At 45.3% G+C, this 144,179-nt stretch overlaps 2 protein-coding genes and 1 long non-coding RNA gene across 6 annotated transcripts; 2 read left to right on the top strand and 1 right to left on the bottom strand.

The window, feature by feature from the left end:
• Positions 1-1,054: 1,054 nt before the first annotated feature.
• LOC143930896 (uncharacterized) lies at positions 1,055-4,152 on the bottom strand. Its single transcript, XR_013262844.1, has 2 exons — positions 3,967-4,152; positions 1,055-1,400 (listed from the first exon to the last, which is right to left on the bottom strand). It is a non-coding gene; the product is annotated as an uncharacterized LOC143930896 (long non-coding RNA).
• A 44,515-nt stretch (positions 4,153-48,667) lies between these two features.
• On the top strand, positions 48,668-90,766 carry LHPP (phospholysine phosphohistidine inorganic pyrophosphate phosphatase). The gene is made up of 7 exons (XM_077455570.1): positions 48,668-48,844; positions 75,900-76,087; positions 78,364-78,517; positions 80,552-80,615; positions 80,689-80,781; positions 87,796-87,887; positions 89,642-90,766. Exons 1-7 carry the CDS (start codon positions 48,726-48,728, stop codon positions 89,742-89,744), a joined length of 813 nt encoding a protein of 270 aa, XP_077311696.1. The 5' UTR covers positions 48,668-48,725; the 3' UTR covers positions 89,745-90,766.
• Positions 90,767-96,932: 6,166 nt separating this feature from the next.
• EEF1AKMT2 (EEF1A lysine methyltransferase 2) lies at positions 96,933-129,489 on the top strand. Of its 4 annotated transcripts, none has more exons than XM_077455567.1 (6): positions 96,933-97,240; positions 109,595-109,700; positions 111,265-111,379; positions 114,811-114,921; positions 126,071-126,287; positions 129,212-129,489. In XM_077455567.1, exons 3-6 carry the CDS (start codon positions 111,281-111,283, stop codon positions 129,310-129,312), a joined length of 528 nt encoding a protein of 175 aa, XP_077311693.1. In that variant the 5' UTR covers positions 96,933-97,240; positions 109,595-109,700; positions 111,265-111,280; the 3' UTR covers positions 129,313-129,489. The 4 variants fall into 4 exon arrangements, with proteins under 4 accessions (XP_077311693.1, XP_077311692.1, XP_077311691.1 ...); XM_077455566.1 differs by having other exon boundaries at positions 96,935-97,240; positions 109,595-109,660; XM_077455565.1 differs by lacking the exon at positions 96,933-97,240 and adding an exon at positions 107,499-107,662 and having other exon boundaries at positions 109,595-109,660.
• The last annotated feature ends 14,690 nt before the right edge of the window (positions 129,490-144,179 follow it).

The following is a 144,179-nucleotide window of genomic DNA, read 5'->3' as shown; positions in this document are numbered from 1 at the left end:
AAACCCTTACAAACCACTTTGACCTACAGGTAAGCCTAGATTAAGGCTTACCTGTAGGTCCAAGAAATATCTCCTAAACCTATACGGTTTAGGAGATATTTGCCTGAAGACAGGCGCAGGCGCACTGAGCGCGGCATTTCCAACAATGGATCTGCCGCGCGTGTCGGCTCCCGTGCGCATGCGCGGGAGTGACGTCATCGTGGCTCCGCCGAATGACAGCGGCGGAGCTGCGAGACGCCACCAGGAAGATGGATGCGGCGGACTACAGGGGACAGCGGCGACTTCGCTGGCTCCTGTGTCAGGTAAGTGTCACATAATGGGCTACTATGCGATGCATAGTAGTCCATTATGCTTTGCCTTTGCAGGGAATGAGGAGGAAGTAATCTCATCAGGTTTTACTTCCTCTTTAAAGAAGGAGAATTGGGGCTGCATTTCTAGATTTCATAATTTGCCACGTTATGAATGTTAACAGACATTTGTCCGCGGAGAATCCGGCAACAATTGTCCGATGGAGAATACTAAACGGTCAGATTTACCGACAACAGCCTGTCATTACATTTCCCGGAAAATCGAGCGCGCATACGTGGCTTAAGACATAATTCACATTTCCGTGTAGAGCGGCTCACAGCAAGGGTCCGATGTGTCCCTGTTGCCCGTTTCAGGTCCGAAACTGACCAAAAGATGTACAGGACTCTTGTGCAATTCGCTCCGCAGCCGTCCTGGAGATGGGTGAAGCGGCTCCAGAGAGAGCTGATCACCGTCTCCTGACAAGCGAACTGGATGAGGGGGGGAAATTCACATCCAAAATTCGGAATAGTGCGAGTCCAGCCTGAAACAAGTTTTCATGTCGGCATTCCACCCCAACCAGAATTTCATATTTAGGTGTCTTTAACACTGAGCAAGTTTGCACAAGGTTTCTGACCTAATTCTAATATATTATACAATAGATTTACAAAGGTTTGTGCATGATGCAATTAAGGCTTGAAAACAAAGAACAAAGAACAAAGAACAAAGAACAAAAAATAAATAAAAAATAAACCACACACACACCACAAAATGTTAAAATATTTATTATCACCTTCTCTCAATATATAAATGGAAGAACTTATACATATAAGACAATAATAAAGATGAGATTGTAAAAGTGCAAATTTCTATAATTCTCACATCATAAGAACAAATACTGAGAGGGGATTTACTGAAACCCTGACACACAGACCATGCAAATACTGTAATGGCGCAGTGTAATTCTTACAAAAAATAAAATCAGTGATCGATTCAATGGAACTATTCAGGCAGTAATCGCTGATATGCCTTTAAAATTGATAGTTCTTTGCCTGTCATGCTGATCCTCCATCTTCATTTATTTCTGATTAAGGCCAGGTTCCTAGACATGTGCACTGACAAAAAAAAAAATTTGTCAGTTTTCTTTTATTTTTTTTTTGCTTTTTTTGGAGATTTGAAAAAAAAATAAAAATAAAAATAAATAATAATTTAAAAATCGGTAAAATTGCAAATAACTATTAAGTTATAGGTATTGGAATTTCCTTTCAAATTTGGCCATTTGTGAACGTAACAAATACGATTTTATCTGAAGTTATAAATTATCCTAAATAACGAATGACACATCTAAACAAATGGAACAAATTAACAATATAATAAAGATGTTTTATTATTATTATTAGAGCGTTACATTCCGTTCGTTTAGATACGGCATTCGTTATTTCAGATAACTCGTAAACTTCGGATAAAATTTGTACTCGTTACATTCACCAATAGCCAAATTTGAAAGGCAATTCCAATACCTATAATTTAATTAGTCATTTCAGATTTTTGAATGTTCAGATTTTCAGCTTTCCAAATTTGTGAAATTTTCCAAAAATTTGAAAAAATAGATTAAAAAAAAAAAAAAAAAAAATCAGAAATTTGAAAATTCTGAATTTTCAAATTTCAGAAAAAGTTTGAAATGCGGAAATTAAAGAATTTGTCAAAATTTGTTAAAAAACTAATTCGGAACTAAACGAATTGCATATGTCTAGCGGTTCCCAGCATGGGGTCCAGTGCGTTCCTGTTCACCGGTTCAGGTCAGAATTTTTGCCTGAATTTGCCTGAACCAGACCCAAAGACGCACAGGACTCTCTTGAAATGCAGACCACGGCCGTCCCAGAACCTGTATGCTCCACTGCGAGCTGGGCACATTTGCATGTCATGCAAATTGGATGCAGGGAAACCCACATCCAATTCACATATGTGAACCCAGCTTGACTCAACCAGAACAAGTATGCAGATAAAAGATTCTGCTTTCGCTTGCTTACTTTTTTTTTTTCACTGCCGACTCAGAAAAAGTATGCAAGACAGAGGCAGACAAATCGCATTTGCAGGTCAGCAGTAGCAGTCCTCTTTACAGAACTCCAGATTTAGCCAAAAAGCTATATATTAATATATTTTTGCATAGCTGTCTTGTAAATTTACGTGCAAAAAAAAAAATGCACTCTGGGGTGGCAACACAAAACCGTACAAAGAATCTTCTCACACCTTCTATATGCACAAACAGTGGCAGTCCGTCCTTTAGGGGTGCCTGGGCGCCACCTACTAATTAATGCTCTGTGATCCAAGGCCGCTACCCCCTATTCTTGTGTCCGGCCCCTTTCAGGACACCTGGCACATGATTTACAGTGGTGGGGGTGTTTCTCTCCCTCTCTCTCTCTCCCCCCCCCCCCCCCCCCAGCACCAGATTAGAGCTATAGGCTTGTGGCACAGATCATTGCACCATGAGCCCACCCAGGTGTTAAGACAAATGAATATTCGCTGTTGCAACAATGATCCTCCTTCCAGGCCAAATCTGGAAGTGGGTCTGATACCTGTCACCCAATTGGCTGAAAGATCAGGCGATCCTATTGGATGCCTAAGAGGAGGGGAGGAGACGCAAGGCAGAAGTGAGGAGGAAAAGAAGCAGGGGCTGCAGCCGCTTGATATGGGAACTAGGGGGGGGGGGGGAGAGAGGAGATAGAGATATCTGCTACCATGACTGTCAGCTTCCTTGGTGGCCCATCAAGCAGGACGTATGCATGCTTACAATGGTCCAAGCTGAACCAATGCAAGTGTTGAATAAAGATCAAAAGATAATACCCTGGAGTTCAGTTTCCTCCCTCTAGTGGGCAAAAGTAAAGGCGCACCAGTTCTAAAATCCATAGCCGATTGGGAAAAAAATAAATAAATAAATAAAAAAGTCAACATAAAAACAGCTTTACAGCAGTATTAAAGCTGCAAAAGAAAAAAAAAAAAAAAAAGAAAAATATTGCAGATTAACAGTTCTTACATGCAATAGCTGCATTACTTTTCTTTTTATGCCTTCTCTCGCATTTTGATCTGGTGATCCAGCCAGTAAGTCAGTTTTTCAAAATAAAAAGTTGTCGTCATGCAGATGTACCAGTTTACAGGGAGGAAGCACACCATCTAACACAGATGGGGGTGCTTACAATGATTGTCTTATTTATTGATGTAAAAACTTTATCCCAGGAAAAAAAAAAACCCAACCTTGTTTTCTGTAACTGCTTTTAAAGTATTAGCTATAGTTTGGCTTCAATTAGTGTATTTAGATCTGCTAGTACAGCTAAAACTCCCCTTCCCTTCAGATTGTATGAAGGGGGGCACAGCAGCATTGTCAGAGTGGGGGTATTCTAGTACGAGGTGTGTTACTGGCCATATCACCAGGTGAAAACAGAGTGAGAAAAGCATAAAAAAATAAATAAAACAAGTGCAGCTAACACATCTAAAGAGATTGGTAAGCTGCAGTACAATACATTTTTGGGTTCAATACCGCTTGAAGGGACAAATGTTACAACCAGATGTTATATTTGCCCTATTTTTATGCAAGAATGTCACAGAAAATGTTCTGACCCGTATGGATCACATGATGGCGCATGGATTGCAGGCACACAGAAGATGCCGCTAATGGTGTTGTACCTAAAGCACACGGTTTTGTCTTGTCTGGTGTCCCTTTAAAACGGCTCAGTAAATTCCCTCCATAGAGTCCAGGCAGAGGACTAGAAGAGTTGGCTTTCTTGTCCATCTATCCACGTTTCCTCTGTCCATTTAGTTGTCCATGCGCCTGCTACAAGCAGCAAGCAAAACACTTTGAAGGCTGCAGGCTCTTAGGGGGTGGGGCTATAAAATGATGTCATACTGACTGGATTTATAAACTGAGGGAAAGCACAAGCTGGAGAAGGTGGGAAGGAGCTGGAAGGAGATAAGAAGAGTCTGGGAAATGGTGGCGCCTGGTGGTTTGTAGTTGGGTAGATGTGAGGGTGTTGTACAGAGCAAGGAAAGGATGGATAGGTTGGGATAAATTGTGGACTGGGACTCGGGGGACAACTGTGGGTATTACAGGCTCTGGCCTCTAAACTTCCTGTCGGCTGCTGCTTCTTCCACTTCGTTCTCCGGTTCTGAAACCAGATTTTGACTTGCGTCTCCGTTAGGTGCAGGGTCAGAGCCAAGCTGAGCCGGTCGCACACCGACAGATATCGGCTACTTTGAAAGCGACTTTCCAGGGCCACAATCTGTGCGTAGGAAAAGGCCGTGCGGGCCCGCCGGGGCTTAGAACTGGCCACAGGGACCTTTGTGCTGTGTTGATTCTCTGTCTTTAATGACCCATCTTCCCTAGATTTTGGGTCCAAAGAAGGTCCTGCTTCATCTTCTGGTCCAGACACAAAGTCGGTGCTCACATCTGTAAAGGTGCAAAAACGTAACAATTAGTAAGGATTTCAGTGAATGTTTCAGAAAAAAAAAATAAGAATATTGGGGCTTGATAGCGTAGACCTCTGGTGCTCAACCAAGGCCTGGGGGGGGCTACATGCAGCCTTTTTGCATACCTCCCAACTGTCCCCGATTTTGAGGGACTGTCCCTGATTTGGGAAAAAGTTCCTCTTTTCTCCCAAGTTGTCCCTCATTTTGGTCTGACCTAAGTATTTGATATATCGCATCAACTGTTGTCAAGCTGCTTGGTGATGGTCTTGTAGCCCATTCTTGGACAGCTTTTTGGTCTTGGCCATGGTGGACAGATTGGAATCGGATTGGTTGTTACCTGTATAAAAAAGACACCTGTCCACAGAAGCAATCTAAGATTAGGAGCACCCCCTTTAAAGCTGGATACACACTATACAATTTTCTGTAGATTTTTTTCCTTCAGATTTACCAAAACCATAAGATCAAACCTTAAGAGTTTAAATTTGTATGCAATCAGGCAGGCCCTTGCACTACATGGTTTTGGTAAATCTACAGGAAATCAGACAACAAAAGTTGTATTGCGTGCATGGGGTCTAAGACCCCTTTCACATGGGGGGGAGGAATATAATATATATATATATATATATATCAATTGATCCCTGCTGAAGATGACAGGTCCGTCTCTTCCCACTGTGCAGGGGTGGACCTGGCCGAGCCCCACTGAGCTCTATGGGAAGATCGGATGAAAAACTGACAGCCATTTTTTCAGCATGGTTGTTCTCCTTAAAGCAGGAGTTCCGCCGTTTTTTTTTTTTTTAAGTCAGCAGCTACAAATACTGCAGCTGCTGACTTTTAAAATAAGTACACTTACCCGCCCAGCGCACCCGCTATGTCGGCACCCGAAGCCGATCTCTCGATCGGCTCACGGGTGCTGCCGCCGCCATCTTGGGTATGGGAAACAGGAAGTGGAGCCTTGCGGCTTCACGTCCCGGTTGCCTACTGCGCAATAAGGATGGTCCCCGCTGTCTCTGGGATCCGTGCGTTTCCCGGCAGACAGCGGGGGACCCACAGGAAGTGGTGTAAATATCTATGCCGGAAGTGGGTGCAAATACCTGTACTATACAGGTATCTGCACCCCCCTCCCCCCTGAAAGGTGCCAATTGTGGCGCCGGAGGGGGGGGGGGGGGGTTCCAATGAGTGGAAGCTCCACTTTAGGGTGGAGCTTCACTTTAAAATCCATTACAGACTGAAGGGCCAGGTATGCTCTTGGAGAGGGAACCCGTGCCTTTTTTTTTTTTGGCGTGGAGTTCCTTCAAGATCATTAGATCTTCATTTGCATGCATGTCAGATCAGTTAAAGGGGATGCAAACACTTGTGTTGTCTCCCTGTAATGCATCCTATGCATTACGATGAAAAAACACCTTGCAGTCACCGGCCTTTAAAGACCGTGATCCGACTTTAGTGCTATGCAATGGGCTGAAGTAGGATCAAAGTTGAAACATAGTTCAGAGAGCATTTTCAAAGTCAGACCAATTTATGACGGACCAGTTAAGATGGCTCTCATTAGGAAAACATGGATTTTCACACATGCGATATCAGCTCCCAATGTCGCAGCGTTTATCGTACCAGTGTGAACCCGGCCTAAGAGGTCAGGTTCACACTGAGGACTGTTGTACAACTATCATCCTACATCTGTCCTATTTTCATATGACTTGAATGAACAAGATAGGATTTTGCTCCGACTTTGTGATAGTACGACTTGTCTTTTTAACCAATCAAAACAAACCGAGTGACAAATTATTTTCACCATCACCATGTCAGGTGGTTAGGACAAGGATCCGACTTCAATGATATTCAATGGGCGGAAGTAGGACCAAAAGTAGTGCAGGGAGTATTTTCCAAGTTGGACTGATTTGTGCCGGACCAGTTAAGATGGGATCCCATAAGAAACCATTGATTTATACACATCATGAGCTCCCAAAGTTGGAGCGCGTTTGTCGTACAAATGTGAACCCAGGCTAATCTCAGCTCCTAATCTACCATTAAAATTATAGACTGATCATTTCTTTGTCAGTGGGAAAATGTGCAAAAATCAGCAGAGATAGATAGAGCAGATGACATTTGCTATCAAATGTAACACGCAATGTAAATTTCATTTTGGCCTCAGGACAATAAGGTTCTGAGCGTTAATTGTGTAGGTAGGCCTTAACACTAGTCTGGCCAGGCTATGTTTGAAAGTTCTGCCTGGTCATGTGAACGGTGAGGTGCACATGACAGGCCAGAACCAAGTCTGGTTAGATGTTTGGGTATCGGCCCTCTCTGAGCCAATTAGCGGGAGTGCCGGGGCCCGCTGAGGAGTCTGGGAGGGGGTACTTGAGCAGGTGTGGGTCGCGTGCTCGGGGTTCCGGAGTTGTTTGAGAAACCCTTGTGGTCTGTTCAGGCTCCAGGACCGGGGTAGCCCTGGGAGGGGTCCCGGTCACGGGGTGTTCAACACGCTACAACATGTTCTTGTCAGTGGCCCCTGATAGACCTGCCTGGTCCGGGGTAGGGATCCGTCTGTTCCTGAATCTCGGAACCGGCAGGTCCGAGGGAGGATTCAAAGTGTCCGGGTGTGCTCACGGCTTGGAGGGACACCGTGACACGTGGAAGTGACCGGGGGAGGACTCATCGGAGGAGGGCCGGCAAGTGGCATTCTGGGAAGTGCCTGGTTACTGAGTTGGGAAGGACATTGATGAATTCACACTTTTCCAGTACCATTGAGGAAGCGGACAACATTCCAGGTACGGTGGAAAAAGGTTCCTGTTCACCCTCAGTTGATTGTTCAAGTTTTGAGTCAACGTGCTGACTGCCATGATCTCTGGCTAGAGATCTGTTCAGCCTTGAAGTACCCAGCTGTGAGTGGCTACTCTCTGGGTGGAAATAGAGACTTTGTTAAACCTGCAGTTCAAGGTACCAGAGTTCTTCACCCGTGCCCTCTGTTCCCTATGAGACTTTTTGAAAGTTCTACTGCAAAATAAACCTTTGAAAGGAATTCATCTGTGTCAGTGTACAAGTCGTTGGGTAGCAACCCTTCTTCACCTCGATTTGCATCTACGGGTTTCTCGAGGTAGCTGGCCCAAAGACTGTAGAGACTGACGACAGATCCACTTAAAGGGATTTTGATTTGTGAAAAGTAGCCAACAACACAGTCTCTCATAGGATCAGAGGGTTTAGGTGAAAAGTCCAGGTACTCTTAGTATCAAAGTCAGTATGAAAAGAACCCTCTCACTTTGAATAAATCCAGAGAATAGTCATTCACAACTGGATCTTCACCCTAATTGGACAGTCCTCACCAGGCCTAGCAGCCAACAGGGTGCTTGAGTCAGGAACAAGTCTGCCACAGACTTTCCTATATTACACGTGAAAGCTTGTAGGACACTCGTGTGGTACCAGTATCTTGCCCCAGTCTGGCGATACCACACGAGATTGGATTCACTTAGGTCCTTCAGCTTGTCCAGGCTCTTGTGAGAAACCAACCCTTGCATGGCCTTCTCCCGAAGAGTCCTCCCCTGGATATCTTCACAGTTTTTGGGCCTCGCCACTAACCGAGAAGGCACCGGACCACCTCCGATTCCCCCTTTCAGTTTCCTCGCCTCAGGCTAGCCATCCCCGAGACGTAGAGTCGGTTGGATCCATACCCCAGGCCATGGATGTCCTGGGGGCTAGTCAGGAGGACCAGGACTATGCAGTCAGAACATACTTCTGGACTGGAACCCCGAAGCATGTGACATCCGCACCTTAACCACTTTCAGACCGGACCATTTTGCTGGTAAATGACCAGAGGTCTTTTTACACTTTGGCACTGCGCTGCTTTAACTGGTAATTGCGCGGTCATGCAATGTTGTACCCAAACAAAATTTGCGTCCTTTTCTTCCCACAAATAGAGCTTTCTTTTGATGGTATTTGATGGCCTCTGCGATTTTTATTTTTTGCGATATAAACGTAAAAAGACCGCAAATTTTGAAAAAAAATGATATTTTCTACTTTTTGTTATTAGAAAAATCCAATAAACTCAATTTTAGTCATACATTTAGGCCAAAATGTATTCAGCCACATGTCTTTGGTAAAAAAAAAGTCAATAATTGTATATTTATTGGTTTGCGCAAAAGTTGTCACATCTACAAACTAAGGTACGTTTTCTGCAATTTACGCAGCTTTTAGTTTACGACTGCCTATCTCATTTCTTGAGGTGCTAAAATGGCAGGGCAGTACAAAACCCCCCCAAATGACCCCCATTTTGGAAAGTAGACCCCCTAAGGAAATTGATAAGAGGCATGTTGAGCCCATTGAATATTTTATTTTTTTGCCTCAAGCGATTGAATAATGACAAAAAAAAAATTTTTTTTTTTTTTTTACACAAAGTTGTCACTAAATGATATATTGCTCACACATGCTATGGGCGTATGTGAAATAACACCCCAAAATAAATTCTGCTGCTTCTCCTGAGTACGGGGATACCACATATGTGGGACTTTTTGGGAGCCTAGCCGCGTACGGGGCCCCGAAAACCAAGCACCGCCTTCAGGCTTTCTAAGGGCGTACATTTTTGAGTTCACTTCTCACTACCTATTACAGTTTTGAAGGCCATAAAATGCCAAGATGGCACAAAACCCCCACAAATGACCCCATTTTAGAAAGTAGACACCCCAAGCTATTTGCTGAGAGGCATGTTGAGTTCATGGAATATTTTATATTTTGCCACAAGTTGCGGGAAAATTACAAACTTTTTTTTTTTTTTTTTTTTTTTCACAAAGTTGTCACTAAATGATATATTGCTCACACATGCCATGGGCATATGTGAAATGACACCCCAAAATAAATTCTGCTGCTTCTCCTGAGTACGGGGATACCACATATGTGGGACTTTTTGGGAGCCTAGCCGCGTACGGGGCCCCGAAAACCAAGCACCGCCTTCAGGCTTTCTAAGGGCGTAAATTTTTGAGTTCACTTCTCACTACCTATTACAGTTTTGAAGGCCATAAAATGCCAAGATGGCACAAAACCCCCACAAATGACCCCATTTTAGAAAGTAGACACCCCAAGCTATTTGCTGAGAGGCATGTTGAGTCCATGGAATATTTTATATTTTGCCACAAGTTGCGGGAAAATTACAAACTTTTTTTTTTTTTTTTTTTTTTTCACAAAGTTGTCACTAAATGATATATTGCTCACGCATGCCATGGGCATATGTGAAATGACACCCCAAAATAAATTCTGCTGCTTCTCCTGAGTACGGGGATACCACATATGTGGGACTTTTTGGGAGCCTAGCCGCGTACGGGGCCCCGAAAACCAAGCACCGCCTTCAGGCTTTCTAAGGGCGTTACAGTTTTGAAGGCCATAAAATGCCAAGATGGCACAAACCCCCCCCAAATGACCCCATTTTGGAAAGTAGACACCCCTAAATTTAGGGGTACACTAGTGAGACTAGGTAATAAATGGCGGGTGCCCTGAAACTATAAAAAAATAACTAACCAACCAGCGTCACCTGTAACAGTTATATGGTGATCACTGGTGAAAGGGTTAACTAGGGGGCAATCAGGGGGCTTTATGCGGTAGTATATGGGGGTCCCTGGCGCTATAAAAAGCTGCGGCGAACCTAAATACCTACCTGCCTAACTAGCGTCACCTGTGACACTAATACAGCGATCAGAAAAACGATCGCTTATTAGGCTGGGTTCACACTGGAGCGATGCGGGAACGCCACGAATGCGCGGCGGGTTCCCGCATCGCATGCCTCCCGGCGGCAGTTCACACTGCCCTATGCGAACTGCTGGGAGTGTCAGTGAAATGTTACTGACACCCCCAGATCAGTTCGCATATCGCAGTGCGATCTGCAAACTCGGATCGCATGGTGTGAACACCCATGCGATCCGATTCTGCTGCGGGCCAAAAAAAGGGTCCCGTGCGAATTTGCGGCGGGTGCGGCGGGTGTGGCGGGTGCGGCGGGTGCGGCGAATGGCTGAACTCGAATCGCACAGAGATCGGATGTGATTTGCACTGCAGTGCGGTGCGAATCACATCCGTTCTCATAAACCGCTGCAATGTGAACCCAGCCTTAGTGACACTGGCGACGGGGGGTGATCACGGGGTTAAACCTTTATTGGGGGGGTTAGGGGGGTACCTTAGAACTAAAGGGGGCTAACCCTAACTGCCCTAACAGTTATTAGTCACAAATGACACCCGCCGGGTGATCAGGGGGTTAAACCTTTATTAGGTAATAAATGGCGGGTGCCCTGAAACTATAAAAAATAACTAACCAACCAGCGTCACCTGTAACAGTTATATGGTGATCACTGGTGAAAGGGTTAACTAGGGGGCAATCAGGGGGCTTTATGCGGTAGTATATGGGGGTCCCTGGCGCTATAAAAAGCTGCGGCGAACCTAAATACCTACCTGCCTAACTAGCGTCACCTGTGACACTAATACGGCGATCAGAAAAATGATCGCTTATTAGGCTGGGTTCACACTGGAGCGATGCGGAAACGCCGCAAATCCGCGGCGGGTTCCCGCATCGCATGCCTCCCGGCGGCAGTTCACACTGCCCTATGCGAACTGCTGGGAGTGTCAGTGAAATGTTACTGACACCCCCAGATCAGTTCGCATATCGCAGTGCGATCTGCAAACTCGGATCGCATGGTGTGAACACCCATGCGATCCGATTCTGCTGCGGGCCAAAAAAAGGGTCCCGTGCGAATTTGCGGTGGGTGCGGCGGGTGTGGCGGGTGCGGCGGGTGCGGCGAATGGCTGAACTCGAATCGCACAGAGATCGGATGTGATTTGCACTGCAGTGCGGTGCGAATCACATTCGTTCTCATAAACCGCTGCAATGTGAACCCAGCCTTAGTGACACTGGCGACGGGGGGTGATCACGGGGTTAAACCTTTATTGGGGGGGTTAGGGGGGTACATTAGAACTAAAGGGGGCTAACTCTAACTGCCCTAACAGTTATTACAGTCACAAATGACACCAATGCAAAAAAAAAAAAAATGACATTGGTGTCACTGTGACTGGGGGGCAGGGGTAATTGGGGGGGTGATCGGGGGGTAAAGGGGGGGTGTGAGTGTGCCTGGCATGTTCTACTGTGTGTGTAGAGTGTTGGTGCAACTCACCGATCCGCTCTCCTCCGTGTCGGAACGAAAAATACCGACACGGAGGAGAGAATACATCACTTCCTCTCCTGTGTTTACATTACAGGAGAGGAAGTGATGTCACGGGGGATTCCTATTCGTCGGGAGCGATCGCGAGGGGGTGGCCATGAACGAATGGCCGTCCCCTCGTCCGGGATCGCTCCCGCACGAATACCGACCGCCGCAGGCACCGGGCGGGGGCCCGATCGGGCCCCCGACCCGCGGGAGGCAAGGGACGTACATGTACGCCAATATGCCTGCCCGTGCCATGCTATCGACGTACATCGTCGTGCGGCGGTCGGCAACTGGTTAAGTACCCCCTCCCAGAAGGCACAGCAAGAGCGACACTCCCACTGGGCTGGTTCCAAGAGAGTAACCTTAATGCACCCAACTAGACTGTTTCAAAGTGACAGCACCCTCTGACCAGGCAGAACACCCTGCAGTCCAGTCAGACTGATGCTGAGGTCAAAAATTTAGAACAATTAGACCCAAACCAAAACTGCGGTTTTAAGGGTAACATTAAATTGCAAAAACATAGCGCATGCTCTTCAGGAGCCGGCGCTACAGATGTAACAGAACAAACCTAAAAACAATCCAATGTGCATCAAGTTAGGCATGCTCTTTCACTACATTGTTGATAATAGAGCTAAAAGGAGATTGTACAGTGTGTGGTCACCTTTAGGTTTTAGCGGTTCTGTAAGTAAAACACAAATCTCAGAAGGTCTTGTAGCATTTTGCCTGGGAGTTATAGCTCCTCAGTCATTGGAAAGGTCACAACAATATACAGACTATTCCTCCTATAACCGTCTTATATAATAAGACGACGCTGTCTGCCGTGGCCTGTGTCCCTGACAAATAGGTGACAGGGCAAGCACAGGCTAGGAGATTTATTAGTCGGGGTTATTAAGGAGAAATTGCTGGCTTTCTAGTCCTGATGAAGTGACCGTCCCGTGATGAGGATCGATAGCTGTCATCTCTGCCATACAGGGCCTTCTCATCAGGCAGGAAGCCTGTGCACAGAGATAGGCAGACACCAGTAATGGGATATTGATCACTGCCAGGGACAGCAGTCTTACAACTAAACCTACCTGCCCCAGCATCCCACAGGGGCCAGAGCAATTACAGGGGCCCTTCGCCTCCAAGTAATCAGCCAGATTTATCTCTGCTTCCATATCATGGAACATGGTTGTCATCTCGGAGGTCCCAAGTTTTGCAGATCTGTCCATGGAAATGTTTTTATCAACTTTAATCATTGTATTCCTTCTTTCCTGCACGGAAGGCTCACTGTATGTAAACTATCAATAAATGCCTCTTATTTTCTCCCTTTTGGTCTGGAAAGAGAAAGAAAAAGAGAAAAAAAGAGAGAGAGAGAGAGAAAAAAAAAAAGAGAGAGAGAGAAAAAAAAAAGAGAGAGAGAGAAAAAAAAAAGAGAGAGAGAGAAAAAAAAAAGAGAGAGAGAGAAAAAAAAAAGAGAGAGAGAGAAAAAAAAAAGAGAGAGAGAGAAAAAAAAAAGAGAGAGAGAGAAAAAAAAAAAAAGAGAGAGAGAGAAAGAGAGAAAGAGAGAAAGAGAATTGTAGATTGCACATAGAGCTAATAACTCCCTGTGCTCTGACACTGGACTGTTATCAGTTGGCATTGTTCCCTGCCATCTTTGTGGACTGCAAAACACTTCCCTCTGTTATGAAGAGGAGAGGTGTTATGTAGTCTTAACATAGTCCCTGTTTTAGGGTGACAACGGTGCTCAGTCTGTCATCCTATTTTTGCACAGGTGATTTGACCAGTTTCACTGCCTTAGCAATTACCACAGCCGTTTTATCTGAGGGAAATCCTGAAAACATGATCTTTTGGGGCGCCTTGAGGACTGGAGTTGAGAAAGACTGCTCTACCGAAAAATCTTGTTCTCTCCTTTACATGAAAGGCAATGGGGAAGATTTACTAAAACTGGAGCACTCAGAATCTGGTGCAGCTGGTAGCCAATCAGCTTCTAACCTCAGCTTGTTCAGTTAAGCTTCGGCAATTAAACCTGGAAGCCGATTGGTTTCTATGTGGAGTTGCATCAGATTTTGCACTCTCCAGTTTTAGTAAATCAACCCCAATATTTTAAAGTAGCAACACTTGCTTTTGTCAGAGGACGGTTGGATTTCTAAAAAGGTATTTGTTACCAACATCTACAAACCAGTAGGTTTGGCCGTTGCACAACCTGGATCGCACAGGAACGTGCTGGGCATTCCTGTGCGATTCACATGCAATCCAGGTGCAGTGCGATTTCAGCCCACCCATTTGAGTAGGCTGAAATCAAGCTGGACCACACCAAAAGTAGTGCATGCCCAATTTTATAAAACACACAGCAACCGGATCGCAGGATGCTACTGTGCAATGCAATCCAGTGCAGGCAAACATACTACATTTGAGGTGTCATCAAATTAACATTAACACATGCTGCAGATTGCAACTGCAGTGTATTTTGAATGGGGTGCAGGAAACACGCACAGAATGTTGGTTTCCCACACCATGTTCTAGTGTGAATTGGCCCTTATACCATGAGCCAGAGAAAGGCAACCTGTAACCCTCCACGTGTTGTAGAACGAAAAAGGTCAGAATGCCCTAAAACGATTAACCCTCCCAGTAATAGCAGGTTTCTTCATGTCCAAAGTAAAGATGCAAAAACACAAAATCATAAGATCACCTTGGGGTGTCTACTATTCAAATATATATATATATATATATATATATATATATATATATATATACATATATACACACACACACACACCATATGTGATGTGTTTGGTAGCAAAGTGTAAGTGACTTTTTTTTTTGCTTAAAAATAGAGATTATAATATAAATATATACATTTTGGTTTTCCATATAAAAGATATATAGTTCACATGCTTAACACATTCACCAGAGAATTAACCCCACAATGGGAAAAATATATATATATCCCATTGTGGGGTTAATTCTCTAGTGAATGTGTTAAGCATGTGAACTATATATCTTTTATATGGAAAACCAATATATATATATATATATATATATATATATATATATATATATATATATATATATATATATATATATATATATATATATATATATATATATATATATATATATTTTTTTTTTTTTTTTTTTTCTTAAGTATTAAATGCTACCCAACAAAAGCTAAAAAATGTATTTATAGAACTAATTTGGGTACAGCATTATGAGTAATTGTCAAACAAACCATTGCAACACTGAAAACTGTCTGGGTACTAAGGCTCCATTTCCACTAATGCGACTTATCATGCAACTTTGGACACAAAGTCGCATGAAAAGTCACAGCCTATTGCTTTCAATGGCACCTGTTCCCATTTATTTAACTTAAAGTTGCAGCGATTTTGAAAAGGTTCCTGCACTACTTTGATGCAACTTTTGGTGAAACTTTGATCCAGAGACTGTAAACTTGGATCAAAGCTGCACACAAAGTCATACTCTAAATTGCACAACTTTGGGGCAGCAAAAGTGGAAACATAACCTAAAGGGGTATTACAGGCATGGTTAAAGATAACAAGATAATGAAGTTCTATAAAAGTAGATGAACAACAAGTTACCTGCGACTGTCCTGCAAACAAAGTAAGTGTAGGGGTATGACAGATTGGCATTGGTCAGCCTCAAGCTAAAATGGAGATGAGCCGCCACCAACACAACACGCTCCTGTCCTCCTCCTGGGATTTATTGGGATTCAATTTTAAAATGAGCTATTTGAGTCTGGGATGGTAATACATCCCTTCTGTGTATGGTATAATGTAGAGACCTCGTCTTACCTATTCCTGAACATGCCCAATATAGGCTCATGATGTTGTTACTCTGGGGGTTGATTCATGAAAACTAGAGCATGCAGCTCTGCATCAAAGCCAATCAGCTTCCAGGTTTTATTGTCAAAGCCTAATTGAACAAGCTGAAGTTAGAAGCTGATTGGCTAACATGCACACCTGGACCAGATTTTGCAATCTACAATTTTAATATCTTACTCTCTATGTCTACTTCAAGACAAATAAAAATCATTTTTGGTTAGGATAAAAATTAATCCTAAATTCATATAGGATAAGCTTAAAATCACTCAGCCAATGCACCTTCTATATCATTTTCATTGGAGAAAAAGGTGGTCTATGAACACAAAGAATGCATTAAACCTGCTTAAAGACATGCAATATTTTTTCTAGGGGGACTTTATGCTGCCAGGCATTAATAAGCCATGTTTTCCATTTAAAAATATATATTTATCAATAAATTGGAATACATTTTCCTTGCACCTGATTGGGTATTTAAAGTAAAGTAAAAGTGCAAAACTTGCAAAGTGCACCGTCTATTACGTTTTTAAGGCCTGGTTCACACCTATGTAGTTTTAGTGCTTTTTGCATTTTGCAGATTCACACTACAGTCCATTTAACATTGTTTCCTATGGAACACGTTCTGTAGTGCAAATCTGCAAAAAGCATTAAAAAGCATAGGTGTGAATCCAGCCTTAGGCTGGATTCATACCTATGCGTTTTTAGTGCATTTTGCAGATTTGCACTACAGTCCATTTATCATGGTTTCCTATGGAACACGTTCTGTAGTGCAAATCTGCAAAATGCAAAAGGGACTCAAAATGCCATAGGTGTGAATCCAGCCTAAGAGCCCATACACACACTCTTTTTGATTTCCTTTAGAATTACCAAAACCACATAGTACAAGGGTCTGCCTGATTGCATACAACTTGAAAACTCTTAGCCCTTGTACACACGGTCGGAGATTCCGACGGAATGTGTCTTATCGGACCGTTTTGTCGGATGTTCCGACTGTGTGTGGTCTCCATCGGACTGTTTCAGTCGGAATATCCGACGGACCAACTTTTCGAATTTGCCAGTAAAATTTTCCGACAAAATGCTCCGATCAGACATACTCCGATCATGTGTAGCCTACTCCGACGGACAAAGTGCCACGCATGCTCAGATCAAATTCCTAGACCAAAGCTATTGGCTACTAGCCTGAACGTAGTCCCGTCGTAACGAAATAACGGCATCATGTTATGTACAATCGGATTTTCCGACAACTTTGTCCGACTGTGTGTAGGCAACAGTTTCGGACAAAATCCGTCGCACAAAATCCGTCGGACAAAATCCAATGGATTTGGTTGTCAGAATGTCCGACCGTGTGTACAAGGGCTTAAGGTTTGATCTCATATTAGTGTGTATCCAGCTTTAATTGCTTATAATTAAAGAGTTGAGTGCCCCGCCATCTCACCTATTTCCTTTTTGGACTCTCTAGAACCCTCACTTGTTGGTCTCTTGTCTCCAACTTGATTGAGAATGTCCACAATGGAGAAAGGAGTATGGAGATGTTTCCGATTACTGGTAACTTTTTCTTCAGAGCTATCACAGTTCAGCATGCCCATGGTGATGATCCAGCTGCAACTTGCCAAGCGCTGGTGTCCTGGAGTCGTACTTAGATATCCTGTTGAATCCGATGAAGAATATGGACTTGGGTAGATCCGAGTCAGGTCAGGGGCTCCGCTGATCCCTCCGGTGCCCTCAGTGTCTGACGGTCTCTGATGACAGGTGTCTATGTGCATCTCTGCTTTAATGGGCATCCCATAGAGGAGGAGACACAGCAAGCAGCCACGAGACAGAGGGGAGGAGATGACACTAAACTGGAAAGAGAAGAGGGACAAGACAGGAGGCGGAGGAGAGAAGTCTATTTATCTTGGGTACCCAGTCCATTTTATTTGTCCTTGGTGTCCTGCTATTGTACTCTTTCATTGCCACAATTACCGTGCATTGACACTACTCCATCCTGTAATGCAGCCCTTTCATCTCACATCTGCCCCCCCATCTCAATCATCCATTTAATTCCTCATCCATTTGGTCTTAATCTCTAAAATTAGTTTTGGTTGGTTAGCTATAATGTGAATTTCAAGGTTTGGATTAAACCAAAGACATCAACTCATCATTGTTCTCCAGTTTTAGATTATTGCGGGCTCTATGTGATTCACAATAAAAGCAGGCTGGGTTCGTTTTCAGAGAAGGGTGGGTGTGGAGGATCGATCCTGGAGGAGTTAAACAGATGCAGAAAATTTAATCAAGCGTTCTACAAATGACATACAAAAGTACGTTGTATGAAGATGACTATTCATTTTTTTTTTTTTTTTATAACAAGGTTTTTGTAAACAGTAGAACTGAATGAAGCACCTCGCATATCACAATCTTATCATTTTAAAGAGTTTGCAAAGGTGATTTTTTTTAAATGAACCCTTTAAAGACTAAGCCTATTTTTGGCATTTGGTGTGTACAAGTTAAAATCCATATTTTTTGCTAGAAAATTACTTGGAACCCCCAAACATTATATATATATATATATATATATATATATATATATATATATATATTACTCTAGAGAATAAAACGGTGATTGTTGCAATATTTTATGTCACGCGGTATTTGCGCAGCGGTGTTTTAAACGCAACTTTTTGGGAAAAAGGACACTTTCATGAATTAAAAAAAAACGAAACAGTAAAATTAGCCCAATTTTTTTGCATAATGTAAAAGATGATGTTACGCCGAGTAAATAGATATCAAACATGTCACACTTTATAATTGCACGCACTCGTGGAATGACGAAAAACTACGGTACCTAAAAATCTCAATAGGCGATGCTTTAAATTTTTTCTCCGGTTACCAGGTTAGAGTAAGGCCGTGTACACACGCGCGGACTGTTCGCCCAACCTTGTCCGCTGAACAGTGTTTGGGCGGACAGTCCGCTCGTGTGTGGGGCTTCAGCGGACAGTTTCAGCGGACAGTTGGACGAACAAGGTCTTACGGAAATTCCGAAAAACTGTCCGCTGAAACAAGGTTTCAGCGGACTGTTCGCTCGTGTGTAGGCTTGTTCGGCCAACTAAGTCTCGCACATGCTCAGAAAGGATTTTCACGCCGAAAGCTATAATGCAGTGTATAGGACGTCGTATTTTTCGTCCCGTCGTACGTGCCGTTCACGTCATCGCGCATGGTTTCAGCAAACTGTTCGTCCGTCGTGTGTGGCCATGTCCGTCCATGCTAAGTTTGAGCGGACTGTTTGCCGAAACTGTTGGACGGACAAAGTTGGGCGAACAGTCCGCGCGTGTGTACGCGGCCTTACAGAGGAGGTCTAGTGTTAGAATTTTTGCTCTCGCTCTGATGATCGCAACGATACCTCATATGTGTGATTTGAACAGCGTTTTTTTTGCGTCGCGAGCTCGCGGGGACGGCGGGCGCTTTAAAAAAATTTTTTTTAATTTATTTTAGAATTAACCGCTACAATACAGGGCACTTTCGCCCCCTTCCTTCCCAGCCCAATTTTCAGCTTTCATCGCTCTAGCGCTTTCAGTGACAATTGCGCGGTCATGCTACGCTGTACCCAAATGAACGTTTTATCATTTTGTTCGCACAAATAGAGCTTTATTTTGGTGTTATTTATTCACGACTCCGTTTTTTTTTTTTTTTTGCGATATAAGTGCAAAAAAAGCGGAAATTTGGAAAAAAAAATATTTTTTCTATTTTAAAAGAAATCCAATAAAATCAAATTTTGTCATACATTTAAGACAAAATGGATTCTGCTACATGTTTTTGGTAAAAAAAAATTCCGTTAAGTGTATAATAATTGGTTTGTGTGATCACGGACATATGTACGCAAATGAACATGTACATATGTGTGCAGGTGATCACGTACATATGTGTGCAGATAATCATTGGGACATGTGATTTTAGTGGGACATATGTGGGGGACATGTTTTTATTATTAGGGACATGTGTTTTTATTATTTGGGGACATGTATGTTTTGGGGACATGTGTGTTTTGGGGACATATGTGGGGACATTGTGTTTATACTGTGTGGTGTGTTGTGTGTTTACACTAGACTGGTGATCAGTGAGTAAAAAGCTGTAAAAACAGCTCATACTCACTGATCATCAGCCGGCTGCAGCGATCTGCTCTCCTCTCCTCAGCGATGACTTCTGTGTGAGGAGAGGAGGAGCCGATTGCCTAGCAACCGGCTGTTTGTTTACATCACATGACGGCCGTGATTGGACACGGCCGTCATGTGATCAGGAGGGCCAATCACAGAGCCCTCCTGCCGATCTGAGATGCGCCGTGTCCGGGTGACACGAGCACATCGGGATCGCGCCGCTGCGCGGGCACGCGCGCGCGATCTCGCTCCTTCTGAAGGACGTTCCTGAACGTCCTTTCAGAAGTAGACGGCTCCCACCCGGCCGTATATGTGCATTGGCCGGGTGGGAAGTGGTTAATAGTTTTTTTTTTTTTTTGATCACTTTTATTGCTGTCACAAGGAATGTAAACATCCCTTGTGACAGTAATAGGTGGTGACAGGTACTCTTACTTTACACTTCAAAGTATTCAGATGCCCGTTTTCAGCGATTCTGAATACTGTATATATTTTTAAATCCGGCACCATTGGCAGCCGAGTAGACCGGAAGTGACGTCATGATGTCTCTTCCGTGTCTACCATTAGGAGACTGGAATTAAGCCACTTACGGCTTCATTCCAGTCCCTCCCCAGCCACCAGAGGCATCAGATTCTGCATCGGTGCTCCCTATTGAACGGGAGCCCCGGTAAGAGCGGTGGGAGGGGGGGGGCGTCCCCTCCCACTCCTCCGGCATAACAGCCGAGCGGCTTTAAAAATCAGTACGGGGATGATGCCTGCAGGTGCAGGCATCATCCTGGTATAACCCCCGGAAGCCGAGTACGCACATCTGCGTACACTCGGCGGCAAGGGGTTAAAATAACAAGCATACTGGGCACTTAAACCCCCCCCCCCATGCACTTTGAATGACAATTGCGCGGTCATGCTACACTGTACTCATTAAATTTTTAGCATTTTTTTCCCCACAAATAGATCTTTCTTTTGGTGGTATTTTATCACCTTTGCGGTTTTTATTTTTTGTTAAAAAAAATGTAAAAAACTGAATTAAAAAAAAAAAAATATATATATATATATATATATATATATATATATATATATATATATATATATACAGTGGTGTGAAAAAGTGTTTGCCCCCTTCCTCATTTCCTGTTCCTTTGCATGTTTGTCACACTTAAGTGTTTCGGAACATCAAACCAATTTAACCACTTTCAGACCGGACCATTTTGCTGGTAAATGACCAGAGGTCTTTTTACACTTTGGCACTGCGCTGCTTTAACTGGTAATTGCGCGGTCATGCAATGTTGTACCCAAACAAAATTTGCGTCCTTTTCTTCCCACAAATAGAGCTTTCTTTTGATGGTATTTGATTGCCTCTGCGATTTTTATTTTTTGCGATATAAACGTAAAAAGACCGCAAATTTTGAAAAAAAATGATATTTTCTACTTTTTGTTATTAGAAAAATCCAATAAACTCAATTTTAGTCATACATTTAGGCCAAAATGTATTCAGCCACATGTCTTTGGTAAAAAAAAAGTCAATAATTGTATATTTATTGGTTTGCGCAAAAGTTGTCACATCTACAAACTAAGGTACGTTTTCTGGAATTTACGCAGCTTTTAGTTTACGACTGCCTATCTAATTTCTTGAGGTGCTAAAATGACAGGGCAGTACAAAACCCCCCCAAATGACCCCATTTTGGAAAGTAGACCCCCTAAGGAAATTGATAAGAGGCATGTTGAGCCCATTGAATATTTTATTTTTTTGCCTCAAGCGATTGAATAATGACAAAAAAAAAATTTTTTTTTTTTTTTTACACAAAGTTGTCACTAAATGATATATTGCTCACACATGCTATGGGCGTATGTGAAATGACACCCCAAAATAAATTCTGCTGCTTCTCCTGAGTACGGGGATACCACATATGTGGGACTTTTTGGGAGCCTAGCCGCGTACAGGGCCCCGAAAACCAAGCACCGCCTTCAGGCTTTCTAAGGGCGTAAATTTTTGATTTCACGCCTCACTACCTATTACAGTTTTGAAGGCCATAAAATGCCAAGATGGCACAAAACCCCCACAAATGACCCCATTTTAGAAAGTAGACACCCCAAGCTATTTGCTGAGAGGCATGTTGAGTCCATGGAATATTTTATATTTTGCCACAAGTTGCGGGAAAATTACAAACTTTTTTTTTTTTTTTTTTTTTTTCACAAAGTTGTCACTAAATGATATATTGCTCATGCATGCCATGGGCATATGTGAAATGACACCCCAAAATAAATTCTGCTGCTTCTCCTGAGTACGGGGATACCACATATGTGGGACTTTTTGGGAGCCTAGCCGCGTACGGGGCCCCGAAAACCAAGCACCGCCTTCAGGCTTTCTAAGGGCGTAATTTTTTGAGTTCACTTCTCACTACCTATTACAGTTTTGAAGGCCATAAAATGCCAAGATGGCACAAAACCCCCACAAATGACCCCATTTTAGAAAGTAGACACCCCAAGCTATTTGCTGAGAGGCATGTTGAGTCCATGGAATATTTTATATTTTGCCACAAGTTGCGGGAAAATTACAAACTTTTTTTTTTTTTCACAAAGTTGTCACTAAATGATATATTGCTCACGCATGCCATGGGCATATGTGAAATGACACCCCAAAATAAATTCTGCTGCTTCTCCTGAGTACGGGGATACCACATATGTGGGACTTTTTGGGAGCCTAGCCGCGTACGGGGCCCCAAAAACCAAGCACCGCCTTCAGGCTTTCTAAGGGCGTTACAGTTTTGAAGGCCATAAAATGCCAAGATGGCACAAACCCCCCCCCCCCAAATGACCCCATTTTAGAAAGTAGACACCCCTAAATTTAGGGGTACACTAGTGAGACTAGGTAATAAATGGCGGGTGCCCTGAAACTATAAAAAAATAACTAACCAACCAGCGTCACCTGTAACAGTTATATGGTGATCACTGGTGAAAGGGTTAACTAGGGGGCAATCAGGGGGCTTTATGCGGTAGTATATGGGGGTCCCTGGCGCTATAAAAAGCTGCGGCGAACCTAAATACCTACCTGCCTAACTAGCGTCACCTGTGACACTAATACAGCGATCAGAAAAACGATCGCTTATTAGGCTGGGTTCACACTGGAGCGATGCGGGAACGCCACGAATGCGCGGCGGGTTCCCGCATCGCATGCCTCCCGGCGGCAGTTCACACTGCCCTATGCGAACTGCTGGGAGTGTCAGTGAAATGTTAATGACACCCCCAGATCAGTTCGCATATCGCAGTGCGATCTGCAAACTTGGATCGCATGGTGTGAACACCCATGCGATCCGATTCTGCTGCGGACCAAAAAAAGGGTCCCGTGCGAGTTTGCGGCGGGTGCGGCGGGTGCGACACGAATTCAGCCATACTATCTGTATAGCTGAACTCGAATCGCACAGAGATCGGATGTGATTTGCACTGCAGTGCGGTGCGAATCACATCCGTTCTCATAAACCGCTGCAATGTGAACCCAGCCTTAGTGACACTGGCGACGGGGGGTGATCACGGGGTTAAACCTTTATTGGGGGGGTTAGGGGGGTACCTTAGAACTAAAGGGGGCTAACCCTAACTGCCCTAACAGTTATTAGTCACAAATGACACCTGCCGGGTGATCAGGGGGTTAAACCTTTATTAGGTAATAAATGGCGGGTGCCCTGAAACTATAAAAAAATAACTAACCAACCAGCGTCACCTGTAACAGTTATATGGTGATCACTGGTGAAAGGGTTAACTAGGGGGCAATCAGGGGGCTTTATGCGGTAGTATATGGGGGTCCCTAGCGCTATAAAAAGCTGCGGCGAACCTAAATACCTACCTGCCTAACTAGCGTCACCTGTGACACTAATACGGCGATCAGAAAAATGATCGCTTATTAGGCTGGGTTCACACTGGAGCGATGCGGAAACGCCGCGAATCCGCGGCGGGTTCCCGCATCGCATGCCTCCCGGCGGCAGTTCACACTGCCCTATGCGAACTGCTGGGAGTGTCAGTGAAATGTTAATGACACCCCCAGATCAGTTCGCATATCGCAGTGCGATCTGCAAACTCGGATCGCATGGTGTGAACACCCATGCGATCCGATTCTGCTGCGGGCCAAAAAAAGGGTCCCGTGCGAATTTGCGGCGGGTGCGGCGGGTGTGGCGGGTGCGGCGGGTGCGGCGAATGGCTGAACTCGAATCGCACAGAGATCGGATGTGATTTGCACTGCAGTGCGGTGCGAATCACATTCGTTCTCATAAACCGCTGCAATGTGAACCCAGCCTTAGTGACACTGGCGACGGGGGGTGATCACGGGGTTAAACCTTTATTGGGGGGGTTAGGGGGGTACATTAGAACTAAAGGGGGCTAACCCTAACTGCCCTAACAGTTATTACAGTCACAAATGACACCAATGCAAAAAAAAAAAAAAAAAAAAAAAAAAATGACATTGGTGTCACTGTGACTGGGGGGCAGGGGTAATTGGGGGGGTGATCGGGGGGTAAAGGGGGGGTGTGAGTGTGCCTGGCATGTTCTACTGTGTGTGGGATGTGTTGGTGCAACTCACTGATCCGCTCTCCTCCGTGTCGGAACGAAAAATACCGACACGGAGGAGAGAATACATCACTTCCTCTCCTGTGTTTACATTACAGGAGAGGAAGTGATGTCACCGGGGATTTCCATTCGTCGGGAGCGATCGCGAGGGGGTGGCCATGAATGAATGGCCGTCCCCTCGTCCGGGATCGCTCCCGAACGAAAACCGACCGCCGCAGGCACCGGGCGGGGGCCCGATCGGGCCCCCGACCCGCGGGAGGCAAAGGACGTACATGTATGTGCTTATGCCTGCCCGTGCCATTCTGCCGACGTACATCGGCGTGCGGCGGTCGGCAAGTGGTTAAACAATAGTCAAGGACAACACAAGTAAACACAAAATGCAATTTGTAAATGAAGGTGTTTATTATTAAAGGGGTGAAAAAAAATCCAAACCATCATGGCCCTGTATGAAAAAGTGATTGCCCCCTAAATCTAATAACTGGTTGGGCCACCCTTAGCAGCAACAACTGCAACCAAGCGTTTGCGATAACGTGCAATGAGGCTTTTACAGCGTCCTGGAGGAATTTTGGCCCACTCATCTTTGCAGAATTGTCCTAATTCAGTTACATTAGAGCTTTTTCGAGCATGAACGGCCTTTTTAAGGTCATACCACAACATCTCAATAGGATTCAGGTCAGGACTTTGGCTAGGCCACTCCAAAGTCTTCATTTTGTTTTTCTTCAGCCATTCGGTGGTGGACTTGCTGGTGTGTTTAGGATCATTGTCCTGCTGCAGAACCCAAGTTCGTTTCAGCTTGAGTACACGAACAGATGGTCGGACCTTCTCCTTCAGGATCTCTTGGTAGACAGCAGAATTCATAGTTCCTTTTATCACGGCAAGTCTTCCAGGTCCTGAAGCAGCAAAACAGCCCCAGACCATCACACTACCACCACCATATTTTACTGTTGGTATAATGTTCTTTTTATGAAATGCAGTGTTCCTTCTACGCCAGATATACTTGGACACACACCTTCCAAAGAGTTCCACTTTTGTCTCATCGGTCCACAGAATGTTGTCCCAAAAGTCTTGGGGATCATCAAGATGTGTTGTGGAGAAATTGAGACGAGCTTTGATGTTCTTTTTGCTCAGCAGTGGTTTTCTCCTTGGAACTCTGCCATGCAGGCCATTTTTGCCCAGTCTTTTCCTGATGGTGGAGGCATGAACGCTGACCTTAACTGAGGCAAGTGAGGCCTGCAGTTCCTTGGATGTTGTTGTGGGGTCTTTTGTGACCTCTTGGATGAGTCGTCGCTGCGCTCTTGGGGTAATTTTGGGCGGCCGGCCACTCCTGGGAAGGTTCACCACTGTTCCATGTCTTCGCCATTTGTGGATAATGGCTCTCACTGTGGTTCGCTGGATTCCCAAAGCTTTGGAAATGGCTTTATAACCCTTTCCAGACTGATAGATCTCAATTACTTTCTTTCTCAATTGTTCCTGAATTTCTTTGGGTATCGGCATGATATGTAGCTTTTAAGGATCTTCTGGTGGACCTTACTGTGTCAAGCAGCTCCTATTTAAGTGATGCCTTGATTGTGAACAGGTGTGGCAATAATCAGGCCTGGGTGTGGCTAGAGAAATTGAACTCAGGTGTGGACAACCACAGTTATAGTATGTTTTAACAAGGGGGGCAATCACTTTTTCACACAGGGCCATGATGGTTTGGATTTTTTTTCACCTTTAATAATAAACACCTTCATTTACAAATTGCATTTTGTGTTTACTTGTGTTGTCCTTGACTATTGTTTAAATTGGTTTGATGTTCCGAAACACTTAAGTGTGACAAACATGCAAAGGAACAGGAAATGAGGAAGGGGGCAAACACTTTTTCACACCACTGTATATATATTTATTTTTTTGCAAACTTCATTGTTTGCACTTTTTTTTTTGCAAACTTCATATTTTTCTTCTTCATTGATGTATGCTGATGAGGCTGCACTGATGGGCACCGATAGGTGGCAGTGATGGGCACCGATAGGTGGCAGTGATGGGCACTGATGGGTGGCAGTGATGGGCACTGATTGGTGGTAATAATGGGCACTGATGGGTGGCAATAATGGGCACTGATCAGTTACACTGATAGGCAGCACTGCTAGGTGGCACTGATTGGCACAACTGGTGGGCATTGATAGGTGGCACTCATGGGCATTGATAGGTGACACTGGTGGGAACTGGCAGGTAGCACTGGCAGGGGGTACTGGTGGGCACAGATGAGGCATAATTGCCTCTTCCTCTTCAGGACTGAAGTCCCTTGCAGATAAGCCAGTGACCGATTACCAAGCTTTTGTTACATCATGTGATCAGCTGTCATGGCTGACAGCTGATCACGTGGTAAGGGGCCGAGACCTGGCCCTTACTCGGATCTGTGATCCCCCAAGTCTCAGTGACTCAGTGATCACAGCGCGCTCCCTGCACATGTGCAAAGGGGAGGCTGTCATATGACAGCCTCCCAGAAATTCAGGTCTGCGCTGTGGCCGTCATTCGGCTATAGCGTGGACAGCAAGAGGTTAAACCCGAACACATATACCAGTGTTGCGGTGTGTCAGTCTGACAGAGACTCTTTACCTCTGACAGAGACTCTTTACCACGTGATCAGCCATGTACAATCACGGCTGATCGCGATGTAAACAGGAGGATCCGACAAACGCTGGTAGAGGAGAGACAATCGGCTGCTCCTGTGACGGGGGGGTCTGTGCTGATTGATTATCAGAGTAGTCACCCAAGTATGCCTGCACTGGACCACCAGGGACGCCACCAGGACCACCAGGGATGCCCACCACTAGTCACCACCAGGTATGCCACACATGGCCACCAAGGATGCCAATCAGTGCCCACAATGGGCATCACTGATTGGCAGGCATTATTGTTTGGCACTGAATGACATCCTTTGGTACCAAGCATTAAAGTAAATTAGTGCCACCTATCAGTGCCCATCCATGCCGCTTATCAGTGCCGCTTTTCAGTGCCCATCAGTGCCATCTATATGTACCCATCAGTGTACATCAGTGCCACCTCATTGGTGCCAATCAGTGCCGCCTTATCAGTGCAGCCCCATCAGTGAAAACGTACTTATTTACAAAGTTTTGTAACAGAAGCAAAAAAAGAACGTTTTTTTTTCTCAAAATTTTCGGTCTTTTATTATTTGTTTAGCAGAAAATAAAAATCCCAGAGGTGATCAAATATCACCAAAAGAAAGCTCTATTTGTGGGAACAAAATGATAAAAATGAAGTTTGGGTACAGTGTAGCATGACCGCGCAATTGTCATTCAAATTGCGACAGTGCTGAAAGCTGAAAATTGGTCTGGACAGGAAGGTGTATAAGTGCCCGGTATTGAAGTGGTGTATAAGTGCCCGGTATGAACCCGCACACATGTCTTTCAAGTCGCCCGCCAAAGTGGGACTGAAATGCGGCTTTGAAATTGTACGAGTCCAGATGAGTGTGAACAAAGACTTACGTTTGTACACATGTACCCCATAAGGTGGGGTGATGGGCACTCTGGTGTGCATGCTGTGGAAACTGGAGCTTCCTTGCACTGTCTGAAGATCGACTTAACCACTTCCGGACCGCCGCAAGCCGATATACGTCCTTACTTTGAAGAGGGATATCTTTGTAATGGCAGCAACTAGCTGCCATAACTCCGGTATCCTCTTCTACAGCAGGCGGTCCAGTTTCCAATAATAGTGGTCTCACCGCGGGATCACTTTTATTGGCGGCGGAAGAGGGCCCCCCCCACTCCCGCCACTCTCCAGTGCCCTCTGCCGCTTACCGGAGACATTGGATACTTGTCCTTGCTGGGTATGGAGATGAGTGAGGGGAAAATGGCACCCACTCGTCTTCATACCATTACAGGGGGGAAGCGACGTCAAAACCTCCACCCATAGCTCTTAAAGGGACATTCAATTACAATTTTTTTTACCCCAGATCTCATATTTAAGAGGTCCTGTCGTACTTTTTTCTATTACAAGGGATGTTTACATTCCTTGTAATAGGAATAAAAGTGGCACAATTAAAAATAAAAAAAAATAAAAAACTGTGTAAAAAAAAAAAAATAATAAAAAATAATAATAATAATAATAAAACATTTTTTAAACGCGCCCCATCCCACCAAGCTTGCGTGCAGAAGCGAACGCATAAGTAACTCCCGCATATGAAAACGGTGTTTAAACCACACATATGAGGTATCGCTGAAAACGGTAGAATGAGAGCAATAATTCTAGCCCTAGACCTCCCCTGTAACTCAAAACATGCAACCTGTAGAATTTAAATTTCTCATAGACTCGCTGATCACAGAACGTGCCACGTGCGCTCTACAGGGGGCGCGCAGGCCGCTCAAGCACGGGAGGATGTGTATTGATGGCCTCCTGGGCAAAGTAGGTCCGCGCTGTAGCCATCATTCGGCTATAGCACGGATGGGAAGAGGTTAATGCAGGGAATGCATTAAGGAAAAAAAAAATCCTAGGCTTTAGAACCACTTTAAAGTGGACCTGGGTATCCACGTATCTGTCTCTGTCTGATACACTTGAGAGCCTTTTTCCATGGATTTTTTTTCGAGGTAATTCATCAGGTCTCTCCTCAATTGCTCAGGATCGGAATGCCTGTGTGGAAGGCAACTGACATAAGCACAAGGAAAACATGTGTAGCACCCTGGTCCTAAACAGGGCTGCTCACAAATTTAGTCTGCTAAGTGGTAACTTGCCAAGCTAATTGTTTGGATGATCCACTAACTTTTGCCCTAAATCTGAATTTGGTACACCAGCATTGCCGCCTGTGGCATTAGAATGACAAGGGCATAGTGAATTCGGGTTTATTTGGGAGGAGTCAGGTGATCGGGGGTTCTGTGCCACCTGGATGGCTGTCTTGGTAGACCTGTGTTGTATTGTGCCTGGTTGCTAGGCCAGAAGCCTGAGGCCTATCCAGGAACACCTGGCTGCTAGGTTGTCTGAGGCCTATACAGGACTGGGGCTTCAGGTCGGGAGCATAACCAAGTTGCAGAGGTTCAGCCAGATGGGGAACAAGGCAAGGGAGGATCAAGGTCACAGGAAACAGTTGCCACCAAAGGACAACCACTCCTATTATCAGAGGCCAGTGCATGAAGTCTGAAGAAGTACCAGAGCCGGGGACGGTGAAGAAGTGGGAAAGCTGCAGCAGAGTCAAGTCAGGGACCCAGCCGGTAGAATGGTTGAAGCTTGAGGAGTATACAGCGGGTTAGCTGTGGAAAAGCTCAGGGATTCACGGGATTAGGACCCTTTCCCAATTTTAATAGTCTCCCAGGAAATGTCCCGGGAAATTTGGTTATTCGCGATTTTTGCCGCCGGCCGCTAGAGGTCCACGGCCGGCGGAGACAATGTCTTCGCCGGCCGCCATTTTCAAGAACACCAGAAGCAGGCTTGGCGGATGGCTACAATAGAGATGCTGCCGCCCCGCTGCCAGTCTCTGTGACCTGTAATGGAAAGGAGCGGGGGATGGGAAGCACCGCAGCTCAATCTCTATCCACGTGGCAACTTTGTCTGGAGGAGCCACAGGGGGAGGCAGTCTGGATGTGGGGGGGCAGTCTGGATGTCAGGGGGGCCAGTCTGGATGTCAGGGGGGCAGTCTGGATGTGGGGGGGCCAGTCTGGATGTCAGGGGGGCCAGTCTGGATGTCAGGGGGGGCAGTCTGGATGTCAGGGGAGGGGGCAGTCTGGATGTCGGGGGGGGCAGTCTGAATGTCGGGGGGCAGTCTGGATGTCAAGGAGGGGCAGTCTGGATGTCAGGGGGGCAGTCCGGATGTCAGGGGGGGCAGTCTGGATGTGGGGGGGGCAGTCTGGACTGATGGGGACACCAGGGGGGCAGTCTGATGGGGACACCAGATGTAAGGAGGACTGACAGGGACACCAGACGTTAGGAGGACTGATAGGGACACCAGATGTTCGGAGGACTGATGGGGACACCAGATGTTCGGAGGACTGATGGGGACACCAGATGTTAGGAGGACTGATGGGGACACCAGATGTTAGGAGGACTGATGGGGAAACCAGATGTTCGGAGGACTGACGGGGACACCAGATGTAAGGAGGACTGACGGGGACACCAGATGTAAGGAGGACTGAGGGGGACACCAGATGTTAGGAGGACTGACGGGGACACCAGATGTTCGGAGGACTGATGGGGACACCAGATGTTCAGAGGACTGATGGGGACACCAGATGTTAGGAGGACTGATGGGGACACCAGATGTTAGGAGGACTGATGGGGAAACCAGATGTTCGGAGGACTGATGGGGACACTAGATATTCGGAGGACTGATGGGGACACCAGATGTTAGAAGGACTGATGGGGGCACCAGGTGTAAGGAGAGAATCCGCTGATGGAGACACAGATGTAAGGAGGGGCTCCGCTGCTGGGGACACAGATGTGAGGAAGGCTCCACTGATGGGGCACCTGATGTAAGGAGGGACTCTGCTGGGGGCACCTGATGGCATCTGGTGACAGGCAACGTGGCTAGTGACACGCTCATGGCTCCCACTGATTCGGCATTATGGTGAGTTGAATGATTTAATTTTATATTACAATCTAATAATAGAAATAATACGCTTCAATCATCCTGACACCATAACAATCATGGCGCCGGGATTATTAAAGCGCTAACACCAGGTATTTGGAGTATCTTTATCTGCTGATTGTCAAACTCTGGAAAACACATATTTCTATTGTGGTGTAGGATCTGAAACTTTTTTTTAGCTTACCTGAAACCGTTGCTGCTAGGCAGTCTTCCTAATCTGCCTCTTCCTATTCCACGGTGCTTCGTCCTCTTCGGCGAGCGGCCCCGTTGCCTTCTGGGACATGTGTGTGTCCCATAAAACAACGGTGCCATTCACAAAGAGCCGTGCGACTCGCACATGCGCAGTAGGAGACAGGCAGTGAAGCCGCAAGGCTCCACTGCCTGTTCTCCTTCGTTAAGATGGAGGCGCCGGCAGCCGATCCGATGGACGGATCGGCCTCGGGCGACCGACATTGTGGGCTCGCTGGACAGGTAAGTGTCCTTATTAAAAGTCAGCAGCTACAGTGTTTGTAGCTGCTGACTTTAAAAAAAAAAAATTGCGGCCGGAACACCACTTTAACTTTCCCCAGTCTAATTCTGTCCTCTGTTAGCCATTAGGGTGCTTCCTGTGATGTGTCATGAGGATAAACACTGCAGTTTTGGTTACTGAAGCCCCCCCAATTCCCTCGGGAAGACTGAGAATAATAAATTAAATACCTTCGCCATCTACCCATCCTTTGTAACCAGATGTCTTCCCTCATTCTTTATGGGGCCAATATGGTCTGTCCTCCCTTTTTTACTGTTTACATACTAAAAAATTTCTTGTGATTAATTTTTTTTTGCTCTCCTCCGCTATGTGTCTTTCGTGTTCTATCTTAGTTGCCCTAATTGCACCCTTATGCCGCGTACACACGAGCAGACTGTATGGCCTACTTAGTCCGCCGAAACACATTTCAGCGGACAGTCCGCTCGTGTGTGGGCTTCAGCGTGCAGTCCGGCGTACTAAGAATTTCGTTTTTTTCGAAATTCTGTCCGTCGTACTCGCATTTCGGCGGACAATCCGGCTGTGTGTATGCCAGTCCGCCGTACTTTTGAAATGAGTGGACTTTTCCCGCCCGGAGAAAAGTCTGCTCATTTCGAGCGGGTATCCAGGTAGGCGGGGCCCGCGAAGGAGACGTCGCTGGCCCCGCCGCCTGGTATGGACTTAAAGGGGAACCCCAACGCCGAAAAAAATCGTCGTGGGGGTCCCCCCAAGTCCACAACAGACCCTTGTCCGAGCACGCTACCCGGCCGGCCAGGAAAGGGGGGCGAGCGAGCGCCCCCCCCCTCCTGAGCCGTACCAGGCCACGTGCCCTCAACATGGGGGGGTGCCTTGGGGAAGGGGGGGCCACGCGGCCCCCCCACCCCAAAGCACCTTGTCCCCATGTTGATGAGGACAAGGGCCTCTTCCCGGCAACCCTGGCCGTTGGTTGTCGGGGTCTGCGGGCGGGGGGCTTATCGGAATCCGGGAGCCCCCTTTAATAAGGGGGCCCCCGGATACCGGCCCCCCACCCTATGTGAATGAGTATGGGGTACAATGTACCCCTACCCATTCACCTGTAAAATAAAAGTACAAAAAAAAACACAACACACGAGATAAAATACTTTATTGCACAGCTCTGGGGGTCTTCCGTCTTCGGGGGTCTTCTCGCCGGACTCCTCCGCTATCTTCTTGTAGCTCTTTTGCTAGCGGAGGAGTCCGGCTTTCTTCCTCGCCGCCGGCCTCTTCTCCCGACTTCGGGGGTCTTGTCCCCCTCTTCGGTTCTTCTGCCGGGCCACCGCGCCTTCTTATAGCTCTTTTACAGGCGGTGGCCCGGTCTTCTGTCGCCGCCACCGCCGTCGCCTTCCGTTCTTCTTCTTCTTCTTCTTCTCCTTCTTCTCCAGGAGATGTTGACTCGACGCTCTCTCCGGCCACAATGCCAGGGCCACGCTGCGCGGCCACTTATATAGGGACAAGGGGCGGTGTCACAGGGCTTTATGTCACATGGGTTGGTCACATGGGTTGATGTCACATGGGGACTATGACATCGTAAGGGGGCGGGGTCACCATGTGACACCAACCCATGTGACATAAAGCCATGTGACACCGCCCCTTGTCCCTATATAAGTGGCCGCGCAGCGCGGCCCTGGCATTGTGGCCGGAGAGATTGTCGAGTCAACATCTCCTGGAGAAGAAGGAGAAGAAAAAGAAGAAAAACGGAAGGCGGCGGCGACAGAAGACCGGGCCACCGCCTGTAAAAGAGCTATAAGAAGGCGCGGTGGCCCGGCAGAAGAACCGAAAAGGGGGACAAGACCCCCGAAGTCAGGAGAAGAGGCCGGCGGCGAGGAAGAAAGCCGGACTCCTCCGCTAGCAAAAGAGCTACAAGAAGATAGCGGAGGAGTCCGGCGAGAAGACCCCCGAAGACGGAAGACCCCCGGAGCTGTACAATAAAGTATTTTATCTCGTGTGTTGTGTTTTTTTTTTGTACTTTTATTTTACAGGTGAATGGGTAGGGGTACATTGTACCCCATACTCATTCACATAGGGTGGGGGGCCGGTATCCGGGGGCCCCCTTATTAAAGGGGGCTCCCGGATTCCGATAAGCCCCCCGCCCGCAGACCCCGACAACCAACGGCCAGGGTTGTCGGGAAGAGGCCCTTGTCCTCATCAACATGGGGACAAGGTGCTTTGGGGTGGGGGGGCCGCGCGGCCCCCCCTTCCCCAAGGCACCCCCCCATGTTGAGGGCACGTGGCCTGGTACGGCTCAGGAGGGGGGCGCTCGCTCGCCCCCCTTTCCTGGCCGGCCGGGTAGCGTGCTCGGACAAGGGTCTGTTGTGGACTTGGGGGGGACCCCCACGCCGATTTTTTTCGGCGTTGGGGTTCCCCTTTAAGTCCATACCAGGCGGCGGAGCCAGCGACGTCTCCTTCGCGGGCACCGCCTACCTGGAGACACGCTCGAAATGAGCGGACTTTCCTCCGCGTGTGTGGGCGAGTCCGTTCATTTCAAAAGTAGGGGGGATAGTACGGCGGACTTAGTACGCCGTATTAGTCCGCTCAAAAAGTGCCGTGTGTGGGCAAGTAGCCCGTTCGGAAATTCCGACGGACAGTCTGGCGTACTTTTCCGCCAGACTAAGTATGTCATACAGTCCGCCCGTGTGTACGCGGCATTACATTTCTTGTTGCATTCTTTATAAAGTCTGAATGATGACGATGATCCCTCAACATTATATTTTTTGAAGGCCTTCTCTTTTGCTTTTATATGCATTTGTAAATTGGAGTTAAGCCATCCAGGACTTTTGTTCGCTCTTTTAAATTTATTACGCAATGGGATGCACTGGCTAATTCCCTTATTTAATATGCTCTTAAAACGAACCCATCTCTCCTCCAAGTTCTTTGTTCCTAAGATTTTATCCCAATTTATATCTTCTAGCAAGGTTTATAGTTTAGGGAAGTTGGCTCTTTTCAAATTCAGTGTCTTTGTATCTCCCTTTATGTTTCCTATTTGTGTGATTTATACTGAAGCCAAGTGATCGCTATTTCCTAAATTGCCCTGTACTTCCACATCTGTGACCAGGTCTGTATTGTTGGTAATCAGTAGATCTAGTAACACTTTATTTCTAGTTGGTGCGTCTACCATCTGACCAAAACTGGTATTGAAATTGGAGAGAGCTTGTATTAGAATTAGAGAGCTGGTATTGGAATTGGAGAGAGCTGGTATTGGAATTGGAGAGAGTGCATACTGGAATTGGAGAGAGCTTGAACTGGAATTGGAGAGCGCTCATACTGGAATTGGAGAGAGCTTATACTGGAATTGGAGAGAGCTTGTATTGGAATTGGAGAGAGCTCATACTGGAATTGGAGAGAGCTTGTATTGGAATTGGAGAGAGCTCATACTGGAATTGGAGAGAGCTCATACTGGAATTGGAGAGAGCTTGTATTGGAATTGGAGAGAGCTCATACTGGAATTGGAGAGAGCTGGTATTGGAATTGGAGAGAGTGCATACTGGAATTGGAGAGAGCTTGAACTGGAATTGGAGAGAGCTTATACTGGAATTGGAGAGAGCTTGTATCGGAATTGGAGAGAGCTCATACTGGAATTGGAGAGAGCTTGTATCGGAATTGGAGAGAGCTCATACTGGAATTGGAGAGAGCTCATACTGGAATTGGAGAGAGCTGGTATTGGAATTGGAGAGAGCTGGTATTGGAATTGGAGAGAGTGCATACTGGAATTGGAGAGAGCTTGAACTGGAATTGCAGAGAGCTCATGCTAGAATTGGAAAGAACTCATCCTGGAATTGGAGAGAGCTGGTATTGGAATTGGAGAGAGTGCATACTGGAATTGGAGAGAGCTCATACTGGAATTGGAGAGAGCTTGTATTGGAATTGGAGAGAGCTCATACTGGAATTGGAGAGAGCTTGTATTGGAATTGGAGAGAGCTTGTATTGGAATTGGAGAGAGCTCATACTGGAATTGGAGAGAGCTTGAACTGGAATTGGAGAGAGCACATACTGGAATTGGAGAGAGCTCATCCTGGAATTGGAGAGAGCTTGTATTGGAATAGGAGAGAGTGCATACTGGAATTGGAGAGAGCTGGAATTGGAATAGGAGAGAGCTGGAATTGGAATAGGAGAGAGCTCATACTGGAATTGGAGAGAGATCATACTGGAATTGGAGAGAGCTTGTATTGGAATAGGAGAGAGTGCATACTGGAATTGGAGAGAGCTGGAATTGGAATAGGAGAGAGCTGGAATTGGAATAGGAGAGAGCTCATACTGGAATTGGAGAGAGATCATACTGGAATTGGAGAGAGCTTGTATTGGAATTGGAGAGAGATCATACTGGAATTGGAGAGAGCTTGTATTGGAATTGGAGAGAGCTGGTAACAATCATTTTTCCAAAGCATGCCTGAAAATAAAAGAATCGGACTGGTGAGGTTAATATAGGTGAAAACCAAGCTCATCATAGCCCAGATCAGTCATATCCCTACCTTACCTATCCTGAGAACGGGGGTGGATCAAGTAATCATTCTTTAAAATCATCAATAAAATATCAAGCTGACTGTGAGGTGTACTAATCTCTCCATTATCATGGATCCATAATCACATTCTTATTCATTATCCAACAATATACAAAATTCTTCAAGGGCTTACAAATGCCTTCCTAAAGCACAATGATATTATTACTGCGTCATGAAACAGAACATTTCAGAATACGGTATGATTTGTATTTGTTCTATTATCATCATTTCTTCCTGAGTCGAACTGATTATTTGACCGTGTACCGTCATATATATTCCGTCCCCATGCCACCTTTTAAATTGCTTTGATCCTGGGTGTGTTTCACCCCCGACCTGTCCTGATGACTCCGGCAAGCTGAAATCGATATTCTCAGCGTGTGGCGAGCTCTGATAAGAGAGCACGGCGCGGCTTGGCCTTCAGAGAGGTGGTCGCCCTGGATTTCGTATTAGACATCATGTACATCAGCTGATACTGGAGCTCGTACCTACGTGAAGAACACATCAACACTTTTCAGAATGATGAACCCCCTGTCAGTCACATGTTTATTTAGGAACCTTTACTTTTCTGCTACGCTGAGGCTATTGTGACAAATTATAATCAACCACTTAACTGTATTCCATAACAGGAAAAATGCACATTTAGGCAGACACGGTTATACACTTTCCATGGCTGCACAGCTCCTTCTTACTTCCCCTTAACATGTACATCTTTTACAAACTTAGATATTACCTTGTAAAAGTAGCAGTGACATCATCATTGTGCTGTATATGGCCTTTTCAGAGAGCAGAGCTGTGGGAGGGAGCCATCCCCTCCCCCCTCCCCCCCCGAGCAGCAGTGACCATTCTTTATTACAGGAAGCTCCGCCTCCTGCACAGAGGTGAAGTATTAAACTGAATTAATGCACAATTTTGGAACAACTTCACAAAGTACTCCAAGATTCAAGCAAGTATTTTAACCAGGGGTCTCCAAACTTTTCAGTATGGGGGCTGCATTTTATATTTTACAGATAATCACGGGCTGAAAAAAATCCCCATCTAGGTCCTCCTTACATAGGTACATAGTTAGTCAGGTTGAAAAAAGACACAAGTCCATCCAGTTCAACCACAAAAAAAAAAAAATAATAATATCATACAATCCCATATACCCAATTCTATACCCACTGTTGATGCAGAGAAAGGCAAAAAAAACCAGCAGAGCATGATCCAATTTGCTGAAGCAGGGGAAAAAATTCCTTCCTGATCCCCCGAGAGGCAATAGGATTCTCCCTGGATCAACTTTACCTATAAATGTTAGTACCCAGTTATATTATGTACACTTAGGAAATAATCCAGGCCTTTCTTAAAGCAATCTACTGAGCTGGCCATAACCCCCTCTGCAGGGAGTCTATTCCACATTTTCACAGCTCTTACTGTGAAGAAACCTTTCCGTATTTGGAGATGAAATCTCTTTTCCTCTAGATGTAAAGAGTGCCTCCTTGTCCTCTTTGTTGACCGTAAAGTGAATAACTCAACACCAAGTTCACTATATGGACCCCTTATATATTTGTACATGTGGATCATATCCCCCCTTAATCTCCTCTTATCAAAAGAGAATAAATTCAGTTCCTCTAATCTTTCCTCATAGCTGAGTTCCTCCATGCCTCTTATCAGTTTGGTTGCCCTTCTCTGCCCTTTCTCCAGTTCCCCGATATCCTTTTTGAGAAAACTGAACTGCATATTCCAGATGAGGTCTTACTAATGATTTGAACAGGGGCAAAATGATATCTCTCTTAAAGTGGTTGTATAGTCATTTTTGGGACTTTTGCCTACAGGAAAGCGTATAATAAGGCTTACCTGTAGGTAAAAAAAAAATCTCCTAAACCTGTACGGTTTAGGAGATATTCCCCTCGCAATGTGGCACTGACTGCAGCGGCGCATGCGCACAGGGGATTCTCGGCTGCAAGTCCAGCGGACGCCGGACCCTGCCGGGAAGAAATCTACCGCGTGCATGTGCGGGAGTGATGATATCGCAGCTCCGGCCACTCACAGCGCCGGAGCCGCGATACCCAGAAGAAACGCAGAGGGAACATGTCAGCTCCCTCGGCGTGGATCGGGCCAGATGTCGGGGCCTCATTCTAAGGTAAGTATTTCATAATGAGCTAGTATGTGGTGGATACTAGCTAATTATGCCTTTTACTTTGCAGGTGAGTAAAAAAAACAACAACACATCAGCGGGTATACAACCGCTTTAATACAGGAAAGGACTTTGCTCGCTTTGGAAACCGCAGCTTGGCATTGCATTCTATTATTGAGCTTATGATCTACCAAAACCCCCAGATCCTGCTCCACTATGGATTCCCCCAGTTGTACTCCCCCTAGTATGTATGATGCATATTCTTAGCCCCCAAGTGCATAACTTTACATTTATCAACATTAAGCCTCATTTGTCACATAGTCACCCAATTAGACAGAGCATTGAGGTCAGCTTGTAAATTGGGGACATCCTGTAAGGAGGTTATTCCACTGCATAGCTTGGTGTCATCTGCAAAGACGGAAATGTTACTTTTGATCCCAGACCCTATATCATTTATAAAGGTATTAAAAAGTAAGGGTCCCAGCAGGGGCGTACCTAGAGCATTTGGCACCCGGGGCGGATCCTATATCTGGCACCCCCCCCCCACCATAAAATGTAAAAACACCCACTGTGTCCCCTGCATACCTCTGCATCCTTCAATATCTTTTTGTCACTACTGTGTACCCGCCCTCTCCACAACTGCACCTCTGGACCCCTTTAAATTACACAGCACCCTGCACCTCTGGACCCCTTTACATTACACAGCACCCTGCACCTCTGGACCCCTTTACATTACACAGGACCTTGCGCCTAAGGACCTCTTTACATTACACAGCACCCTGCACCTCTGGACCCCTTTACATTACACAGCACCCTGCACCTCTGGACCCCTTTACATTACACAGGACCTTGCACCTAAGGACCTCTTTACATTACACAGCAGCCTGCACCTCTGGACCCCTTTACATTACACAGCAGCTTGAACCTCTGGACCCCTTTACATTACACAGCTCTTGTACCTCTGGACCCCTTTACATAACACAGTACCCTGAACCTCCTGACCCCTTTACATTACACAGCCCTTGTACCTCTGGATCCCTTTACATTACACAGCACCCTGAACCTCTGGACCCCTTTACATTACACAGCCCTTGTACCTCTGGACCCCTTTACATTACACAGCACCATGCACCTCTGCACCCCTTTACATTACACAGCCCCTCACAGCTCTGGACCCCCTGCATGTTACACAGACCCCCTACAGTGCAGACCCCCCTCCCTACCATACAGACCCCCCTACAGTACAGAATCCTCCCCTACAGTGCAGACCCTCCTACAGTACAGACCCCTCCACCCTATAGCGCAGACCCCCCTACAGTACAGACTCCCCTACAGTACAGAATCCTCACCTACAGTACAGACCCCCCTACAGTGCCGAATCTTCCCCTACAGTACAGACCCCTCCCCCTACAGTGCAGGACCCCTCCTACACTGCAGACCCCCTACAGTGCAGGACCCCCCTACAGTGCAGACCCCCTACAGTGCAGGACCCCCCCTACAGTGTACAGACTCCCCACAGTAAAGAACCCCCCTACAGTGCACAGACTCCCCTAAGGACCCATAATGTACCTCGAGCCCAAGGCAGTGGCATTGCAGGGGGGAGGTGCGAGCAGCACCCGAGTGGAGTGACACCTGTCGGCTCAGTGATCCGGGACCCGGCGCAATAATCCCCTTCTCTCTGTGGTTGCGTGACTCATGTCGCGCCGTTCTGATCAGTCTCGGCAGCGGCTGTCACTCATAGCCGAGTGAAGCCGCCTCCCCCTCCTCCTTTATGTCTACACAGTGCTGTGCATGGAGGAGGGGGAGGCGGCTTCACTCTGCTTGGCTGTGAGTGACAGCCGCTGCCGAGACTGATCAGAACGGCCGCGCGACGCAACCACAGAGAGAAGGGGATTATTGCGCTGGGTCCCGGATCATTGAGCCGGCAGATGTCACTCCACTCAGGTGCTGCTCGCACCTCCCCCCTGCAATGCCGCCCACTGCCAGTGCCTCGGGCTCTCTCTGTGTGGGCTGCGAACCCGAGGCACGGCGCTGTCTCCTCTTCAGTTGCGGAGGGGGGGGGGGGCGCTGGCCTGACACCCCTCCCCAGTGTGTGGCACCTGGGGCGGCCCGCCCCCCCACTTAGTACGCCACTGGGTCCCAGCACTGAACCTTGGGGTACACCACTGATAACCTCAGACCATTCAGAGTAAGAATCATTAACCACGACTCTCTGAATTCTGTCTTTTAGCCAGTTTTCTATCCATTTACAAACTGATATTTCCAAACCTGTAGACTTTACCTTACACATGAGCCGGGTGTGCGGAACTGTATCGAACGCTTCTGCAAAATCCAAGTATACCACGTCCACCACCACCCCTCTGTCCAAGGTTTTACTTACAGGTTTGTCTGACAACTTCTGTCTTTCATGAATCCATGCTGTCTGTTGCTTAAAGCGGGATTCCACCCTAAAGTGGAACCTCCGCTGATCGGATCCCTCCCCCCCTCCGGTGTCACAATTGACACCTTTCAGGGGGGAGGGGGGTGGAGATACCTGTCAAAGACAGGTATTTTCACCCACTTCCGGGCATAGACTCCCGTGGGAGTCTACGCCATTTCCTGCCCTGCCGCGCTGTCTGCTGGGACACACACGGGTCCCAGTGACAGCGCGGAGATTTCCTATTGCGTGGTGCGGCTCGCGCATGCGCAGTAGGGAACCGGGAAGTGAAGCCGATTCGCTTCACTTCCTGATTCCCTCACCTAGAATGGTGGCGACAGCAGCCGAGAGCCGAGCGATCGATCGGCCTCGGCTGCCGGCATCGCTGGAACCCGGGACAGGCGAGTGTCCATTTATTAAAAGTCAGCAGCTGTAGTATTTATAGCTGCTGGCTTTTAATATTTTTTTTTTTTTGGTGGAATCCCTCTTTAAAATATTTTTTTCCTGCAAGAACTCGTCTATGTGGTCTTTTATTAATCCCTCCAGTATCTTCCCAGCTATAGAAGTAAAACTAACAGGTCTATAGTTACTTGGTAAATACTTTGTTCCCTTTTTAAATATAGGCACCACATTGGCCCTGTGCCAATCCAGTGGTACTATTCCTGGCATTAATGAGTCCCTAAAAATGAGATACAATGGCTTTGAAATTACAGAGCTCAATTCTTTTAGGATCCGTGGGTGGATGCCATCAGGTCCAGGTGCTTTATCCACCTTTATTCTGTCCAAATATTTCTGGACCATATCACTTTTGAGCCATTGTGGATTTGGGGCTGTGTCACTACCACCCCCATTATGGACATGAGCTCCCCCATGCTCCTTTGTATACACAGAGCTGAAGAAAGTATTTAATAAATTAGCCTTCTCTTTGTCCCCAGTCACCCTCTCTAGGTTATTTTGTAAAGGGCCTACATGCTCAGACTTGACCTTTTTACTATTAATATATTTGAAGAATTTTTGGGGGTTTGTCCTACTATCTTTTGCAATCTGTCTTTCGTTTTGAATTTTTGCATCCTTGATTTCCTTAATGTCCTTAATGGGTCATTAATGTATAGGTCGGCCCTCTGTTCATCTCTGAATACAGCCATGGCCTCTATTAACTATTTTCTTCAAGATCTCTGCTTTTATAGCCAATATAAGGTATGCCGGACATATTACATTGCAAATGAGAATAGATAGCACCATGAGCCATGCTAATCACTGAATGGTAACATCAAGGTGACTCATTAGTATCAGCAATAAAACAGCTTGAGCATATTACCTACTAACTAAATTATACAGAACATCTAAAATAAATCCTAATGAGGAAATACTCTGGAAAAACATATAAACAGACTATAAAAAAAAGAAATCGGCAAATAAATCAAAACGTCAGTACAATTTTATTAATGAGCAATACTAAAAATCATATAAGTCATAAAGGGCCCCTGCGCGACCCCCAAAACATTGGCTTTGCTTGAGCCACATGAGTAAAAACATTGTTGATTATTCATCTTGAATGCAGTGCTGGTGATTTTCTTCCTTGTACTCTGGGTTTGCACAGCGCCATCCACTGAGGTCACCACCAGCACTATGAATGGGCACAACCCTGTACAGAATGTAGCCCAGAACTACATTACAAACCATACAAGTACAGGAAAAAAAAAACCCAGATCATTTTAATTGTGGGTTAAAAAAAAAGTCATATACAGTATCTCACAAAAGTGAGTGCACCCCTCACATTTTTGTAAATATTTTATTATATCTTTTCATGTGACAACACAGAAGAAATGACACTTTGCTACAATGTAAAGTAGTGAGTGTACAGCTTGTATAACAGTGTAAATTTGCTGTCCCCTCAAAATAACTCAACACACAGCCATTAATGTCTAAACCTCTGGCAACAAAAGTGAGTATACCCCTAAGTGAAAATGTCCAAATTAGGCCCAAAGCGTCAATATTTTGTGCGGCCACCATTATTTTCCAGCACTGCCTTAACCCTCTTGGGCATGGAGTTCACCAGAGCTTCACAGGTTGCCACTGGAGTCCTCTTCTACTCCTCCATGATGACATCACGGAGCTGGTGGATGTTAGAGACCTTGTGCTCCTCCACCTTCCATTTAGGATGCCCCACAGATGCTCAATAGGGTTTAGGTCTGGAGATATGCTTGGCCAGTTCATCACTTTTACCCTCAGCTTCTTCGGCAAGGCAGTGGTCATCTTGGAGGTGTGTTTGGGGTCATTATCATATTGGAATACTGCTCTGCGGCTCAGTCTCTGAAGGGAGGGGATCATGCTCTGCTTCAGTATGTCAAAGTACATGTTGGCCTTCATGGTTTCCTCAAGGAATTGTAGCTCCTCAGTGTCGGAAGCACTCATGCAGCCCCAGACCATGACACTCCCACCACCATGCTTGACTGTAGGAGTCTTTGTACTCCTCACCTGGTTGCCACCACACACACTTGACACCATCTGAACCAAATAAGCTTATTTTGGTCTCATCAGACCACAGGACATGGTTCCAGTAATCCATGTCCTTAGTCTGCTTGTCTTCAGCAAACTGTTTGCGGGCTTTCTCGTGCATCATCTTTAGAAGAGGCTTCCTTCTGGGATGACAGCCATGCAGACCAATTTGATGCAGTGTGCAGCATATGGCCTGAGCACTGATAGGCTGACCCCCCCCCCCCCCCACCCCTTCAACAATGCTGGCAGCACTCATATGTCTATTTCCCAAAGACAACCTCTGGATATGACGCTGAGCACGTGCACTCAGCTTCTTTGGTCGACCATGGCGAGGCCTATTCTGAGTGGAACCTGTCCTGTTAAACCGCTGTATGGTCTTTGTCACCGTGCTGCAGCTCAGTTTCAGGGTCTTGGCAATCTTCTTATAGCCTAGGCCATCTATATGTAGAGCAACAATAATTTTTTTCAGATCCTCAGAGTTCTTTGCCATGAGGTGCTATGTTGAACTTCCAGTGACCAGTATGAAAGAGTGAGAGCAATAACACCAAATTGAACACACCTGCTCCCGATTCACACATGAGACCTTGTAACACTAATAAGTCACATGACACCGGGGAGGGAAAATGGCTAAATGGGCCCAATTTGGACATTTTCACTCAGGGGTGTACTCACTTTTGTTGCCAGAGGTTTAGACATTAATGGCTGTGATTTGAGTTATTTTGAGAGGACAGCAAATTTACACTGTTAGGGCCGGTTCACACAGCGGGCGATGCGAGGCGACACGACTCGCCTCGCTCCCGCAAGTCGCCCCCGTTCTGTACAATGGAACCGTTCTGAGAGGAGCGACTCGAGTCGCTCCGACTCAGAAAAAAGGTTCCTGTACTACTTTTGGGCGACCTCGGGGCGACTTGCATTGACTTCTATACAGAAGTCATCTGCAAGTCGCCTCTGAGGTCGCCGCAGGTCGCGGCGAGGCAAGTCGGAGACGCCTCGCCTCGCCTGCTGTGTGAACCGGCCCTTATACAAGCTGTACACTCATTACATTACATTGTAGCAAAATGTAATTTCTTCGGTGTTGTCACATGAAAAGCTAGAATAAAATATTTTAAAAAAAGTGAGGGGTGTACTCACTTTTGTGAGATACTGTAAAAACAGAATAAAACTTGAATGGCATCAGAGAAAACTGTCACTGCACAGATCTACATTAGAATCAGTATTGAGCTGTCCTTATGGAGGAACAACGTGACAGCAGGTGCTGAGCAGCAATGGAAGAAGACAACAGTCATCCAAGTTTTATCCTGTGTTGAGCCCTGATAAAGAAAGTCCTGATGGAAGAACTCCTTGAAGTGAGATCCAAAAAGCCTTAATTCAATTACTTCATAAAAAGCAGACAGCTGTACAAGCAGATTAAAGGGGAGTTAGCGCGTTTCACACGTGTTTAGGGAAAGCATGGTATATATATATATATATATATATATATATATATATATATATATATATATAAAACTACAGGTATTCACAAAGTGGGAACGGGCATCAGGCACATATGTGGGGTAAGACGGCGCTCAAAACCAACCCAGTGCTTCAGATGTGGATATGGCTGTGTATGGCCTCAGCCACGCCCCACTGACATGTTTTGCCAGGCCCCCCTGACATGTTTCAACCCGCCTGCCAGGGCTTGGTCAACCGTTCTGTGGGGCGAAACATGTCAGGAGGGCCTGACCAGAGCAGCGCTGGCTGAGGCCATACACAGCCATATCCACATCTGAAGCACTGGGTTGGTTTTGCGTGGCGTCTTACCCCACCTATGGCCGCTCTTGTTATAGGTGTAGGCCAGTCATGTACTGTTAGGTACCTGGGTGGTGAGCCTGACTTGGTGGAAGAGAACGACTCTGGTTCATGGCCCACTGGAGTGAAGACAGTGGTCCAGTGAGTGCAGCGGGGTAGGAGTGTCTGAGCTGGATGCAGCAGCTGATGCAGGCAGTGGAGATGGTCCTCCGGGGCCACTATCTCTTCCATTGCAGCAATGTTGAGCTCAGGGAAAGTGTGATGGTGGGGGGGGGGGGGGAGAGCGCATGTGAGGGGGTTTGAAATGGCTGGAAGTGTCTTAGCAACATCCTAGCAACGGGGCAGGACAAGATGATGGGGGAGTTTGTGGGAGTTTTTCTGCCAGGCTTCAGGAGGTACATGAATTGCTTCCACCTACAGCAAGGGCCTTATTCAACTTCGGTTAAAGCCGCATATTGTTTTTATCTACAGACGTTCCTTCCTTGCCAGCGTAGGCAGTTTTTGGTAAAGGTGAACTACCCCTTTAAAATACTCACACATCCACTGTTGTCTGGCTGCAATTCGCCACCACATCTCGGGTCCACTCTGCCATCTTCTTTACGTACATTGCCAGGGGGCCAGCCGTCTCTTCCGGGCTCTTGCAGCCAGCCCCGGATGGTAAGCATGGGCTTTAACCACTTCAATACCGGGCACTTTCACCCCCTTCCTGCCCAGTTAATTTATCAGCTTTCAGGGCGGTCACACTTTGAATGACAATTGCGCGGTCATGCTACACTGTACCCATATGACATTTTTAATTTTCTTCACACAAATAGAGCTTTATTTTGGTGGTTATTTAATCAGCACTGGTTTTTTTTATTTTATTTTTTACTTTTTTTTTTTTTAAGAAAAAAGGTGGAACATTTTGTAATATTTTTGAAAAAAAGTTTTTCTCAGTTTCTGTCAGTAAATTTGGTAAATAATTAATTTTTCTATTTCAGTGATGTGCACTGATTAGGTGGCAGTGATGGGCGGCACAGGATAGGCAGCACTGATGGGAGGCACTGATGGGCACTAAAAGGCTGCACTGACTGGCATCACTAATGGGCACTGATTGGTGGCATGGATTGGTGGCACTGATGGGCATTTAAAGAAGAACTGCAGTCTGCTCACATAATTTGTAATAAAAACATCTTTGCCACTCTGAAGCTTCCCTCCAACCACTTTGCATATTATTTTATATATACTGAGTCTGTGCTTGCCAAATATGCTGCAGAAATCTCCCTCCACTGAGTCTGGCTGCAGACATTTTACCTGTGGGCAGCTGAAGCTGATGCCTGTTCACTTCCTGGATTTACACAGAGGCACACCTCCAGCTCTGCAGCCCTCCTTGGCCCTCTTATGACTCACCCCCCTCCCTTCCAGAGAGAGAGAGGGCTGTGCATGATATCATAAGCCTAGGCTAATGACCAGACAAGAAACAGGAAGTGGGCTGTATAAGGTATTTACTGGCAGAAAAAATGTTTTACCATCCAAAGTTAAAACAACAACAAGGGCAGACTATTTAATAGATGGAAAGATGAAAAAATGACTGAAGGTCCGCTTTAATGGTGGCACTTGATAGGGCACTGATTACCTACCCTGGTCTCCCCTGTGAGGCGATACCGCTGATCGGCACTCTGTGTGAGGCAAGGAGTGCCAATTAGCGGCACTTCCGTATTTATGTGACTGGCTGTGATTGGACACAGTTGATCACATGGTTAACCACTTCCAGCCCAAGGCTGTCAAATGACGTCCTTGACTTTCAGTGGGAATATCTGAATGATGGCTGCAGCTACAGGCATCATTCAGATATCCTTGTATTCAGCCGGCGATTGTGCACCACAAGAACGATCATAGCAGCAGTTTCACCGCTTGATTGCTCTTACATCCCCCCCCCTCCCGCCACCATCCGGTGCTTCTCCGGGCTCTCCTGTGCCATCGAGGATCCGGAGAATGAATGGGCCGCCACCGGATGATGACAACAGAGATTTCCAGTGACCAGATGGTCACCAGTCATCTCTATGACTGTCGGAGGCCCGGGCACTGCGTTATGACGTGACGTCCGGGCGGCGGTTGTAAACAAAGCCACGATCGCGGCTGTCAGCATGAGATCATCGATTTTTTTTTTTTTTTTTTTTTCGATCTCATGCTTTCCAGCCTGGATGAGAGATGTGGAGGTCTTATTGATCCCGCATCTCTCCATAAAGAGGACCTGTCACAATAGATTCCAATTACAAGGGATGTTTACATTCCTTGTAATAGAAATAAAAGTGATCCAAAAAAAGAAATTTTTTTAAAAGAAAGTGTCAAAAAAAAAAGCAAAATAAATCAAATAAAAAAAGGTAAACTGCCCCTGTCCACGGTAGCTCGCGTTCAGAAGCGAACAAATCTGTAAGTCCCGCCCACATATGTAAACGCTGTTCAAACCACACATGTGAGATATCGCCCGCATGTGTTAGAGCGCGAGCAACAATTCTAGCACTGGACCTCCTCTGTAACTCTAAACTGGTAACCTGTAAAAAATGTTAAAGCGTCACCTATGGAGGTTTTTAAGTACCGAAGTTTAGCGCCATTCCACGACCTTGCGCAATTTTAAAGTGTGACATGTTAGGTATCTATTTACTTGGCGTAACATCATCTTACATATTATACAAAAAATAATAATAACTTTACTGTTTTATTCCCTAGTGTGTCTGCTAAAAAAAAAACGTATATCATTTTTGGGGGTTCCGAGTAATTTTCTAGCAAAAAAATAAGTAATGATTTTTACATGTAGGAGAGGAGTGCCAGAATAGGCCCGGTATGGAAGTGGTTAAAGAGCCCCGTCATCGGCTTTTTACAGAGATCGTGGTCACGCCATGTCCTAGCAACACAATGGTCCCCCCCCCCCGCGCGAGCGGCCGTTCTGGGGCGTCGTCATATGGAGTCCACCCAGAACAAGAGCTGCAGCGCTCCTCTGTCATTTGAAATGTAATTTGAAATGAGGGCCAGAGGCGAGCGGTTAGCCCCCATTCTCACCAAATCCGACTATGAAATCGTGCAACTTCAGAGCCGCATGTCAGTGCGACTTGGCCCGACATCGGTGCAACTTCATACACAGATGGAAAGTTGCACTTGAAATGCCCAAAAAACAGTGCAGGAACTTCTTTTTTTCAAATCAGTGTGGCACCGCAAAGTGGGCGTTGCACAGATTTTGAACAGTTTCATTGGTGGTGCGACTTGTGGTGCAATTTGGAGCTGTCAAGTCGCACTGGTGTAAACGGGGAGGGGGGGGGGCTTAGAGTAACCCGAGGCTTCCTGGAATATGTGAGATATACATCTTAGGGTTGCAGGACTGGCTCCGGATCACATGCCCATTGTGACGGCCAATCGCAGCGGTCATATGATCGGGCAGTCCTTCCAACCCCCTGCCCTGGGGCGTAAGGGCTTCGCTGACACTCTGGGGGGGGGGGGGGGAATGGCCTCCATTATGCCTGCGATTCTGGAAACTCAGGCGAAACGCAGGACGCATTTTACGATGCCATTGCGATTTTGAAGCGGTTGTCGTGTTTTGCAATCGTGGCACAAATTGCGGCGCGCGATGCTGCTTGCCCAAGAGACGTGAACAGGAAGTGAAGAAAAATCTCCCCGATGGGACACAGATGCCAAAACAAAGAGGACAACCCAACAAAATAGTGGGGGGGAAGTTTTTTAGCTGCTAGATCTACTTTGCAGGAAGTGTGCAATCAGCAGTTCTTGCCATGTACAGGACACACACTATTATTATCACACATCTGCCTCTCTCTCCTCCCCCCACAGAGTGGCGCTGCTGTAAGACTACATATCCCATCATGCACCAGCGTCACACGTCATCAGAGGCGGGGTCCGCTCCCAGTCCTTCGTAGAGCGGCTCGGTTATGGCGTCCTGGGCTGGAGGGGTCCGGGCGGTGCTGCTGGATGTGAGCGGTGTGCTCTATGACAGCGGGGGGCCGGAAGGGGGCGCCGCCATCCCCGGCTCTGTAGAGGCGGTCAACAGGTGAGGTGCACGAGACCAGAGAGGTGGAGGGGGGCGTGGTTGTGACTTTAATGGGCGGGGTTTGTATAGTTTGAAGGCGTGCTGTGAGGTGAGGGGGGATTGGCCAGCGCACGGTGGGGCGGGGCCAGACACGCGCTTAATGTAAAGAATGCTGTGTTGTTATTATAGATGGGGGTCACTGATTGGGTGAGAGAGAATGTGTAGAGGGCAGCAAATCTACTAACAACCAATCATCATTCATTCCTAGAGGTACTCCTCACAGCAGAGTGAGATCTGATTGGTTGTGGTGATGATGGGTTCCTGTATAATAATCTATGGTGTGCACACCTGTAGGAAGCACTGTATACCAGAACTTGTGTCACCGCCCCCTATTGAAAAGAACACACCCTACTGACAGCACTGCTTGTCCCTCGGGGGCGGTGCCAGGCTCCTGGGCGGAGCAGCATTGGGTACAACCACTGCTTCTCATCAGTGGCGGGCTGGCGGCCGGTGCTTTAAGCGGAGTTCCACCCAAAAATTTCCGCTTTAAGGGAAGGCGACCCCCTGAAAATCCCTGTTCTGTGAGGAGAGAGAGAGATCCTGAGTTCGTAGAAACCACAATCTCTCATCTCTTATAGTCAGTCCCATCCCCCCCCCCCCCCCACACACACACAGTTAGAACACCTCCCCAGGGAACACATTTAACCCCTTGATCTCCCTTTAGTGTTAACCCCTGCCAGTGACATTTACACAGTAATCTGTGCATTTTTATAGCATTAATTGCTGTATAATTGTCAATCGACCCAAAAATGTGTCAAAGGTGACCGCTATAATGTCACGGTCTCGAAAAAAATTCGCAGATCGCCGCCATTACTGTTAAAAAAAAAATAATAATAATAAAAATGCCATAAATCTTTCCCCTATTTTGTAGACGCTATAACTTTTGCACAAACCAATAAATATACGCTTTTTGCGTTTTTTTTTTTGTTTTTGTTTTTTTGTTTTTACCAAAAATATGTAGAAGAATACATATCGGCCTAAAATGAAGGAAAAAAAAAAATAAAATAAAAAAATCGGGGTTATTTATTACAGCAAAAGTACAAAATATTGTGTTTTTTTTTGTTTTGTTTTTTTCAAAATTTTCGCTCTTTCTTTGTTTATAGCGCAAATAATAAATGCCGCAGAGGTGATCAAATACCACCCAAAAAAAAAAGCTCTATTTGTGAAGGGGGGGGGGGAGGACGCCAGTTTTGTTTGGGTGCAGCATCGCACGACCCCGCAAATGTCAGTTAAAGCGACGCAGTGCCGTATCGCAAAACATGTTGAGCAGTCAAATCTTCCTGGGCTGAAGTGGTTAAAGGGTACGTTCACACGTTCAGCTGAACTCGCACGATTTCAAACCCGCATTTCAGTGCGAACTGAAAGCCATCTGCGGGGGGGGGGGGGGGGGTCATGCACAGATGTCTATTGAAATTATCGCGCCCACATCCCCCCCCCGAAGTCACCACAAAATCATTGTCGCACCGATTGGGACAGTGCCGTTTCCAGCAATAAGCTGCATTTTGGCATGCGATTTGAAAGATCAAATGGCGCCGATGTCTGGGGGCTAACCCAGGGCTCGAGAAATCCTTGGCGTCAGCTTGCCATGGTGACTAAAAATTGTGTCCCGGCACCTGGGCATTTGTCAACCCCAGTTCCTTCCCGGGTGTAGAATAAGATCCTTGGCGCTGTCCCGATTCCCCCGCATTGATCCTGTTCCCTGGTGACCGCGGCGCGCCCTGTCACCAGCAGGTTGCGCGCTGTCCGAGGACGGCTCCCGTGTGACAACCCACACACACACACGCTATTCAGGGCAGCAAGGAGCCCGGTCCTGAGGGCCAGGCAGATGTACTCTATGGCGCTTCCTGTGTTTGCGCCGTGAAATGCGGAGCGGGAACTCCTTTGAAAGTAGAGGAGTGGAGACGAGTCCTCCCGGCCAGGTCTGAGCTTTTCTGGCCTCCATGTGCGTTATGTCTGCTGGAACGCCAGACTTCCCGCTGGGAGCCGGTCCGGCCTACGAGGACACCCATAGAGAAGTTATTGTGGGGCAAGGCAGGAGGATATTGTTTTAGAAGAGCCCTTCTAAGGCCCAATGTACCATCAACAATTACCGCTCTTGATTTGCAGCTGGGCTCCAAGGTTTCATGGTGACCGGAAACCCACCAGAGGAATAGAGCGGAGTCATCATGGGGGACGTACACGTAGGTAGGAAGCGGTTGCAATGAGGCAGCAGAAGATCAGCAGCATTGGGTTACTTCATTCATCCTTTTTTTTGTATTTTATTTAAAGTGTCACTAAAGCCCCATACACACTATCAGATTTTCTGCTGATTTTTTTTTTCCTTCTGATTTACCAAAACCATATAATATGAGGTCAAACCTTAGGAGTGTCAATGTGTATGCCAGGGATGGTGAACCTCGGCACCCCAGATGTTTTGGAACTACATTTCCCATGATGCTCATGAACTCTGCAGTGTAGCTGAGCATCATGGGAAATGTAGTTACAAAACATCTGGGGTGCCGAGGTTCACCATCACTGGTGTATGCAATCAGGCAGGCCCTTGCACTACATGGTTTTGGTAAATCTAAAGACAAAAATCAGCTGAAAATCTGATAGTGTGTATGGGGCTTAAGGCTTAATTTAGATGCCCTGTTAAGGGGGGTAAAAACATTATAGTAGAGTCACATTTTTGCCTCCTACCAATGTCCACTTTTAGGGGGTTATAAAGTCTAAACGTTTTTTACCTGTAATGCATTCCTTTCATTAACCACTTCAGCCCCGGAAAGGATTTGCCCCTTCCTGACCAGGCCATTTTTTGCGACTCGGCACTGCGTCACTTTAACTGACTATTGCGCGGTCGTGCGACGTTGCACCCAAACAAAATTTACGTCCCTTTTTTTCTCTACAAATAGAGATTTGTTTTGGTGGTATTTGATCACCTCTGCAGGTTTTTATTTTTTGCGCTATAAACACACACAAAAAAAAAAAGTGACAATTTTGAAAAAAAAAATACAATATTTCTCTTACGTTGACCGACTGACACAGCTCCTTTCTTAGGCCATCTGATGGTCTAAGAAAGGAGCTGTGTCAGTCAGTGAACATAAGAGAAAAGGATTTTACGGTGAGTACAAAAAATCCTATTTTTGTACTTTTTTTCTATAATAAATATCCCAAATTAAAAAAAAACAAATTTCGTCATCAGTTTAGGCCGATATGTATTCTTCCACATATTTCTGGTAAAAAAAAATCACAATAAGCGTATATTGATTGGTTTGCGCAAAAGGTATAATGTCTACAAAATAGGTGATAGATTTAAGGCATTTTTATTTATTTATTTATTTATTTATTTTTACTAGTAATGGCGGTGATCAGCGATTTTTAGCAGGACTGCGACAGTGCGGCGGACGGATCGGACACTTTTGACACTTTTTTTTTTCTTTTTTGGGACTGGTGAGATTTATACAGCGATCAGAGCTAAAAAAAATAGCTACTGATTACTGTATACAGTGCCTTGCAAAAGCATTCACCCCCTTTGGCATTCTTTCGTGTTTTGTTGGCTCAGTGCCGGTTCACACTAGTGCGATGCAAGAACCCTGCGAATCAACTGCGGGTTCCCGCATCGCACTCGACACACACGGCAGTTCACACTGCCATATGCGAAACTGCTGGGGGGTGTCATTATATGTTAACGACACCCCCATTTCAGCTCACATATCGCACTGCGAACTGACAGTTCGGAAATTAATCGGATCGCATATGTGTGAACACGCATGCGATCCAATTCTGGTCCGAACAGAAAAAAGGGTCCTGTGCGTGTTTGGACCGAATGCAGTGCGATATCAGCCATACTATCTGTATGGCTGACATCGCACCCGCACAGACATCACATGTAATGTGAACAGCAGTGCGCTGCGAATTACTTGCGATGTCTGGCATCGCACTAGTGTGAACCGGCACTCACAACCTGGAATTAACATGGATTGTTTGAGGATTCGCATCATTTAATTTACAGAACATGCCCACAACTTAGATTTATTTATTTTTTTATATGCCGGCCTCCTGGCAAAGCGTGGCCGCTCTGTAGCAGTCATTCGGCTATAGTGTGAAAACAAAGGGATTAAATAGGATTTTTGGTTTTGATGCTCAGATACGGTGGAGTTCCGCTTCAGGCTGGGTTCACACTGCTGCGATGCGGGAACGCTGCGGGTTCCCGCATCGCATGCCTCCCGGCGGCAGTTCACACTGCCCTATGCGAACTGCTGGGAGTGTCAGTGAAACGTTAATGACACCCCCAGATCAGTTCGCATATCGCAGTGCGATCTGCAAACTCGGACAGGAATCGGATCGCATGGTGTGAACACCCATGCGATCCGATTCTGCTGCGGACCAAAAAAAGGGTCCTGTGCGAGTTTGGCCGGATGCGATTTCAGCCATACTATCTGTGCGTTGCACAGAGATCGGATGTGATTTGCACTGCAGTGCGGTGCGAATCACATCCGATCTCATCACCGCAGCAGTGTGAACCCAGCCTGAATGTCAACAAAATCGCTCCTCAAACGCAAGCAAGACAATTCTCTTTCACACTACCGTTCCGTTCAGGTCCGCCTGTCAGTTTTTCAGGCAGACCTGAACGGATGCTCCATAGAGGTCTATGGAGTGTCGGCTGTCAGCGGTGACATCCGACCCGCTCCGATCCAAAAAAGTGTGATGGAGGAAAAACCTACTTTTCCATCCGTCATCGGATCTGTGGTCCGTCGTCATCCGATCTCCCATAGGGGAGAGTGGCGCTCTGACAGGGCCGTCCCTGCACAGTGTGCAGAGACGGACCTGTCATCTTCCTGCTCAGCGAGGATCAATGGAGTGATCCCCCGCTGAGCAAGCGGATGCCCGCCGGGTGGATCATCACTGATCTGCCCCGTGTGAAAGAGCCCTTACAGTAATCACTCCAGTAGCCAAACCCTTTGTGTGCCCAGAAAACTGGAAATACTGTAACTGGGCTGCGATGGCTCTGTGTTATCTGTCGCTGACTGACCTCTGGTTATATATACACATACAAGTGAGAAGGCAAGGTCTAAATATAGTGGACTCTAGTACAAGGGAAGGCCAATGTTACCACAGAGATGTCAGTGTACAGAAGCAATTAACCACTTGCCTACTGGGCACTTAAACACCCCCTTCCTTCCCAGACCAATTTTCAGCTTTCGGTGCTCTCACACTTTGAATGACAATTACTCAGTCATGTAACACTGCACCCAAATGAAAAATGTTGTCCTTTTTTTCATACAAATAGAGCTTTCTTTTGGTGGTATTTGATTACCTCTGGGTTTTTTATTTTTTGCGCTATAAATGAAAAAAGACCGAAAATTTTGAAAAAAAAAAACAAATTTTTCTTTGTTTCTGTGATAAAATTTTGCTAATTATTTATTTTATTTTTTTCATGAATTTTGGCCACAATTTATACGGCTACATATCTTTGGTAAAAATAACCCAAATTAGTGGATGTAATTTGGTCTTTGTGAAAGTTAGAGAGTCTACAAGCTGTGGTGCAAATCATAAAAAATGTATCACATCTGATGTACTGGTGGCCTATCTAATTTCTTGCGACCCGAACAAGCCAGGAAAGTACAAATAACCCCCAAATGACCCCTTTTTGGAAAGTAGACATTCCAAGGTATTTAGTAAGAGGCATGGTGAGGTTTTTTGTGTTGTCATTTTTTCCCACAATTCTTTGCAAAATTAAGATTTTTTTTGTTTTTTATTTTTTTTCCCCCACAAAATTGTCATTGTAATAGGTTATTTCTCTCACATGGCATGTGTATACCACAAATAATTCCCCAAAATACATTCTGCTACTCCTCCTGAGTATTACGATACCACATGTGTGGGACTTTTTCACAGCCTGGACACTTAGAGAGACCCAACATGCAGGAAGCACCATCACGTGTTCTAGGAGGATAAATTACACATCTAACTTGTTGACTACCTTTTACACTTTTGAAGGCCCTGGAGCACCAGGACAATGACACGTGACACTGACGTGGCACTGATGGCAGATGGCACTGATGGCACGTGACATTGATGTGACACTGATGACAGGTGGTACTGATGACACTTGACACCGATGACAGATGGAACTAATATGTGGCACTGATGACACCTGACACTGATGTGGCACTGATGACAGATGGCACTAATACGTGGCACTTATGACGTGTGACACTGACAGGTGGCACTGGGGACATGTGCCACTAGAGACATGTGGCACTGGGGACAGGTGGCATGTGGCACTGGGGACAGATGGCACTGATAGGTGGCACTGGGGACAGATGGCACTGATAGGTGGCACTGGGGACAGGGGGCACAGGGGACAGACGGCACTGATAGGTGGCACAGGGGACAGACGGCACTGATAGGTGGCACAGGGGACAGATGGCACTGATAGGTGGCACTGGGGACAGGTGGGCATGTGTGTGTGTGTTTTACTCTGTGTGTGTGTGTGTGTGTGTGTTTTCTCACTGACGCTGCAGCTGCAGCAGGGAAGCTCTCCCTCCTCACACGCTGTCCGTGTGAGGAGGGAGAGCCAGCGATGAGAGATGATCTCATATGTTTACATATGAGATCACCTCTCATTGGACAGGCCAATCCAGTGCTAAATGGCCACTGTTATTGGCCATTTAGCACAATCTGTGATTGGCTGTGTCTGAGGGACACGGCCAACACAGAACTTCCCCGAGTTGCGCCCCCCCCCGGCGGTGCGCAGATGGGAAGTAAATAGGAGGACGTCCAGGGACGCCCTCCCGGCAGATGACGTCCGCTCTGTAGCCGTCTTTTGGCTATAGAGTGGGTGCAAAGTGGTTAAGATGCATCACACAGACCCGGTGCGGTCGCATAGCGCTTTGGATGAAGTGCAGCTAACCTGCAGGTTTCATGCGAGTTACCTGCGCTTTTCCAAAGATTTCCATGATGTCCCATCAGGGTGGTTTTGAGTTAAATCACGATTTAGATGACTAGTAAAAAGGCTTGACTTAAATCGACTCTACTTAAATCCTAATATTTAAAGAGCACCTGTCATCTCTCTCTCTCCCGCAGTGGCTCCTCCTCTGACCCGCTGTTGTCTCACCGACAGTCCCGTTCACTTTAATGGGACGGCCGTTGATGTGGCAGTGACACAACAAGGTGAGGGACATAGCGGGCATCCACTCACCTGCTGCCACCAACAGGCGCTGCCATGATGGATCTGAAATGACAGGTGCTCTTTAACTGTAAGGACTTATTCTTGCTATTAGTTAGCATCTTTAATATTTGCAAACAAAATGAAGGTTTCCTGTTTAGAATAATAAGCTGTTAGGTTAGTAAAACAGCGATATCAGAACCGATTCAATCATACAGTTTGTAGTGTACATAGATTTGCAAAACAATGGGATAAAGGAATATTCCTGAACTTTGTTTTATCTCATGGTTACTGTGAAATTGTGTGAATGCATCAATGCAGTGCATGTTATCTCAGCTTGCAGAGCTTGGATTCATTGAATGAGTTTACCAAAAAAATGTAAATAGTGCAGCATATACAGCCTTATGCTACATAACTAAGCTCCATTTCATGTTGAATAAGCTACATTTTTAATGTATCTTCAATAAAAAAAACAAATTTTAGATGGATTTCTACTCCCAAAGCATCTTATTAATATAAATGTAATAAAAAATGTTTTGATTTTAAAGAGGTGTTCCCATTATTAAAAAAATAAAAATAAAAGTCAGCAGCTACAAATTCTGTATCTGCTGACTTTTAATAATCGGACACTTACTTGTCCCAGGGTCCAGCGTCTCTGTCTCTGGCTCATCACAGTACCCGGGTACCTATCTGAAGCCCGTCAGAGTACCTGGGTACCTGTCTCTGGCTCATCACAGTACCCAGGTACCTATCTGAAGCCCATCAGAGAACCCAAGTACCTGTCTCCAGCCCATGCCTCATAGAATATACATTGGAGTGTTTGCTTTCCAAAATGTTTTTTTTTTGTGGGCGTTTCCATTGTCCTGGTGCTCCAGGGACCTTCAAAAATTTGATAGGTAGTCAGGAAATTAGAGGTGTAATTTATGCTCCTAGAACGCCTGGAGGGGCTCCCTACATGTTGGGCCTCTTTATGTGGCCAGGCTGTGTAAAATTCTCACATGTGGCATCGCCATACTCAGGAGGAGTGGCAGAATGTATTTTGGGGTGTAATTGCAAGTATGCATGTGTTGTCTGTGAGAAATAACTTGTAATTTTGTGTAAAAAAAACAAAAACAAAAATGTATTTCTTAATTTTCCCAAGAATTGTGGGAAAATATACAACTTAAAAAAAAAAACTCACCATGCCTCTTACTAAATACCTTGGACTGTCTGCTTTCCAAAAAGGGGTCATTTGGGGGGTATTTGTACTTTTTCAGGGCCTCAAGAAATGAGATCAGCCGTCAGTACATCAGGTGTGATACATTTTCAATGATTGGCATCATAGCTTGTAGACTCTTTCACAAATACTAAATAATATACACTAATTTTGGGTTATTTTTTTACCAAACATATGTAGCCGTATAACTTTTGACCCAAATTTATGAACAAAAATTACTTATTTGCAAAAATTTATAATAGAATCTTAAAAAAAAGTGTTTTTTTTTTTTTCCAAAATGTTTTACTTTTTTTCACTTATATCGCAAAAAATAAAAAACTTAGTGGTGAATAAATGCCACCATAAGAAAGCTCTATTTGTGTGAAGCAAATGATAAAAATGTTTTGGGTACAGTGTTGCATGACTGCGTAATTGTCATTGTGGGGAGCACCGAAAGTTGTAAATTGGTCTGGGCAGAAAGGGGGTGATAGTGCCCTGTATTGGGGGGAATAATAAAGAAATTAGATATTTTACTTTTTTTTATTAAATAGTTTTATAGCAGAAAGTAAAAAAAAAAAAATACAACAAATGTATGTGTGTGTATGTATATGTATATGTATATATATATATATATATATATATATATATATGTGTATGTATAAAAAAAAATGGGATTGCTGCACAAACAAATGGAAAATTATTGATAAAAATTACATCAGGTATAATTCAGGAATTATACCCGATGTAATGTAATTTTTATCAGTAAATTGTCATTTGTTTTTGCAGAAATCTCTTTTTTTTTTATTTATTTTTTATATTGAGTCCCTGGGAAAGACTTGATTGCTGGCACATTCGTCTGATTGACCGTTTGTGCATCTCTCCCACCATTTTTGATATAGATATATAATTATTAGAGAGGGAGAGCTATTTTTCAAAATTGTCTGTTTGTTTTTTGTTTATAGTGTAAAACATAAAAATTGCAGAGGTGATAAAATACCACTAAATGAAAGCTCTGTTTATAGAAAAAAAAAGACATAAATTTCATTTGGGAGCAGCGTCACACGAATGCGCAATTGTCAGTTAAAGTAACGCAGCGCCGTATTGCAAAACGTGGCCTGATCATGAAGGGGGGTAAATCTTTCCGAGCTGAATGATTATGTGACAGTAAATCTCCATAATGGATGACAAAAAAATAAAAAATAAATCAAAACTTGACAGAGGTTGTAATTCTTATCCTATTCTTATCAAAAACTAAAAAGACCTATTTACAGTATGTCACGCCCCCACCAGCAAAAGGGTCAACAAGCCAATTATTTTCCTGGATCTGTCAGTAGGGTTACAGGTAGCTCTGAATCTCATATCCATTGTCCTCTAGAAGGGTAATTAAAGCATAATCGGCAAATGATTAAACCAATACCATGACATTTTAAATGATGTATGTTGGAGGTGAATGCAAACAGCCATTGTATGGGCAGACACCGATAAGACGGGGGTGGGACTGGCTGAGCTCTGTCAATGGAGTGACAAGTATAGGGCTTGTTTGTCATTTGCATTTGTAAGTGTGCCAGGGCAATAGGGAGCAGAAGGCGGTGACACACTTACAAGAGCTCTACAAGGCTCCTCATGAACATATGAATGACCTAGTTGGACATTTACAGCGTATTGTTGGATAGTCTGCAGTAAAGATACGGCACAACTGAGCATCTGCTGGCTGGTGTCCATCTTTTGTGTTTCACCAGGCCAAACATGCCAGTAATTGTGAGGAAGGCCACCAGACATGGTCCGTAAAGTTCAGCCACCCTTGGAGCTTCTCTACTGTGGTGTTCTGAACCCAGAATTTATAGGTCATAATGAGGCCTTCAAAGTGTGATGGAGGTTGCCGGGTTTTGTGCTTTTTTTTGTTAATGCTGTCTGCAGTTTATAATTGTACAGCTAGAACTCTGTGGGGGTTCTTTTATATGAAAATCTGAGGTTAAGTGGCAGTAAACTAGCGATATGCTGTTTTTTGTTGTTTTTTTTTCATTTCAGTTAGTCAGGCATTATCCTAACAACTCCAAAGTTGTGATTGCAAATTAAATAGATTTCATCTCTACCTAAGTGGACCCCAAAAATCGATTCCAGTGGTGCCAGCATCGTTACTATAAATTTAGGGTTGGGTTGGCTTAAGGCAGGACATCATATCCTAACCCCATTTGAAATAGAGTTGCTTGCTTTTCAGAGGTGCTAAATGGAGCTCAAAGTTTGGATTTGCCTGCCATGTAGCACAATAAGGCAGTGGTTGTGGGCCTAGAGTTATGATCAACTTTCAATATGCACTGTAAACGGACGCTTACGCAAATAGAAGGTAGACCAGCCTTTCTCAATCTTTTCAACACAGAGGAACCCTTGAAATTGTTCTGCAGTCTCGGGAAACCCCTGCTAAAAATTAGAAATCTACAAATCTACAACTCATGCTACATTAGTGTAATGGTCAGTGGGAAGAATGGTCCTTACACTTGTGGTCATTGGGAAGAATTACCTCCTTACAGATATCTAAAAAGATCAATGGTGTCGGTGGGAACTTATCCGAGAGGCAGAAATGGCCCAATGCTGAACCCCTAGCAAGGAACCCTGGTTGAGTATCCCTGAGGTAGACTCTTTTTTTTTTTTTTTTGCATGCAGAAGATGCTAAAGAACCATTGCGGTCTTTGAAGAAACCAGAAAAAAGACATTGCCCAAGATGCGACGACATTGAAAACATTAAAATAATAGTTAGTCTTGTGATTCAAGGATTATATGTGCAGCCATGGGCTTTACTTCGATTTTGCATCTGCTGCTGCTTTAAGCGGAGCTCCACCCTAAAGTGGAACTTCCGCTCATTGGAACCCCCCCCCCCCCCCCCCCCCGCCGCCACAATTGGCACCTTTCAGGGGGGAGGGGGGTGCAGATACCTGTACTGTACAGGTATCTGCACCCACTTCCGGCATGGATATCCGCAGAATCTGTGGATATTTACACCACTTCCTGCAGGTCCCCCGCTGTCTGCTGGGAAACACACGGATCCCAGAGACAGCGGGGACCATCCTTATTGCGCAGCGCGAGTCGCGCTGCGCAATAGGGAACCGGGAAATGAAGCCGCAAGGCTCCACTTCCTGACTCCCATACCCAAGATGGCGGCAGCACCCAAGAGACGATCGAGAGATCGGCTTTGGGTGCCGACATTGCAGGCGCTGGGTGGGTAAGTGTCCTTATTTTAAAAGTCAGCAGCTGCAGTATTTGTAGCTGCTGGCTTTTTAAAAAAAAAACGGCGGAACTCCTGCTTTAAAATATAAAAAAATACCAGCCAGGACTGAGCAGCTACAGGAGAAAAATGAAAAACTGCATGAGTTGAACTTTAAATCAGTTTGAGAGTTGTAAACTTGAACATGGGATACCTGCAAGGACATATATGTAGCAAAGTCCCGGGGGCCCTTGAAGCCCAATGTTGACCTCCAGAGTTAGCTGACATCCTTCTGCGTAGAGTGGGTTACAAGGCATGGTTGGTGCAATGTAAGATAAACAGGTGGGCGCCAGACACTTTTTTTGAATGCAAAGAGATTTATTGTCTCCTAAACAGAACTGTGGGAAAGAGGTTTAAGGCCAGGACAACCTTCGGTAGATGCAAAGGTAATTGGCAGACCTCAAGACTTCTATAGGTGGTGTGACGTACCTGGTGGTTGAGCCCAGTATGCAGGGAGCAGCCTCTCCTATACCTCTGACTCGAGAACCCTTGATAGAGCAGACAGGGGCCCAGAAGTGCATAGGAGCACAAGTACCTGAAAGGTAAGCGGATGCAGGGGGCTGGTCCGGACTTCCAATGCCACGAGAAGAGACTGGTAGCAGGTGGCAGGCAGAAGAGGCTGGCAGCTGGAGACAGGCTGTAGCAGTAGTCAGACAGGAAGCAGGACACAGCAGACGGTAGGGAGGTGTTCTGTAGTTCGAATCACAAGCAGGTGCAGGCAGGCTGGGTCAAACACTGGCAGGCAGATCAGGTACAGGAACGGACGCCAAAGGGGAGTCGGTACTAGCCTGGTTGGTAACTCGCGGGCGGCAAACAAGCCAGGGAGCAGCAGAAGAATAGTCAGAGCAAGTCAGGATCAGAGACGGGCAGCAACAGGGATGGTCAGGAACAAGCCGGCTCAACTGGCATCGGGTAAACAGAGTAACCGATGACAAGGGTCTCGGGAAACTCTGTAGACTGGGCAGCAAGGCATCAGTCTCCTTTAAGTAGCGCTTCTTCGCCCCAAGCGCTGTCACGAGGAGTGCGCGCACGTCTCCGTGCGCCGTCAGCTACGCCGCTGCGCTTGCGACGAACGGCTTTTCTAATAGTGGCCCTGCACACAGCTAATCTTCTATCACTCTGATTACTGGAGAGCCTTTCCTGACCGGTAGACAGCTATACAGGTGAAGGCCTCCAGCCGGATACCACTTCTGTATGTCTCCTATGGCAACAAGCTTGTAGCTGTTACTAATAGCAATTGAAGTCAACTATTTTCAACATGAACAGTTCTTAGTTTACTCCACCATCACTCATTGTGGGTCTTCACTCCCAATGAACGAGCTCCCAGTCTTTCCCACTAGACTTCAGATCCACTAGCCACTAGCATGTGAGTTGCTAAATGTTGTACCTTCATTAAATGTAATCATATTACTACACTTAGAGGCGCCTCTCTTCTCTTTTATACTCTGTAGCTCCTGCTGGATTTGGCTTCTAATCCCCCTGTGGAGGCTTCCATTTGCGGATGAACATTTTATGGTTACATAACCTATCACATTGCTGTAATCCTTTTTATATGGACTATAAACTGAAGGACTTATGAATAAATGGTTGTGGAACAAATCATTTAAATTTCCATTATTTCTTATGGGGAAATTTGCTTTGATATACAAGTGCTTTGGATTACAAGCATCAATCCAAAGTTTTACTGTAGTTCTACTTTAAGGCTATGTATTTTTCCACGACTTGAAGCAATGCCTGTGTATTCTTGAGGTATATGAACTTCAAGTCGCATCACAGTGGGACCAAAGTAGTTCAGGGACTACTTTGAAGTCGCTGCGTCTTGAAGTCACACAGATATAAACGGTACTCATTGGAAATCATGGGGTATGACTTGTCATGCGACTTTTCAGTCCCAAATCACATGAAAAGTTGCACTAGTGGAAACCTAGCCTAAGTATTTCATTAAAAATAATATGTCAGATCATGATCCAGCAGTGATCTACGGTCTATGGCCAGTCTAAACTCAGAAGACAATGTAATGCCGGGGTTGACCCACAGAGCGTATGCCTTGGCATAGTGAATAATAATAAAGTTACCTCACAATTGTAACTTGTAATATAGGCAGAAAATAAAATAATATAGCAGGAAATACTAGCACACTTTTATTTTGTTTACTCTCGTTGAGCGGTCCTCACATGTCCCACTTTTTACCACTGCAATAAAAGTAAATGCTGCTGATTAGGCTTTTGTGTCTCTTTAATGAGACAGCAGATGCCTGGATCACAATTCAGATTCCTGTCAGCAGCCAATTAATGATTAAACAGCACACGAGCATCTCCACGGCTAATTGTTTTACCAACACAGATGTTTTGTGGAAGTCATAAAAGATCAGAAGAGCTGATTGTTTGCTGGAATTGGGAGCACATTAACCTCCTGCCATTCAAACTCCCCTCTTCAAAAAGAGCGGGAAAGAGCGCAGGCGACGTGACTGGACAAGCTGACGACGTACAAAAAAACGTGATCATATGACTAACAGAGCTAAGCACGAGGGGACCTAAAAGAAACCCAGAAATGCCAGTATAGCAAGGATACGGCCTACTATATAGAGCCATTTATATGACTTGTATACAGCTGTTTCTGCCTTTTTAGTCCCCCGTTTACATCGGGGTGATTTGACATGCCAAATCGCAGCCTATTGCCAGCAACAGCACCGTCTGAATCAGTATGACGCCTGACTTTACGGCACCGCACTGTTTTCCAAATGTAGTTCCTGTACTACTTTTGGGGACTTCATTGGGCGATTTCCATAGACATCTGTGCATGAACCCGTACACGTCTTTCAAATCACCCCCCCAGAACTCACACTGAAATGCAGCTGATCTCTCATGATGGCAAACCTGCCTCCAATGTGAACGTACCCGTAAATTCTTCTTTCGCACTGCGGAGCTTTGCAGGCATTAAAGCGCTAAAAATAGCGCCTGCAAAGCGTCCCGAAACAGCCCCCGAGGGCTTTCACACTGGAGCAGTGCGTTTGCAGGGCAGTCAAAAAAGTCCTGCAAACCGCATCTTTGGAGCACTGTAGGAGCGGTGTATTTACCGCTCCTAAAATGCCCCTTCCCATTGAAAATAATGGGGCAGCACTGCAAAGCCTGTAGCGGCGCTTTGGAGGCGGTTTTAACCCTTTTTCGGCTGGTAGCGGGGGGGTTAAAACTGCCCCGCTAGCGGGCGCATAGCGCCGCTAAAATGACGGTAAAGCGCTGCTAAATATAGCGCCGCTTTACAGCCAGCGCACGCAATGCCCCAGTGTTAAAGTAGCCTCAGTGTGGGATACAGTACGGCTTCTATCAGGGAGGGCTTTGCAGGAAGTCAGAATAACCTGTCAGGCTATTATGTTGGGCAAAAGGAACAAATACATTATATATTGGATTGCGAGCATAATTCATTCCGGAAACCTGCTTGTAATCCAAAGCACTTGTATATCAAAGCGAATTTCCCCATAAGAAATAATAGAAACTCAGATGATTAGTTCCACAACCATTTATATTCATAGGTCCTTCAGTTTATAGTCCATATAAAAAGATTATAGCAATGTGATAGGTTGCGTAACCATAAAATGTCCACCCACAAATGGATTAGAAAGAAAATCCAGCAGGAGCTCCAGAGTATAAAAGAGAAGAGAGACGCCTCTAAGTGTAGCAATATGGTTACATTTAATGAAGGTACAACATTTAGCAACTCACATGGTTGATGATTAAAGAGGAAGTAAACCCTGATGGGATGGGTTTACTTCTTCTTTGTCTCTCTGCAAAGGTAAAGCATAATGGGCTACTATCGCACAGTTATGTGTCACTTACCTGACACAGGAGCCAGCGATGTCACCGCTGTCCCCTGTAGTATAGAGCGTCCATCTTCTTCTGGGAGCCGCCTATAACGGCATATCGCCGTTAGCAGCGGCATGCTACTAACGGCAATAGTGCGCCTGCTAACAGTGACTGTCTTTTAGTAAATATCTCCTAAACCCTGTAGGTTTAGGACATATTTCTTGGACCTACAGGTAAGCCTTAATCTAGGTTTACCTGTAGGTCAAAGTGGTTTGTAAGGGTTTACAACCATTTTAAAAGAGGCACATCTAAGTATGCAGGCATCCGGGGTAAAGCTGTCCACATAGACCGTCCTCCGCACCGCCGCCTCTCACCGATGTCAGTCTGCAATCGTGACCAGGAAGACTACCCTGCAGTAGAGCGATCTGAAAATGAGGCTTGAACCGCTCGTGGAGCACAGAGTGGAAGGGATGACTTTGGTGCGGAGGACGGTCTGTGTGGACAGCTTTACCACGGATGTCTGCATACTTAGATGTGCCTGTTTTAATCATGACCCATGTGAGTTGCTAAATGTTGTACCTTCATTAAATGTAACCATATTGCTACACTTAGAGGCCCCTCTCTTCTCTTTTATACTCAGTTGTGACATGATGCTGCTTCTATATGAAGTCTAAATTTATTCATAAAATTTTGCTTGTCTTGCAAAACGCTTTCAAACCAAATTACTCTTAAAGAGGAAGTAAACCCTGATGGGTTTACTTCCTCTTTTTTTCCCTGCAAAGGTAAAGCATAATGGACTACTATGCATCGCATAGTAGCTCATTATGTGTCACTTACCTGACACAGGAGCCAGCGAAGTCGCCGCTGATCCCTGTAGTCCGCCGCGTCCATCTTGCTGGTGGCGTCTCGCAGCTCCGACCAATGACAGCGGCGAAGCCGAGATGACGTCACTCCCGCGCATGCGCACGGGAGTCGCGTCTCGCAGCTCCGCCGCTGCCACTCGGCGAAGCCGCGATGACGTCACTCCCGCGCATGCGCACGGGAGTCGACAAATTTGGCAAATCCATTCTTGGATTTGCCGCATTTAGTGCGCATGCGCGCCGCTGTCTACGGCGCATGCGCCGTAGACAGCGGTGCCCATTTTCGGGCATATATCTCCTAAACCATATAGGTTTAGGAGATATTGCTTGGACCTACAGGTAAGCCTTAATCTAGGCTTACCTATAGGTCCAAGTTGTTTGGAAGGGTTTACTTCCTCTTTAAACCAAGGTTTTACTGTATAGTGTGGATTACAGCATTACTTATTGTATATAAAAATAATGCATTCTGTATTTATTTAAAGTAGTTGTAAAGTCTTTAGGTTTTTCACCATGCATTCTATTCTTCTGTGCTGCTTCTTGAGCCCGATCCAGTGATGTACACGAGCGCAGCGGCTCCAGCCACTGTCTCTCTCCAGATGGCTCCCGCTGCTGACAATCAAAAGCTGTGACATGGGAGTGGGGAGCCTGAGTCTTGCTGTCTGTGGGGAGTAAGCCCGTACGGGTGCCCCCCAGGTAAAGGGGCTTTCCGTGGGGGCACTTGATCAAAAGGAGGGGTCTGGAGCACTGGCGGGGGACCCCAGACAAAGAGGATCGGGTGGCTCTGTGCAAAACTGTATAGGCATGCTTTTTATTATTATTTTATTATTTTTTAAAAACATCAAACGTTTACAACCACTCTAATGTCGAAGTTTAACCACCTCGCGCCCGCCCTATAGCCGAATGACGGCCGTAGAGCAGGCGCGTTCGTCTGGGTGGTCGTCCCTGGACTTCCTGATGTTTACTTCCGCAATGCGCGCCGCCGCGGGCGCGCATCGCGGAAGTTCTGTGTTCGCCGTGTCCCCCGGGGACAGGCAAACACAGATCGCTGTAAACGGCCAATCACAGCGGCCGTTTACAGCGTGATCGGCGTGTCCAATGGGAGATGATCTCATATGTAAACATATGAGATCATCTCTCAGCGCCGCTCTCCCTCCTCGCACAGACAGTGTGAGAGGGGAGAGATGAACGGCTGCAGCGGCAGCCGTTCTGCCTCTAGTAAAAAAAAAAAAAAAAAAAAAAAAGTAAAAAAATAAAATAAAAAGTGCCATCATCCACCCCAGTGCCACCTGTCGTCAGTGCCATCTGTCATCAGTGCCACGTGTCATCAGTGCCACATAGTGCCATCTGTCATCAGTGCCACGTATTAGTGCCATTTGTCATCAGTGCCACCTGTCAGTGTCACGTGTCATCAATGCCACTTATCAGTGCCATCTGTCATCAGTGTCACGCGTCATCGGTGCCATGTATTAGTGCCATCTGTCATCGGTGGCACGTATTAGTGCCACGTATTAGTGCCATCTGTCATCAGTGCCACGTATTAGTGCCACGTGTCTTCAGTGCCACGTATTAGTGCCACGTGTCATCAGTGCCACATATTAGTGCCATCTGTCATCAGTGCCACATATTAGTGCCATCTGTCATCAGTGCCACCTGTCATCAGTGCCACGTATAAGTGTCATCATTGCCACGTATCAGTGCCATCTGTCATCAGTGTCACGTGTCATTGTCCTGGTGCTTCAAAAGTGTAATAAATAGTCAACAAGTTAGATGTGTAATTTATGTTCCTAGAACACATGATGGCGCTACCTGCATGTTGGGCCTCTCTATGTGGCCAGGCTGTGAAAAAGTCCCACACATGTGGTATTGTAATACTCAGGAGGAGTAGCAGAATTTTTTGGGGGGGTGTCATTTGTGGTATACACATGCCACGTGAGAGAAATAACCTTTTACAATGACAATTTTGTGGAGAAAAAAAAAATGAAAAATCTTAATTTTGCAAAGAATTGTGGGAAAAAAATTACAACATCAAAAAGCTCACTATGCCTCTTACTAAATACCTTGGAATGTCTACTTTCCAAAAAGGGGTCATTTGGGGGGTATTTGTACTTTCCTGACTTGTTCGGGTCACAAGAAGCGAGATAGGCCACCAGTACATCAGATGTGATCAATTTTGTGCGATTCGCACCACACCTTGTAGACTCTCTAACTTTCACAAAGACCAAATAATATCCACTAATTTGGGTTATTTTTACCAAAGATATGTAGCAGTATAAATTGTGGCCAAAATTTATGAAGAAAAATTAATAATTTGCATAATTCTGTCACAGAAACAAAGAAATATGCGTTTTTTTTCAAAATTTTCGGTCTTTTTTCATTTATAGCGCAAAAAATAAAAACCCCAGAGGTGATCAAATACCACCAAAAGAAAGCTCTATTTGTGGGGAAAAAAAAGGACAAAAAATTCATGTGGGTACAGTGTTGCATGACTGAGTAATTGTCATTCAAATTGTGAGAGCACCGAAAGCTGAAAATTGGTCTGGGCAGGAAGGGTGTTTAAGTGCCCAGTAAGCAAGTGGTTAAAGCGGAGTTACACCCAAAAATGTAACTTTTACGCTTTAAGTGCTAGTGACCCCCTGACATGCCACATTTGGCATGTCATTTTTTTTGAGGGGGGGGGGGCAGGGAGCAGAAACACTCTTTTTAGCGGGATCCAGCTTCCACTTCCTCCCGGAGCACCACGGCGCCAGAAGTCAGTTCACCTCTCCCCCCTCCCTCTCGGCAATCATCTGGGACACGTCACAGGTCCCGGATGATTGCTCGGCCAGTCACTGCGCGGCGCAGTGCATGCCCGGCTGTGAAGCCACAGCCAGGTGCCCACAATGTACCCTGTTTTTACAGTCACCCAGCTCCCACTTCCTCCCCTGGCTCCGCAAGGAAGATCACCTCTCCCCCTTCCCTCCCTGCAGTCTTCTGGGACACTTCACAGGTCCCAGAATATTTCCCGACTCTCGCATGCGCAGTGCACCCCCAGCTGTGAGGCCACAGCCGGGCGTCCACAGTAATACCCCTTTCCCACCAGGGAGTTTGCAGGCGCTATAGCGTTAGAAATAGCGCCTGCAATCCGCCCTAAAAAAGCTACACCATTGTCTGTAGTGTGAAAGCCCCGAGGGCTTTCACACTACAGCGGTGCGCTGGCAGGACGTCAGGGAAAAGTCCTGCCAGCAGCTTCTTTGGAGCGGTGAAGGAGTGGTGTGTTTACCGCTCATCCACCACTGTTCCCCATTGAAATCAATGGGGCAGCGCTGTAATACCGCCGGCAAAACACTGCTATTGCGGCGTATTGTTGGTGGTTTCAACCCTTTCTCGGCCGCTAGCAGGGCGATTTACCCCCCGCTAGCGGCCGAGAAAGGGTTAAAAAATACTGCAAAACGCCGCTAAAAATAGAGGCATTTTACCGCCGACGCTATGGGCAGTGTGGTGTAAAAGGGGTCTTAGAATGCCGGTGCTGCCGAGAGGAGGGGGGAGAGGAGTGGGGCTCATCAATGGATCATGGGACAGGTGAGTGTCTCATTTATTAAAAGTCAGCAACTACACTTTTTGTAGCTGTTGACTTTTAAATGGGTGGAACTCCGCTTTAAGTAAAAAAATGTTTTAAAAAAAATCAGCACAAGGGAAGGTACTTACTTTTTGCTAAATTTATCTCTTGTGCTAATGCGGCTGTCCTATTTGAAATCTAAAGTCCTCCCTATACCCTGTGACCATAAACCTCTGCAGGGGTTGCAGGGGTTTAAAGTAGAATTCTGGGCTAAATCTTACTAGTCTTTAAAATGCCCCCTCCCCCCATTTACTAATATTGGTGGTGATCAGTGATTTCTTTTTTTTAGCAGGGCTGCAACATTGCGGGGGACAGATAGGATGCCTAAGTGACATTTTTGACACTTTTTAAAATAAAATAATAATGAAAATGCCATAAATAAAGCCCTTATTTTGTAGATGCAATAACTTTTGTGCAAACCAGTCTATGCTTGTTGAGATTTTTATTTTTTATTTTTAATCTGTAGAAGAATACATATTGGCCTAAACTGATGAATAAATTCGTTTTTTTTTAACATTTATAGCAGAAAGTAAAACATTTTGTGTTTTTTATTAGTTTTTTTTCAAAATTGTCATTGTCTTCTTTTTTTTTTTTTTTTATAGTGCAAAAAATAAAAACCACAGAAGTAATCAAATACCACTAAAAAGAAAGCTTTTTTTTTTTGTGGGAAAAAATTACTTAAATTTTGTTTGGGTACAGCATTGCACAACTGCGCAAATTAAAGTGGTCAGCCTTCGCGCCGCTAAGTGGTAATAAGTGACTAGAGTGGAACAAAATCCAAAATCAGATATAATGAAACACAGATGCTGTGAAAAAGAGCCTGAGTGATATAAAGTGCAAATGCTAACTAAAAAATGCAGCAGGACAAAATAGTGAACACAAACTATCAAATAATGAATATAAAGGGGTGGGTCCTGCGCAAATCGTGCCACTCAAATAAAATACACAAATTCAAAATAATATAAATATGTGCATACATACAATGCCGTGAAAAAAATATAGTCCAAAAAACAGCACGCATAAAAATATATAAAAAATGGAAAAAGGTTTAATGATAGAACAATAATAAAATGTCCGCTACTTAAGGCTCCCAGAACTCTCACCTTTAAACGAAGTGAATAAGCAAATCAAACAAACTCCAGGATTCTCTTATTTCATTCATAAATGATAAATAATAGCCATCAGGAAATCCAAAGGAGGGATGTAATGATACAATTCCGCCACTAGAGGGCCAGTCCCAGCTTACAGAATAGGTGATAAATAGATCTTCACTTCTATTCCACAGTGTATGGCTCAAAATAAGAGAGAGGAGGGGGAGAGAGAGAAACAGGAGACTTCCATAGTGTAGTAGTTTAAAAAACGGCAGGTAAATTTATTAAAAAGCAGTAAAGACTCTCACATTTTAATTGCAAAAACAAGCACAATCAGGAAGAGGGTATAATGACAACTTCCTCCCGTCTTACTCTACTTCCGGTTCGTCCTCTGGCCAATCCCTACTCGTTACGTCATGTTACTTCTTCATGGGGATGAAGGTGAGAGTTCTGGGAGCCTTAAGTAGCGGACATTTTATTATTGTTCTATCATTAAACCTTTTTCCATTTTTTATATATTTTTATGCGTGCTGTTTTTTGGACTATATTTTTTTCACGGCATTGTATGTATGCACATATTTATATTATTTTGAATTTGTGTATTTTATTTGAGTGGCACGATTTGCGCAGGACCCACCCCTTTATATTCACAACTGCGCAAATGTCAGTTAAAGCGATGCAGTGCCGTATCGCAAAAAAATGGCCCGGTCAGGAAGTGGGTAAATGCTTCCGGGGCTGAAGCGGTTAAAGTATCTTACAGTTTGCCAAACACAATAAGTTTGAATGTAACCACATCTAGTTTTGTGCAATGTGTATACCTGACACAATTAGGTCCATAAAGTTCTACGAAGGCTGCAGTGATGGTCCAGACCATATTGTATTTCCGCCCCATTTACGATGTACCGTTCCCTGTGTTCAGCCGGGATGGGAGGGCCCTTGTTTGGGAGGATTTTACTGTTACATGGAAGAACAGATGTTGTTTCGGTCTCATCCTCCTCGTCACACCCGCTGCTCACTGTTCTGAGAAGGTCGCATACTCATTTATTAGGTATAATTGGTCCCTCATCTACGTTGCTCACCTGCATCATTACCCTCCAAGTGCGCCACGCTTCGCTGGCATATTAGTGGCGTACTTTGGGACCTCGTTATCTCTTTATCCAAATGGCCTCATTTAAAAGAGAAAAGCTCATGTTATGAAGGGCAATTACACATTAAGTGTTATGTATAATTTTCATCTGTCTGATGTCTGGAGATACAAGCCACAGGGCTGTATTTAACCTCAGAATGTGGAGCACAACCTGCTGCAAGGGCTGAGCCACCGCGCTGTGATTTCCCACTCTGCCAAAGTGTAGACTATTTCCCAATTTCCAACTCTTCTGTACTCTGGAAACAAATGCTGATGATCTGCCTCAAACCCAACTCTAATGCCGCGTACACACGATCGTAATTCCGGCCAGAAAAAGACCGATGAGAGCTTTTCATCGGAAAATGCGACCGCGTGTATATGCTCCATCGGAATTTAGCTGTCCGAATTCCCGGCAGCCAAAAATTGATAGCATGTTCTCAATTTTCCCAACGGAAAAACTTTCCGATCGGGTGTATGCAATTCTGACACGCCAAAACTCACGCATGTTCAGATTCAATTGGGAGATGGAAGCTATTGGCTACTGGCTATTGAACTTCCTTTTTCTAGTCCCGTCGTACATGTTGTAAGTCATCGCGTTCTAAACGATCAGTATTTGGTGTAACCGTGTGTAGGCAAGACAGCTTGAGCAGGAATTCTGTCGGGAAAACCATCAGAGCTTTTTCCGACGAGAATTCCGATCGTGTGTACGCAGCATAAGGCTACTTTCACGCTGGGTCGGGTGGGCGTCGGCGGTATAGCACCGATATTTATAGCTCCACTTTACCGTTGTTTTAGCGGCGCTATTAAGCCGCTAGTGGGGCGCTTTTAACCCCCTGCTAGCAGCCAAAAAAGGGTCAAACCGCCCGCAAAGCGCTGCTGCAGCGCTGCTTTGCCGGCAGTTTGGGGGAGCTTCCCCATTGATTTCAATGGGCAGGGGTGCTTTAGAAGTGGTCTATACACTAAATACACAAAATATATTTACTTGTTGCAGGACATACAGCCTATTTTCAGTATCTCATATTGAGTTCATGCATGCTGCAAAACATAGGAGCATGTACAATCAGTTTACATTGTTTCAGAAAAGATTAGAAGAAAAATAAATCAATTGGGCTACTTTCACACTGGGGTGGTGGGAGCAGTAGCGGTAAAGTGGCACTAGTTTACCACTGTTATAGCGACACTTTTCGTCCGCTAGCAGGGCACGTTTAACCCATGCAAGTGGCCGAAAAAGGGTTAAAACTGCCCTCGTTCTGCCAGGGGTTTTTGCCGGCGCTGCCCCATTGATTTCAATGGGCAGATGCGCTTTAGAAACGGTGCATACACCACTCCTACAGCGCTGCAAAGATGCTGCTTGCAGGACTTTTTTTACCGTCCTGCAAGTGCACCGCTCCAGTGTGAAAGCCCTCAGGCTTTCACACTGGAGAGACAGGAGAGGCTCTTTACAGGCACTGTGGAGCCGCTATTCTTAGCGTTGTAGCTCCTGTAAAGCGCATCAGTGTGAAAGTAGCCTAAAGCCTTATTTACACTTGCTTCAGCTTCAACACACATTAAAGTGGAGTTCCGCTTAAAAAAAAAAAAAAAAATTAAAAGTCAGCAGCTACTAATAATGCAGCTGCTGACTTTTTTAATAGTCAGACACTTACCTGTCCAAGGGTCCAGCAATGCGGGGGAACGAAGCCCAACTCCTCTCCCCCCTCCTCTCTGCGGCTCCGACATTATCAATGTGGGCGCCCGGCTGTGGTTTCACATCCCGGCACGCACTGTGCATGCGCAAGCCACGCGGTGTGCTGTGACTGGCCGGGGGGGGGGGGGAGTGAACTGACTTCTGGCTCCATGGTGCCCCACGAGGAAGTGGGAGCTGGAACCCTCTAAAAAAAAAGGTTTTTGCTCCCCCCCCCCACCCCCAAAAAAATGACATGCCAAATGTGGAATGTCAGGGGGTCACCTTTCTTAAAGCAGAAGTTCCATTTTTGGGTGGAACTCCGCTTTAACGACTAGTTTACACTTGCTTCAGAACACGCTTTCAGGGGCAGGGGCTTTGACACGCAGTCAAAGCCCCTGTCACTCGTCACTCGGGCTTTCACACTGGGGTGGCTTGAGAGGCACTATACAGGTGCTATTTTCAGCACAAAAATGCCTAAAAAGCGCCCCAGTGTGAACGGGGTCTTAATGCATTCTCTACATTTAAGGTAAAAAACCTTTAGTATGCAGCCCCCCCCCCATTACTTACCTGAGCCCATTCCCAGTCCAGCGATGGGCATGAGAGCAGAGGCTCTCTCCCTCCTCATTGGCTCAGACACAGCAGCTGGAGCCATTGGCTCCCACTGCTATCAATCACAGCCAGTGAGGAGGGGGCAAGGCCAAGCCGAAAGACGTGAGACACAAATGCTCGGGAGCGAGCACGTACGAGCTCCCTTATAACAAGCAGCTTTCTATGGGGGGCACTCGTGGATTAGGGGAACTAGGAGCGCCAGCGGGAAACCCGAGAAGTAAGATTGGGGCTGCTCTGTGCAATGGTAGGTAAGTATATATGTTTGTTTTTTTTCTTTAACTATGAACATTTACTATCGCTCTAAAGCCTGGTACACACGATAGGATTTTCGGCAGGGAATTGTGTGATGACAGACTATTTGCCTAAAATACGACTGTTAGTATGCTCCATCAGACAATTGTTGGCCAACTTTCCGCCAACAAATGTTCGATGGCAGATTAGTAAATTTTCAGCGGACAACGGTCTGTTGTCAGATTTTCCTATGGTGTGTACACAAATCCATCACACAAAAGTACAAACACGCATGCTCGGAATCAATGCTCACCAAACACGACGTTAGCAGAAGGTGCCCAAAGTGTTGTGCTCAAGAGCGGAAATGTCACGTAGTACATCACTACGTTCATGTATGTTGGCCGACAATCTTATACCGTTTGTATGCAAGACAAGTTCACGGCACACGCCCTTCGGGCAAGTCTGGCGCTTTGCGGAAAATCAGACCATGTGTACGAGGCTTTAGTTACAGTCCCTTGCTCTACGGGCCGACTCCTCTGAAACGTACAGATTTCCTCAGTCCCATGGACTCTCCTAATTGTATACACCGCTCCTAAAGCACCCCTGCCCATGGTAATCAATGGGCAGCACTGCCAAAACGCCAGCAAAGCGCAGCTGCAGCGGCACTTTGCAGGCACTTTTAACCCCTTTTTCGGCCGAAAAGCGACGCAAAGACATCGACGCACGCCCGCCCCAGTGTGAAACTTCTCATTCAGTCTGAAGGACAAGGAACACCTCCAACATGGAGTGCAGTCTCTGGAGTAGAGCACCTCGGTCTCCTAGCAGGATCACACACCTGCCTTCAAACGGGAGCACACTTCCCTCTTGGCTGGAGCTTTGGGCCTTGTCCAAGCCTTCATTATAAGGACTGTGTGCGCCTGGAAACGCACCCTGCTAGTCTTCAACAAGACCTGGGCACTGGGTTGGTGATTTCTTCCCTCCGAAAGCACTCTGAAATCTCCAAGCTACAGAGCCCAATCCAGGGATATCAAAATCCATTCCCCAGATATACAAGATATTACACTTGTTTAGTCCAGGGGTGGAGGGAGGTGAATTAAAGAGGAATTCCTAAATCCATGGCCCTGTGGCAGCTGGCCCACTAGTCTTCTTAGCTTCCACATTGGAATGTGAGCAGGTCCCAGTGGCGGAACTACCAGGATCGCAAAAGGTCACACTTGAGACTGTGCCTTGGTGTTCCGCCACCGTGGTGGGGCTCGGTTCACGCGGCTGAGACCCCAAAGTCGTGCGACTTGCTTTTTGTGATTTAACATGGCAGTCCGTGGCACTCAAATCGTACCAAAGTTGCAGAAAAGTAGTGCAGAATTTGTTGCTGCGACTTGAATTGCATTAATTAGCAGGGTGGATTTTATTTAAATCACAATTTAAATCACTAGTAAAAAGGCTTGATTGAAATCAAGTTGATTTAAATCATCATTTTTAAAGAGTACCTGTCATCTCTGTCCTGCGACGACTCCTCCTCTGAACCGCTGTTGACTTGCCAACAGTCCCATTCACTTTAATGTGACGGCTGGTGATGCGGCAGTGACACAACAAGGTGAGGGACGTGGCGGCAGCAGGTGAGTGGATGCCCGCTAACAGGCGCTGCCATGATGCATCTGAAAGGACAGGTGCTCTTTAAATGTATGGACTCATTCTTGCTGGTAGTTAGAATCGTTAATATTTGCAATCAAAATGAAGGTTTCCTGTTTAGAATAAAAGGCTGTCAGGTTAGTAAAACAGCGACCTCAGAACCGATTCAATCATACAGTTTTTAGTGTACATAGATTTGCACAACAATGGGATAAAGGAATATTGCTGAACTTTGTTTTATCTCATGGTTACTGTGCAATTGTGTGAATGCATCAATGCAGTGCAAGTTTGCAGAGCTTGGATTCATTGAATGATTTTACCAAAAATGTAAATATTGCAGAATATACAGCCTCATGCTACATAACTAAGCTCCATTTCATGCTGAATAAACTAAATTATTAATGTATCTTAAATAGAAAACTATCTTTAGATAGATTTTTTTTCTCTAAAAGCATTTTATTAAAATAAATAAATAAAAAAAAGATTTAAATTGAAAAAAATCAGATTTATTTATTTATGTATTTATTTTTTATTAAATCATTGATTTATATCCACCCTTAATTAGGATGGCACCCATTGAAATGAATGTGTTTTGAATTGTCATTGCCACTTTATTGGGGAGATTTACTAAAGCCTGTGCACTTGTGCTTCACCACAAGACAATGCTTACAGATATTGCAGTTTAGGTAGGACATTTCACTAAACGCAATGGTGATGTTGCTGTCCCAGGGGGGCATCTGGGCAGTTTTCTAATTGGCACATAGATGGACAGAATTTTTTTTTTTTAACATTTCTTCTTACATTTTAGGATTCGGCAGGCTGGCCTGAAGTTGCGCTTTTGCACAAATGAATCACAGGCCACACGGAGTCAGTTTGTCCGCAAACTGCAGAAATTTGGCTTCAGCATCTCTGAAGACGAGGTTACTGCTCCTGGCCCTGCAGCAAAGAGGCTGATGCAAGAACGGGGACTGAGGCCACATTTGCTGGTCCATGAAGGTGATATACTTCTCCATCTTGGAAAAAAGCTTTATAAGCACACATTTGCTGTCCGAAATGTTAGATAATAAGGATCTGGCCACCAAATGTATTTTTTTTTTATTTACCCTGGGGTGGACAGCTAGTTCCCCCCCCTCCCCCCCCCCCCCCTTCTCCGCCGCCTGTGTGAAAGAGCCCTTAGAGAGAGACAGTAGAGAAAGTCTTTACTCATCAACATACGATGCAAGAAGCCCGGCCTCTAAGCCTTGTTAGGACAGACAGTATTCAAATCTAGTTATAATTAATAATGAAGATCTGCTTGCACAGAGCTGACAGGGTTAATAACTGCCGAGTCACTTTATAAACAAAGAGAACTGCCTAGGATTTTCTTTTCTGAAGGGACCAAAATCGATTAATTTAAATAGGGTAAGATGCAGTGGCATCGGGAGGGGGGACTGGGAGGGGCTGGAGCCCCGAATGTGTCCCCGAAAAGCCCCGGGTCTCAGGCATGCAAAGCTGTATTAGTAGCCCCGAGCGCCGCAGAGTGGGGACTGATCTGATCCCGAGCACCGCCGCGTGCGGCTGAGTCACATAGCAGGTCCCGCCTTCTGGAGCCTGCAGCGCTTATGATGGACGTCCCACTGGTCCAATGCCGGGACTGTGGGATTTGTGACGTCCATCATAGGCACTGCAGGCCCCAGAAGGTGGGAATTACAATGCGGCCGCCACGCTGTGAGATCGGCACTCGGGCGGCTCTCCTCTCCTCTTCTGGCTGCTTGCTGTGATGATGGGCACATCCGCACACCGCGGCTGAGCTGCTGCAGGAAGCATGAAGTCTGTCTCCTGGTCCGGTAAGTCAGTGTGTGTCACTACCATCAGTGTATGTGTGTCAGGTAGGTATGTCAGTGTATATCAAGTGTGTCAGGCAGGTAGGTCAGTGTGTGTCAGGTAGGTGAGTTTAGTCAGCATTGATGGGCACTAGTAAGCCAGACAGCAACCAGCAAGTGAGCTTATCCCCACCACACAACCCCACCCAGCCAAAAAAAAACTGCGCCGCTAACGCCGCCGCTCCCTCCGAAAACCCCCTCGGCCTTAGACTTCGGGCTGAAGCCCCTTGTCTTTTTGCCACCTAGCAACTCCCCTGGTAAGCTGCAATTCTTAAATATTTTATTTTTAGGTTATTCTATGTGAATGGGAACATGTAACAAATATAAAGGAGGTGTTATACTAAATTGGCTGCAAAAGTGGAAATGTACTTTCCACTTTGCTTTAAAGTGATTGTAAAGTCTCGTTATATTTTTTTTTTTTTAAATCTGACCTTTATGGAAGAGTGGCAAGAAGAAAATCATTGTTGAAATAAAGCCATAAGTCCTGTTTGCAGTTTGTGAGAAGCCATGTGGGGGACACAGCAAACATGTGGAAGAAGGTGCTCTGGTCAGATGAGACCAAAAGTGAACTCTTTGGCCTAAAAGCAAAACGCTATGTGTGGCGGAAAACTAACACTGCACATCACCCTCAACACACCATCTCCACCATGAAACATAGTGGTGGCAGCATCATGTTGTGGGGACTCTTTTCTTCAGCAAGGACCGGTAAGCTGGTTAGAGTTGCTGGAAAGATGGATGCAGCCAAATACAGGACAATCTTGAAAGAAAACCTGTTAGAGTCTGCAAAAGACTTGAGACTGGGCGGAGGTTCACCTTCCAGCAGGACAACGACCCTAAACATACAGCCAGAGCTACAATGGAATGGTTCAGATCAAAGCATATTCATGTGTTAGAATGGCCCGGTCCAAGTCCAGACCTAAATCCAATTGAGAATCTGTGGCAAGACTGGAAAATTGCTGTTCACAGACGTTCTCCATCCAATCTGACAGAGCTTGAGATATTTTGCAAAGAAGAATGGGCAAAAATGTCCCTCTCTAGATGTGCAAAGCTGGTAGAGACATCAACCAAAAAGACTTGCAGCTGTAATTGTAGTGAAAGGGGGTTCTACAAAATATTGACTCAGGGGGGCGCCATACAAATGCCCCCCACGCTTTTCACATATTTATTTGTTAAAAAATGTGAAAACCATTTTATCATTTTCCTTCCACTTCACAATTATGTGCCACTTTGTGTTGGTCTATCACATAAAATCCCAATAAAATACATTTACATTATTGGTTGTAACAAAATGTGGAAATTGTCAAGGGGTATGAATACTTTTTCAAGGCACTGTAATTTATAATCTGAGTTGTATGTGACACATCTGTGCATCTATGGGTGCTTTAGCTGTGACTTCCTACCTTCTCGCAGATCTCCTCTCGGAGTTTGACTCCATTGATAAGTCGGAGCCCAACTGTGTTGTGATTGGAGATGCAGCTGAAAACTTTTCCTATCAGAATGTGAATGAAGCATTTAATGTGCTGATCGGCCTAAAGAAAGCGATCCTCATATCTCTGGGAAAGGGGTGAGTGCTTTGTGATTTTTACCTTTTTTACAGTTGTAAGACATTTTATTACATCTACTCACACAAACAGCATTCAAAAAAATTTGCAGCGCTTAACTTGTACCAAGAACAATCGACTGTATCAAGCAGAGATGGGGGCCCTTTCACTCAAGTGCGTCATTTATTTTTTTCAGACTGAACCACAATGTATGTCTATTGATGAGCAGATGTAAACGGACGCACGTCTGTTTTCATCCGCTTACATCCAAGTCAGTACAACATAATAAAGCACAGATCCATCCTGCCTTGTATCACCGGTTCAGGCTGGTGGTGGTGGTGTAATGGTGTGGGAGGTATTTTCTTGGCGCACTTTGGGCCCCTTAGTACCAATTGAGCATCGTTTAAATGCCATGGCCTACCTGAGTATTGTTGCTGACCATGTCCATCCCTTTATGACTACAGTGCACCCATCTTCTGATGGCTCCGTCCAGCAGGATAATGCCCCATGTCACAAAGCTCCAATCATCTCACCACTGGAAAATGAGGTCCCTGTACTCCAATGGTCTCCACACTCACCACATCTCATCCAATAGAGAACCTTTGGGATGTGGTGGATCATAGATGTGCAGCCGACAAATCTGCAGCAACTGCGTGATGCCATCATGTCACTATGGACCATCTCTGGGGAATGTTTCCAACACCTTGTTGAATCTATGCCACGAAGAATTAAGGCAGTTCTGAAGGCAAAAGGGGGTCCAACCCGGTGCTGGCAAGGTGTACCTAAAAAAGTGGCCGGTAAATGTATGTTGACAGTGTTAGGCTTGGCCATACATGGGTCGAATTTCGAAAGAATTTTCTTTTTCGAAAATCTTATCTTATGCCGCGTACACGCGACAGAATTCCGACGAGATTTCGCTCAAGCTGTCTTGCATACACACGGTCACACCAAATTCCGACCGTCAAGAACGGGTTGACGTACAACACGTCCGACGGGACTAGAAAGAGGAAGTTCAATACCCAGTAGCCAATAGCTTCCGTCTCGTCGTTGAATCTGAGCATGTGTGAGTTTTTGCGTGTTGGAATTGCATACACACAAACGCATTTTGGGATAGGAGCTTTTTCCGACCGTAAAATTGAGACCCGGCTCTCAATCTATTGCTGGCCGGCAAAAGTCCGATGGAGCATACACCCGATCGCATTTTCCGACCAAAAGCTCTAATCGGTATTTTGCTATCTGAATTTCCGATCGTATGTACGCGGCATAAGAATTTTCGTTCGTATTTCGCACCATTAGTGGGCTGCAGCAACAGCCCATTTTTTTTTTTTTTTATGTGGGCATCGAATTTGAGTAATCGGACATGTTGGAAATTCTGTGAAAAATTTACGATTTTCTAATCAATGATGGGAGAATCATGCGAGAAGCAGCCAAATCTTCCGGGGGCCTGGAGTGGTTAACTTAAAGTGGGGTGCCCCTTAAAAAAAAAAAAAAAAAAAATATTCAGCAGCTACAAATACTGCAGCTGCTGACTTTTAATAACACTTACCTGTCCCAGGGTCCAGCGATGCGGGGGGAACAAGGCCCCCCCCCCCCTCGTTCCCCTCTCTGCTTGCGGCGCCGTCATTCGTACTGTGGGCATCCGGCTGTGGGTTCACAGCCTGGCATCCACTGCGCATGCGCCGTGATACGCCGCACAGTCATCTGGGACACGTGACAGGTCCCAGATGACTGTGCGGCGCGAGGGGAAGTGATGTCAGCAGCCTGGGCAAGGAAGAAGGCAGACTACGAGGGACACCCTAGCAACAGGTATTTAGAGGTGAGTAAAAAATTATTATTATTTTTTTCCAATAATTTTTTTTTTAAAGATTTTTGAACACTGTTTTATTTTTTGGTGGCAACACCACTTTAACCAAAGAGTGTTTTCTGCCTAGATTTCAGCTTGAAGTCAACTTTGTACATCATTTTATGCCTTATTTTGTTACCTCCTTTTATATTTTATTGTTTGACTAAATGCTATAAGACAAGAGGCATCAATCTTTTCCTCTTTTTCATTACAGACGTTATTATAAAGAAACCGATGGATTGAAGATAGACGTAGGTGCCTACATGAAAGCTCTGGAGGTAAGGATTTTTCTTCTCTTGCGAATATGGTTGACTCATTACAATTCAGTAATCTCTCGTCTCTTTTCACCAGTATGCCTGTGATGTCACGGCGGAGGTTGTGGGAAAACCATCAAAGAATTTTTTCATGTCTGCCCTGGATGAGATGGGAGTGAAGCCAGATGAGGTAACATGTGTGCCAAATATGGGCAGATATATTGTCAAGAATAATGAAAAGGAGACCTACATCTGCCCAGTGGTGCACTCACATTTCTTTAACCACTTCAGCCCCGGAAGGATTTACCCCCTCCCCCCCATTGACCAGGCCATTTTTTTGCGATATGGCACTGCGTTGTTTTAACTGACAATTGCACGGTTGTGCAACGCTGTGCCCAAATAAAATGAATGTGCTTTTTTTTTCCCTGCAAATAAAGATTTATTTTAGTGCTATTTGATCACCTCTGCGGTTTTTATTTTTTAAGCTATAAACAAAAAAGAGCGACAATTAAAAAAAAATAATAATAATTTTTTACTTTCTGCTATAAAACATTTCCAAAAAAAATCTAAAAAAACGTTATTCATCAATTTAGGCCAATTTGTATTCTGCTACATATTTTTGGTAAAAAAGAAAATCCCAATAAGCGTATATTGATTGATTTGCGCAAAAGTTACCTACAAAATAGGGGATAGATTTAGGAAATTTTTATTATTTTATTTATTTTTTACTAGTAATGGCGGTGATCAGTGATTTTTTTTTTTTAGCAGGACCGCGACATTGCGACGGACAGATTAGACACCTAACTGACACTTTTGACACTTTTTTGGGAACCAGTGACATTTATTATTGTGATCAGTGCTAAAGATATACAGTTATTGTATTAATGACACTGGCAGGGAAGGGGTTAACATCAGGGGCAATCATGGGGTTAACTGTGTTCCCTCACTGTTTGTTCTAACGGTATGGGGGATGGGCTCGCTTGGACAACACACAGATCCATCTGTAATAGATAAGAACTACAAGTTCAAGGTTATCTGCTGCTGTTTCGAATTAAAAAAGTGTGTACATGCATGCATTCTAGAAGCAAAACTCTCTGACACAGCGTTCAGATCGGTTACTTCTTACACTTCTGCTTTATTCCTGGGCAGTTTTAATGTTTTATACACAAAGATGCGTCATTGCTATGTCAGTCTAAGGCCGCGTACACACGGGCGGATTGTCTGTCCAACTTAGTCCGCTGAACCGTGTTTCAGCGGACAATCCGCTCGTGTGTGGGCTTCAGCGGACTTTTTCAGGGGACTGTCTGACGAACAAAGTCTTACGGAATTTCCGTAATTTTGTCCGTCCATACTTGGTTTTGTCCGTCCAAACTTGGTTTCAGCGGACAGTCCGCTCGTGTGTAGGCAAGTTGGACGGACTAAGTATGGCGCATGCTCAGAAAGGATTTACACGGCCGAAGGTTGCATTGCAGTGTATAGGACGTCGTTTTTCTAGTCCCGTCTTACGTGCTGTACACATCATCGCACAAGCTTTCAGCGGACTGTCTGTTCATCGTGTGTGGTCAAGTCCGTTCATTCAAATTTTGAACGGACTGTCTGTCGGATTGTCTGACGAACTTAGTTGGGCAGACAATCTGCCCGTGTGTACGCGGCCTAAGCCCTTGTACACACGGTCAGACATTCCGATGGAAAATGTCCGATCGGACCATGTTGTTGGATAATCCGACCGTGTGTGGGCTTCATCTGACTTTTTCCGTCGGAATGTCCGACCAACAAAGTTTGGGAGCGGGATATAAAAATTTTCCGACAACATGATCCGATCGAACTTTGTCCAATCGTTTGTAGAGAATTTCCGATTGGACAAAGTGCCACGCATGCTCAGATCAAATTCCTAGACCAAAGCTATTGGCTACTAGCCTGAACGTAGTCCCGTCGTAACTAAATAACGTCATCACGTTACGAACGATCGGATTTTCTGACAACTTTGTCCAACCGTGTGTATGCAACACCAGTTTCAGACAAAATCAGATGGATTTTGTTGTCGGAATGTCCGACCGTGTGTACAAGGGCTAATAGGTACATCTCAGAAATACAAGAGAAATAGAGAAACTTGATGCTTGAAGGTTGATTGAAGCTAGTTCTGTCGTCACGTCCGCATTCTTCTAATGCGTGGGAAGCAGGGAGTACCCGCCATCTTTAGTTCCAAACAGAACCAATCTGTATACTATATAATAAGTAAGGAGTTGCATAGAGACATGTATACACATAAGCAAATAGACATTTTCTGATTATCAGTATGTACATTACATTCCTTCACAGGGTCCTCCTGCATAGCGAAAAGACAGGATCTGTGTGCCATACCCTGTTAGAACAGAGATTTGCCTTGTTTACACAGGCAGATCCCCGTTCTGTCACTGTGGGGATCGATCGCGGGTGGCTGGCAGGCAGCGAGTCCGTGGGACCCACTAATTGACTCCCCCCGCTGGCCAGTGGGAGCGTGTGCGTCCACAGATCGTCGGGTGCGAGCCTGACGTAAACTTACAGGGATTTGCACAGCAGAGCCAACCTGCCACAGTTTAACTGCGGCGGCTGGTCGGCAAGTGGTTGAAACCCTCTAGTTAGAGGAATGAAAGATCGGGTTCGCTTGTAGGGAATTTTTCTGTGGCGTTGTAAAATCTTCCCTGAGCCATGATCACCTCTGATTGCTAAAGCCAATCAATATTGTCCCAAGGAGGTCAGCATAATTCATGCTATCACAGGTGACGCTCAAAATGGGGATCATTGGGCTAGTTATGACCACCATTATTTTATAGCATAAGTAGAAATATGTGATAACCCTTTTTAATTTATTATTACATTATTTTTAAATTACATTAGGAATCATTTAAAACTTAACTACTTGCCGCCCGCGCTATAGCCGAAAGACGGCTACAGCACCGGGCTTAATTGCCAGGAGGGCGTTCATGGACGTACCTGCAGGTCGCGTGCGGCGTGCTCTGTGATCACTGAGTCTATGAGACTCGGCTGATCACAGACCTGAGTAAGGGGTCGATCCCGGCCCCTTACCACATGATCAGCTGTCAGCCAATGACGGCTGATCACGTGATGTAAACAGAAGCTCGGTAATCGGTATTTATATATAAGGGGAGAAAAAAGTCAATCACCGGCTTATGTCAGAGGGACATCGGTCCCTCACTCAGAAAGCCGTGGCTGTACCTACCAGTGCCAACAGTGCTGCCAATCAATGCCCATCAGTGTCTAATCATTGCCGCCTCATCAGTGCTCATCGGTGCCCATCAGTGTTGCCCATCAGTGTCGCCTAGCAATGCCCATCAGTGTCGCCTATCAGTGCCTATCAGTGCACATCAGTGAAGGAGAAAAATTACCTGTTTTAAAAATTGTATAACAAACTATGAAACAATTTTGTTTTGTTTTTTTCAAAATTTCGTTTTTTGTTTTATTAATTTTTATTAATAAAAACCAAGCAGCAATTAAATACCACCAAAAGAAAGCTCTATCTGTGTAAAAAAAAAAATTATAAAAATGTCATTTGGGTAAACTGTAGCATGTCATTCAAAGAGTGACAGCGCTGAAAGCTGAAAAATGATCTGGGCGGGAAGGGGGTTTAAGTACCCAGTATGCAAGCGGTTAAAGTAGAGCTAAGTCAAACCTTCTTTTTAGCTTTGGATAGAGAGGAGAGGGATTAGAACATATGTCAGCAACCTGTCTGCACCCTTGTTAGGGAGATTTACTCTCTCGATTTGTCCTGTTTACCATTGTCATTGAAAGTGAAAGTAAAAAAAGGGAAATCTTCCCATGGGGATAATAGTTCTGGTGACCTAGGGGTCCCCAAGGGATTCCCTTAACCTCTTGGCGTCTGTGCTATAGCCAAATGATGGCCACAGTGTGGACCTGACTTTCTGGGTGGCCTTTGCACCCTGCAGGGCGCGTGCCGTGATCACTGAGACTCGGGTAATCACAGATCCGATCCTGGCCCCTTACCACGTGATCAGCTGTCAGCCAATGACAGCTGATCACATGATGTAAACAAACGCTCGGTAATCTTTGTTCTTTTTTTCCTCATGCTGCCAGCTTATGTGCAAGGGACATCAGTCCCAAAGAGGAAGAGGCAATTATGCCTCATCTGTGCCCACCAGTACCCCATGCCAGTGCCACCTGCCATTGCCACCTACCAGTGCCACCTATCAATGCTCACCAGTGGTGCCAATCAGTGCCACCTAGCAGTGCTGCCCATCAGTGTAACCAACCAGTGCTGATCAGTGCCCATTATTGTCACCCATCACTGTCACCCATACATGCCCATCACAGCCACCTATCTGTGCCCATCAGTGCTGCCTCATCAGTGCACATCAATGAAGGAGAAAAATTGCCTGCTTGCAAAATTTTATAACAAAATATAAAAATAAATAATTTTTTTTTGTTTCTTTTTTTTTTTTTTTTTACAAAAAAATAAAAACCACAGAGGTGATCAAATGCAACCAAAAGAGAGCTCTATTTGTGTGAAAAAAAATTATAAAAATGTAATTTGGATACAGTGCTGTATAACCACGCAATTGTCATTCAAAGTGCATTAGCGCTGAAAGCTGAAAATTGGTCTGGGCAGGAGGGGGGTTTAACCACTTGCTTACTGGGCACTTAAACCCCCCTCAGTCCCAGACCAATTTTCAGCTTTCAGCGCTGATGCACTTTGAGTGACAATTACGCGGTCATACAACACTGTACCCAAATGAAATTTTTATCATTTTTTTCCCACAAATAGAGCTTTCTTTTGGTGGTATTTAGTTACAGCTCGGAGTTTTATTTTTTGCTAAACAAACAAAAAAAGATGCAAAAAAAAAAATCATGTTTTAATAGTTTGTTATAAAATTTTGAAAACGGGTCATTTTTCTCCTTCATTGAAGTGCGCTGATTAGGCGGCACTGATAGGCTGCATTGGTGGGCACTGATGGGCTGCATTGGTGGGCACTGATGGGCTGCATTGGTGGGCACTGATAGGCTGCACTGGTGGGCACTGATAGGCATAGTTAAGGCGGCACTAATAGGCACAGATAAGGCGGCACCGATGGGCACAGATAAGGCGGCACTGATGGGCAAAGATGGGCACAGATAAGATGGCACGGATGGGTGGCACGGATAAGTGGCACGGATGGGTGGCACGGATGGGCACTGATAGGTACCACAGATAGATGGGACTGATGGGCACTGATAGGTGGCACTGATAGGTGGCTCTGATAGGTGGCACTGCTGGGCACTGATGGGCGGCACTGCTGGGCACTGATGGGCGGCACTGCTGGGCACTGATGGGCGGCACTGGGGTGCAGCACCTTTGAGGCAGATTTTGGGTGGCACTGTGGGTGGCACTGCTGGGTGGCACTGTGGGTGGCACTGTGGGCACTGCTGGGTGGCACTGTGGGCACTGCTGGGTGGCACTGTGGGCACTATGGGCACTGCTGGGTGGCACTGACAGGGGGGCACTTACTTTATTTCAGGATGGCACTGCGGGTGGCAGGTGGGCACTGGCAGGGGGCAGGTGTCCGCTTGAATTGCTGGCCGTGATCGGGACTGATGTCCCGAACACGGCCGCCGGCGATCGGCTTTTTTTTTCTCTCCTCGCGCTGTCAGCGCGAGGAGGAATAATAGCCGATTACCGGCTCCGTTCTATCACATGATCAGCTGTCATTGGCTGACAGCTGATCACGTGATAAGGGGTCGGGATCGACCCCTTACACGGATCGGTGATCAGGCGAGTCTCACGGACTCGCCGATCACAGAGCGCGCCGCGCGCGCCCCTCAGGGGGCGCGCAGGCCGCTCGTAACCGGGACTACGTCAATAGACGTAGTCCCGGAAATGTAGGTCCGCGCTAATGCCGTCATTTGGCAATAGCGCGGATCTGAAGTGGTTAAAGAGGAAGTAAACCCTGATGAGTTTACTTCCTCTTTCATTCCCTGCAAAGGCAAAGCATAATGGACTACTGTGCATCGCATAGTAGCCCATTATGTGTCACTTACCTGACACAGGAACCAGCGAAGTCACCGCTGTCCCCTGTAGTCCACTGCATCCATCTTCTTGGTGGGGTCTCGCAGCTCCGCCGCTGTCATTCGTCGAAGCCGCGATGACGTCACTCCCGCGCATGCGCACGGGAGCCGACACGCACGGCAGCTCTGTCGTTGAGAATGCCGCGCTCAGTGCGCCTGCGCGCCACTGTAGACAGCGGTGCCTGTTTTCGGGCAAATATCTCCTAAACCATATAGGTTTAGGAGATATTTCTTGGACCTACAGGTAAGCCTTAATCTAGGCTTACCTGTAGGTCAAAGTGGTTTGTAAGGGTTTACAACCACTTTAAGTGCTCGGTAAGCAAGTGGTTAAAGCGGAGTTCCACCCAAAAGTGGAACTCCAGCTTATCTGATTTCTTCCCCGTGCCACATTTGACACCTTTGGTGGGGGGCGGGTACCTGTTTTTTGCAGGTACCCTGTCCTCAGTGCCGGGAGACTGGGCTGTGGCAAATTACGTCAGCAGCTCCGTCCCCTTCCTCCTCCCTCCTCTTCTGCCGGGCCAGTGAGAGAGAGCGCAGCGTGCTTCGCACATGTGCTGTAGGGGGCCCGAAAGGCTACACTGCTGGGTTCTCCTTCCGGCAATGGCAGCGGCATAGTTCATATTTACATTCCTTGTAATAGGAATAAAAGGTTTATTTATTTATTTATTTATTTTATTTTTTTTTGAAGAACAGTGTAAAAATAAAAAATAAGGTAAAATTAAATAAGAAAAAATGTTTTTTTAAACGCGCCCTGTGAGTAGCGCCCCGCATATAAAAACGCTGTTCAAACCACACATGTGAGGTAGCGGTTCTGCAGCGGTGCCCATTCGGTTCAATGGGCAGGAGCGGTGTATACACCGCTCCTTCACTGCTCCAAAGATGCTGCTTGCAGGACTTTTTTTTTTTTATGTCCTGCAAGCTCCCCGCTCCAGTGTGAAAGCCCTCAGGGCTTTCACACCGAAGAAACAGGAGAGGCTCTTTACAGGCGCTATTTTATGTAGCGCCTGTAAAGCACCTCAGTATGAAAGGGGTCTTAAGTGGTTAATAGATGGAAAGATGGAAAAGTCTGCTTTAAATATACTCAGTATAAATGCAGTTAAGGCTGCACAATGGTAGTCTTGAACACCAATTCTATTGTCTTTCGCAGGCTGTCATGATCGGGGACGATGTGGTTAATGACATTGGTGGCGCTCAGAGCTGTGGTATACGAGCAGTACTCGTGAGAACTGGAAAGTACAGGTTGGAGTTTTGTGTGTGTGTGTGTGTGTGTGTGTGTGTGTGTGTGTGTATATGTATGTATGTATGTATGTATGTATGTGTATATATATAAATATACAGTGGGGAAAAAAAAGTATTTAGTCAGCCACCAATTGTGCAAGTTCTCCCACTTATAAAGATGCGAGAGGCCTGTAATTGTCATCATAGGTCATAGGTATACCTCAACTATGAGAGACAAAATGTGGAAACAAATCCAGACAATCACATTTTCTGTCTGATTTTTGAAAGAATGTATTTGCAAATTATGGTGGAAAATAAGTATTTGGTCAATATCAAAAGTTCCTCTCAGTACTTTGTTATATATCCTTTGTTGGCAATGACAGAGGTCAAACGTTTTCTGTAAGTCTTCACAAGGTTGTCACACACTGTTGCTGGTATGTTGGCCTCTATGTCCTCCATGCAGATCTCCTCTAGGGCAGTGATGTTTTGGGGCTGTCGCCGGGCAACACTGACTTTCAACTCCCTCCAAATGTTTTCTATGGGCTTGAGATCTGGAGACTGGCTGGACCACTCCAGGACCTTGAAATACTTCCTACGAAGCCACGCCTTCATTGCCCGTGCGGTGTGTTTGGGATCATTGTCAATGCCCTTCAATGCCCTTGCTGATGGGAGGAGGTTTGCACTCAAAATCTCACGATACATGGCCCCATTCATTCTTTCATATACACAGTTCAGTCGTCCTGTTCCCTTTGCAGAGAAACCGCCCCAAAGCATGATGTTGCCACCCCCATGCTTCACAGTAGGTATGGTGTTCTTTGGTTGCAACTCAGCAATCTCTCTCCTCCAAACACAACGAGTTGTGTTTCTACCAAACACTTCTACTTTAGTTTCATCTGACCATATGGCATTCTCCCAATCCTCTTCTGGATCATCCAAATGCTCTCTAACAAAACCTCAGACGGGCCTGAACATGTACTGGCTTAAGCAGGGGGACACGTCTGGCACTGCAGGATCTGAGTCCCTGGCGGCGTAGTGTGTTACTGATGGTAGCCTTTGTTACGTTGGTCCCAGCTCTCTGCGGGTCATTCACTAGGTCCCCCCCATGTGGTTCTGTGATTTTTGCTCACCGTTCTTGTGATCATTTTGACCCCCACGAGGTGAGATATTGCGTGGAGACCCAGATCGAGGGAGATTATCAGTGGTCTTTTATGTCTTCCATTTTCTAATTATTGCTCCCACAGTTGATTTCTTCACGCCAACCTGCTTGCCTATTGCAGATTCAGTCTTCCCAGCCTGGTTCAGGTCTACAATTTTGTTTCTGGTGTCCTTCGACAGCTCTTTGGTCTTCACCATAGTGGAGTTTGGAGTGTGACTGTTTGAGGTTGTGGACAGGTGTCTTTTATACTGATAATAAGTTTAAACAAGTGCCATTAATACAGGTAATGAGTGGAGGACAGAGGAGCCTCTTAAAGAAGATGATACAGGTCTGTGAGAGGCAGAAATCTTGCTTGTTTGTAGGTGACCAAATACTTATTTTCCACCATAATTAGCAAATAAATTCTTTAAAAAATCTTACAATGTGATTGTCTGGATTTGTTTCCACATTTTGTCTCTCATAGTTGAGGTATACCTATGGTAACAATTACAGGCTTCTCTCATCTTTTTAAGTGGGAGTAAGAGCACAATTGGTGGCTGACTAAATACCTTTTTTCCCCATAATAGAGAGAGAGAATAAAGAACACACACAGCCTGATGATGTTTTTTTTTCCTTCTAGGCCTAGTGATGAAACCCATCCTCAAGTGAAGGCTGATGGATATGTGGACAACCTGGCCCAGGCTGTGGACATCCTACTGGCTTCTGGAGGAGCTGGTCACTAACCTACTGGCAACTTAGGTTCTAGCATTAGGCTACTTTCACACCGAGGTACTTTACAGGCGGTTTAGTGCTAAAAATAGCCCTTGTAAATCGCCTCTCCTGTCACTCCAGTGTGAATGTCTGAGTGTTTTCACACTGCGGTGAGCTTGCGGAACATTAAAAAAAGTCCTGCAAGCAGCATCTTTGGGGCGGTTTAGGAGCGGTGAATACACCGCTCCAAAAACGCCCCTGCCCATTGAAATGAATGGGCACTGCTGGCGAACAGCTTCACCAGCAGTGCCTTTTGGGTGCTATTAACCACTTCTTCAGGCACTAGTGGGGGTCAAAAGCACCCCTCCCTCCCCAGCGGCTAAAAGGCTCCGCTAAAACTAGCAGTGCTTTACCGCCAACGCCCCCATCGCCTCAGTGTGAAAGTGCCCTAAGTGACTCCGTATGGCTTGAAATGTCACCACTGGAGGACATCATTAGGACTAATAATTTTATACTTGAATAAACAAAGCCATCTATGTCATACAACTAACAGGCTACCTGACAGGGAGTGTAGTTCAATTAAAACGAATGGCCGGACACTTTGGCCTTTTCGGGAGATGAGATGTTTTTCGAACCTCAGAAGATGTTAGATATGTGAAACATTCAAACATCCAGTTATGTGCAAGAAAAAAATTTGCAGATAATTGGATATTTAAAGTGAACACAACTTCATCTTATTCACTAAGCTAAGTGAAAATGAACTTTGCAAAGAAAACATGATTTTTTTTATTTTTTTTTCCTTTTAGCAAATTAACCCCATTGTCCTCATTGAACAGGTTAAGGTGCAAAAACAATATTGGAAGCTGCAAAAACTGAACCAAGAACCATTGTTATCACCTGCCCAGCTGTGCAGTGTGACTGGTATGTGAACCACAAGCATAGCTGAACAGGTCTACAAATCATTGGGCAGGTTAAGTAGGGGGCTGTCTGACCATTTGCATTGATTTTTCTAAGTAAAATTTCTCTGAGGCATAGGGGTTGATTTACTAAAGCTGGAGCACACAGAATCTGGTGCAGCTGTGCATGGTAGCCAATCAGCTTCTAACTTCAGCTTGTTCAGTTAGGCTGCTTTCACACTGGGGCGGTATTCAGGCGTTACAGCGCTAAAAATAGCGCCTGTGTAACGCCTGAAAAAAAACGGGCCCTTTAACTCCAGTGTGAAAGCCGGAGGGCTTTCACACTGGAGCGATGCGCTGGCAGGACGGTGAAAAAAGTCCTGCCAGCCGCATCTTTGGAGCGGTGAAGGAGCGGTGAAGGAGCGGTGTATTCACCGCTCCTAAACCGCTCCTACCCATTGAAATCAATGGGACACTGCGGCAATACCGCCGGCAAAGCGCCGCTGCAGCGGCGCTTTGCGGGCGGGTTTAACCCCTTTTCGGCCGCTAGCGGGGGTTAAAACCACCCCGCTAGCGCCCGCACACCGCCGCTAAAACGACGGTAAAGCGCCGCTAAAAATAGCGGCGCTTTACCGCCGACGCTGCTCCCGCCCCAGTGTGAAAGCAGCCTTAAGCTTTGGCAATAAAACCTGGAAGCTGATTGGTTTCTATGCAGAGCTGCATCAGATTTTGCATGAGTTTTGCATAGTTTCTAATCTTGCAACCGATGGCTGAGATTTCTCCACTTCGTATTATTTCCCTGTTGTCTCTCTTCTGTAAAGATGGCCATAGACAGGCACTTGTCTTACATAGACTTTATTTCTCTACCTGTCCTTAAAGAGGAACTGCAGTCTGCTCACATAATTTGTAATAAAAACATGTTTGCCATTCTGAAGCTTCCCTCCAACCACTTTGCATATGATTTTATATATACTGTGATTCTGTACTTGCCAAATATGCTGCAGAAATCTCCCTCCACTGAGTCTGGCTGCAGCCATTTTAACTGTGGGCAGCTGAAGCTGCTGCCTGTTCACTTCCTGGATTTATACAGACACACCTCCAGCTCTGCAGCTCTCATTGCCTTTCTTATGACTCAACCCCCCTCCCTTCCTGGCAAACGCTCACCAGTGTGACAGAGAGAGAGGGCTGTGCATGATGTCATATGCCTAGGCTAATAACCAGACAAGAAACAGGAAGTGGCCTGTGTAAGGTATATTACTGGCTGAAAAAAAATTTTTACTATCCAAAGTAAAGGGCAAAGGGCAGAAGATTTAATAGATGAAGTTGAAGAAAATGATTAAAGTTAAGTTTTAACTAAATCACTGCACCATTTTGACCTTTGGTGATGCTCTTTTTAAAGCCAAAAATGGAACTTCCGCTTTAAGTGTTGGTGACCCCCCTGATATGCCACATTTGGCATGTAATTTTTTTTGTGGGGGGGGGGGGGAGTTTTTACAGGAACCCAGCTCCCGCTTCCTCTCCTGGTGCCGTGGTGCCAGAAGGAAGATCACCTCAACCCCCCCCGCAATCATCTGGGACATGTCATAGGTCCCAGAAAATTGCGCGGCAATTCACAGCACGGTTCGCACACACAAGCAGTGTGCGCCCACAATTAGAATGCCGGCGGAGAGGAGCGGGGCTTCTTGCATCCACATCACTGGACAGGTGAGTGTCTGATTATTAAAAGTCAGCAGCTACACTTGTTGTAGATGTTGACTTTTAAATAGGTGGAACTCCGCTATAACCACTTCAGCCCCGGAAGGATTTGCTCCCTTCCTGACCAGAGCACTTTTTGCGATTCAGCACTGCGCCGCTTTAACAGACAATTGCGCGCTTGTGCGACGTTGTACTCAAACAAAATTGATGTTCTTTTTTCCCACAAATAGAGCTTTCTTTTGGTAGTATTTGATCACCTCTGTGGTTTTTATTTTTTGCGCTATAACCAAAAAAAGAGCGAGTTTAGACGTTTTATGTGCTGTTACAAGCATTTGGTGTTTCAAATACCACTATACAACTGTCCTGAACGCGATTTATCTGCTTGCAAAAAAAAATGCTTCTGACCTACTATAAATGCCTGAGTGCACATGTACCCATAAGGTAACATGGAGGAGAGTTTAGGGGCTGCTGAAAAAAAACACCCAACTGCTCCTGAACGTCCGTTTACTAGCTGCAGTGTACATGAGGCCTTACCATTGATCATCACACTAACATACTAGGAGATGTAAATATAATGATTATTAGCAGGGGTTCCCTGGAGACAAAATGTTATATCAAGTGTTCAAGTGTTAAAAAAGGTTGAGAAAGGCTTCTCTAGAGGAACCCTATGGTTCCAAAGATTGAGAAAGGCTTCTCTAGAGGAACCCTATGGTTCCAAAGATTGAGAAAGGCTTCTCTAGAGGAACCCTATGGCTCCAAAGATTGAGAAAGGCTCCTCTAGAGGAACCCTATGGTTCCAAATATTGAGAAAGGCTTCTCTAGAGGAACCCTATGGTTCCAAGGATTGAGAAAGGCTTCTCTAGAGGAACCCTTTGGTTCCAAAGATTGAGAAAGGCTGCTCTAAAGCATTCATCAGAGACTTCCTTCATAATCTGTCACAAGCTCAAATTGGGTGTATTGCTTGTAAATTTAACACCCCGTGTGGCCCTAAGACTGTGGTGCTCTGTTGGACAGTTAAAAAACAATGGTGTTATAACTTTTGCCAGCAAAAGATCCATGGTTTTTGTACATAGAAATGATTGGGTGGTATCCTAGCCACGTGATAGGACAACAAAGCTCAGCATTTACCTCTGTAGCACTCAGGATACTAGGGGGATTTACTAAAACTGGAGCATTCAGAAACTGGTGCAGCTCTGCATAACCAATCCGCTTCTAACTTCAGCTTGTTCTATTAAGTTTTGACAAAAAGAAATTGAAAGCTGATTTTTTTTTTTTTTTTTTTTTAGGTTAGACCATAGAGAATAAAATGGCGATCATTGCAGTATTTTATGTCACACAGTATTTGCACAGCGGTCTTTCAAACGCAATTTTTGGGAAAAAAAGACACTTTAATTAATTAAAAAAACTAAATTAAAGTTAGCCCAATTTTTTTGTATATTGTGAAAGATGATGTTATGCCGAGTAAATAGCTACCTAACGTGTCATGCTTCGAAATTGCTCACACTAGTGGACTGGCGACAAACTACGGTACCTAAAAAATCTCCATAGGCGTCACTTTAAAAAAAATAGCGGTTACCAGGTTAGCATTACAGAATTATTGCTCTCGCTCTGACGATCGCCGCGATACCTCACATGTGTGATTTGAACACCGTTTACATATGCGGGCGTGACTTACGTTTGCGGTTTCTTTGCTGCAGGGATGGAGGCGCGCTTACATTTTTTAAATTTATTTATTTTTTTACATTGTCTCTGTAAATGGCTCACTTTTATTGAAAATTGTCTCTGTAAATGGCTCACTTTATTTACTTTTATAAATTTTTTTATCTTATTCACGAGGAATGTAAATACCCCTTGTGACAAATAGGTGATGACAGGTACTTTTTATGGGGGGATCGGGGTCTAAAAGACCCCAAATCCCTCCTTTGAACTTCAAAGTATTCGCCAAAAACTGTGATTCTGAATACTGTCGTGTTTTTTTTTTTGTTTTTTTTATTTGGCGCCATTGGCAACCAAGTAAACCGGAAGTGATGTCGCTTTCCGTGTTTACATATAGGAGACTGGAACGAAGCCGTTTACGGCTTTGATTCAGTCTCTCTCTAGCTGGCGGCAGTGGCGAATCACGCAGCCGGTCTCCTGGTGGGATGGGAGGCCTGGGAACAGTGGGGGGAGGGGGGACATCCTCCGGAAAAACGACCAAGCTGCTTTTAGCCACATCAGTTGTTATCCCTAAAGAGCCAACCACCCGCTCTAAAAAACACTACCAGGGTGATGCCTGCAGCTGCAGCCATCTACCCGGTATAACCCCTGAAAGCCTCATATGTGCGTACGGTCGGTGATAAGGGGATAACATCCAATTTTCTATTTAATTACTATTGCTATGTCTTTAGTTACATCAAAGGTGTAGTGAAAATATTGAGCTTGCCTCCAGATTAACCGCTTGCCGACCGCTTCACGCACATGTACTGCGGCAGAAGGGCATGTACAGGCAGAATCCCGTACCTGTACGTCGCCCTATAAGAAGCGGCTTGCGGGCGCACGCCGCCACAAGCTCCCTGAGTGAGTCCCGCAGACTCGATGTCCGTGGGGATACCCGCGATCGTCTCATGGAGAGTAAGAACGGGGAAATGCTGATGTAAACAAGCATTTCCCCATTCTGCCTAATGACACTTATCACAGCTCCCTGTAATCGGGAGCGGTGATCAGTGTCATGTCACACACAGCCCCTCCTCCCCCATAGTTAGAATCACTCCCTAGGACACACGTAACCCCTACAGCACCACCTAGTGGTTACCCCCTTCACTGCCAGTCACATTTACACAGTAATCAGTGCATTATTAATTTCACTGATCTCTGTATAAACATGAGTGGTCCCAAAATCACGCCAATAGCATCCGATTTGTCCACCATAATGTCGCAGTCACGATAAAAATCGCTGATCGCCACCATTACTAGTAAAAAAAAAAAAAAATTATTATTATGATTTTTTTTATTTATTTTTTTTTACCAAAAATATGTAGAAGAATATGTATCAGCCTAAACTTAGGGGGAAAAAAAAGTTCCTTTTTTATATATTTTTTGGGGATATTTATTTGAGCAAAAAGTAAAAAATATAGCGTTTTTTTTTTTTGTTTTGTTTTTTCAAAATGATGGCAAGGATCTTCATATAGTACAACTTCCTGATTCAGTCAGAATTAACGAAAGAGCAAAACAGACAGTGAAGGGAAATCAAAAAGTTTTAGAAGAAGAATCAAAAGGAAATCTTCCATCGGTGACAAATGTCCCTCGCTTTTTGGTGAGATTTCCTCTCATTTTCATCTAAGCCCTTGTACACACGGTCGGAAATTCCGACGGAAAATGTCCAATCGGACCGTGTTGTCGGATAATCCGACCGTGTGTGGGCTCCATTGGACTTTTTCCGTCGGAATGTATAAAATTTTCCGACAACATGATCCGATAGGACTTTGTCCGATCGTTTTGTAGAGAATTCCGATCGGATAAAGTGCCACGCATGCTCAGATCAAATTACAAGACCAACGCTATTGGCTACTAGCCTGAACGTAGTCCCTTTGTAACGTACAAACGTCATCACGTTCCGAACGATCGGATTTTCCGACAACTTTGTCCGACCGTGTGTATGCAACACCAGTTTCGGACAAAATCCGTTGGATTTAGTTGTTGGAATGTCCGACCGTGTGTACAAGGGCTAAGTCTTCAGGACAGGAAGTACAATTTCCCCATTGGGATGCAGACAGCTAAAAATTACCTTAAGGCTCGGTTCATCACGAGTGTGCTGTGCGACCTCGAAAGTGATTACCACCACACTGTAGTGCAAATCACATGCGAATGAATATTCGCTATTCTCACACGAATCCTACCAGCCAATCAGGAAGCGGGTCGTGAGACCCAACACCCGGCTGGCTGAAAGGAGAGGCGATCCTCTTGGACACCTAGTGCCTAGGAGGAGGAGAGAGGCGACACGTGGCGGAAGCCGCTGTGCAGGAGGAGAGGACACAGGAGCTGCCGCCACCCACCACCTAGATGGGGTAAGTGCCGGACCGGCAGACAGCGGGTGGGAGTGCCGCCCACTTCTGGGGGGACGGGGTTGTTTGTTTGCTGCCCCCCCCCCCCCCAAAAAAAAAACACCAGCCCACTGGTACTTAGCTAATTTACAATCTGTATAGAATATGTAAATGTTTGAGTTTGTATAGCCTGGACACAGCTCTAATTTAAAGTGTAGTTCCATATTTGCAGGCAAATTGGGATAATGCCTACAGTACTTTATATTTATTACATGTTCCCATTATCATCACATAACGTTAAAAAAATAAATAAAAATTCTGGTTACCTTTTTAAGTGTTTTTTTTTTTGTTTACCTCTAATCCTCTCCCTGTTTTGTAATGGAGGGAGCTGTCAAGTAATATTTAACATAATTACCCTGTCTATACTGTGTTCGGAGTTCTTCGTTGTCGGCTGTAAACTAGATTTGGACAGTGTCTGTCCTAACAAAGGGTTAAAAAGATAGAACCCTCCCTCTTGCATTGTATATTAATGAGGGATAACTCTAAGTCTGTATGGGAACAAAAACTCTGCGGCTGCCCAGAAATTCTTAGACTCCGCCATGACAGCTTCTCCTTTAGTAACATCTAAAAGCAAGCCATAGATGATGCCTTTTTCTTTACACCCATCAACAGTCAGTATTGATGGGGGGAATCCTTCCCACAGTGCTATTGTGTTATGCCGTCATGGAGCCTTTCTGCTGGTAGAGCACAATGATCACTGTTAGCAGCTATAGCCACGGGCAATAATCGCATGCAAAAAAAAAATCTGACAGGCTGGTTGATCGATCGACTTCAGTATAACCAGCCTGCCCATAGGTGGATAGAATCTTGTCTGGTTCAGCAGGGACTGGTTTGATCCATTTACTGCCAGCTTAAAAGGTAAGACTTTTTTTTTACGCATGTATTGTGAATAGGAACACATAGCAAAAGAAAAAAACATACTTTAACCTCCCTGGCGGTATGATTCAGTCTGGAATAAGGTGCTGAAAGCGGTACAATTATTTTGCATGGAAATCTGGCTTTTATTTTGTAGTCCTGTAATTCTTAGGAATAACGCTCTGAAATCTCTTCAAACCAGAGTCTAGCGGACATCCCAGGTATGATAAAGTTTATAATATAATAAAGAATAATAAAAATTATTCAATAATGTAATCAAATCCAAAAAAAACTGAAAAATTGACACTTTCTGGTTGCTATGGACAATCTCCAAATTCCAGGCAGAAAAAACAGTATTTATAATATAAAAGTGCATGCAGGGCATTGCACAGACCACTAGGGACAAAGGGGGTGTGTATTTTTTAATACAGCACTGTAATCTGTAAGATTACAGTGCTGTGTGTGTTTTTACTTTTTTGAATTTGCCGCCGTTCTCCGCTCCCGTGCGTCGTAACGTCGCAGGGAACGGAGCTCGGCGGCATTCGGCACTGTGAATCGAGCGGAGGACAGCTCGATCACACAGCGCGGCGGACATCGCTGGATCCAGGGGACAAGGTGAGTAACTCTCCCTGTGTCCTCCCCTGCCTCCAGCTATGCGATCCCGAGTCTGGCTCGGGGTTACCGCTCCTGTAATTAAAATCCCAACCCGAGCCAGACTCGGGATTACCGCTAGGAAGGTTAAGGGCAAAAATGCTATAAACCAAACTGTTTGCTTACTGCAAACGTACAGGGGATGATTTACTAAAGGCAAATCCACTTTGCACTACAAGTGCAGTCGCTGTAGATCTGAGGGGTAGATCTGAAATGAGGGGAAGCTCTGCTGATTTTATCATCTAATTATGTGAAAGTTAAAATGCTGTTTTTTATTTTCCTTGCATGTCCCCCTCGGATCTACAGCGACTGCACTTCCACGTGCACTTGTAGTGCAAAGTGGATTTGCCTTTAGTAAATCAACCCCACAATGTTTTTTCCTTAAGGTGGTATTAAACCCAAAATCAAACCTTTTTTAATCACTTGCCGCCCGCCATATAGCAGATTGACGGCGGCAAAGTGGTTTCAAAATCCTGACCGGGCGTCATATGACGTCCTCAGGATATTGAGCCGCTGCACGCCCCTGTGGGCGCGCATCGCAGTGATCTTTGTTGCAGGGTGTCAGTCTGACACTCCGTAACTACGATCTCGGTAGAGAGTCTCCGACTGAGACTCTTTACCACGTGATCAGCCGTGTCCAATCACGGCTGATCACAGTGTAAATAGGAAGAGCCGTTGATCGGCTTTTCCTCACTCGCGTCTGTCAGACGCGGGTAGAGAAGAGCCGATCGGCTGCTCCTCTGACGGGGGGGGGGGTCTGTGCTGATTGATTATCAGCGCAGCCCCCCCCCCCCCCCCCCCCCGAGGATGTCCACACTGGACCACCAGGGATGCCACCAGACCACCAGGGATGCCCAGCACCAGGTATGCCACCCTAGACCACCAGGGATGCCAGTCAGTGCCCACAATGGGCATCACTGGTTGGCATGCATTATTGTTTGGCACCGATTGGCATCCATTAGTACAATACAATAAAATGCCACCTATCAGTGCCAATCTATGCTCATCCGTGCTGCCTATACATGCCCATCCATGCCGCCTATCCGTGCCACCTATCAGTGCCAATTTGTGCCCATCCGTGTCGCCCATCAGTGTCGCCTATTAGTGCCACATATCAGTGCCCATCAATGCCACCCCATCAGTGCTACTTCATTGGTGCCACCTCATCGGTGTCCATCAGTGCCGCCTTATCAGTGCCCGTCAGTGCAGCCTCATGAGTGAAGGAGAAAACTTATTTACAAAGTTTTAAAACTGAAACAAAAAAAAACATTTTATTTTTTCAAAATTTTACGGTCTTTTTTTATTTGTTATTAAAAACCATAGAGGTGATCAAATACCACTAAAAGAAAGCTCTATTTGTGGGAACAAAATGATAAAAATTTTGTTTGGGTACAGTGTAGCATGACCGCGCAAATGTCATTCAAAGTGCAACAGCGCTGAAAGCTAAAAATTGGTCTGGGCAGGAAGGTGTTTAAGTGCCCGGTATTGAAGTGGTTAAAAAGTATGCAGGGCCTAAGGGCCTAAGGGCGGGACTGGGACTGGAGGGGTTTCCGGGGGCTGCGATCTCCCCACACACCCCCCTATGGAACATTCCTACCTTACCTCACCTCTACTCACTACCAGACCCCAAAATTTGGGCCAGATGTGGCATAAAACTCATATCTGACCTCACGTCAGGTACGACTATACACCCCTTTAATCACCTGGTATCTCGCAATAATGTGCCCTCCTCGCATCTATTCCGCTATATGCAGCTATCCCATGCCTTCAAGGCCCAAGTGGTACCCAATACCACGCAAATTGTGCAATCCGCCCTGGAAAAGGTTACAAGATCTGAATGTACTAGGAAGCCGACTTCGGTCCTCTATGCGCACCTTATTAGGGTCTCTTTTCCAGATCTGTCAAAGCTCCGACAGAGATGGACTCAAGACATTCCGGATCTGGATTCCGAGGACTGGGAAGACATGTGGGACTTTCCCTTCACCATCCTGGTCTCTCTTCGAGACCGTCTCATACAATACAAAATTCTACACCGGGCATATATTACCCCGTATAGATTACATAAAATGAGAACCTCCCTGTCCTCGGAGTGCTGGAGATGCACTGGGGATCCGGGTGACTTTATACACATCTTCTGGTCCTGCCCGGTAATTCAGCGTTACTGGTCACAGGTACTATCCATAATTCATGAAGTGGTGGGAATAGATGTAGCCCAGACCCCGCGGATATGCCTTCTGGGATTGGTGGAGGGGGTGGCCCCCAGGATAGCAGACAGAACCCTGATAGGACTTCTACTCTTTTATGCCAGGAAAATGATCACCTTATGCTGGAAAAAGCAGGCCCCGCCGTCATTACAACTGTGGAAATCCCATGTCAATAAAGTCTTGCCACATTATAAGGAAACATATCATAACAGGGGTTGCCCCAAAAAATACATGAAAGTGTGGTCTAAGTGGCTGGCTGATGCCTCCACAGTGACTACAGATTAACATGTCTGGGATGTCATCCTGAGGGAAGATGGGAGTGTGGTTGGGGTGGGTCCCTGGTATTGCTCCACTTCACTGTCTTATGTTATTTAGTGTAGCCAATACTATGAGCCTAGTTCACTTATTCTGGTGCCCCTTGGGGCCCGACTGCAGAATTTGGTCCTAAGTTGTTATATGGAGTGGAAGCCAACCTAGCACTAAGTTAGTTGTTGTTGTTGTGGATGTGCTACAGGTGTCGATTATTCTGTTGGAATCGCTTGATGGCCCCTGCGTGGGTCTAACCATAATACTGTGGCATGTCACTGTTCTTTGTTGAATGTTTGTTTGTCTGTCTAAAACTCAATAAAAAATATTTTCAAAAAAAAAAAAAAAAAAAGTATGCAGGGCATAGGACACACCTCCTTAACCACTTCAGGCCCGGAAGAACTTACCCCCTTCCTGACCAGAGAACTTTTTGAGATTCGGCACTGCGTTGCTTTAACTGACAATTGTGCGGTCGTGCAATGTGGCTCCAAAACAAAATTGACGCCCTTTTTCCCACAAATAGAGCTTTCTTTTGGTGGTATTTGATCACCTCTGCGGTTTTTATTTTTTGTGCTATAAACCAAAAAATTTGCGACAATTTTGAAAAAAAAGCATTATAGCAAAAAATAATAAATATCGCCAAAAAAATATATCTATAAAAAAAAAATTGCAATAAGCGTTTATTGATTGGTTTGTGCAAAAGTTATAGCATCTACAAAATAGGGGATAGATTTATGGCATTTTTATTGATAATTTTTGGCGGACACATTGGACACTTTTGGCACGATTTTTGGGACCATTCACATTTATACTGCGATCAGTGCAATTAAAAATGCATTGATTACTGTGTAAATGGGACTGGCAGTGAAGGAGTTAACCACTAGGTGGAGCTGTAGGGGTTTAGTGTGTCCTAGGGAGGGATTCTAACTGTGGGGGGGGAGGGGCTGTGTGTGACACGTCACTGATCACCACTCCCGATTACAGGCAACGGTGATCAGTGTCCTGTCACAAGGCAGAACGGGGAGATGTTTGTTAACATTAGCATCGCCCCATTCGTCCTCCACCGTGAGATGATCGCTGGTATCCCCACGGACATCGAGTCCACGTGACCTGTGATCATGGTAACGGAGCTCCCGGCGAGCGCGCCCGCAAGCTGCCTCTTAAAGGGCAACATACAGGTGCGTGATTCTGCCTGTACTTGTGCTTCTGCCGCAGTATATCTGCGTGAGGTGATCGGGAAGCGGTTAAAGGAGAATTGTACAAAAACAAGATTGGTTAAACCCACAAGTGTTTTTTTTACCACTACTATTCCTTTATATTGGAATTTACAAATGCAGCAATTTAGAATTTAGATGAAAGACAACCAGGAAGACAAGACAAAGGCATAAGGAGCTCGTATGCATTGCATACTAGCTCCCTATGAAATGCCTACCTTAGATCGAAGCTGTTGCAGCGGTCTCCGTACACCGCTGTGACCGGCGACATGTCTCCCGGAGTTACTTCCGGATCTGCGGGGCTCTGGCACTGTGATTGGCCAGAGCCGCAATGACGTCACTCCCGCGCATGCCACGGGTCTCGGCACAGCTACTGAAGAAACGGCACGAGCGAGTCGCTTCTTCGGTGTGCATGTGGCGATTAGACATGTGCAATTCATTTAGTTCCAAATTAGTTTTTTAACGAATTTTGACAAATCCGTTAATTCAGAATTTTTCAATTTCCGAATTTCAAAATTTGCGAAATTATGAATTTCCGAAATTTTACAATTTACGAATTTCGAGTTTTCGAATTTCCAATTTTAGGATTTCTGAGTTTCCGAATTTCGAATTTCCGAACTCGAAAATTCAGAAATCCGAATTTTCAGATGTCCGATTTTCGGAATTCCGAATTTTCGGAAATTCGAAAATCAGAAAAAAAGAAAAAAAAAAGAGAGAGAAAATCTGTTTAATTCTAAATAATAACTAACTATTAAATGATAGGTATTGGAATTCCCTTTCAAATTTGTCTGTGAACGTAACAAGTACGAATTTATCCAAAGTTACACATTAAATTATCTGAAATAACAAATGCAACATCTAACCAAATGGAACGTAACAATCTAATAATAAAACCTTTTTATTATTAATAATTATTATTATTTATTATTAATTTGTTCCGTTCCATTTGTTTAGATGCGGCATTTGTTATTTCAGATAATTTGTAACTTCGGATAAATTCGTACTGGTTAATTTAATAGTTGGTTATTAATTAAACTGATTTTCTTTCTTTTTTTTCAGATTTTCAAATTTTTGGACTTTCAAATCTTTGAATTCCCGAATTCCGAAAATTCGGAAATTCGGAGTTCCGAAAATCCGAGAATTAGAAATTCGAAAATTCGTAAATCTGAAATTCGGAAATTTGGATATTCGGAAATCCGAAATGCGGAAAATCGGAAATTCGTAAATCCAAAAATTTGAAATTCGGAAATTTGGAAATCCAAAAATTCGAACTGTGAACGTTTCTGATAATTCCGAATTTTCAAATTTCCGAATTTTCGATTTTTCCGAATTTCCAAAAAAATCGAATGAAACGAAAATGAACTAATTTTTTGTCAGTGCACATGTCTAGTGACGATGACGTCGCAACATGCGAATACAGTGAATATCTCCTAAAGGGTGCAGGTTTAGGAGATACTGACGGTACCCACAGGGACGTCCTATTCTAGGCTTGCCTGTAGTGGAAAGTAGTACTAAAGAGATTACAACCACTTTAAGAAATATATTTTGCAACATTTTTAAGATACGGTGAGACCTGTAACGTTATGTCTGGCTCAGCAACTGTGAACTTATTATTTTTTTTCCTTATTTGAACTTTTTTCTTATGATGTTTCAGTATATGCACACAGGATATAGACTCAAAGAACCTCAGTTCACTCTGTTCCCAGTTATAGGTGATTTAATAAATTCAGCATAACGGTTTCTTTCATCCATCAGATCTTAAGAAAGGAGGAACCTCACAGAGCAAAGTATGATTGTATTAAACCTAGACTAAAAAAAATGGAATGCGGATTTAGGACCGGAAGGATTTACCCCCTTAATGACCAGGCCATTTTTTGCGATACTTCACTGTTACTTTAACTGACAATTGCGCGGACCTGCGACATTGTAACCAAACAAAATTGACATCCTTCCCCCCCCCCCACAAATAGAGCTTTCTGTTGGTGGTATTTGATCACCTCTGTAGTTTTAATTATTTTGCGCTATAAACAAAAGAAGAGTGACAAGTTTGAGAAAAACGCAATATTTTTTTACTTTTTGCTATAATAAATATCCCAATTTAAAAAAAAAAAATTTTCCCCGTTAAGGCCAATATGTATTTTTCGACATATTTTTTGCAAAAAAAAAATCGCAATAAGCGTATATAATATTGGTTTGCGCAAAAGTTACAGTGTCTACAAAATATGGGATAGATTTATGGCATTTTTATCATTTTTCTTTTTTTTTTTTTTACTAGTAATGGCCGCGATCTGCGATTTTTATCGTGACTGTGACATTGTGGCGGATACATCGGACACTTTTGACACTATTTTGGGACCATTGACATTTATACAGCGATCAGTGCTATAAAAATACATTGATTACTGTATAAATGTCACTGGCAGGGAAGGGGTTAACACTAGGGACGATCAAGGGGTTAAATGTGTTACCTAGGGAGTGATTCTAACTGTAGGAAGAGGGGACGCACAAGGGGAGGAGACCGATCAGTGTTCCTCTTTACTGGGAACACATGATCGCTCTCCTCTCCCCCGACAGGACCTGGCTCTGTTACCAGCAATTGTGGGTGCCCGGCCGCCGGGCATGTGGACTGGCTCCCGAGTAACGCAGCAGGTTGCGCACGCACCCCCTAGACGGCCGGGAAGCCCAAGACGTCATATGACGCCTGCCCTGGATGGGAGATCCCTCCTGTGGACGTCATTTGACTATGGGTGGGGTAGGAAGTGGTTAAATTTATTTTAATCCATAAAATTGGTTGAACTTTGCTAATGGATCAAATTTGTTAAAGTAGAACTATGGGCAAAACCTTTTTTTTTTTTTTTCCATTTTAGAGCAAGGGAGGGTTATAACCCCTGTCAGATTTTTTTTCTACACCATCTGTGTCCCATTGCGGTAATATCACTTCACTTCCTGTCCCATAACCAAACAGGAAGTGAGAGGAATCCCTCCAAATTAAGAGAATTTCTTGAGGACCCCCAAGTCACTGAAACTAGTGTCCCCATTGGAAGTTTTCCCCTCTATTACTTTTCTGGAGACCACCCAACAGGCTGAAGCTCCCTAATAGGGGGCACAGATAGCAATAAAAACTGACAGGGGTTCTAATCCATCTCCAATCTATTCAAAAAGATAAAAAAAAAAATTGCCTTTAGTTATACTTTAACCACTTGCTGACTAGCTGCCGTCATTATACTTTGACAGGTTGGCTCGGCTGCGCAAATCGCTGTAGGTGTACGTCGGTCTCGTACACAGCGATATGTGGGCATGCGCGTGCTCCCATTGGCCAGCGGGGGAGCCAATCCGCAGATCATTCCCCGCAGTGACAGAACGGGGTTCTGTCTGTGTAAACAAGGCAGATCTCTGTTCTGACAGGGGAGATCACACAGATCCTGTCTTTCTGCTATGCAGGAAGATAGATCTGTGTGCTGTCCCAGTGAGCCCATCCCCCATATAGTTAGAACACACAGTGAGGGAACACATTTAACCCCTTGATTGCCTCCTGATGTTAACCCCTTCCCTGCCGGTGTCATTAGTTCAATAACCGTGCATATTTTTAGTAATGTCACTGGTTCCTGAAAAAGTCAAAAAAATGTCAGTTCTGTCCGCCGCAATGTCGCAGTCCCACTAAAAATCGCTGATCACTGCCATTACTATTAAAAAAAAACAAAAAAAAAAACTAATAAAAATGCCATAAATCTATTCCCTGTTTTGTAGACGCGGTAACTTTTGCGCAAACCAATCAATATACGATTATTGGGATTTTATTTACCAAAAATATGTAGCAGAATACAAATTGGCCTAAACTGATGAATAAATTAGTTTTTAAAAAAATTTTTTTTTTTTTGGGAAATGTTTTATAGCTTCCACTTTAAGGTGGAAGTCTAACTATAACTACAACCCCAATTCCAAAAAGGTTGGGACCCTGTGTACAATCTGCATAAAAACCAGAATGCAATGATTTGCAAATCTCATAAGCCTGCATTTTATTCACAATAGAAAATGGAAATCGTATCAAATGTTCAATCAATCAGTCAAGTGGTTCTAAAGCAGCTGTCATTAAATGGCAGGCGGCGGTCCGAACACAGACCTGAGCGACCCTCCTGTCCAGACCATCAGGCTGCCAGTTTAGCTCCACATCTCTGCCGCTCAGCAGTCAAGAAGTGACATCACATGCGCACCCCGCCCCCTGCTGCTTGCTATCTCGTGGGTCCCAGCTCTCACTCTCTGCCGGCCGCTAGGTATGGTATCTTGCAGCTCCCGTCCCCTGCAGCTTGCTACCTCTGCCGGCTCCTGCCCTCAAGCTTTGTGGGGTGTGATATTTACAGGTGCACACTTTGTGTTAAGGGGCACACTGATGGGTAAATTTTTATACATAGTTACAAAGCTAGTCAGGTAAAAAAAAAGACACAAGTCCACCTAGTTCAACCAATAAAAGAGAAAAAAAAATCATACAAATTTAATATATACAATCCTATACCCACAGTTGATCCAGAGTAAGGCAAAAAAAAAAAAAAAAACAGTAAAGCATGACCCAATTTGCTATAGCAGGGGAAAAATGTCCTTCCTGATCCCCCGAGAGGCAATCAAATATTCCCTGGATCAACTTTACCTATATACCATTTTTTTATGTTAAGGGGCACACCGATGGGCACATTTTGTTGTTGTTGTCAGGCACAGGGGTGCTATGGGGGTGCTGGGTGATACAGGGTTCGGTGTCAGGCACAGAGATGCCATGGGTGTGCTGGGTGACACAGGGTTCATTGTCAGGCACAGGGATGCCATGGGGGTGCTGGGTGACACAGGGTTCAGTGTCAGGCACAGGGATGTCATGGGGGTGCTGGGTGACACAGGGTTCATTGTCAGGCACAGGGATGCCATGGGGGTGCTGGGTGACACAGGGTTCAGTGTCAGGCACAGGGATGCCATGGGGGTGCTGGGTGACACAGGGTTCATTGTCAGGCACAGGGATGCCATGGGGGTGCTGGGTGACACAGGGTTCAGTGTCAGGCACAGGGATGTCATGGGGGTGCTGGGTGATGCAAGGTTCAGTGTCAGGCACAGGAATGCCATGGGGTGCTGGGTGATACAGGGTTCATTGTCAGGCACAGGGATGCCATGGGGTGCTGGGCAATACATGGTTCGGTGTCAGGCACAGAGATGCCATGGGGGTGCTGGGCAATATAGGGTTTGGTGTCAGGCACAGGGATGCCATGGGGGTGCTGGGCAACGCAGGGTTCGGTGTCAGGCACAGAGATGCCATGGGGGTGCTGGGCGACACAGGGTTCGGTGTCAAGCACAGAGATGCCATGGGGCGGTGCTGAGTGATACAGGGTCACAGGGTTTGGTGTCGGACACAGGGATGCCATGGGGGTGCTGGGTAATACAGGGCTCAGTGTCAGGCACAGAGATGCCATGGGGGTGCTGGGCGACACAGGGTTCGGTGTCAGGCACAGGGATGCCATGGGGGTGCTGGATGACACAGGGTTCGGTGTCAGGCACAGGGAGATCATGGGGGTGCTGGGTGACACAGGGTTCGGTGTCAGGCACAGGGAGATCATGGGGGTGCTGGGTGACACAGGGTTTGGTGTCAGGCACATGCATGCCACGGGGGGTGCTGGGTGATACAGAGTTCGGTGTCAGGCACAGGGATGCCACGGGGGGTGCTGGTCACACAGGGTTCGGTGTCAGGCACCCTGTGTTACTTACTCAGCACCCCCATGGAATGCCTGCCCTGTGTCATCCAGCATCCTCCCTGCCATTCTTGTGCCTGACACTGCCTTCTTGCCTACTCTGTTAACACGCGAGCAAAGCACACACTTTCTTGAGGTTCTGTTTGTTTACTCTCTGTACGCCCCGCCCACTCCCTCCTCCCTTCCCTAACGTCATATCCGGGACATGCTACTGGGAAGATTTATTTCTTCCATAGCCCAGACTTCTCTTCTCTCATAGATTTGGCCGATTTCGAGCGGCATGAGTGACGCGGAGTTCTGTCCTTCGGCACTGGGGACCAAGAAGCAGTGAGTAGACTATAATACAGCACGGACGCCATATTGGTACACCCACCGACACGTTCTACTGCCATGTGAAGCCACTGTTATTCGTGTGTGTTGCACACAGCACGGGCGCCATATTGGTACACCCACATACTTGTTCCGTTGCCATGGGAAGCCATTATTAGATGTCACTAAACCAACTCACAAAATAATAGATAAATAAATACTTAAAGAGGGAGTCCACTGGAAAAAATATTAAAAGCCAGCAGCTATAAATACTACAGCTGCTGACTTTTAATAAATGGACACTCACCTGTCCCAGGGTCCAGCGATGTTGGCAGCCGAGGCTGACCGATCGCGCAATAGGAATGGTCCGCGCTTTCTCTGGGACCCGTGTGTGTCTCAGCAGACAGCGCGGCGGGACAGGAAGAAGCATAGACTTCCGGGCATAGACATAGGAGTCTATGCCTGAAAGTGGGTGCAAATACCTGTCTTGGACAGGTATCTGCACCCCCCTCCCCCCTGAAAGGTGCCAACTGTGACACCGGAGGGGGGGAGGGTTCCGATGAGCGGAAGTTCCGTTTTAGGGTGGAACTCCACTTTAAAGCACGTGAATAACCATTTTGGTTCAGTTGCCAGATAATTTTTTCCGTTTATATCCTGTTGGGGCAATTTCCCTTCACTTCCTGCCCCCAGATTTAGGCCTCATGCACACAGACATTTAAAAAAAAATAGCTAGTAGGATGCATTAAGGGGGAAAAAACATGAAGGTTTACAAATCCTTTAATAGCATCCCAGTCTTAGACCCTATACACACTATTAGATTTTCTGCAGATTTTAGTCTTCAGATTTACCAATACCATATAATATGAGGTCAAACCTTAGGAGTTTGTTGGCCTTCTCGTCCAACATCAGTGCCTGACCTCACAAATGTGCTTCTGGAACAATAGTCAAACATTCCCATAGACACACTCCTAAAACCTTGTGGATAAGGATGAGCTCAGGCGTGTTCGCATGGTCCACGTGCAGAACCTGTCAGGAAGTCGGTGCAGCAATACGCTAATCACAAGCACTGAGACATTGTGCAGCTTCAGAGATCGGACAATGTCTCACTGCCTGTGATTAGCGCAGCACTGCGCCGACTTCCTAGCGGGCTCTGCACGTGGACCATGCGAACACGCCTGAGCTCATCCCTACATGTGGACAGCCTTCCCAGAAGAGTTGAAGATGAAGTTGAACTCTACGGACTAATGCCCTGTACACACGGTCAAATTCTCAGACAGAAAAGGTCCGATCGGATTATGTTGTCGGAAAATCTGATCGTGTGTGGGCTCTATCGGATTTTTTCCGTCTTAAATCCCGACTGAAAAAATTTGAGCGCAGGATCTAAAATTTTCCGACAACAAAATCCAATCTGACTTTTTCCGATCGTTTGTAGAGAATTCCGACGGAAAAAGTGCCACGCATGCTCAGATTAAATTACGAGACCAAAGCTATTGGCTACTAGCCTCTACGTAGTCCCGTCATACGCAATGAACGTCACCTCGTTCCGAACGATTGGATTTTCCGACAACTTTGTCTGACTGTGTGTATGTAAGACAAGTTTGGCACAAAATCCATCAGAAAAAAATCAGATGGATTTTGTTGTCGGAATGTCCGACCGCATGTACAGGGCATAAGACTGGGATGTCATTAAAATTCATGTGCGTGTATAGGCAGGTGTCCCAATACTTTTGGTGATATAGTGTATGTTCTATACCAGTGATGGCGAACCTTGGCACCCCAGATGTTTTGGAATGACATTTCCCATGATGCAATGCACTCTGCATTGTATGTGAGCATCATGGGAAATGTAGTTCCAAAACATCTGGGGTGCAAAGGTTCGCCATCACTGTTCTATACAGTTATCCTATGTCAATTTAATAGGTAGTTTTCTGTCTTTCCTTTCCCCCATAGCTGGGATGATGTCTACAGTCGTGAACTGAAAGTTTTCCAAGAGTATGGTGATGAAGGAGAGATCTGGTGAGTGACAGAAGACTAGCCCTGTGCAATGTAATTTACAGTAAGTAAAGTTGTATTACATTGATATTTTTTTTTTTTTTGGTGTAACTGGTGATGAAGTGTTCACGCCCATGGAGAGTATGGAAGGATTAGATCCCCTGTGAGGTTTTTACAGCTATCTGGAATGTCTCTCTAATGTACCATGGGATAGCAGTAAAAGCCTAATGGCACGTACACACAACCGATCTTTTCAACAGCAAAGGTCTCGCAGAGGGAATCCGTCGGACAATTCGATCGTGTGTGGGCTCCATCGGACCTTTGCTGTCCAAAAATCTGACTGACTTTAGAAATAGAACATGTTTCAAATTTTTTCACCGGAACTCCGCCGGACCCAGTTCCTATCGAGAAATCCACTCGTGTGTATGCTAGTCCAACGGACGAAAACCAAAGCTAGGGCAGCTATTGGCTACTAGCTATGAATTTCCTTATTCTAGTCCAGTCGTATGTCATCACGGTCGAATCCGTCGGACTTTGGTGTGATTGTGTGTGGCCAAGTCCGTTCGTTCGGAAAGCCCGTCGGAACTCCGCCGAAAGTCCGTCGGAAAGACCGTCGGACCTAGTCTGTTGAAAAGTCAGCTCGTGTGTTTGCGGCATAACAGGTTCAACTTCTAACCCTTCTCCACTTATTTAAATAAATAAAAGTCTGGGCTAGATTTACATTTTACGTGATTGTGTGGGATCAGCAAACTTTAGGTCTCTTTGCACACGGAGCATGTAACCCCCCCCCTCAGTCCAATCCCAGCACCTTAATGCACCTAGGAGGGACAGGTCCTGTTGCCTGCAGCCTGTCAAAGTCTATGGCACGCAGAATGCTGTTTTCGATTGCTACTTGCATTTAGGGCCTTATGCATTCAAGGGCGAATGCCCGGAACGCAGGTATTCTGCACACGAAAATGTTGGGATTGGATGCACAGGGTCTGGAAGCACTGGGATTCATTTACTAAGACTAGAGAGTGCAAAAAAACAGGTGCAGCTCTAGAAACCAATCAGCTTTCAGGTTTTATTGTCAAAGCGTATCTGAACAAGCTGAAGTTAGAAGCTAATTGGCCACCATGCACAGCTGTACCAGATTTTGCACTCTCCAGTTTGAGTAAATCAAAACCCCTCTGTGTGTAAGGCCCCTTTCACACTGGGGCGGTGCGGGCGTCTGCGGTAAAGCGCTGCTATTTTTAGTGGCGATTTACCGTAGTCTTAGCGGCGGTCTGTGGCCGGTAGCGGGGTGGTTTTAACTGCAGTGGAGCTTTGCCAGTGGTATTGCCGCGCTTCCCCATTGATTTCAATGGGTAGAAGCGGTGAATTCACCGCTCCTTTCACCGCTCCAAAGATGCGGCTAGCAGGACTTTTTTCACCGTCCTGCTGGCACACTGCTCCAGTGTGAAAGCCCTTCGGCTTTCACACTGGAGTGAAAGGGGCCGGTTTTTTCAGGCGCTACACAGGTGCTATTTTTAGCGCTGTAGCACCTGAAAACTGCCCCAGTGTGAAAGGGGCCTTAGGGGCATTTGCTCCTTACAATGTTGAATTGTCACATGGTTGTATTTGAAACATTTGTGTCTCCTTTGAAACAGGTTTGGTGAAGGTAGCATGACTCGAGTGATTCGATGGATAAATTCCCAGAAAATACCACATAGCTCATCAATATTGGATATTGGCACTGGGAATGGCATGTTATTGGTGGAACTGGTAAGACAAATCTTGCTCACAGTGATTTTTATTAAAGTGGTGTTCCACACACAAAAAAAAAAAATGCTTACATTTCCGAAAAAATAAATAAATAAACATTTTGTTTTTTTTTTTTTTAACTTGCCTCTTAATGCCTGTTGCTAGGAGGTCCCTCGTAGTCTGCCTCCTTCAGTGCCTGGGCTCTTGACGTCACTTCCCCTCGGTGCAGGAAGGGCTCAGCTCTGCCCCCTCCTGCCAGTCATCTGGGACACGTGACAGGTCCCAGATGACTGTGCGGCCAATCACGGCGAGCGCCGCCACTCGCGCATGCGCAGTGGGTGCCCGGCTGTGAAGCCACAGCCGGGTGCCCACAGTTGCAATGCCGGCGCGGCCGAGAGGAGGGGGGGGGCAAGCGTTCCCCCGCATCGCTGAACCCTGGGACAGGTAAGTGTCTGATTATTAAGCAAGCAGCTGCAGTATTTGTAGCTGCTGACTTTTAATTGTTTTTTCTTAAGGAAAACTCCTCTTTAAAGAGATATTAGGGGAGATCTACTAAAACTGGAGAGTGCAACATCTGGTGCAGGTCTGCATAGAAACCAATCAGCTTCCAGGTTTTATTTGCAAAGCTTAATTGAACAAGCTGAAAGTGATTGGCTATCATGCACAGATGTACCCGATTCTGAATGCTCCAGTTGTAGTAAATACCCTCTATTGCCACCGAAGTGAAGTTGGGCTCCGTTCACAAAAGCAGATTGCATATGGTATTTAGGTGTTTTCACAAATACTGCATGCGATCATGAAAATGCTAATTCACTATTGCTTTATGCTGCATTTACCGCATAAAGCAAAAATGCTCAGTAAATAATGCTTAAAAACAGGAGTTAAAGCCAATTCCCAAAAGGAAGCAAAATAAATAAATGCATGCGGTAAATAAGTAATAGTCCCGGCATGTGATATTTAAGGAACCCCAACCGCCAGCATCCTTAAAGCGAAGTTCCACCCACTTTTACAAGGTGGTCTTAAAATTAAGACACCCCCTCCACCCCTCGTTTTTGGATATCAATATAAATATATATATATATATATATATATATATATATATATATATATATATATAATTATAATTTTTTCTTTTTTTTTTTCTTTCATACCTTTTTTGAAATACTAAGTGTACTTGCGGCGAGCCCTCCTCCTTTACCCCCGCTGCCTTCTGGGACCTGTGTGTGTCCCAGAAGACAAGCTGGCCATTTATAAAGTGCCTCGCACATGCACAGTAGGAAACCAGCTGTGAAGCCTAAAGGCTCCACTGCCGGTTTCCCTTAGTTGGAGTGGCGGCGTCTGCACCCGAGCGAGTGGAAAAATTGGCCTCGTGGGGCCGACATCACGGGCTCCCTGGAGCTTTAGGCTGGATTCACACCTATGCATTTTGCAGATTTGCACTACAGAACGTGTTCCATAGGAAACCATGTTAAATGGACTGTAGTGCAAATCTGCAAAATGGAAAAAGCACTAAAACTGCATAGGTGTGAATCCAGCCTTAGGCTCAATTCACACAAATGTGGAATCTGGTAGTCCCTTTTAACAAAGGGTATCCCCAGATTCCGCCCCCCCCCCCAAGTTAATGGGTATCGTGTAATAAACTAAGAGCCGTTTTTTTTTATAAAGGCCTTTATTTAAATAGGCTGTAAACCCGCTGATGTGTTTTTTTTTGTTTTGTTTTTTTTGCTCACCTGCAAAGTAAAAGGCATAATGAGCTAGTATGACCGCATACTAGCTCATTATGAAATACTTACCTTAGAACGAGGCCCCGATATCTGGCACAATCCATGCCGAAGGAGCTGACATGTGTTTCTTCCGGGTATCGCTGTTCCGGTGCTGTGAGTAGCCGGAGCCGCGATATCGTCACACCCACACGTGCGCGCGGGAGATTTCTATCCGGCAGGGTCCGGCGTCTGCTGGACTTTCAGAATCCCCTGTGCGCATGCGCTGCTGCAGTCAGCGGCGCATTGTGAGGGGAATATCCTAAAGAGCCTTATTATAGGCTTTCCTGTAGGTGTCCCAAAAATGACTATACAACCACTTTAAAAAATAGCTCAGAGCCGTCTTCTCCAGAGGCGGTCTTCTCCCACAGCTGTCTTCTTCCTCTCCACCGCTGTCTTCTCTCTCACCACAGGTTACACGCTAAAGGCCACTCTTGTCCTGAGGCTGTCTTCTTTCGTTGTGATGTACCCTGCTGTCTGAAATCTCTTCTATAGCCATCTGATGATGTCACTTGGAGAGCCCGTGATGAGGAAGAAGACAGCAGCGGCGAGGAAGAAGACGGCTTGGGGAGAAGACCGCTCGGAGCTATTTTTATAATTAAGGACTCTTGTTCATTTTTATATTTCACTGCTTCTATGGTGAATGGGTAGGCCCAGAAGAGGAGGAAGAGGGGCCACTCTGTGCAAAACCCTTGCACAGAGGAGGTAAGTATAACATGTTTGTTATTTAAAAAAAACAAAAAAAAAACTTTTACAATCACTTTAAGGACGTGGCGGCTGGCTTCCCGACCTGCTCCTTAGCAACCAGCTATATACAGTAAAAATGAAAAAAATAAATCTTATCGCGGTAAAAACACGGTTACAAGAATGCAGAAGGCACAACAAAAAGCACTGCAGAAACGCTCAAAAGCAACATGTGAATGGAGCCTTAATGTTGAACGTCCGCATATCTGCATTTCTATGTAAACAGTTTACAGTAATGAGGTACAGTGTTTACCTCCCTCATTCAATAAGCTAATCGGAACAGAACAACCATTAAGGCTTTGGCAAAGTGGTGCAAAAGGAACTAAAGCCTTCTGGTTTAAGAAGACAATGCTGTATCTCAGTAAAGGAAAGAGAAACTTCCCTTGCACAGTGAACAGCTTATTTTCTTTTAGTAAATCATCCTCAGACTTCCTACATTTATGGTTCCTATTGGGAACTGAGAATTCAGCGTTCCTTGCCAAGAGTCTTTATCACTTGTAGCATAGTTCCCAACTGTCCCTGATTTCGAGGGACTTTTCCTGATTTGGAGCAATGTCCCTCTGTCCCTCATTCCCCCTCATTTGTCTCTCATTTTGGTCTGATCTATATAGTTGTATAGAAAATGCACTTTTTTTCTTTCTAAAAGTGTTTCCCAGTGCTAAACCTTTCATCCGATTTCTAAATTGCTGCATTTGTAAATTCCAAAAGCTATAACTACTATAAAGGAATAGTAGTGGTAAAAAAAGCACTTGTGGGTTTAACCAATCTTGTTTTTTTGCACAATTCTCCTTTAAAGGGGCGTGGCAAGGGGTGTGTCCTATGCCTGCATACTTTTGCTGATAGGTGTCCCTCATTCCTATCTCAAAAAGTTGGGAGGTGTGGTTGTAGTGTCAGGGCTTTGCACTATGGAGTAAATCGATGTTCCTCACTCTTGTGTTTTAATGACAGGCAAAGGCTGGATACAGCAATCTTATGGGTGTGGACTACTGTGCTGACGCAATAGCCCTTGCTAGAAGTATATGTGAAAAAGAAGAGGTTTCCCAGAGTGTGAAACTCCAGGTGAGAGACGTACAATTTTGTTGGATATTTTGAATATATTTTCCCATCATTTCCATTTTTGTTATGCAGCTGTGGAACATTCATTTTACCAGTTGCTGTCAAGCAGACATGAAATGTTTTTATACGGTCTTCTCCCACCAGCCTTGTTTTATTAAAAGTAAAACCAAAATGTACCTTTATAGAATCAGAATCAGTGCAACGCTAAATACAAAGTATCCCCTGAGAGATATACAGTAAAACCTTGGATTGCGAGCATAATTAGTTCCGGAAACATGACTGGAATCTAAAGTACTTGTATATCAAAGCAAATTTCCCCATAAGAAATAATGGAAACTCCGATGATTTGTTCCACAACCATTTATTCATAAGTCCTTCAGTTTATAGTCCATATAAAAAGATTATAGCAATGTGATAGGTTGCGTAACCATAAAATGTCCATCCACAAATGGAAGCCTCCACAAGGGGATTAGAAGCAAAATCCAGCAGGAGCTCCAGAGAAAAGAGAAGAAGAAGAAAAGAGAAGAAGAGGCGCCTCTAAGTGTAGCAATATGGTTACATTTAATGAAGGTACAACATTTAGCAAATCACATGGTTGATTAAAAGAGGCACATCTAAGTATGCAGGCATCCGGGGTAAAGTCATCCACATAGACCATCTTCCGCACCGCCGGCTCTCACCGCTTTCAGTCTGCAATCGTGACCGTGAAGACTACCCTGCAGTAGAGCGATCTGAAAGTGAGGCTTGAACCGTTCATGGAGCGCAGCTTGGAAGGGATGACATTGATGGTGGTGTAGAGCAGTGGTCCCCAACCTTTTTGGCATCAGGGACCGGCTGCGTGGAAGAAAATTTTGCCAAGGCCCGGTTGGGGGGGGGGGGGGGCACCTGCCGATTGGACCATGAGAGGTAAGCGATTTTTCGTAGGCAGTTTGTCAGCACTTTATTTCTATTAATACATTGTAGTAATTAATAAAATAGTACAACTCACCATAATGCAGATTTAGTGGTAGCCCTGAGTGTGTTACTTGCCACCAGATGCAGAATGTCACCTGCCATACTGCCTGTCACTAGATGGAGAATGTCACTTGCCACGTCACCTGCCACGTTGCCTCTCACCAGATGTGAAATGTCACTTGCCACGTCACCTGTCACGTTGCCTCTCACCAGATGCGGAATGTCACTTGCCATGTTGCCTGCCACAAGATGCGGAATGTCACTTGTCACGTTGCCTGTCACCAGATGTGGACTGTCACCAGATGTGGACTGTCACTTGCCACACTGCCTGCCACTGCATTGGTGGCAGCACTGGTCCATCTAACACAGAAGGGCGCCGAGTGAAGGCAGGAGATAAGTGAGAGATGATGTCATCTGCTCCCTGCTGCACTTCCGACATTGAGGCTGATAGGACTGGAGAGCAGCGATGTGGGGGGTCAGAGAGAGATGTCATCTCTCTTCTCACCGCCGCACTTCCGACATTGAGGCTGATAGGACTGGAGAGCAGCGATGTGGGGGGTCAGAGAGAGATGTCATCTCTCTTCTCACCGCCGCACTTCCGACATTGAGGCTGACAGGGTGGAAGAGCAGCGATGCGGGGGGCGGAGAAAGATGATGTCACCTGCCATGTGGCCTGCCCGCTCGCTAACTTTTCCACCTGGTGCTTATATGCTGGCTGCCCGGCTATCTCATGCTGCCCGCCCGTGCCCGCGGCCCCGCTGAAGAAAGGCCACGGCCCGGGGGTTGAAGACTCCTGGTGTAGAGGATGGTCTGTGTGGACAGCTTTACCCCGGATGCCTGCATACTTAGATGTGCCTCTTTTTTAATCATCAACCATGTGAGTTGCTAAATGTTGTACCTTCATTAAATGTAACCATATTGCTACACTTAGAGGCGCCTCTCTTCTCTTTTATTCTCAGTTATGACGTGACACTACTTGTATATCAAGTCAAAATTTATTTAAAAATGTTGCTTGTCTTGCAAAACGCTCTCAAACCAAGGTTTTAACTTTCAAAAAAATGTTATTTTGTAAAGCAATCAAAATACAATTGTAAGCGACATTCGACATATCAAGTCGTACAGTGTATGTAACTGAGACAAGGGAATACAACATTTTAGTGGTATACAATAAATCTTCCGAACAAGAAGTCAACTAATGCAGTTTTAATGAAGGTTGTGTATTGGGAAAGTCAAACCAAGGTTTTACTGTATAGTGCATTCAATAAACGATATTATAAAGCACAATATGCTAATTTTCCACAATGTGTTCTTCTATAAATCAAACAACATGATAAATATTAAAGTGCAATGTGCAGATATCGGGGGTTATTTACGAAAGGCAAATCCACTTTGCACTTGTGGTTTCACTGCCAGTTTCCTACTGCGCATGCGCGAGTCGCGCGGCGCTTTGTGAATAGACGCCTGTCTACTGGGGCACACACTTGTCCTAGAAGACCTCGCGCCCCATCTCCTAGGAGACAATGCGAGGGAGGACAAGAACCGCGGAGTAGGAAGTGGCAGATTAGGACGATCTGCCTAGCAACAGCCATTTCTGGTAAGTAAAATTGTTTTTGTTTTTTTCAAATGTTTAACCACTTTCAGACCGGACCATTTTGCTGGCTTAAGACCAGACCACTTTTTGCGATTCGGCACTGCGTTGCTTTAACTGACAATTGCACGGTCATGCGACGTGGCTTCCAAACAAAATTGACGTCCTTTTTTTCCCACAAATAGAGCTTTCTTTTGGTGCTATTTGATCATCTCTGCGGTTTTTATTTTTTGCGCTATAAACAAAAATAGAGCGTCAATTTTGAAAAAACGCCAAATTTTTACCTTTTTGTTATAATAAATATCCCCCAAAGGTATATAAAAAAAAAAATTTTCCCTCAGTTTAGGCCGATACGTATTCTTCTACATATTTTTGGTAAAAACAATCGCAATAAGCGATTACTGATTGGTTTGCGCAAAAGTTATAGCGTTTACAAAATAGGGGATAGTTTTATGGAATTTTTATTAATAATTTTTTTTTTTACTAGTAATGGCGGCGAGCAGCGATCTTTTTATTTTATTTTTTATTTATTTATTTTATATATTTTTTTTATTTTTTTTATTGTGACCGTGACATTATGGCGGACACATTGGACATTTTTGGGACCATTGTCATTTATACAGCAATCACTGCTATACAAATGCAGTGATTCCTGTGTAAATGACACTGGCAGTGAAGGGGTTAACCAGTGGGTGGCAGTGTAGGGGTTAAGTGTGTCCTAGGGGCGTGTTACTAACTGTGGGGGGCTGGGCTTTGTGTTAGTGAACACCGATCTCTGCTCCAATCACATGAAGCAGAGATCAGCATCACTTGTTGCTAGGCAGAACGGGAGATGCTGTTTAGAACGGCATCGCCCCGTGAGGAGATCGCGGGTATCCCTGCGGCGATCTAGTCCACCGGAACCGCAACCGGACTCACCAGGGGTCCCGCCCGGAGCGCGAGCGTGCAGGCGCACATGCGATGGCAGGGCGGCATTTAAAAATGGACGTACCTGTATGCCAATATGCCTGCCCGTGCCATTCTGCCAACGTACATTGGCGTGCGCCGGTCGGCAACTGGTTAATGTATTTTAAGGAGCGTGTTTATGTAAAAGGGTAATTAATTCTTAACTATCTCTGTACAGGGGTAAATATAAATAACCAACTATATGGTTAGGGAGCAAAATCTCTAATCCACTCTGAGAATAACAGACAGAAGAGATACACTATTAGAGGTTGAATCTGGTAAATATCAGACTCGGAGGTAATTTTTTTTTTATTTAAAGAAAAAAAAAAAAAAGTTAGACCATTTTTTGTAGTTTTTTAAACAGAACTGTAATATATTATATGCTGGCCATACAAAAACAATGTCTTCCTTCAAAAAAAAAAAAATTATTTTTAAGAACATTCGTTTGGTTTTCTAATTGTTAGTGGGGTCAAATCGACATTTGTTTTCAACCACAGTGATGGGAATATTTAGAAATAATACTAAACTTCTTGGTCAGCGGAATTTTCAGACAGTGTATGTGGTTTTCATTCAGAAATTACATTAATTTTAAAACAGAATGTGACATTTTCAAACCAAACTCTTTCATTCAGCAAATGTAAAAAGATTTTTTCGTATGAATATTCTTTTCTGAAAATTGATCCATGTGGCCAGCATAAGGCTTGGTACACACCTATGCAGTTTGCTTTTGATCTGTTTCTGCAGTGCGTTTTGATTTTTGCGTGATTTTGCTGCGATTTGCGTTATTTTTTTGGGCAGATTAAAAAACACAAGTTGCTGCAAAAACGCATTACATACTTTTCTTCTGCTTCTCCATTGAAGTCTGTTGAACCAAAAAAGCACCGTTTTGTGTGTCCTGCTCGGCCCCGTCTGTTGCAGCCGCATTGTGGACCACACGTGTGCGGCCATGACGGCGCTGCGCTCGCACCTCTTACCAGCCGAGTCAGGTGATGCAGAAGTGCCGCCGTACACCTGATTGGGACGTGCATATAAGGCTGAGCATTCAGCCTTACATTATGGTAACCAGCCCAGACGTTTATCCTCTTGTGGGTCCATCTTTCACTACCTTATCCAGCTTGGTTTGTACTTTAGACCCTTCACTGAACTTTTGCTGTTTATGATAGCATTTTTAAATTATTGGTGCTACTCCTATCTTTCTAGATGGTGTGGAACTGAAGCCTGTGTGCTCACTGTGCTGCTTTATTACAATCTTAATTATTCTTCTATGATATCGATTGTTGTAGGCCCATCATAGGTTCAATCCTTTGACCTTGGTACACCTTATATATACTAGTTATTACCAGGTAGAGCTGCACAATTAATTGCCAAGAATCGTTATCGCAATCTTGACTAAAGTGTTTCACAGTTCTTTCTATGCAAAGAATTCTCTGCTCTTCTGAAGCCACAGCCCACCAAAGCAAGGAAGAGAAAAGCTGGGCAGCCTGCCAAGAGTCAAAACATTCTTTATGGGTCCTTTCACACGGGCGGATCAGTGCTGATCCGCCCCGTGGATATCCGCTTGCTCAGTGGGGATCGCCGGAGCGATCTCCGCTGAGCAGGAAGATGACAGGTCCGTCTCTGCACACTGCGCAGGGACGGACCTGTCACAGCGCCGCTTTCCCCTATGGGAGATCGGGTGGCGACGGACCGCAGTGTCCATCATCACCCGATCCGATGACGGATGGAAAAATATCTTTTTCCTCTGTCACACTTTTTCAGATCGGAGTGGGTCGGATGTCAGCGGTGACAAGACCTCTATGGAGCATCCGTTCAGGTCTGCCTGAAAAACTGACAGGCGGACCTGAACGGATCGTCCGTGTGAAAGGGGCCTATCAGTTGAACTTAAGTATAAACATTGTAACAATTTGTCAATGGAATAGACTTCGCGTGTAAGTGAAAAAAGTTTACCCCACTTAAACACTAAACCTTTTTCTGACATTTGTTGGTTTCAAGTTAAAAATCATTTTTTTTGATAGAAAATTACTTAGAACCCCCAAACATTATATAGTTTAGTAGACACCCTAGAGAATAAAATGGTGGTTGTTGCAATATTTTATGTCACACTGTATTTGCGCAGCGGTCTTTCAAATGCAATTAAAAAAAAAAAAATTACTTTAATGAATTAAAGAAAAAACGAACCAGTAAAGTTAGCCCGTTTTTTTTTCTTTTTCTATAATGTGAAAGATTTTATGTCACGAGAATTGTGATCTTTTTATTGTAAGTGATTCTCATTTTGGCTAGAATCGTAAGTTGTTTGTTATTAAGCCATCCTTATTGCTTATATATATATATATATATATATATATATATATATATATATATATATATATATATATATATATATATATATATATATATATATAAAATATACATATACATTTTAGGTGGCGTATCTGCCACCATGCACAGTTCCAGCTCTAAGACCCCTTTCACACTGGGGCGTTTTTCAAGCGTTTTTCAGGCGCTTTAGCGTTAAAAAAAACGCCTGTAAAGCGCTTGAAGGAAGCCTCATCTGCAGTCCCAATGTGAAAGCCCAAGTGCTTTAAGAACCCTTTCACAATGTCAGCGCCCGAAAAACGCTCGTAAAGCGCCGCTTAAACTAGCAGCGCTTTACCAGCGTTTTTCGAGCGTTATTGGGGCGCTTTTAACCCCTGCTAGTGGCCAAATAAAGGGTTAAAAGCGCCCACAAAACGCTGCTGCCAATAGCGTTTTTCAGGCGTTTTTCTGGCGTTTTACAGGCGCTTCCCATTGATTTCAATGGGAAGGGGCGCTTTATTCACCGCTCCAAAAGCGCTGCAAAGAAGCTGCTTGCAGGACTTTTTTTGACGCCCTGCCAGCGCAGCGCCTTGGTGTGAAAGCACTCGGGCGTTTACATTGGGATTGCAGTTGCAGCTTCTTTCAGGCGTATTTTTTAACGCTGAAGCACCTGAAAAACGCCTGAAAAACGCCCCAGTATGAAAGGGATCTCGGTGTGAAAGCACTCAGGCTTTTACATTGGGATTGCAGTTGCAGCTTCTTTCAGGCGTATTTTTTAACGCTAAAGCGCATGAAAAACGCCTGAAAAACGCCCCAGTATGAAAGGGATCTAAGTAAAAGACCACAGCTATACAACATTTACCCAGCTTGCTGCTACTCATGTTCTTTATTAAGGTAGGCCATGTCAGGACCTTAGTGCCTGACTGCACACTATTGATCTTTATATGGTGTGAGCTGCCCTATCAATCACCTTTACGCCTTTTGTTCTCTTGCCTATTCAGTTCAGGCTTTGCACCTTTACCATGTTTCTGGTGCTCCTAGAATATTACACGACTATATTATTTTATCTGCCACGTCCCCACACATCACCCGCTGCACTCTCTGCATGCCCTGGTTGTAGCCTCTTTTTGTGTGCCGGTGTGAACTGCCTGCGGAAACCAGCGCTAGAATCGTCCTGGATCCCGCAATCGCATCAGTGTGAACCTAGGCTTACAGAGATTTTTTGATGCTGCTGTACTGAGAGGCTTTTCTGAGTTCTCATCAGATCCATACCTTGAGAGAATGAGCGATAAATCAAATCCTCATTAAGTGTGCCAGTCACCAAAGTTGTGGTTATACTCCGGGCCATGACTGCATTATTAATAATATATCAGTTGTTGATGAGTTCCTAATTTTAGAATATAAGTGCATCATCATTTTTATTAGCTTTGGATGAAAAGTCGTTAAAAAAATGCACTACTTCCTGCCTGTTCAGCTTTGTAAAGTTAGCAAAATGTGAAAAAGCATTTGAATTATGTTCTGGTATACAGGATTTCTCTCTTTCCCCTTCTGCTGCTGTGACATTGAGAGAGTGCCAAACTGGACATACATTATACAATTTTCCTTTAGATGTACCAAGACCATATAATAAGAGGTTAAAGCTAAACACTTTCAGTTTGTATGCAATCAGGAAGGCCCTTGCTGTACAATGCATAGTTGATGGTAAATCTGAGGTCGGGCTCACATATGTGCGGCCGCGGCTCCCAGCATGGGGTTCGGCGTGTTCCTGTTCACCTGTTCAGGTGCAAATCGGGTCCAAATTTTTGCCTGAATCTGCACCGGACCCAAAGATGCACAGGACCTTTTTAGAATGTGGACCGCGGCTGCTCTGGACCGGTGTGAACCGGCTCCATTGAGAACCAGTCACTCGCATGTCATGCAAATTAGATGTGGAGAAGCCCACATCCAATTCACATATATATGTATACTCGGCTTAAGGCTGGGTTCACACTAGTCCGTAGTCTGGTGCGAATTCCAGCTCTGGTTTCTCTGCAAAGAGAAAAAGCAGCTGTTCAGCGGTTCCTCTCCATTTTAGCTGCGGATCCACTGATCGGAGAAAGGGGGAGGTGTAATGAGGAAGGGGGAGAGAATTTGGGTTCAGAAGGGAACGCATCTGCGAATCAGATGCGTTTCCATACAAGATTATATGCCTGCAATTCGCACCGCAATGCCTAGAAAACGCACATTTTTTTTTGGGGACAATGAGGAGTGCAAATGCAACACACATATGTGAACCAGATTCATTCAAACGAATAGATTTTAAAATGCTCTGCTAATTGGATGCGGTGTAAGCCTCTTCCAATTCGCATAGGTGTGAACCGAGCCTTAATTAAAATTGTATAATGTATGGCCAGCTTTAGACAGCCCATTACTGACAGAGCTCCTTTCTTTGTTTGATAATGAAGTCCCATCATATGTTGCCATGATGCACCTTTTCAGTAACTTTCCTTTCCTTACCTACCCCTCGCCCCCAGTCCCCATTGTACTTACCTCCTTGGGTGAGGAGCTGTCAGTGCCCACACAGATGGCGTAGCGGTACAGGGATCTGAAATCCCTGCTCTTATCCCCCTTCTTTCTGCTGGGCTTCCAGGACAGATCAGAGTGATTCTCTGTGCTGGGGCTGACCAGTCTGTATCGCTCTCATCCATACCAGAGGGGCTACAGAAAGATGTGGGTGAAGAGCAGCAATTGCAGATCCTTGGGCTGCTACATTGGCTGCATGGTCACTGACAGCTCATCACCCATGGAGATAAGTACAGCGGGGACCGGGGAGGTGGGGGAGTGGGTATGGTGTTGGTTCACCTTTTTAATTTTTTCTGAAAAGCTGAGCTTACACTTTAAAAGGGGTTCTAAAGGCTCGTGTTTTTTCATGCATTAAGGTGAAAAAATACCTGTCGGTGCCTGACGGTTTTACTTACCTGAACCCTCAAACTTGTCTCATGGGGACGCGCTGTCTCACTGCTAGGGGGTTCTTGGCTATTGATTGGATAGATTGATAGTGGTGCAGCCATTGGCTTCCGCTGCTGTCAATTAAATCCAATGATGCGGCCATTGATGGGCGGGGCCTAGTCCTGCATTCGGCGTCTAGATTCAGGAGCGTGGTAAGTGATTATTCCTGCGCTGCTGCTGGATTAAGATATTATTGGGAAAAGCTGCGCACAGCGAAAATGGATCAAACTGAATCCACTGATGTAAAATAGCTGGAGTGTGTTGATGTCACGCTAATCTGATTTATATGTTAAAGGGCTATCTAACCCGCTAAATCCACCTTGCTCAATCCAAGGTTAACCTCTTAAAGATTATTTTAAAAAATCTTTACAGTGTTATAGTATACAGCGTACTCTTGATGTTCAGTTATTACCATACAGTGTAGAAGCATAAATAGAGTGCAAAAATAGATTATTTATTATTATTCAGGATTTATATAGCGCCAACAGTTTGCGCAGCGCTTTACAATATGAGGGCAGACAGTACACTTACAATACAAATCAGTACAGGAGGGATCAGAGGGCCCTGCTCCTTAGAGCTTGCAATCTAGAAGGGAGGGTCAAGTTGAAACAAAAGGTAATAACTGTGGGGGATGAGCTGATGGAGAAAATGAAAATACAGTTAGGTGTGGGTGGGGTAGGCTTCTCTGAAGAGAAGTGTTTTCAGGGATCGTCTAAAAGCTAACAAAGTAGGATATATATATATATATATATATATATATATATATATATATATATATATATATATATATATATATATATATATATATATATATATATAATATATATATTGCTGTGCATATATATACAAAACTATAATGGTGTTGACTACTTTATATCAAGATATAAGATTATAATCTACTATGGTGCCAAATTAAAAGAAAAAGTGAAAAAAGTAAACGCACTACAGAGACAATCTGTGCGCATAGATTTCCAGTTAACATGAAATATCATGAAAAAAAGTGCTAAGTGCTCAATAAATAGGTGCAAACAATATTATACACATAATAAAACACAAGATAAAATTTTCAGCGATATCTAAAACATTCCAAATATAAATAAAAATTCATTACTCAAAGTCAATAAATAAATACAAAATAGATATGTGCACTAAAAAGTCTATATATTAAATACACCACAAAATTAATGAGTTACTGGAAATTTATGAGTGCACTGGAGAGCTTATAGATTGAATTTAGTAAACACACTACAGAGCTAATTGTAGACACAGCAAGATAAATACACTAAATGACCTATGGATTTGATTAGTAAACGCACTATAGAGCTGGTCGAAACCTCAAGGTATATGTGGGGATTTCCCTGGGGTAGCAAAAAAATTTCAGTGCAATAAGAACAGAGAAAACAGTCTCTCAAAAAGTGCAAGTGCTTTTCTGTGGCAGGCGGCGTGCATGCACATCCAGTGACCACTTCCCAGTGTTCCCTCCACTGCGTCCGAACACTCAAGTAAACAATGGGCCCTTACCTTAAGGCAAGGAGACAAACGCGTATAGATGAGGGTCCCTTTAAGACTCCTCTTTCTGGGTCCGCACTCCTCCTTCACTTTCTTTGCATCTTTGCGGGGCCACTTATGGCCAGGAGACATTCATAACACACGTAAGGGTCCCTTTAAACCTCCTCTCTCCACATCCACACTTCTCCTTTAAAGGTTCTTTATACCTCCATGGAACCCAAATTAATCAAAAAGAGCAGTACCATAGTGTAGCAAGTTTCAAAATGTATCCAATTTTATTAAAATAAACACCTGCAAAGTAACCACCTGGGAGAGCGCTTCTCCTAGGGGGTTATCTGATGTGGGGAACCGAGAGAGCCGCCGAGGGACCCCAAAAGAGCAGCTTCGGGGCCACTCTGTGCAAAACAAGCTGCAGAGTCGAGGTAAGTATGAGATGTTTGTTATTTAAAAAAAAAAAAACATGAACCTTTTAGTGCCCGTTCACACAGGGGCGACACGACTTGCAGCGCCACTCACAGACGCGACCTGCACACGACTTCAGCAGCGACTTGCAAAACGACGACTGTATGGAAGTCAATGCAAGTCTCCTGAAGTCGCCCCAAAAATAGTACAGGAACCTTTTTCTAAGTCGGAGCGTCTTGAGTCGCTCCTATTAGAACAGTTCCATAGTACAGAACGTAGCGCGACTTGTCAGGCGACTAAGTCGCCTGACAAGTCGCGGTAGTGTGAAACGGGCACTTAGTGTAATTTTAAGTCCCGTTACATTTAGGAACCAATCATAATAAGCCAAAGTTAAAACTGACATTTCTGAGCACTGTGTTAACAACAATACAATTTGATTTTCTATCACTGCGCTGTTCTGTGTTGTTTTAGGTTACAGACTTTCTGGGCTCCTTCTGTCCTTCAGAACAGTTTGACATCTGTCTGGATAAAGGCACCTTTGATGCAGTGAGCTTGGATCCCAGCAACGCGCAAGAAAAACGTAGTCAGTATGTAAATGTGCTCTGTACTATTTTAAAACCCAAAGGCCTTTTTCTCATCACATCCTGCAACTGGACCAAAGAGGAACTGCTCAAACAGTTTGACAAAGGTAAATAATCACAAGGGAACTAGAAGAACACAGTACAGTATATGTAGAACATGTGCAACTGGTTTTCATGGGTGGAGTACACAAAGCGCTCATGCTGTATGTGAACAGAATAGCTGCTGTGTTTACAATAAACGTAATTGTAACTGACACTTATACATGGTTCAATTAAATTTAATGGCAGTCAAATAAAATTGCTACTTTGCCTAACATGGATAAAACAAATGTTCACTTTAAGCCTTATATTCCCGTACAGCTGGCAGGGTGTAACTCGGCATTGCCTTCTGCTTCTATAGCCCATTTTCTTCAGAGTTCCATTTTCTGTGTAGATGTTGACTTCCTATTGGTCTTAACAAGTCTGCTCCTACTTCACTGAACTGTCAATAAGAAAGCAATTTCATGTATCGGCATGTCAGATCCTTTTGTATTTTAGACTTTTCAGAAACCATGAAATCGGGCCGAGACAGAAGTACAGATAAATCACACTTGTTTAATAATAAAAGTAAAAAGAACAAACGTAGTCAAAACATAGCCAAAGTTCAGTAACTAGAACGGATAGTCAGCCAAGCCAGAAGTCAGGGATCAATGTAGTGGAACAGCAAGCAGGATCTGGAGCCAGAAGGCAAGTTTTGAACAGGATCGCAGGAGCTAGTTTCTGTGATGTTGACCAAGGCGAAGGCAGAGATCCTCTGGACTGGACGGCTTAAAGCGGTTCTGCACACACGTTGTTTTTTTGTTTGTTTTTTATACTGTTTAAAATTAAATTCATGCTAAAGTCAGACATACTTGTGCTGATGCTTCCCGGTATCCTGGTCCATTTTCCTGTCTAATCGATAGTTTTAAAAATCATGCCCAGCAGATGTCATCTTGCTTGTGGGCATTTGAAGCCCACAAGCAATCACTTCCTTATTCCATCGCATTAGAAGTACCAGCATTCCTTGCTGGATCCCACGCATGCTCAGTGGCAACTACGCCGCGTGGCGTAATCATCAATGTTGCCATCACAACGGGTACCCTACCTAACAATGGCTAACTTCAAAACGCCCTCCAAACGTGGCCGGCGTAATGACGTCACGCATTGAGATCATGCGAGATTTCGCATCAGACCTCCACACTGACTTCTGGGATGAATTACACAAGATCCCAGGAGACAGCGCGGCGATCACTGGACATGATGCGGATCCCCGCACAAACACCGCCCACCGCCCCAGGAAACTCAGATTACAAACATGAACAGGTACAATAAAAAAAAAAAAAAAGGGCCATTGTGCACTCTTTGCTGCATTTACAAACGAATGAGGCTAACTTTTGAAAGTGTGTGCAGAACCGCTTTAAGCCCCTTTCACACGGGACGGATCAGTAATGATCCGCTTGCTCAGCGGGGATCGCTCCGTTGTCCCCACTGAGCCGGCGGCGGACAGGGCGGTCTCTGCACACTGTGCAGGGACCGCACTGTCAGCTCTCCGCTCTCCTCTGTGGGGGATCGGATGAACACTGACTGTCTGTCCATGTTCATCCGATCCGCTCTGCAGACGGATAGAAAAATACGATTTTACTCCGTCTGCAGAATCGGACAATAGCGGAGGCAGACGATAGCGGGTGTCTGCGGGTGTTTATCTGCAGACACCCGCTATCCCATAGGAGTGCATGTATGTCCGTATTTCATCCGCAAACGGATGGATGAAATACGGACATACGTTCCGCATGTGTGAAAGGGGCCTTAAGTAGGCAGGACTGATGAGTAGGATATCATTAACAGCTGAGTAACTGTGGAGAGAGATAGGAGCTGGCAATTAGCCGACACCTGAGCGGCCAGCTCAGAGAAGGAAGGGCTGAGCCCAGTCCTGACAAGATTATAATCAGGTTGTAAATCCGTGTACACAATCTTTTACAAGCCATGCCACCCCTTGCTCTACTCTGTATTCTCAGCCCATACAGTCCACGTACCATGAGGTTGTGATCACCTAGAAGCTGGTCATTTAGCATTATGGGGACTTTCACAATCTCCCTTGTAATACATCAGTCCCTAGGAGTCTGTGAATTAGATGTTCTCACAGTCCTTTATAACAGGTGTCCAGTTAAGTATAAAACAAATTGAAGTTAGTGTATCACCACAAAATGGCGTTGTGAATACAAACAAGTATAAGTGTGCCAGCGTCCTAACTAGATTGCAGAATTTATTCAAGAGAAGAATATATGGACTTCAGAGGCACACCCATAGCACTGAAGTAAAAAATTAGAAATTTTTATTTTTATGATTAAAAATAACTTTGTTGACATGACGTGTTAAAAACAAAACATGGTGTTTGGTCTAAACAACACTCACACCACCTAACACAACCGCCTACTACCACAATAAAACGGGTTCAATTGAGGTGATATTAGTATCGGAAAAGCCGATTGGTGGTACAGGGGTGGTAGGGGTATGCGCACTTAAGGGTGCGCAACATGTAGAGTTTCCTTCACCACGCCTCTACCACCAACCAGCTTTTCCTCTACTAACATCACCTCAAATTAATGTTTGATCATTTTTTTTTATATTGTGGTAATGGTTGTGTTAGTTAGACGAAACACCATGTTTTGTTTTTCACACGTCATGTCAACAATGTTATTTTTAGTCATAAAAATAAAAATTTCTATTTTTTACTTCAATGCTATGGGTGTGCCTCTAAAGTCCATGTCTCCTTCTCTCAAATTGTGCAATCTAGGTATAAAAATATGGGGGACCCCCAAAAATATGGGGGACTTCTTTGTGTGGTATGTATATTTCTGAAGCACTAGGAGAATACTTCAGTGGCACTTTCTATGTACCTACAAAGGTAAAACCATTAAATTACGTAGATACACTAGGGGGGAAAAAAATGGGGGCAGGCTTTAATTATACATTTTAAAGCTCATGTTTTTATTTTAAATATCTTCTCTTGCAGCGTTTCAAATGAAAGATGAACTTCCCACACCTACCTTCAGTTTTGGAGGACAGTCAGGTCATAGCGTCACGGCTCTGGTATTCCAGAGGAGGGACAACTAAAGGGAACAAGATATCTTTTTTCGAGACAATGATCAGCCAGACTGAACCTGCAGTTATTTGCTCCACAGAATCTGAACACGGAACTTTTTTATTTTTTTTTAACAAGAAAAAACACGGAACTCTTACACAGATATCTCCAATGATTGTAGATTTTCAGTAAAGAAACTTGTCATACAACTGGTTTTATGTCTTATTTTGTATTTCAATTCTGATTATAAGATATTGGATAGTGTTGTCCCAATACCATTTTTTTTATTTTTTAAGACCGAGTACAAGTACCAATACTTTTTTCCAGTACTCGCCGATACCGGTTACCCTATACTTTTTTTTTTTTTAATGTCATGTGACAGTGGCACTAATATGCAGTACTGATGAGGCGTGGACTGTGTCTAGTTTTGGTTTTTCTTTTTACATTTTTTTTTTTTTTTTATTGTTTACATTTTCCTTTTTATTATTTATTACAATTTTTATATATATATATATATATATATATATATATATATATATATATATATATATATATATATTTATTTGTGTAGGGGGGGGGGTGGACAGTCAGAGTATGTTTTTTTTTTTTTTTTTTTTTTTTTTTTTTATTATTATTATTTTTACTTTAAAACATTTATTACAATGTTTATTATTATTATTATTATTTTTTATTCAACCCTGTTGGGGAGTAGGGGGGCTTTGGTGAGATGTCAGGGGTCTAAACCGACCCCTGACATCTCCCCTTTGAGAAATGGAAAGTCCCTTTCTCACCAGTCTCAGCTTCACTGAACATGTATGGACAGGAGACAAAGGCTCCTCTCCATTCATAAGCTGATGCATTGTAAACACAGTGTATGATGATCAGTTATGAATGGAGAGAGTCAGTAATCACTGACTCTGTGCATTCAGAAAAAGCGCACACAGAGGGGGAACGGAGGATCAGAGGGGAGGACTCAAAGGGAACCAGAGGTTGGATACAGGGACACTCAGGGATGATTGGTGCGGCAGCGGGGGGCATTATAATCACCAATCTCCATGTGTGGCTTTCAATAAAGCAGCTGAAAGCCACATAGGGGAGAGGAGGAGAAGCAGCTGTCACCTGCCTTAATGTAAGCCACACAGGGAGATCGGTGATTATAACTTCATCCGCCACCGCACAGAGTGTCCAGGTATCCGACTAGGCATTGAGAGCATTTGAAAACGTAAAAAGTACTCTTGCAAATGTGCGGTATCGGCACCGGGACAACCCTAATATTAGATGGTATAAATTGGGTTTTATATTTAAAAGACATGACTATGGTGACTGAATGAAGAGTTTAACATCCATCACCAGAAAGTAATGGATCGGACCGGAGTTTCTGACATCACTTAAAGTCACTGTCATGAGAAAAATACAGGTCTGCCATTGCTGGACACAAAACTCAGTTTTTATGGCTTTGTATATCGAAGTCACAGACCAGGAACAAGCTTGCTGTACATAAATGTCAGGATTTGTTATCTTAAAACTTATTCTGCGTCGGATACCTTATTCCTCACTCCAGCAGGTGCTTTTCTCTTTGAGTTGCTGGCAGGCCCTCGCCATCCTTCTGTTCAGTGCAAGAGTACTGGTCCCCTGCATTGTATGGGATTAAGTCAGAGTGCAACCGCCTGCCGAAATGTCTTGGAGAAGAAGCTTCATGAGACCGGTCACCAGGGCAGGACTTAGGGTGCTGGGGGCCCCTGGGCTTGAGTCAATTTCGGGTCCTACCTTCTATACATTACCGTATTTATTGGTGTATAACACACACTCCCAAGTTTAGGAGGGAATTTTAAGGAAAAAACTTACATTTAAATGCCCATCAATGCAGCCTTATCAGTGTCCTTCTGCAGCCTTGTCCAGTGTCATTTCAGCCTTGTCAGTGTAGCCTTGTCATTTGCAGCCTTGCCCCAGTGTCATTTGCAGCCTTGTCATTGCAGTCTTAAAGTTTAAAAATAGCACCGCAGAGATGCAGAGTCCTGTGTATCTCTGCGGCCCTCGGTGGTGTAACGAAATAATCGGCGACCCATCGCAGTTTGCTACAGAAGTGATGTTCCATCGCCGCCTTCTTGGTACACCCCACACTCGTCCAAAGTAAGGATACACCAAGAAGGGGTAAAGCGGACATGTTGTTACACGTATTTCTAACAGTAAAGTCAGTTTATATAGTGAAATACAGGACTTAGAACTCCGTCTGATTACTTAGATGTTGAATTTTAAAATTAGCGGCAACCCTGCTCATCTCACAGGTTTGAAAATCTGACAGAAGTTTGCTGCTTTTAAAATTCAACATCTAAGTAGTCAGACAGAGTTGTAAGTACTGTATTTCACTATATACTAACGTTAATGTTATAAATACGTCTAAAATGCAAAACTCCAGTGGGTGTAACATGTCTGCTTTACCCCTTCTTAGTGTATCCTTACTGTGGACGAGTGTGGGGTGTAGCAAGATGGCGGTGACGGAACGTCACTTTCGTAGCAAACTACGATGGGTCGCTAAATATTACAGCGGCTCTCAGGTCCTTTCGCAGTCCCGAGCGGAGCCAAGAGTAGCCGAGTGTACTCGGCTAGGCTCACAGTCACACCCAGTCCCTGTGTTATTTCCATCATAGGGCGTGAGTGTGAGCGGAGCCGAGCCCAGTACACTCAGCTGTGTATCTCGGCAGGCCCCCTATGGGGGGGGGGCAATGAGCTTGAGCCCAGTCAAGCCCAATGTTAAGTCCGGCCCTGACGGTCACACAGTGTGAAGGAAGCCTGCCAGAAAGAGGAATAAGATGAGTATTACCGCTTATTATTCTACCCCCAGACATACCAAGCATTTAACCCTTGAAGTGCAAGAGCCCCCACAAGGCGTGTTCACCAATGCCGGGACCAGGCGAGGGACATGGTCATGTGAAAGTCAAACATTAACCCTTTCACGACTAAGCCTATTTCTGACATTTGGTGTTTACAAGTTAAAATCACAATTTTTTGCTAGAAAATCACTTGGAACCCCCAAACATTGTATATATTTTTAGAAGAGAATCTAGAGCAGGGATATGCAATAAACGGACCTAATGCCTCTGTCTCTGGGTGTCATGCTTGTGGCTGTCAGAGTCCTGCTATGCCTCATGGGACTTGTAGTTCTGTAACAGCTGGAGGTCCGCTAATTGCATATCCCTGATCTAGAGAATAAAATGGCGACTGTTGCAATATTTTATGTCACATGGTATTTGTGCAGCACTGTTTTAAACACAACTTTTTGGGAAAAGGGACACTTTCATGAAAAAAATAAAACAGTATAGTTATCCCAATTTTTTTGTATAATGTGAAAGATGATTTTACGCTGAGTAAATAGATACCAAACATGTCACACTTTATAATTGCACGCACTCGTGGAATGTCGACAAACTTTGCTACCTAAAAATCTCTATAGGCGACGCTTTCAATTTTTTTACGGTTACCAGGTTAGAGTTACAGAGGAGGTCTGATGCTAGAATTATTGCTCTCACTCTTATAATTGCAGCGATACCTCACATGTGTGATTTGAACACTGTTTACATATGCAGGCGCGACTTCCCTATACGTTTTCTTTGCTGCGCGAGCTCGAAAATGTTTATTTATTTTTTTCTTATTCTTTTTTTTATATTCTTAAATTGCATTTTAAAAAGAAAAATTTGATCACTTTTATTGCTGTCACAAGAAATGTAAACATCCCTTGTGACAGTAGTAGGTGGTGACAGGTACTCTTTATGGGGGGATCTAAAATACCCCAAATCCCTCCTTTGCACTTCAAAGTATTCAGATCACTGAAAAAAGTGTATCTGAATACTGTATATTTTTTGAAATCCGGCGCCATTGGCAGCCGAGTAAACAGGAAGTGCGTTGTGACGTCGCTTCCATGTTTACATCCAGGAGACTGGAACGAAGCCATTTCCGAAAGGAGGGGGAAAACAATCGAGCAGCTTTTAGCGGCATCGGTTGTTATCCCTGGAAAGCCGATCGCCCGCTCTAAAAAAGCAGTACCGGGATGATGCCTGCAGCTCTGGGAAACCGAGTACGCTCATCTGCGTACACTCGGCGGGAAGGGGTTAACCTCTTCACCGTGACTAAGACATATATGCGGCCTCACTGAACTGGTTTTCTTTCCATGGGGCCGCATACATGTGTTCATGCCGGGAGACCGCCGCGCAGAGGTCGGGGTCTCACCGAGAGCCTCGGGCCCCATCCTAATGATCAGGACACGGATTTCTCAATTCCGGGTCACCTGGTCGCTGTGGTAGCCTCTGATTGGCTACCACAGTGATGAGTCACTGCAAAGCCCGTCCCTGTGTTTTTTTCTTTTATTTTTATTCTTTCTGTGAATGGAGAGATACTGTAGATGCATTGTATCTTTGTCTTTCCATGTAGAAAAAAATAAAAATTAATTTAAAAAAAACCTAGATCAAGGTTTGATCTAGGTCAGTACCAGGGTTACTGTTTGGATCAAGTAAGGGTCAAAGGTCATGGTCAGTATATTTTGAGCAGGATTTTATTTTTTTTAAATTAGCATCAGTATCAGTGTCTGTGTTTTTTAGGTAGGACAAAAAAAGAAAAGCAAAATGCGCAATATTGCTTCTGGGCTGTACTACGGGTACAAACAACAAATAACATACACATATGTGGTATGGTTGCGATCGTCAGGATCAGGAGAATTTATTTTGTGTTGTTCTTTGGTGGTAGGAACTAGAAATATACAGCTACATTTAAAAAAAAATAATACTATATTGGGCCAGTTTTCCTTTGATAAATCAGAAAAATATGGAGTTATCCATTACCATTTACCACCACAGGAAAGCCCAATTTGTCCTGAAAAATACAAGATATAATCCACCTGGATGCACAAAGTAGATGTGTAGATATGTACACCAACACATGTCAAAATTGCAAAATTGTGCTTGGGCATTAAGATTTGTTTTACCTTTAAGTGTAAAGGGGTTAAGGTAGTCCCCCAAATCAGAGATGAGACACTAGTGTGGCGTGGGCATAGGCTGTTGTATGTGGAGTTCTTCCAAAGATATTGTCTCTTGTTCTACACCACTTGAATAGGTGTATGTGTTGCATTAGGAGGGACATGCAGAGCCTATGCCCACACCACCAGTTAGCATACCTCTGTTGCCTCACTCCCAGTAACAGAATGGCGTCCTGCCGAGCACATAACACAGACTTCATACGTGTTCATTTTAACGCTGGTCTCCCTGTGCTTAGACCATACACCTCCATAACGCCAATTTGCTCCAGGTGACTGAGAAAGACCGCCAGGGAGGGAGCCGTAACACTAGACCCCCCTCGCTACCGGAGGACCTGTGTCAGGGCTGGGCTCAGCCCTTCCTTCATTAGCTGTCAGCTAATTGCCAGCTCCCATCTCTCTCCACAGTTGCTCAGCTGTTGATGATATCCTGCTCGTCAGTCCTGCCTACTTAAGCCGTCCAGTCCAGAAGAGCTCTGCCTTCTCCTTGGTCAACATCACAGTGATGATCTCCTGCGTTCCTGAGTTCCTGTTCGGCTGACTATCCGTTCTGGTTACTGAACTCTGGCTATGCTTTGACTATGTTTGTTCTTCTTACTTTTAGTATTAAGCAAGTGTGATTTAATTGTACTTCTGTCTCTGCCTGATTTCATGTTTTCTGACAACCTGCCAACCAGGTACCATGCCAATGACTGGTTGCAGTTGTTTGCTCATGATTACTCCCTTCTCTCCTTTAGTGTGCAGCTTAACCCTGTGTTGTAAAGTTTTTAAGACCCCCTATTGTGTTATTGTAGACTTAGACCCCTTAACCACTTCCCTACAGGGCACTTTTACCCCCCTTCCTGCCCAGGCCAATTTTCAGCTTTCAGCGCTGTCATACAACACTGTACCCAAACAACATTTTTAGCACTTTTTTTTTGAGAAAGATAGAGCTTTCTTTTGGTGGTACCTAATCACAACTGCATTTTTTATTTTTTGCTAAACAAATGAAAAAGACTAATAATTTTGTAAAAATGTAAAGTTTTTAATAGTTTATGTTAGAAAATGTTTTAAATAAGTAAGTTTTCTCTTTTGCTGATGAGACTGCACTGATGAGGAGGCACAGATAGGTGGCTCTGATGGGCACTGATAGATAGCACTGATGAGGAGGCACTGATAGATGACACTGATGAGGAGTCACTAATGGGCATCACTGATGGACACTGACAGGCATTACTGATGGGCACCAATTGGCAGTATTGATGGGCACCGATTGGCAGTATTGATGGGCACTAATGGGGCTGCTCTGATTATCAGGGCCCTGACTGTCAGTGCAGATGTCCCCGCCGAGGAATGCCGCTTACTGGCTCTCCTCACAATGTCAGCATGACGGAAGGAATGGTGAAAACCGGCATTTCCTGTTTACCCTGTGATTAGCTCTGTGATTGGACACAGTTGATCACATGAAAAAGAGCCTATGTCATAGGCTCTTTACCGCGATTGGTGATGCGCCATGTCTGAGGGACACAACGTACCACCGATGGTCACGCACCCCCACGGCAAGAATTGGGGGACATTATAGGACGTCCTCCCAGAATGAGAGTGCTCCCGCCGTCCATCATTTTACTATGCGGTAGGTGGGAAGCAGTTAAGAAGTGCCAGGACCCCACATGCACCCCTTGAGTAACTTTAGACAAGGCATTGTGCTTTACTGAATGTTCAGCATGGCAAACAATACAGAGCAAAACTAACTTTCCCTAAATAACTTCAGTAGAGTCTGCCCCAGTGTACCTGCATAGGTAAAGTCCATGACTGGGCACAACTCAACTGGAGAATCCATAGGTCGGGGGTAGGGATGAGCCGAACACCCCCCGGTTCGGTTTGCACCAGAACTTTCGAACGAACCCCAAATTCGTACGAACGTTAGAACCCCATTGATGTCTATGGGACTCGAACGTTCGAAATTAAAAGTGCTAATTTTAATGGCTAATATGCAAGATACTGTCCTAAAAAAAGTTTGGGGACCTGGCTCCTGCCCCAGGGGACATGGGTCAATGCCTAAAATGTTTTTAAAAATGGCCGTTTTGGCAGGAGCACTGATTTTACTGACGATTAAAGTGGAAAAAAAATGTGAAATATTCCTTTAACCACTTAATAACCGGCCTATAGCCGATTAACGGCTATAGGTCGGTTTGCTATCTCTGAGAGGCCGTTAATTAACGGCCTCCCGAAGAATCGTTCGTGCGCGCCCCCTGGGGCGCGCACGCCGGAACATCCGTGCTCGCCGAGTTCACGGGACCCGGCGCAACACGGATCGCGGTAAAGGACCAATGGCAGCGGCCCTTTACCACGTGATCGCTCCGTCCAATGACGGAGCGATCACAAATGTAAACAATTCGGCTTGCCGGGTCAAGCTAAGGTCATCAGTCTCCTCTCCTCACACCGATGCAGCGTGAGAGGAGAGGAGAACATTCCAGTGAAAATAAAAAATAACCGTGAGTGCCCAGCAGTGCCCAGCAGTGCCCAAATAGTGCCACAACAGTGCCAGAACAGTGCCAGAACAGTGCCAGACCAGTGCCAGACCAGTGCCATCTATCACCTGTGCCACATCTGTGCCACCTGTGCGACCTGTGCCACCTTTGCCACCTCTGTGCCACCTCTGTGCCACCTCTGTGCCACCTCTGTGCCAGCAGAGCCACCCCAGTGCCACCCCAGTGCCACCCCAGTGCATACCAGTGCATACCAGTGCCACTACAGTGCATACCAGTGCCATACCAGTGCCACACCAGTGCCACACCAGTGCCACCTGTGCCCATCAGTGCCACCTGTGCCCATCAGTGCCACCTGTGCCCATCAGTGCCATCTGTGCCCATCAGTGCTCATCTGCGCCACTGCAGTGCCACATCAGTGCCGTCTGTGCCCACCAGTGCCGCCTGTGCCCACCAGTGCCGCCTGTGCCCACCAGTGCCGCCTGTGCCCACCAGTGCCGCCTGTGCCCACCAGTGCCATCTGTGTGCTAATCAGTGCCACCAGAGCCACACCAGTGCCACCAAAGTCACTATAGTGCCCATCAGTGCCACCTGCGCCCATCAGTGCCACCTGCGCCCATCAGTGCCACCTGCGCCCATCAGTGCCACCTGTGCCACTGCAGTGCCCCATCAGTGCCGCCTGTGTCCATCAGTGCCGCCTGTGTCCATCAGTGGCGCCTGTGTCCATCAGTGCCCACCTGTGCCCATCAGTGCCCACCTGGGTGTTAGCTTTCCAAAATGGGGTCACTTTGTGGGCGTTTCCATTGTCCTGGTGCTCCAGGGCCTTCATAAGTGTAATAGGTGGTTGAGGTATTAGATGTGTAATTTATGCTCCTAGAACGCCTGAAGTTGCTACTTCAATGTTGGACTTGTGTATGTGGCCAGGCTGTGTAAAAGTCTAACACATGTGGTATCACCGTACTCAGGAGGAGCAGCAGAATGTATTTTGGGGTTTCATTTGTGGAATGTATATGCCGTGTGAGAGAAATAGCCTGGTAAAATGACAATTTGGTGTGAAAAAAAATTAAAATAAAAAAAATCTTTATTTTGCAAAGAATTGTGGGAAAAAATTACAACTTCAAAAAACTAACCGTGCCACGTACTAAATACCTTGGAATGTCTACTTTCCAAAAAGGGGTCATTTGGGGGGTTTTTGTACATTACTGGCTTGTTAGGGTCTCCAGAAATGAGATAGACTGTCAGTACATCAGCTGTGATCAAATTGATACATTTTCAGTGATTGGCACCATAGCTTGTAGACCCTATAACTTTCACGCAGAATAAATAATATCCACTAATTTGGGTTATTTTTACTAAAGACATTTAGCAGTATACATTTTTGGCCAAATTTATGAAGAAAAATTACTTATTTGCAAAAAATTTTAATAGAAATGAAGAAAAATGCTTTTTTTTACAAAATTTTCGGTATTTTTTCATTAATAGCACAAAAAATAAAAAACGCAGAGGTGATCAAATACCACCAAAAGAAAGCTCTATTTGTGGGAAAAAAAGGACGAAAATTTCAGATGGGTACAGTGTTGCATGACCGAGTAATTGTCATTCAAATTGTGAGAGCACTGAAAGCTGAAAATTGGTCTGGTTATTAAGGGTGTTTAAGTGCCCAGTGGTCAAGTGGTTAAATATGGTGCCTGGGGGGTGTCTGTAGTATGCCTGTGAAGTGCCACGTGTTTCCCGTGTTTAGAACAGTCCCTGCACAAAATGACATTTAACTGAAATAACGTCATTTAAAGCTGCTTGCGGTTTTAATGTTATTTCTGGTTCCTGCAATATGGTTGAAAACCATTGAGAAAAATGGCATGGGTAGCCCTCCCTGCCCATTACCAGCCCCTTTGGGTCTTGTATGCATATTAAGGGGAACCCCGTACCCATATTAAAAAAAGGAAATGCGTGTGGCCCCCAGGCCCTATATACTCAGAACAGCAGTATACAGGCGGTGCAAACAAGACAGGGACTGTGTAGGTTTGTTGTGTTAAGTTGAATCTGTTTGTAATTTTCAACTGGTACATTTTTAAAGTGTAGCTCCAGTCAAAAAAAACAATTTTTAAGCTTTTTGGAAAACATAGGGAAGGGTTATCACCCCTGTATAATTTGTTTTGTCGTCCATCTTTTTTCATCTCACTTGCTGTTGTCTCCTTCCGTTTGCAAGTAGGAGATGTTTGTAAGTTGGATGTTTGAAAGTAGGGGCCTGCCCTATATGCTCTGCAGAAATGGCGGAACAAGGTGTTGGTTTTGCCACAACATTGTAAGCCCTCAAAGTGACTCTTGGTGGGCGCTGGAGCGCCCTGCTGTGAACGATTATATCAAGAATTGTAATTACATGCCATTGTTGAACAGTGGTAGAAAAATTGAACTTTGGTGGTTGTGGTGCTGGTGCCACAACACTATAAGTCCTCACAGTTACTCTGGGTGGGCACAGGAACGGGCCCTCCTGTGAAATATTATATCAAGAATTGTAATTACATGTCCCTGTTAAACAGGGGCAGAAAAATTGGGCCTTAGGCACTGGTGCTGGTGCCACCACACTGTAACCTCTCCCATATACTCTAGTTTTATTGCAGGAATTATCCCTGCTGCAAAGCATTGCATCAAAAATTGTAATTAAACGCCCCTGTTAAACAGGGGCAGAAAAATTGGGCTGATGGCATCACCCAGAGCCAGAAATGTTCTTCCAAGATATCAGCGGAGGAGGAAGAGGATAGACAATCAACATAACAGGACAGTCACTCAGCATCAGCATAGGCAGTCTTGAAGGGATGTGATGTGATTATTCGGTTACATCAGCTTCTGGTGCTTGGTAGCTGTGGGCAAGACTGATTCATCTTGATGAAGGTCAGTCGATCAACTGATTCGGTGGACAGGCGCACCCTGTGATCGGTAACAAAGCCACCAGCAGCACTGAAGGTGCGTTCCGAAAGAACGCTGGATGCACGACAGGCCAGTAGCTCAATTGCATACTGTGCAAGCTCTGGCCAGTGATCCATCCTCAAGACCCAGTAAGCCAGAGGATTTTCGGTGGGAAAGGTGTCCAAGTCTGACCTTGCCCCTAGGTATTCCTGCACCATGTAAATCAGACGCTGGCGATGGTTGCTGGAACCGATCATACCTTGGGGCTGCGGACTAAAAAATTGTCTGAAAGCATCAGTCAGACGGCCACCTTCTCCACCGCTCCTTCTGACCGATGCCTCAGCAACACGTTGTCCAGGACCAGGAGTTTGTAACCTCCCAGTCTCTGGGAACGCGTTGCACAGACCTTTCTGCAAGGCCTCCCGGAGATGTCTCATCCTCTGCGATGGCAAGATAAGGTCGGCAACCTTACCCTTGTACCGTGGATCAAGGAGAGTGGCCAGCCAGTAATGGTCCCTCTCCTTGATCCGAAGAATACGAGGATCCTTCCGCAGGCTTTGCAGGATCAGGGAGGCCATGCAGCGTAGGTTAGCTGAGGCATTCGGTCCGGAGTCCTCTGGGTCACTAAGGACAACATGATCCGCAGCTACCTCCTCCCAGCCACGTACAAGTCCACGTGTTTCTTGGGACTGTAAATCATCCCTACAAGACTGCTGCTGCTGCTGCTGATGCTGAGTGCCAGCCTCCACCTCCATCCTGACACAATCATCCTCCTCCTCCTCTTCCTCCTCCTCATCCTCTTCCTGTGTGATGGGTGGCACAGCAGGAACACTGTCTGGATAAAGGGGGCCTTGAGAGGCAAGGAAGTCTTCCTCTTCCTGCCTCTGTTCTGCCTCAAGTGCCCTGTCCATTATTCCACACAGCGTATGCTCCAAGAGGTGGACAAGAGGTACAGTGTCACTGATGCATGCACTGTCACTGCTCACCATCCTTGTGGCCTCCTCAAACGGTGACAGGACAGTGCATGCATCCCTGATCATGCCCCACTGGCGTGGTGAGAAAAAACCGAGCTCCCCTGACCCTGTCCTGGTGCCGTAGTCGCACAGGTACTCATTGATGGCCCTCTGCTGTGTGTGCAGCCGCTGCAGCATGGCCAACGTTGAGTTCCACCTGGTGGGCATGTCACATATAAGGCGGTTCTTGGGCAGGTTCAACTCCTTTTGGAGCTCAGCCAGCCGAGCACAGGCATTAAATGATCGGCGGAAATGCACACAGACTTTCCTGGCCTGCTTCAGGACATCCTGTAAGCCCGGGTACCTGCCCAAGAACTGCTGCACCACCAGGTTAAGGACGTGAGCTACACAGGGCACATGGGTCAGTTGTCCCTGTCGGAGGGCGGAGAGGAGGTTGGTGCCATTGTCGCAAACCACCATTCCTGGCTTAAGCTGGCGTGGCATCAACCACCTCTCGGCCTGCCCCTGCAGAGCTGACAAAACATCCGCCCCAGTGTGGCTCCTGTCCCCCAAACAAACCAGCGCAAGCCCCTGGAACGCCTACGGAGCACCGCTGGTTCTGAGGACAGAGCACTGGAAGAGGCCATGGAGGAAGAAGAAGAGGAGGGGGTGGAGGAGAGAGGTGTGTCACAACCAATAGTAGCATTTTGGAGGCGTGGTGGCGGAACAACCTCCAACACTACTGCACCTTGTCCTGCATCCTTCCCAGCTGCCAGAAGAGTGACCCAATAGGCCGTGAAAGACAGGTAACGTCCCTGTCCATGCCTGCTGGACCATGAGTCAGCGGTAATATGCACCTTACCACTGACTGCCCTGTCCAGCGAGGCAAGGACATTGCCTTCCACATGCCGGTAGAGAGCCGGAATCGCCTTCCATGAGAAAAAGTGGCGTTTGGGGACCTGCCACTGAGGAACCGCACATTGTACAAACTTACGAAAGGGGGCCGAGTCTACCAACTGAAAAGGCAGCAGTTGAAGTGCTAGCAATTTAGCCAAGCTAGCATTCAACCGCTGGGCATGTGGATGGCTGGGAGTGAACTTCTTTCGCCGGTCCAGCAGCTGGGGCAGGGACATTTGCCTGCTATAATCGGACGTGGGTGTACCGCTAGCAGAGTTCCCGGAAGCACTTGGCTGTGACACACCTAATTCTACACCTTCATTCCTCTCAGAGCAGGTTTCAGAGAGGACTGAAGGTCTAGTGGGGTTGGAGATGCCAGCTGATGAGGAGCAAGGAGAGGTCCGCTTTGTACTTTGGTGTGGGTCTTTGAGGTACGCTTGCCAACGAGCTGCATGGCAGGTCAACATATGTCTGGTCAAGCATGTGGTGCCCAAGCGGCTGATGTTTTGGCCACGCGAGATACGCTTGAGACATATGTTGCAAATGACAGCGGTGCGATCTGATGCACTCGTCTCAAAAAAGGCCCACACCAAAGAACTTTTAGAATAACGCGCAGTGGCAGCGCCCTGCACAGGCGGAGCTCTGCGGTGTGATTCAGTCGGTGTGCTGCCCCTAAGCTGGCCCCCGGAGGGCATCCTGCCTCGTTGGACATGTGCCTCCTCCTCCTCTCTCCTACTAGGCACCCACGTGGAGTCAGTGCCCTCATCATCCCCTCCCTCTTCATCGATGTAGCAAACCTGGCAATATGCTGCAGCTTGTGGAACATGACTGCCAGATTGCTGTCCTTCTTGAGCATCCCCTCTCTCTGCATTCACGCTACTGCCTTCCTCTAGCTGAGTGTCATCATCAGAGGCTACAAAACACTGGGCATCCTCCTGGAGCATGTACCCAACACTGTGCTCAAAGAGTTCAGGAGACTCCTTAGGAGGATGTGGTGGGTCTAGGGAAGGAATCACTGATGATGACATTGAGACGAGGGAAGACGATGCGTTGGCAGCTGCTTTGCTAGTACCCTGAGACTGGGTGAGAGAGGATGAGGAGGATGAAGAGGGCTTGGTCATCCACTCTACCAAGTCATTGGCATGTTGCGGTTCAACATGTCCAGCTGCCGAAAAGAAGGACAAGCGTGTCCCACGGCCACGTGCTGATGACAATGCACCGCGTCCACGACCAGCACTGTTGTCTCTAGACACAGAGCCTGCTTGCCCTCTTTTATCGGCTCGCGCCTGTCTGCCTCTCCTTGCTGGCCTTCCAGACATGGTAATGGCCTGAAGGGAGTTGGGTAAAACAGCAGTTGGGTAGTGTATATTGTGCTGGAGGCACACAACACCCACTAACTCCTGCAGATGCCTTTATTATAGAACACCAGAGATAAAGGGGTATACTGTAATGGAGTCACACAACACCCACTAAGCCCTGCAGATGGCTCTATTAGAGAACAGCAATAAAGGGTAGATACAGGTGTATATTGTGCTGGAGGCACAAAACACCCACTAACTCCTGCAGATGCCTTTATTATAGAACACCAGAGATAAAGGGGTATATACAGATGTATACTGTGCTGTGCTGGAGGCACACACAACTTCCAATAACTCCTGCAGATGGCAAGTGGGCTCAAATAGAGAAGAGCTATGTAGGTGGATATAGCGGTGTGTACTGGGTACAGAGCACGCAGACAGCACGCACAAGCTCCTAACACTACTGACTGCAAGCTCTATTATAAAAGATAGATCACTAGCTATATAGGTGAGGTGAATACAGCGGTGTATACTGCGGTCAGGGCACGCAGACAACAACCACTACAGAAGAGCAAGATCGAAAATCGGCCGATAACGATCGGTGTGTACTGTGTTGAAGGTACACAGAACACCCACTAACTGCTTCAGACGCCAACACACTACACAAAGCCGCCGCGCTGGCGGCCTTATATAGTGTGGGGCGTGTACTACACAGCCTGAGCTATGATTGGCCATAGGCATCCTGCCTGTGGCCAATCATGGCTCTCCTCGCTGCTGGCGCTGTGATTGGCCAAGCATGCGGGGTCACAGTGCATGCTTGGCCAATCATGAGCCAGTAATGCACTGCGATGACGCAGTGCATTGTGGGCCGTGAGCGCCACGCGAATTTGGCGCGAACGGCCCGATGTTCGAGTCGAATGTATGTTCGACTCGAACACGAAGCGCATCCCTAGTCGGGGGTATCCTGAGAGTCTGGTGCTCCGTGGATGATGTCTCAGCAAGGTTCCTGTTCTTTAGCCCCCTACTCCACGCTCGCCCCCCCCCCCCTGGGACCCGAAGCTCTCCACTTTATATATCACAGGACAGGAGGCCGGACCCCAGAAAAGTCTGCGACAGAGCAGGAAAGGATGCAAAGCAGTATTAGCCCCTTCCCTCTAACCTGGGTAAGCCTATCTAAATGAACACAGTAGACCAGTGGTTCTCAACCCTGTCCTCAAGTACCCCCAACAGGCCATGTTTGCAGGTCCTCCGTTATCTTGCCTAGGTGCTTTAAATCAGAGTCAATGGCTTGGTATTTTGGACATCTATTTTAGCCACTTATTATAGGTCAGTACTTTGACGTGGAATACGTTATAG

Source organism: Lithobates pipiens, unplaced genomic scaffold, assembly GCF_037356315.1.
Source record: "Lithobates pipiens isolate NorthernLeopardFrog02 unplaced genomic scaffold, aLitPip1_a1.2 Scaffold_25, whole genome shotgun sequence".
Classification (NCBI taxonomy): Eukaryota; Metazoa; Chordata; class Amphibia; order Anura; family Ranidae; genus Lithobates; species Lithobates pipiens.
The sequence above is the reverse complement of the archived record's forward strand: the minus strand, read 5'-3'. Positions and strand labels throughout refer to the sequence as shown.

What these genes read in the sequence shown, in the direction of transcription:
- EEF1AKMT2 (XM_077455565.1), top strand. Translation starts at nt 107,616, where the DNA reads ATGAGTGACGCGGAGTTCTGTCCTTCGGCACTGGGGACCAAGAAGCA. An exon ending in GGTGATGAAGGAGAGATCTG is followed by an intron (nt 109,661 to 111,264) that starts GTGAGTGACAGA and finishes CCTTTGAAACAG; the next exon opens with GTTTGGTGAAGGTAGCATGA. An exon ending in CCCAGAGTGTGAAACTCCAG is followed by an intron (nt 114,922 to 126,070) that starts GTGAGAGACGTA and finishes GTGTTGTTTTAG; the next exon opens with GTTACAGACTTTCTGGGCTC.
- LHPP (XM_077455570.1), top strand. Translation starts at nt 48,726, where the DNA reads ATGGCGTCCTGGGCTGGAGGGGTCCGGGCGGTGCTGCTGGATGTGAGC. An exon ending in TCTGTAGAGGCGGTCAACAG is followed by an intron (nt 48,845 to 75,899) that starts GTGAGGTGCACG and finishes CTTACATTTTAG; the next exon opens with GATTCGGCAGGCTGGCCTGA. An exon ending in CTCATATCTCTGGGAAAGGG is followed by an intron (nt 78,518 to 80,551) that starts GTGAGTGCTTTG and finishes TTTTCATTACAG; the next exon opens with ACGTTATTATAAAGAAACCG.